A 144179-nucleotide genomic window follows, 5' to 3' on the forward strand; every position below is an offset into this window, starting at 1 on the left:
TAAACCTGCTCTTTATTTTAAGTTAGTCTTCATCTTTCTGGCTAAAATTGTCACTTAGAGAACACAGTCAAGATTATTTGTTTTCAGTGTATGCTAAGCCAACAAGACTAGCATTAATGTTTATTGCTGCTAAAAATAATATCGGTGTGGATTCTCTGACATAAAACCATGTGGCATAATACATTTTTAAGACGTTCACTGAACTGCACTGAGTTAATGTTCCTCTAAAATTGTACATAAATCTATTCTAAAAGGAGAATAAACAGCTTATATTTTAAAAGAAATGGGAGCACTTATGAGACTTCTTTATAGATGACAAATACACAGAGGCCCGACTTCTAGTTAGCCTGGAGCCAAACTACCGCTATTAGTTAGTCTGAAGCTCAACTACTGATATTAGATAGCCTGGAGATAAACTACTACTATTACTTATCCTAGATATAAACTTCTGCTAGTAATTAGCCTGGAGCTAAACTGCTGCTACTAGTTAACCTCTGGTAACAAACGACCGCGCTGTACAACAGCTCTAACATCAGTCTCATCATAGTCTGCTGTGTAGATATGTTTTGACAATAAGTTCTGTATATTCCTCATTTTATATTTATTAGTAACTTATTATAACTTCTATCTGCATATTTCAATGTACATACGTCTTATATATCTGTAATGTTTATAATTGAGTATATTTCCTTCCTATTTTATATACCGTATATCCATTACTCTTTATTCTATTCAATCCCCAATTGAGATTCTTCTTCTTGGTTTTATCCTTCTCATCTTGTTTGTCTGTCTTGAATGTTGCTACAACATGTGAATTTCCCACTTTTGGGATCAATAAAGTCTATATATCAATAAATAAAGGAAGCTTTTCTTACCACAGGTCCTGTGTTGGTCAACATGATGTTTAAGTAACTGCAGTCCACCGACTTTATCCTTCAAACCATAAGAAAAACAATGACAGTAAGTCGGACAATTGCTGTCTCCTTCCTTGGGGCGGAACAAACAGCTGACAGTGATTAGTTATGATTGACAGCTCGGTCCAATAAGAATGGGAAGTATCAGAGCCCCGCCCCTGACCATTGGTTACTCTATACCAGGGGTCAGCAACCTTAAACGTTAAAAGAGCTAAATTGGACCAAAAAAACTAAAATCAATCCTGTCGGGAGCCACAAAAAAATTCTAAGCCTTATATGAAGGCTGTAAGTGTCTATATTAGCTATATTAACCTACTATCAAATTGATTAACTAGGCTACAAATACATAATGAGATTCATGATTAAATGTTCATTTTCCATGCAGCGCATCTTAGAGAGAAGGACACACCACGTGACTACCAAGACTATTAAGTTTAACTTCCATTACCATATTAATGTACAGTATTATGTTTTGTTGCATCTATGAACTCGTTAAATCTGCTCTCAAATGCAGCTCACAGGTTTTTGTCCCATCTGAGAGAAGTTACAGACGCCTCAGTCCTCAAGCGCTACATTGGTGGCAGCGGTGGCGAGCCACTTACAATATTATGAGATGTATTTATGCAAGTTTGACTAATAGAACATCACTGAAGGCCTAGGTGTGAAATGCACGGTCCGCTACTGGTCTGATTTTACAAACTGCCTGGTCAACACATCAGTGCTAAACTGCAGGTTGAGCTCTAAGATCTTTTTTGACCCCGAGGCCCTAGATAAATTACTTATCTACTTCTTCTGAAATTTTCTTTAAGTGCTGTTATACTTTTGACTATCATATTTCTTCTCTAATTTTGTTGAGGAGACTCCAGGCAAACTATTATTTATTCTAACAGGTTCTACTTTTACCTTTTTATTGTATTTTTATTGTTTTGACATGTTAATTTATACTTAATAAGTGCTGTGAGGCACTCTTTGTACTTGTGTTGTGAAGATCACTGTATAAATGATTCTTAATTGTGTAAAGAAAGCTATGAAACCTTTTGCTTCACCTTCAGGGTGGTGATTGGTTGTATTTTGCTTCTGTAAAACTTCCTTGAAATTATGATCTGTGTTCTGTAGAGTGAAGACCATGCTGCAATCCAGGAGGTAATTGAGAACACCACATAATGAAAAATGCCAGTGATGAGGACAAAGACATCCTTGTGGTTCTTTTCAACTTTTTTACACTCATGAACTGGATAAGATAGAAAGACAGGGGAGAAGGCCAGTGTGAGTAAGACCATAGATCAAAGCTAGTGCTTTGATCTACCTATACACTAATTTTGATCTCTGGTCAATGATAGTGCATAACTTGGACCTACCCTGAAAGGTCAAAGCTATGCACTAGTCAGGTATTACTTTCAGGGTACTCTGACCTACCCTTCGTAGGATGTTGCAGTCTGACTGCCTTGGTTCTTGTTGTGCTGTTGTTTCTGCTTTGTTGTGTGTCCCTCAAAATAGCAAGACCATCTTTTAATTTGTTTTGTTTGTTAGAAAACACCTTAAACAAGGCTTCATAGAAAGAACTTTAATACACTCAGAGAGTGTTAGAAAAAGTATTGATAGAAGACACCTTAATGCAGCGTTTCTGGAATAGTGGGTCACATGTGACCCTGAGGAACATGCTTTTTTTGTCATACTAGACTAAAGTTTAATTTCACATCCACTACAATAATTAGCAGTGGTGCTCTTATTGTCAGGTGTGCGCAGGGAGTATTAGCTCGAGGAACTATGAAGAAGCCTGACTACAGTGGGAGACGAGGAGAGGCCGGTGTGTTCACTGTGTCTAAAAAGGCTAGCAGCGGACAGCATGAAGCCGAATACATTAAGGCGGAACTTAAAGACATTACACCCCCATCATGCTGATAAGCCACTGGAGTTTTTTTTTAGCGAAAACGAAATATGCCAAATATTGCCAGGGATCACCCCGCTTTGTGAATGCTACTTCAGTAAACCAGCGAGATCTGTTAGATCATATAAGGTGGTGTACCAAACTGCTCAGAGCAAAAAACCCCAACATAGCAGAGGAGCTGAAACATTGAGCAGGAGCTGAAACCTCGCTTAGAAAAGCTGTGCACTGCCTAAACAAGTTCATTGTAGCCATTAATCCTGACTTCCTCATTTTGATAAAAAAAGAAAGATAAACATCACCACAAATTCTTTTATTCATTTTTGTTTTGTAGATTAAGGTGTTTAATATATTGTGCTCCTCAGTTAATGTTACTGAACTGAATTTGAATTTTTTTTGTTATTTATTGATTTATTTAATTTTATTTTTCAGTTTCAGATGGTGCAATAACTTAGTAGAAAATGTTTACAGTTTAAAAAAAAGTTTTTGAATTAAAGCCAAAATGATGCACTTAAAACTTTCCTGTTATAGACAAAAATAATGTTAATAAAATTATTCTTTGTTATGAATTGAACTATATTTCTTTTTTTCCGTTTTTGTTTTCTTCAATGTTAATAAGGATACAATGTTATGCAGAGGTGTACTTAAAAATTTGATATTATTTATAGATATTGATATTATTTATAGTCACGGCAGAGAGTGGGATGGCGCAAATCTTTTTCTTCTTGCTAAGGGGGGCGCAACAGAAAATAATTGAGAAGCACTGCCTTAATGCAATAAGTTCTGGGGCTGCAACTAATTATATTTACGAAAGATAAATCAGGTGTTTATTTAACGGTGACTAGATTTATCATTTACTCTGTAATGTCAAAAACACAACTCTGTTTTCTACAGCTGACTTTTTTTTTTTTTTTTAAACGGAAAGAACAGTAGGTGGTAAAAATAAATAAATATTTGAAAAAACATTGAAAAGAAAAACTTTTTTAGTAATTTGTGTTGAGTATGACAATTCTTGTCATGCATACTTTGTAGTTCATAATTTTCTATTGCATGCGTTGTATTCATTAATGCACTTCATTTTCTGAGTTCATAAAAAAACTGTATACAGTTTCTTTTTTCCTCCAGAATTAATAAAGTATCTGTCTGTCCGTCCGTCCATCCATCCATCCATCCATCCATCCACCTACCTACCTACCTACATACCTACCTACCTACCTACCTATCTATCTTTACTATTGTGATTAAAAGCTTTGAATTGAGGATGTTCTGTAAATATTCATTCATATATATATATATATATATATGTGTGTGTGTGTGTGTGTGTGTGTGTGTGTGTGTGTGTGTGTGTGTATATGTGTATATACTGTATTATGTAATGTGTAGCTTTTCAGGCTACAAAGAAAAATATCAAAGAGCTAACTGATTAATTGTTAAAGTAAACACACTGCCAAAGAATTAACTAAAAACATGTAAATGAAAAATTAATATGCACAAAAAATACATTAATAATTGTCTGTGATGTGTATGTAACAGGCTCTAAACTGTTTGCAGCCTGTTTTTGACACAATAATTGAGAGTGAATTTGGGGACATTTTCTTGTAACTTGTGCTTTTTGCTTGCAGTTGGTCCATGAGGAGTCGAGCAGTGATTCCTTTGTTTCTAGATTATTAGTCTTTACTGGATCGTTCGCATCTTTCTGTCTTTCCAACCTGAACATCTAGAACAAATCTTTATCATATGACGTAAGATGTTACGGCACACTATAGAGTGGAACCCAATTAGTGACACCAGAGTCCAAAAATCCAAAAAGCTGCGTTTATTCAAACAAAAGCAGGCGGAGGACCACAGCACGTGTGTGGTAAAAGGAGGCAGCAGCAGAGAGACCAGAATCACCAACATCAAAATGGAGCAACAATCTGGCACTGTCTGCGTGGAGAGCTGGGTCTAAGAAGCCGGCTGATTGCAGATGGGATCCAGGTGAAGCTGCTCCCAGGACGACTCCGCCCACACCCCCACACCTGTGAACACAGGACTAGGAGGAGAGGCTGGAGCAGTCACCAACACAGGGCGTGACATAAGATTTCCAAAGGTCCAAAGATCCCAAAGATTTCAAAGGTCCAAAAGTTTCAAAGGTCCAAAGGTTTCACCCAAAGGATTTTTGTCTTGTTTTTTTGCACGAGCAGCCTGTAGCTTCTGCTCTAAGCAACTGTTTTTGTTTTTTTTGTGTTTTTGTGTGTGTTATTTTTACTCGTTTTTCTAAAATGAATTGGCTAGTGTACTCCAGGAAATAGTTAATGTCCATGAGGATCAAAGGAGATTCAGGACCACGCGACCTTGTCCCCGCCGACCTCTGATGGAGATAGTGTACTGTACTGTGGCTGTCGAGCAGGTCGCGTTGAATGGGCTTGTGTAACAGTGTTTTAATAAATTTATATATTTTTTGTGAACTTTATTTTGCATTGTTTTACGTAATGGACCAGAGTTTGTGGTGGATAAACGCTCACTGTCACACTCGCTATGGTTAAATGTTATTTATATATTTATATTAGCATCATAATTTATGTATCAATTGATGGACACTAATTAGTGTTGAATAAGAACTTCTCCTTTTGGCTTTTCCCTTCAGGGGTCGCCACAGTGAATCAGTTGCCTCCATCTAATCTGGTCTTCTGCATCTTCTTCTCTCACACCAACTACCTTAATGTCCTCTTTCACTACATCCATAAACCTCCTCTTTGGTCTTCCTCTAGGCCTCCTGCCTGGCAGTTCAAAACTCAGCGTCCTTCTACTAATATATTCACTATCTCTCCTCTGGACATGTCCAAACCATCTCAGTCTGGCCTCTCTGATTTTATTTCCAAAACCTCTAACACGTGCTGTTGCTCTTATGTACTCATTCCTGATCCTATCCACCCTGGCCACTCCCAAAGAGAACCTCAGCATCTTCATCTCTGCTACCTCCAGCTCTGTCTCCTGTCTTTTCTTCAGTGACACTGTCTCTAGACCAAACAACATCGCTGGTCTCACCACAGTTTTGTACACCTTTCCTTTCATTTTAGCTGAAACTCTTCTATCACACCTGACACTTTCCTTCACCCGTTCCAGCCTGCCTGTAAACGCTTCTTCACCTCTTTTCCAGACTCTCCACTGCTCTGGACTGTTGACCCTAAGTACTTTAAATCCTCCACCTTCTTGATCTCTTCTCCCTGTAACCTCACTCTTCCACTTGGGTCCCTCTCATTCACACACATGTACTCTGTCTTACTGCGGCTAACCTTCATTCCTCTCCTTTCCAGGACAAACCATCACCTCTCTAGCTTCTCCTCCTACTCTTCCCTGATCTCACTGCAGATCACAATGTCATCTGCAAACATCATAGTCCATGGGGATTCCTGTTTAACCTCCTCTGTTCCTCGTGGGACTGCATCAGAGCTGATCCCTGATGCAGTCCCACCTCCACCTTGAACTCCTCTGTCACACCTACAGCACTCCTCACCACTGTCTTACAGTCCTCATACATGCCCTGCACCGCTCTAACATACTTCTCTGCCACTCCAGACTTCTTCATACAATACCAGAGTTCATCTCTGGGCACCCTGTCATAAGCTTTCTCCAGATCTAATACGCTTTCTCCAGAATAATCCACTCAAATATACTTACCAAACCGAAGTTGGATGCATTTGTTCAAGGATGGGTTGCAAAATTAGTGGTCGTGGACCATTTTACAAAAATGGCCCATGCGTATCTCTGTCGCAATCCAATCAGTGAAATAAGTTGTACGTCAGCTGTGGAACAAGTACTTTTGTGTGTATGGGTTCCCTGAAAGAATTCACTCGGACCAGGGGCCAGTGCTCTGGAGGTGAGCTGACAACTACCACTGTCAGCTCACACTCCAGGTGTTTTTGGGCAGGAGCGGGAATTGAACTGCCGATCTTGAATCGTATGACAACCTGCTCTAACGCCCGCTCTACCACTGAGACACTGCCGCCCGTTTTCCAAAATTTTCTCACATTTAACAAACAATACAATTATGTTTTAGCAGCATGATTACTTCATTGAAATATTGATAATTTAAATATATTGAAATTGTAGGGTCTTCATGCTCCTGCTATGGTCTCCCTTGGCAAACAGGTCTTGGGTGACGGGCCAGACTAAGAGCAGTAGCAAAAGCCCTATGATGAGTACAATATCAAGGACCGTGACGTTGCCCGGTATGGTGCAACCGGGGCCCCACCCTGGAGCCAGGCTCAGGGTTCGGGGCTCGTATGTGAGTGCCTGGTGGCCGGGCTTCTGCCCACGGGGCCCTGCCGGGCCCAGCCCGAAAGGACAACGTGGACCCAACCTCCGGTGGACTCACCACTTGCCGAGGAAACCGTAGGGGACAGGTGCAGTGTGGATTGGGTTATAGTCGTCAGCAATAGGGCTTGACGACCCAATCCTCAGACAAAGAGTCTAGCTCTAGGGACATGGAATGTCACCTCACTGGGGGGAAAGGAGCCAGAGCTTGTGAGGGAGGTTGAGAGGTACAGACTAGATATAGTCGGGCTCACCTCCACCCACAGCTTGGGCTATGGAACACAAACCCTTGAGAAGGGCTGGACTTTCCACTTTTCTGGTGTTGCCCAAGATGAGAGGCGGCGGGCAGGTGTGGGCTTGCTTAAAGCCCCACAGCTCAGCCGTCATATGTTGGAGTTCACCCCGGTGAATGAGAGGGTTGCGTCCCTGCGCCTTCAGTTTGGGGAAAGGTGTCTCACTGTTGTTTCAGCCTACAGGCCAAACAGCTGTGCGGAATACCCGGTCTTCTTGGGGTCCCTTGGAGGGGTACTGAACAATGCTCCAACTAAGGACTCAATTGTTCTCCTTGGGGACTTCAACGCTTACGTGGGCAATTACAGTGAAACTTGGAAAGGGGTGATTGGGATGAATGGCCTCCACTATCTAAACACGAGTGGTCTGCTGTTATTGGACTATTGTGCTCATCACAGTTTGTCCATAGCGATGACCTTGTTAAAACACAGGGATGTCCATAACTCCACATGGCACCAGGACACCCTAGGCCGGAGGTGATGATCGACTTTGTTGTATTATCAGACCTCCGACTGCGTGTGTTGGACACTCAGCTGAAGAGAGTGACAGAGCTGTCAACCGATCACCACCTGGTGGTGAGCTGGATCCGCTGGCAGAGCATGGGGCCGGACAGACTTGGCAGGCCCAAACGTGTTTTGAGAGTCTGTCGGGAATGTCTGGCAGAACCCTCTGTCAGTGAGTTCTTCAACTCCCACCTCCGGGAGAGATTCTCTCAGATCCCGCAGGAGGGTGGGGAGATTGAGTCAGAGTGGACCGCGGATTCAGGAGGAACAGTGCAGTTTTAATCCCGGTCGTGTAACAGTGAACCAGCTCTACACTCTCCATTGAGTGTTTGAGGGTTCATGGGAGTTAGCCCAACCAGTCCACATGTGTTTTGTGAATGTGGAGATAGCATTCGACCATGTCCCTCGTGGTATCTTGTGGGGAGTGCTTCAGGAGTAGGAGGTTCGGGGCCCTTTGCTGAGGGCTGTCCGGTCCTTCTATGACCGACGCCGGGGCTTGGTTCGCATTGCCGGCAGTAAGTCAGACCTGTTCCAGGTGCATGTTGAACTTCGGCAGGGCTGCCCTCTATCACCGATTCTGTTCATGGACAGAATCGGTGACAGAATTTCTGGGCGCAGCCACGATTCGGGGGGAGTCCAGTTTGGGGACCAAAGGATTTCATCTCTACTTTTTGTGGACGATGTTGTCCTGTTGGCCTCATTAAACCTTGACCTTCAGCGTGCACTGGGACGGTTTCCAGCTGAGTGTGACGCGACTGAAATGAGGATCAGCACCTCTAAATCCGAGGCCATGGTTCTCGACCATAAAAGGGTGGTGTGCCCTATTCAGGTCGGTGGAGAGTCTTTGCCCCAATTGGAGGAGTTTAAGTATCTTAGGGTCTTGTTCACAAGTGAGGGAAGGATGGAACGTGAGATTGACAGACGGATCGGTGCAGCTTCCACAGTGATGCAGTCGCTGTATAGGTCTGTCGTGAAGAAGGAGCTGAGTCGCAAGATGAAGCTCTAGATTTGCTGGTCAATCTACTTTCCTACTCTCACCTATGGTCAGGAGCTTTGGGTCATTACCGAAAGGACAAGATCCTGGATCCAAGTGGTTGAAATATTTTCCTACATTTAGTGGCTGGGCACCCCCTTAGAGGTAGGATGAGGAGCTCAGTCACCAAGGAAGAACTCGGAGTAGAGCTGTTGCCCCTCCTCCTTGAGTGGAGCCAGGTGAGGTGGCTTGGGCATCTGTTTTGGCTGCCTCCTGGACGCCTCCCTGGGAAGGTTTTCCGGGCATCTCCTACTGAGAGGAGACCTCAGGGAAGACCTAGGACACACGGTAGAGATTATGTCTTTCAGCTGGCCTGGGAATACCTCAGGATCCCCCCGGAGGAGCTGAAGGAGGTATCTGGGGAGAAGGAAGTATGGGCATCCTTCCTGAGACTGTTGCCCCCTCGACCCAGCCCTGGATAACCGGTTGAAAATGAATGGTTGGATGGATGGATGGATGGATGGATGGATGGGTGAAATTTGCATAATAAAAGTGCAATTGAAGACGCTTGTCCAAAAAAGTGTATTCTGCCAATATTTTCTGGAAGAACCACATGCATTTTTTAAGATTCATCAAACAAAGAACACTGAACCAAAATTTAAGGTTCAACCCTTTTATTAATACAACTTGAAAACTATGATTTAACAGTGCAGAATTTGAATCTCTTTAACTTGAACAGTCATTTACAATTACATGAGCAATGATGAAGTTGAGCATTTCTTAACATCTCCATATAACAGACATCTCTTGGTGACGTCGAGAGGTATTAAATCAATCAATGAATCCATGTCTGAACCTCAAAGTGCTTTTTTTGGTGTTGGCGCCGACCATTCCATCCTGCTGTGGTGGGGTCTTGGGTGTCTGTCCAAGTCAGATCCAGGGCACCTCTGTCTTTTCTGGGTGGGTGTAAGGCTAGATGTGTCTCTTCTGCAGGGGTGTTTGATGACTTGTTACATTTTAGGCCTCTGTGCCTCCTTTTGACATTTTTTGTGCTTTGCTTGTGGGTGTTTTTCTACCATGAACATCAGTGTCGTCTGGACAGTCTTCAGACCGGGATGGCGTCGGGAAGGTCTGGAGACAGGCCTTAAAGTTTAGGGGATAGTATGGGTCACCCGTTGAGAAGAGGGATTTCCACAGCTGCTCCTTGTCTTCGCCACCTTCCTCGGATGAAAGGAGGGGGCTGTTTTCCTTCCCCTCGGTGGCATGAAGTGAGACCTTCTGTTTGGAGGGGGTTGTAGTTGATGCACCACTGCGTTGACTCGCAGTGAAGCACATGGGATTGTACGGGTCAGAACTTGTGAACAACTCCAGGAGCCTCTTGTTGTCCTCGTCAATGTCGTCGGCCAATCCATCAGAATCCGACCAGCTGTTCGAACTGCTTTCAGTGTCAGAGTGATTGACCCCAATATTCTGTCCCTTGGGCCCAATTCCCTCACCAACCTTTATTACGCCAATCTTTCTCTCCTCCTCCCTCAACTTCTCATGGTGCAGCGCCTCTTCTCTGACTTGAGCTTGCGCCTGCTCCTGTTTATGCTCCAGGAGTGCCAAATGGGTGTTTTTCTGCAATTGAAATGTAGTTCAACAGCAAGTATTTTGTTCTGTGTGAAACTCAAGATTTTATATTTCAAAACAGTGCTCATACATTCATTATTAGTTGATTTAAGAGCGTTTGAACCATCCTTTAACATGATACCCGAAGTTTATACCAGTCACTGGGGAGGAGGAGAACTATTGCTGTAATCAAAGCTGATGGAGGTTACAAATGACTTGTTGTGGCACAATCTACTCTAACCAAAATGCAGACAAACTGGTTTAATTTCCATACCCTTGAGTGTAAAGCATATTATACAATGTGCATTCATTGATTATAATAATGATGTCATTTAAATGTTGATGGGGGAAGGTCGTGGTAATTATAATTACAATTATCCTTTCACTTGAATACTGTATTAAAGGTCCCATATTATGCTTTTTTTCATTCATGTCATTAAGCTGCAAGATGTTCAGTTACACTGTGTTTGAAATATCTTGCCCCAAACTGATTCGTGGTCCTCAATATTTTTGATTGAATATTGATAAAATCACTTTCACCCCGAAATGCTCCGTGTTAATTCTCTGTGCCTCTATGTTCTCTCTCTATCAAGACCTCCCTCTCCCTTGCCCCCTCACGTTCAGGTGTGTTTTATTTACATGCGTCACGTGAACTGACACGCACTACTGACCAATCGTTCATCATAGTCTGGCACGTTTTTAGCCTTCAGTAACTTCGTTACTATGTATTTCAACCTTATTTTTCTTGTGTTTTTCTCTCTTGTTAATAACTGCATAACCAAATAAGACCACCATTGTGGTTAAGAGATCGCTGGCTAACAACACTGAGGAGCTAATCTAACACAGTCCAATGAAACGTGGGATGTTACCAGAAAGGTAATACGAAATGTGTTGTATTTCTGAAGTAAATTGAACTGTTGGGCGATGTCAGTACTTTATCTCCATCCACTAACTGACGTCACAGTGAGGAGGAGGACGAATGGAAGCTAGGACACTAAAAACTGTATATACCTGTGTGTACATTTCTATTCTCTTTTCTATTATCTATACATTACAATTTTTTAGTTTTTCGTTCTTAAATTCTCCATATTATGTCTGTGTGTGTATGTGTGTGTGTGTGTGTGTGTGTGTGTGTGTGTGTGTGTGTGTGTGTGTGTGTGTGTGTGTGTGTGTGTGTGTGTGTGTGTGTGTGTGTGTGTGTGTGTGTGTGTGTGTCTATCTACAACGGTTGCAAAGATATTTGGCGGACATATGAACGACAAACTGCTGGACAAACTACTGGACCTATTGTAGGTTGGACAAACTGCTGTAGGTTTGTCTACTACTGTAGGTTTGTAGTAGGTTTGTTGACCTACTGTACACCAATGTTAAAGAGGCGTACAGAGTCACCGCCCTGCCTCCACTGGGTAAGTCAGACCAAAACCTGGTTTTGTCCGTGGTGTTGTACCAGTCTTAGAGAGCTGCCGATGGACCAGGGGGTTGTACTGAGTTTGTTAGACAACAAGTCTAACAAACTCCTCCTTCAAGATAACTCCTACTCCATTTCTCTTCCTATCTACACCATGATAGAACAACTTGAATCCTACTCTTAAACTTCTAACCTTACTACCCTTCACCTGGTCTCCTTCCTCCTCTGCATCATGTCAACCAACTCTCTACCTTTTTCTGCCATAGTTCCAAAATTCAGCATCCCTACTCTCAGTCCCATACAGTGGTCCATATTCCACCGGCACCCTGTAGGTGAACAGCACCAATGGCGGTCGTTGTTAATCCCCAGCCTCAACCGATCTGGTATGGAAGTCATAGATTTGAGTTGTATGTTTGATTCGGCAAAAGTTTTATGTTGGATGCCCTTCCTGACACGACCCTCTGTATTTATCCAAGCTTGGGACCGGCACAATAAGACACTGGATTGTAAACTGCAAACAGTTTGCAGCCTGTTTTGACACAATAATTGGTAGTGAATTTGGTGACATTTTCTTGTCACTGTTATGCTTTTTACTTACAGTTCGTCCATAAGGAGTCAAGTAGTGATTCCTTGTACCTAAAGTATTCATCCTTACTGGATCGTTTGCATCTGTCTGTGTTTACAAAGTGAACATTCAGAACAAATCTTTACCATATGAGGTTTCATCCACTGTTGAAGGTTCCAAAGGTCTAAAGATCCAAAGATTTCAAAGGTTTCAAAGATCCAAAGGTTTCAAAGGTCCAACGATTTCAAAGGTTTTTTGTTTTGTTGTTTTTTGTTGTTTTTCACTGTGCATGCAAGAAGTCGGCCATGCCAGAGCTAAATGATTACCGACCAGTTGCCCTCACATCCCATTTGATGAAGGCCCTGCAGAGGCTGGTCTTGGTGCACCCTGGCCTCAGATGAAGGTAGACCCTCTACACTTTGCTTATCAACCTCACTTGGGGTTGATGACGCCGTCATCTACCTGCTGCAGGGTGCCTATATGCATCTAGATGGTGGAGGTAGCACTGTGATTTCTCTAGTGCTTTTAATACCATTCAGCCAAGCCTGCTGGGTGAGAAGCTGCGGGGGATGGTGTCGTCGCCTCCGCAGTCTCCTGGATCAATAACTACCTGACTGACAGGCCAAAGTTTGTCCATCTGTTGGGTGTATAAGTGGGGGGAGAGAAGGGGACTACAGGGCTGTGGTTGATAACTTTGTGGAGAGGGCTGGAGCCTGAGGTTGAATGTTAGCAAGGCCAGAGAGATGGTGATCAATTTTAGGAAGAAGAGGAGCATGTCACAACCACTAAAAAATTTTGGAAGAAGCTGTGGAAGAGGTAGAGGACTTTAAGTACCTGGGCGTGACGATCAACAACATGCTGGCCTGGAAATCCAACACTGATGCTGTCTACAAGAATGGGATGAGTAGACTCTACTTCCTGAGGAAGTTGAAATCCTTCAATATATTCAGTAAGGTGTTGGAGATATTCTCTCAGTCTGTTGTGGCCAGCATTCTCTTCTTTCCCAAGCTCTGCTGGGAAGGAGCAGCATCGGAGCCAGCGACACCAACATACTCAACAAGCTGACGGCTTGTTGAGTATGGACACTGTGGAGGCTGGGCTGGAGAGGATAACTCTGAACCAACAGACTGCTACAGATCCGCTATCAAAGACACAGCGGAGCCACAAGCCATCGCACTGTACAACAGCTCTAACATATCAGACAGAGTCCCACCAGTGTCTGATGTTTAGATATAGCGTAGCATAAAATCCTGTGTATTCCGAATTCCAGATTAATCTATTAATAAATTTATGAATACATTAATAAATTATTAATAACTTCATATTTGTAAAACTAGGGCATTGTTATTATTATTATAATTGTTAATATTATTATTATTATTGTTATAATGTCTAAATTTTTTTTTCAATGTATATTCTCCCTGTTTCTGCTTGTCTGAATGCTGCTGCAACATGTGAATTTCCCAGTTAGGAATCATTAAGGTATATATAATGTAATCTAATATCATTTAAAATGATATTGCCCTCATCAAAGATGCGATGTTTTTTGCCACATCTTCCACCTCAGGATGGTGGAAGATGAGGCAAAAAAGGAACTGACACAGTGTTCTATTTAGCGTGCGTCCACATTTTTTTACAGCGGCGCACGATCATCAGACAACGTGCATCCCTGAGACACAAGCTTTAAATACTTAAAAAAAAATCGATGCTAATTTTTTCCGCGTAATATTGGGAAAAAATGCACCTTTATTCAACAATAATATTCACTATTTTTCCATTTCTCCACTGAAATTTCAAACCCGAAAATTGCCATTACGTTTTGATCTCGCATAAGTTTGTCGTCACAAGACTTACCTGCGTAATTCTGTCACACTTTTTCAGGTCTCTACATATACATAGTGGTCCTCCCTAACCCAACCAACTCCGAGAATCTGAAAAACAAACGCTTCCTGTGTCAATAGATATTTGGAGTTTTAGGAATTCATGGCCCGGAACGAAACAAAACGTTTGGATTTTGCTAGAGTGGTATTTGTGACGTCACAAATTCCCTCTTTAATTGGAGAGAGTGATTGACGACATTGATTGGTTGACATGTCCTAGGGTGTGGCCATCCCTGACGGGGGGGGGGGGTTTATTGTGTTGGGGGTTTTTTTAATCAAAATGAGTAAATCAGGATAAATGGCTACAATGAGCTTGTTTAGGCAGTCAAAGCTGTTCAAAGCGAGGTTTGAAACATGCTGATCTCTCAGCTTCCTGCTCAATGTTATAGGCTCCTCTGCTATGGTGGGGTTTTTTGCATTAAGCAGTTTGGTACACCACCGTATATGATGCTAACAGAGCTAGCTGGTTAGCATTTTCCCCAGGGTACACGCCCCAGTCACCCCCTGGAATCGCACCACACCCCTCTGGGGGGGGGGGGATGCGCCACTAATTAAGCTGCAGTGCTGCATTTGACAAACAATTTTATGATGCAGTTTTCCACAATTTGTTCACATTTAACAAACAATAAAATCATGTTTTAGCAGCACGGTTATTTCATTGAAATACTGATCATTTTAATAGATTGAAATTGCATAATAAGAGTTCGCTTGTCCAAAAAATATTATGCCAATATTTTCTGGAAGAACCACATGCAATTTTTACGATTCATCAAATCTCACCCAACCAGTCACGGTGTATGACTGCTCTCCAGAGTCTGGGTCCTGCCCGGATTTTCTTCCTCAATTAGGGAGTTTTTCCCTGCCACTGTCGCTTATACTTACTCTGGAGGGTTCTGTTGGGTTCTGTTGCCTATTGCGATAGGATAGGATGGCGGCGCGTGCACATGCAGCAGCTCCTCTCTCTCCCGCTAGAGCGGTTCTTTCATATTTTTTACTGCCTGTGGGTCTGAGAGGACTGTAATTTCATCTGTGCTTTATGTCATGCGTAAAGTGCCTTGCGAAAGTATTGGCCCCCGAATAACTTTTTCATATTTTGCCACATTTTAAGGCTTCAAACTTTAAGATAACAAACTGAAAATATTTTTCAAGAATCAACAACATGTGAGACACAATTGTGAAGTGGAACCAAATTTATTCAACATTTAATTTTGTGTTTACAAATAAAAATCTGTAAAAGTAGGACGTGCAAAAAGTATTGGCCCCCTGTTCTCTCAGGTCAGCTAACCGACTCCAGAAGTTCCCTGATGACTTATGAATGATCCAATGTGGACCTAAACGATGAACAATGACAAACAGAGTGCACCTACTGTATTTGTCATTTGGTCTCAGTTTAAATGCACCTGCTCTGTGATGGTCTCAGAGGTCTGTGAAAGGAACGCTGGAGAACAAACATCATTATGAAAACCAAAAAAACACACCATGCAGGTCCAGGACGAAGTTGTGGAAAAGTTCAAAGCAGGAATGGGATACAAGAAGATCTCACAATATATAAAAGTCTCCCAGAGCACTGTGCGAGCAATAATATTAAAATGGAGGGAGCATGAAACCCCTGCAAACCTAACAAGACCTGTCAGTCCCTCTAAACTTTCATCCCAAACAAGGAAGAAACTAAGCAGAGAAGCAACCAAGAGGCCCATGATCACGCTGGATGACCTATAGACATACGCAGCTGAGGTGGGACAATCTGTCCATAAGACAACTATTGGTCATACTCTGCATAAATCTGGTGTTTATGGAAGAGTGGCAAGAAGAAAGCCATTTCTGAAAGAAAACCATGAAAAGGCCCGTTCAGAGTTTGAAAGAAGTCACCTGGGAGACACAGATGACATGTGGAACAAGGTGCTCTGGTCAGATTAGACCAAAATTGAACTTTTTGGGCTGAATGCAAAACGTTACGTTTGCCGTAAGAGTAACACTGCACATCACCCTGAAAACACTATCCCCACTGTCAAACATGGTGGTGGCAGCATCATGCTCTGGGGTTGCTTTTCTTCAGCAGGGACTGGGAAGATTGTTAGGGTTGATGGGAAGATGGATGGAGCCAAATACAGGGTGATTGTGGCAGAAAATCTGTTGGAGTCTGCAAAAGACCTGAGGATGGGGCAGAGGTTCACCTTCCAACTGGACAACGATCCTAAACATAAAGCCAGATCTACAATGGAATGGTTTAAAACTAACCATATACAGGTGTTAGAATGCCCAAACCAAAGTCCAGACCTCAATCCAATAGAACATCTGTGGAAAGATCTGAAAATTGTTGTTGTTACTTGATTGTACATTAGATTTGGCAATAAAAATATAAAGTTAATGTCTTTAATGTGCATGTGTGTGTGTGTGTGTGTGTGTGTGTGTGTGTGTGTGTGTGTGTGTGTGTGTGTGTGTGTGTGTGTGTGTGTGTGTGTGTGTGTGTGTGTGTGTGTGTGTGTGTGTGTGTGTGTGTGTGTGTGCGTGCATGTGTGTATTGGTGGACATGCAGAGAGCAAGGATGTACTTCATGATTTAATAATTTTGTACAAAGGATTCAGCACACACCCATTCATATGACCACCATTACGATGGTGACCCGGCTGACACTGACCAGGATGTTACAACTCTTTATCCTCATCTGTGAAAATGTTAAATAAAACGTTTGTTTCGGAACATACAGTATATCTGTTCAAAACACTGCTTCTTGATAAGAAGTTAGTCTGAAGCATCAACCCAGATACCATAAATCCCAGAACGTTTTTCACACACTTTGAATCCTAAACTCTGCGACTTAAACAACAGTGTGGTTAATCTGTAGACTTTTAGAAGATAAGGGCCTCCAGGGGGCGCTCTAGCAAGAAGCACAATAATGAGACAGACAGGTGGAAGAAATGACAGACAGGTGGTAGGGTTAGGGTTAGGGTTAGGGTTAGGGCGTAATGGTTACGGTTATGGTTAGATGGTTAGGGTTAAGGTTAGGGTTAGGGCTAGAGGTTAGGGTTAGGGTTACGGATTAGGTTAAGGTAGGTTTAGGGTTAGGGATAACGTTAGGGTTAGGGCTAGGGTTAGGGTTAAGGATATGGTTAGGGCTAGGGGTTAGAGTTAGGGTTAGGGGTTAGGGTTATGGGTGTCTTGCTCTGTGTACCTTTTGTCACTTTCATTTGCACCAAAACAGGTGAATGTTATTAACAATGGGCTGATGGTTTTGCCTGACGTTTTACTGTCTCGGTGTAGGGTTAGGGTTAGGGTTAGAGGGTTAGGGTCACGGTTAGTGTTAGAGTTTGGGTAGAGTAAGGGTCACCCTTTTCCCTCCAAGTCACCCTAACTGCACCAATAACTGGGTTGTAAACAATAAGCACATATCCTGTTGCCCTGTACCTCTAGAGAGCTGATTGTGCAGTTCATCAAATATTCCATTTCTTGTTGTAGCTTGTTGGTTCTTACAACAGAAACTTCTGTGATGTATGCTTTCCACAAGGCAGAGAGCTCAATAAAAGACTGAACAATGCTGGGAGTCAAACGTACTTCACCCTCACAGAACACTTCATTTAGAACTTGGTGTTCAATAGATTTGTAACATCAGGAGTCTCGACCTTTTCTCCCTGTCAGCATCTGTTCAGTAATGTCGAATGCTCCTTTGACATTGTAGTTTGAATCCTCTGATGAAGACGAGCGCTGCGGCTGAAAAGCAGCAGCGTAACACAACGCAATGGATAGCTGGCTCGTCACTCCAGACCTCCTCTGTTCATCATGACTGCTTTCATCTGCATGACCGGTTTATATCAGACAGAAGATATTTTTATTGTTCATCTAGAGTTTTGGAATACAAACACTGGGAGATTAACAGCAGAACTTTTCCAGTGAGCCCACATTAAAAATAACGGCACCCTGCTGTGTTTGACCATCGAACCATATGTGACACCACTGGGAGCACTTGTGTTAACCCTCATTTGTATTAAAACAGCTGTCTTGAGATAAAGTCTTATCCATGTGTTTAAAGGCATTTTTTTCCCCACAAAAATAATGGATCATTTCAAGATCTCAAAACATAAGTGAAAATCTAAAAAATACCATCCATACATTTAGAGATTATTAAATGTTTCAGTTCAAGAGTGAAACAATGACAGAAGTTTCTGTGGACATTTTTCCTTCAGAAGTTGAGTGTCTCGTCCCAGGTTGTTTGTAGCTCATCACCACAGGAGCCGGCGAGGGAAGTGGTGCATTAAAAACAGCAGCACACAGCATGTGGCACTTAAAAAAAGATTATTTCTCTACAACTAATGTCACTTCTTGAGCTGCGTGACTTTACTCGCTGTTGGATGTCTCACAGCTAAGCTGAGCTGTTTTGACATACAGTGAAGTGTTTAAAAGTTTTGCATTACTGAGGGGAAAAAAAACAAATACCGCTTCATGATTATACTGCCACTTCACACCTAATTGCATTTCTTTTAACCTTTGTTATTTTGTGCTGGACGTCTCCTCTTTATAGAAGACTTGCATATGAAACATCATCCATTTTCTTGCCAACAAGACGACCCTGAGGCTTTTCTACCTTGCAGGTCATGGGTCAGCTGGAGCCTATCCCAGCTACAGGGGTACATCCCTTACGTGTCACCAGGTCACATATAGACAAAAAAATTACACACACTGCACCACCATGCCCCCTTGCATGTAAAACAGATTTGGAGAGATATATACAAGGCATATAAACTATGAAGACATACAGGTTTGATTCAATTTTTACTCTTGTACGGAATATCCATCAGGTACGTAACACATAAAACTCCTAATCTGTTGGTCACACAAAGCAATTTTTAATCCAGTCTATTCACATCACAACCCAGTGGTAGAAAGATCAATAAAATATATTTATTTAAATAAAATTACAGTCCTCCAGAATATAAAAAGTCAGTTAAGGGTAAGCAACAAAAGTAATGAGTTCTATTCCATGTGAGGGAAATAGTACATTTCAGGTGTATTTTATACGTTGTCTTCAAAGCTTAGTGGAATTTCAGGCCAATTCATCAGTTGCTATGGCAAAAATATCTGTATGTTGGCCTTGATTAGATTCAGTGTTTATCACTATGAATGTATGCAAATTAGTGTGAACGGAGTGAATGCAACAGCAAACTGTTGCATTGTATTTTATATACCGTAATTGTGGCTTTTCTGCGGCGCAAATCGCAGCGTGTTTCTGTTGCTACAGCTTCTTTACTGTAGTTCCTTTTTCCTGGTCTTTATACTTAAATGAATCAGTCTGGTAGTTTGTGAACTCGTGAAAACATTGCTGGGAAACAAAAGGGTCTGACCTGAAACATCTGCTCACCATTAGCTTTCCTCAAACGCAGTAAATATTGCTCATTACTTAAGCTGTTTATCTCATATAGCCCATCCGGTGTACATTTAGCAAGGCATTTATGAAGGATGCCAGTCAGAGGGCAGTGCAGATGATGCAAATACAAGCTTATACACAGTACATATACAATTTATCTATTAAATGTAAAGTGCTAGTCAAAAGGACCATGTTAAATCTTCTCAGTCTAGACTAATTCAGTCTAAGTTACAGGATACAAAATCATTTAAACTCCATGAGAAATACTATCAGGCTATGGGTAATTAGAGCTGACACCAGAAATAAGCAGAAAGTCCCACATCACCCTCATTTATGTCTTTTTTTTTTTTTTTTGGTCTTTTTTTTTTTTCACCGACAAGAATATTTGGCAAATATTTTGGCCCAAAGCACTAATGTCCGTTTCAGAGCGTTGTTATCATCACTGCGTCATACAGCCAGACTGCCTCTGGGACTCAGTTTCAATCCACTTCTTCTCCACTTCCACCTTTAAAAAAAAACCAAAAGGACAAAGAGTTTTACTATTAAACGCAGATGATTTTTTCCCCATCAGTATTACGGTTGGTTTATGCACTGAACACAGCAAACCTCTCACCTGACAGTGATAGCGCGTCCAGCTGGTGATGTGTTTCTGCGGCTGGATGTCCTTGGTCGTGCCCAGTGACTTCACCCTGGTCTGCGACACAACTGCTCCCATAATTTCACATTCCATTGTGACAAAAGGGTACCAGTCACTCGGGATTTCTTGATCAGATCCCAGCTCTAGTTTGCAGGAAAAAGAATGGGGATGATCCACTGCTGCAGAAGAGAGAACACATCGCTTTTAAGTAGACTCCTACTGATCTGAGGGGCAAAAATATATTACACACATATGAAATGAGACTTATTTAGTTGTGATGTTACCCATATTCTTAGCAGGCAGTCTTTCAATCCTCCACACAATGGCTGAATACACATTCTCATACTTGACAGTGCCAATTGTCACCTGCATGACAGGCTGAGAGTCGGCAGCGCTGACGGCCCCCAGGCAGGCGTTCCTGTTCATGCGGGCCTTCAGTGACCTCTGTCGCAGCAGCGCCACCGTCTGCGTCACTTTGACCCAGTCGCCCGGCACGGGAACACGGATCACTACGTTCTCGCACAGCGGGTACGTGTCAGACATGATGGAAAGGAACGTGGGTGACATGTTAAGGAAGGCCTGGAGCTCCACATAGGCGCCTTGAACTGTGACCACGGCTTTGATCGAAAACGGAATTTCCGTGCAACCTAAAGCCGTCGTCTTGTACCGCATCAGCTCCACCCTGCAGGCATCGGGAGGGCAGAACTTGACCAGTCGGGACCTGTGGAACTCGGTCTCATTCACGCACTGATGGAAATACCAGTCAGCGATCTCCATCCAGAGTTCGCTGCCTTCCTTAGACCCATAGCCAGAGTTGTGGCGAAGCAGCCAGAGATCATTAAGAGCGAGAAAACAATCCCCCAGTCCGTTCAGGAATGCCAGACAGTGTATCTGTGTGAAGGCCGTCCGCTCCATGACTCTTCCACACTTATCCAGTTGTACCCAGATGTGATCGGTGATCTGCACTGACAGCTCCTGCTCCTCGTAGTGCCGCCTGAGTTGGTGGGGAACACGAAGTTTGAAGATTTCCTCTTCCATGGAGACCACCAGGTCCTCCATGTCGTCATGCACTGTAGAACCGAACTTGAGCAGCTGCTCTACTTCTGCCTCGTGACTCACCTCCAACTTAGGGTGGTAGCGTTTCTTTTCAGTGTATGAGAAGTGCTCCACCTTGAGTGCGAGCACTTTACGGGGCTCACCGTAGCTTTCCAGTTTAAGCTCTGAAATCCTGCACTGTGGGAGAAGTTGGAATTCCTTGTAAGGCTTCTCTAACCCTTTCTCATAGTACATCTGCAGCACACCTCCTGGCAGCAAGCGGAGATAGATCGGCCCCCACTGTCGAGATGACATGCGATTCTTTTTTTCGGGAATCCTGACCATGACAGACCAGCCGTCTCTCTTCTGACTACGAAACAGACCCCGAGGAACAAACTGAGACGAGCCCTCACTTAAAACCTCATTTTTGCAACTTAGCCGCCTTCCTCTATCATTTTCCGTCTCTGTTTCATGATTAGTATCTGTTTGTAGGTCTTCTAATTTGTGGCAAATGTGGGAGAAAGAGTTCTGGAATTGGTTGCGTGGAGGCTCGCTTCCGTCTTTGGTCCGAATAAAGAAACGTGGGAGGCTATTGTCCGTTTCAGAATCTGAGGAGGAACTGTCCACATCGGCGCTGTATTTAGATCCATCCCAGAAAGGGTTATAGTGTCCTGAGTTCTCCTTGAAAGAAGGGAACGGGCTCGGTCCACCTGAGGTCTGAGCGAGGGCCCCCGGTGCCGGGGAGGGAGCAGAGACGGTAGACGTGCTGAAGTAACTCCTGGAGAAGTTGTTCTTTTCCCAAATGTCTGAGTGAAATGGGGATGAACTGCTGGGAACCCCACTCACAGGAGTGCAAAGGGGTGTGTCACATGGTACACAGGAGCTTTCATTAAGACTCGAGTGGCTTTGAGGGGATTCCAGGGAACTACTGAAGCTCCACGAGGTATCTCTGATGGGAGGAAGCACTAATTTCAGACCGTTTGGACGCGGCACTGATGCTTTTAGAAGCCCTGGTGACTGCTGGGGCTTCTGAGAGGAGGAGAGGGGAGCGCTGTCATCTTCAAATGTGACCCAGTTTGAATAATTTGTGGAGCACATGGTTGAAGAGGATTGATGTACAGTTCAGGAAGTCTTCTTTTGTTATGCTGAGTGTAGCGACTGTAGAAGTCCCTCTGCTCTGCAAGAGACCAAAAACAAAAAGAAATCAGTGAAGGACATAAAGGTAAGAAAAGCAGAGTCAAGATCCTTCCAGACGTACCCACAATGCCCTTCAGCAGAAAGCTTGAACGATCAATTTGTCTTTTCAGTAGAATAAAAAGGTGTGAGCTTTTGGGGACGTAGTTAATACACTAAGTTTAACATTTTGACCGAGGAAACATTTCATGTTTAATCATGTGGTAAAATTAAGTAAGATTAAAATTAAAATTAACTTTATTTTTTTCAACATAAAAACAGATATACTGTCGTTACAGACAGATTTTATTCTCCTGTCAGTAGCTTTAGCTGTAATGTTAAGCGAATAGCATCGTCCCTCAGAGTCGAACACAGCACTAATCAAGATTTTTTTGCAACAAAAACTGCTTTTGATGTTGCAGTTTCATAAAGTGTGACAAACTGATGAAGAGGTTCCAATCATTCGAGCTAAAAATTTCTCAGTAACCACTGAGTGAATCTCTATTAAAGTGCTGCGACATTTGGAAAACCCCTCATACTGAAATTCAAACTCAGAACTGACCAGCGTTAGTCCTGAGGTTATGAAAAACACGGGGAGAAGAAAATGTGGTCGAATTTTGCAAAACTCAAACACTCAAACTGTTAAGATTAAATGTTGCATTTTACTTTGATAGTTTAAATATTCACCGGCAAGCTGTTTTCAAAACCAGAATGAACTCAACTGTAAATAGCCTGTATACTGAAGCAAGGAGCCACAATATCTGTTAAATATACAGGGCACCTCCGGAGGATTAACGTCTGCTCCACCACGTCAGATCTGCAAAACATTATTCAATGTAACCGCTAAATGTTAAAACAGCGTGGGAACATTCACGCATCATCATGCATTTTATTTTCCTGCCAGTCAATCAATCCTTCTTTCTTAATGTGTTGGCGGCTGCATCCAGCTCAGGGGGGCCACAGAGACACCGCCCTTCAAAACGCCAAAGTGTCGTTTCTCCATAAAAATCATGAAAACAATAATTGAAAGCGGAAAGCTTCAATTACAGCCGTCCTCCGCCCTTCAAGATCACAGCCATGAGTTTGGATGAATAGACATCCAGTGGTGAGATCCTGTAGCTATAAATAAATAGAAGGGGTGGTGGTGGTGGTGGTGGTGGGGGGCTCTGATTCAAGGCATTGGAGTGACATCTTCAGTCAAACTCCAGAGAGCATCTTTCTAATGAGACGACGTTTGCAGCGGCACACAGACATCTTCTCAAGTTCATCCTCCTGTCCTTCCACTTCAGCTCATGGAATCCTTCAGCTTCGGTTCAAAGAGACGCTGAGAGGAGGATGAGTTCTCTGCAGGGTTACTGACAGTCTCTCAGACTCATTTCCAGTCCGCTGTCTCTGTGGGCTCCAACAGGCAGCGCAGAAATGAGAACATCTACAGAGGACAAAAGAATACATTCCACGCATTCCTCTGGGACTAGCAGCTTCGCACACAGGAAATAGCAGCCGGCTCAATTTGTGTGAACTGACAACAAATATTATCTTACAGTCATTTTTTATCAAAAATCAAAATGTGTCACATTTACAGTTGTTGTTGTTGTTGTCATTTGTTTCTTTCTCTTTTTTTTTTTATCAGTGTCAACAAAGCTGTGACAAAGACGGTGCCTCGGGGATTCGGATGGACTCATGTCACAAGACGACAATGAGAACTACTTCCTCCTTTTTCAGTCTAACACTTATTGTGAAGGCTCCTCACGAGGGTAAACAACAATAAGTAAATAAATGCAACAACAAGCAGAGTAATTCTCGACAGCAACTCTCCAGCGTCTTTCAGTTCTCCTGCAAGCTTTTAAGGGAAGAGCAGAACTGCAGTGAAGACAGAACCTTAACCCAAAGGAGAATCTCAGGTTTTTTCCCCCAATTAGTAACAAACGAGAATCTTTATTTAAGTGTTTGTTACGATGATAAAAGTCACAAGAAGAGCCTGTCATGTTGTCTTTTTTATTGTGATTACTGGATCGACTGCTGCAAAGATGAGCTCCTTTACCACAAGAAGTCATTTCCAGCAGCAGCCTGACACATGATGACTGAGGGGAAACTGTCCAAGAATAAAACTGCTGAGTTGACACAAGCTTGAACTTTAACTTTATGGACGGGTGCTTCCTGATTAAAAAAAAAACAAGTTCCTGCTGGATTCTCCAAACATTTCCACACACTTATGCTATAGAGGTCACTGTTTTTCCTCAGTGAATATAAATACACAAACTAAACCGCCCCCCCCCTCCGATGTGAAGACAGAGCACTACTGTTGTGACCACACTCCCCCAAATAATCTGGTGCAGAGTTGAAAACGTGACGACTCAATCCCAGCAGCGACAATGTTGGCAAAGTGTTGCTTTTGTCCTGTCACACCTTAAACACACTGAATAAATCAGGGTGGTGTCCCAGGGCCCTTCGTCCACTGAAGCAATGGTTCACATCAGAACAGCATGAGGGGGGGGGGGGGGCAGCAGAATAAAAAAAGGGAAGTTTGGGAACATTCAGAAAACTTTTCCATCTCTGCAGTTTACTCAAGGGACTGGTTTTCACTCAGGCATTTTGAATGAAAACGGATTAACAAAGGAACGCGTCAGATTATAACACTCAATACACACAATAATTTATTATCTGTAGCATGACCCCACAGCTCCACATGTTAACAATAAATCACAATAAATCACAGTTCTGCCTTTTGAAATGTCCAATTTTCTACAAATTGGATTTCCACAGAGAGATGACTGAGGCGGGTCTGAATGCGGTTGCCTTGTTTACACCAAATCCTGCAAAACAAACACTGCCTTCACCAGAGATCTCACACATCAACAGTACAGTTGCCTACGGTCCAGTACAGTCTACATACTTTGAATTACTTAATAGTTTTATATTTTAGACTTTCCATGGAAGTATGTTGTAGGTGAATCTGGAACACGGTCGTACTGTTCAGACCAAACCTGGCAACCCGCGGTTTACCTGTGACCGCACTGGTTGACATTAAATCATTAAATCACTATTTCTGCTGCTTCAACCTGACTTTTACTAATTTTTCCTCTCAATCTGAGCCACATATTCCTCTTTTCCCGGCCGATCTTTGGACTTCATTGCTTGTGCGTGCGTTTTTATGTGTTAGCATTATATGCGACTTTTAATTTATATTATCTAAGATCTGATTTATATCATTTTAAAGAGCACACGACTACAGCTCATCCCTGAACAAATGACCTGTTCTCTCTGGGACTCATCAGTCCTGTTGACGCGCATTCTTAACGCGTGGGGTCGGTAAATGAGATAAAAACACGAGTGAATTTAAGTCTTTTTTGTTTTGTTTTGGGGGTTTTTTTCCTGCTCGTAGTAACTCTTACTTAAGGCGGAAAACACAGCCCCGCTGTCCCCCAGCGGAGCCAGGCCCCTGCCCCGGGCCCGTTCCTGGTCCGGCTCTTTGTTTTGATGCGGGCTGTGGGGGGAAAAAAAGTTGTCTGAGTTGTTTTAGCCGCACTTTCCACTGCACACGTTTCATTCAACGCAACCTGCGCCATTCACGCAGACCCGAGCGGCGGCTGACCACAGACCTGCTGAACCCCGGAGACGAGAAGTTTGGAGCCGCTGCTGACGTGACCCGAACCACCGCCGCCAAACGGAGCAGAAGAACCAGCTACTCACACAATCTGTGGACAAGTCCTCTCGTCCGGGTCATTCCGGGATTGTCGGACCCGTCCGAACCCCTGATGTCGACCGGTTCTCCTCAAAATGGCAGAGAGTAAGTCCTGAGTTTGATCTGCGGTGCTCTTCCCCACCCGGGTTCACAGACTGTCCTCCAGCGGGACGCTGCGGGGACGAGCCCCAGTGCTGCGTTCACGGCCGTAGGAAAACAGGAAGTCGACGTGCACATCCCAGATAGCGGGTGGATGGACGTCAAACATAGGCTTCACCTTCAGGGCAAATGAAGTACTGTACAACCAAGAACGACGACCAAACCGGCAGGTTTGTGCTCATGTGCACATGGTTGTATTTAGTAAAAGAAGTTAAGGATTGATTTATTCAGTTTTGTGCCGAATGCAAGTTTAGTCTAGAGCTGTTGACCAAGAACTAGGCACCATCGTGTACAGGTATTAGGTTTATTGCCGAAGCTTACCATTTATCTGCTTCTATAAATTAGAAAATCAATCAGGAACGATTAAATAGCTCAATGCAAATGATATTACAATGTTTTCACCACTGAAGCTCATCATACCACTGTTGCAGAGTACTGTAGTTGCAGAATGGTTTTACCACAATCTGTACTTAAAAGGGACCCCTCATCTTTTCTGATCTCCTTCAAACAAGATGAACATCCAGACACTGGCTTCTGGTTTTATTCTTGGAGGATCTTGATCCCTCTTGTCTCATGCATAAAGGATTGCAGTTCCACAGTGTTCCTGGAATTTTGTGCTGCAACCGCATTCTTTAAATCCCAGATTTTGTCTGGGACTCAAGTCAGGCGACTCAAGGATGATGCAGAAACTTCTTCTGAAACCAAGCATCGGTGGACCTCTGGGGTTCTGGATCCTTCTTCGAAACGTCCAGTGATACCAAGCTTCAGTTTCCTGTTTTTCTCTAGGATTTTCTGAAATTTTATGGAATCCTTCCTTGTCTGTTGGGGCACAGGGCTTTAACATCTCATTTGTAATGTTTGCTCTCATCAGGGATGTTATCCCAGCAATACTTCTGAGGCTGCTGTCGCATTATAAATTGGAAAATAAATGTTAAAGTCAGTGGTGTGTAAACATTTTTGATTTGAGTTCTGCACACAGCTCTTCAATACAGAAATCCATTTTGCCAATAAACCCAGTGTAAGTGGGAGTTGAATAATTATTTTCTAACTGTGTATGACTCAAGCTCACATGCAGTATCTAATTAAACATTAACGTAATGGCAGTGATTCTATTGTCTGAACTTGAATAAAAATGTGAGCACACACCCCCTAGAAGGGAGGACATACGTTCATAAAGAATAAAACCTTTTAAGTTTGATCTTTTACTGTTCACATTAGATGCAAGAAAATACTTCAAAATTGTGTCCACTCACCAATGCACTTGCAAAAGTTTAAACAAGTCCAGTTGTCATATATCAGAGCTGTTTTTAATAATGGAAAATCTGAAATCCCACTCTCACCCATCACTCTCTGAAATGTCACACAAAAACAGACCAGTCAGATATTTATGACCAGGAGAATCTAAATACACGAAACCTTTGAATGGTACACAGGTGCTTTATTTTGCTTCACATACTGACATGTGCTTTTGAACTAGTTACACTGTGAGAATACAACTATATTCTGTTGAAATCATTTGGGGGGGGGGGGTTGGACTGGTGAGTCTTTTTGGTGAGAGGTTTGCTAATAAACAGTTCTGTCACTTCAAAAATGAAAGGCTAACCTATAACCACTGTTAGGTTTCCAGTTATTTCACTGTAAACTTGAAGTGCACTCTGCCACGACTTGACTCAGGCTGACTCAGCACCATTTACCAGACAGACCAAACCCTGGAACACTTCAATATATAAAAAAAAATGATACAGTACAATTAGACTGATTTAAAATAAGAGTATATTCATATTAACCCTTTTCGTCCATACAAATTACAACATGAATTAAGAGACTGTTCTGGGGCGTCAGGCTTCTGAGTGCACATTCACATTGACTTTGGTGATGATAACGACTATGGTAACTAAACACAGACACATTGACACCATCTTACGAGCTGCAACTTGTCCATCCTGCCCTTTAGTCGAGGTAAACGATCGATCAGTGCTAAAAAGGTAGACATTTTCTTCTTTCTCCCAGTAGAATGAACTTTCCCAAATTGAAAATGAATTCAAGTGTGTGGCTCTCTCTGATTTTGAAGCCCTTTGTTCCAGAGAGGATTGTGGTTCATGCAGGTGTTATAAAGGGTATCTGTGTCAAATGCAGACATACAGGACCCTTGGAGCCACTCGCACAAAAAGTCTCAAACTTTATGAAAAAAAAACCTAAGTGTAAAACAAAACTGACACAATGGAAAGCCTGGTGTCACAATCGCACAATGAGAAGACACTCTGCACACACGAACACACGCACGGCCCCACCAACATTTAGTCTGTTGGTGTGCTTCCACAGGTGAGCATTGCACACATATGTTAAGCAGAAAAAACGACACAATGACGAGCAGGGATTGGTCTTCAAGTCTTCACTTCAGTGAGAATTACCAACTGTTTTTTCCTCTGTCCCTTTTGGGGAAAAGTTTCTCTCCCACCCTCTTTTTGCTCGAGTTCAAGCAGCAGCTTCCAGCACTGTTACAGAAAGCACTTTTAGCAAACGTTATAACTGGTGCCTTGGAAAGCAAAAGATAAAAAAAAAGAAGCTTCTTCAGTCAAATATTTTCAAGCCTCTGTACAGTTCATATCTACTGTCACTGCCCGATAGCAGGAGTCTGAGGCTCCAGTAGGGGACCTGTGGTCTGGTGATAGTGGTGGTGTTGCTACCAGGAGGCTGCTGGGATGCTCCACAGATCAGATCTTCTGTCAAGGTGTCTTTGCCAGTGCCAAATGGAACTAGAGCTTTGAAGGCAGCTCTAACGTCCTTTGTTCTTTTTAGAATTTCCCTAAAGGGAACAGGACATGTGTAAGTTCAGTTCTGCGCTAAAAATTGAAACAAGTCACATCCAGGTTTGGCACATAAAGAAAGGCCCAGTGGAGCGTTTAAGTGCTGTTAATTAAAATAGTTCAGATGACTAGTCCAACATGCTGAGGCTGGTCTCTGGCCTGTGAGAGAAAATCACCGCCTTGAGTTCACAGACATGTTCTGTCCTGCAGCTTCCAAACACGCAGCCGTCTGTGTGTGTACTCGTATGGACATGCTCACTCAAAGCAGACCTCTCCATTTCTGCAGCTTTTAACTTAACGACTTTTTCAGATGGTTCCAGCAGGTGCTTTTCCCATCAGGCTCAGCAGCAACTACAACACCACTTAGGACTTCCTGGTTCACCTCATAACTAAAAGAAACTTTTACGACATCACATTTTGCCGGCAGACCTGAAAAAGATGCCTGACACTCCCTTAAGCCTCTAGATTTTTACCAGTTCTCCACAGCGACGGAGCTTCTGGATTCATTTACGTGGAGACTGACAGATTGTGACAGCTGAAAACAAACTTGAAAGAGAAGCAGAAACTTCAAAAGTAAAACAGGCTATGTAGCATTTTACCTTGCTGCCCAGTTTGAGCGTATCGATTTCCTCTCTTTGCTTACTCAAAGTCTCATTCATACTGCACAGGTGGTCACTCATCATGCTGAGCTGGTCCTCGTAGCTCCTCTTGGTCGTAGTCAGCTCATCCTGTTGAGAGACGCCTCGGTTACACCGTCAGTTCTGGTGGGGGAAGATCTACGCTTAGACCAGAACTCCTTTGGTAATTTACCTGCAAGCGGGTGATGTTCTGATTTGCCAGTTTGACTTCTTCGCTCAGACTCTCCCGTGACTTTTCTGCAATGGCTAATCTCTTGGCCAGAGCGCGACACTAGCAAAAAATACAAAATAACAAATGAAAATAACTGTAGTAACTTGGTGGGTTTAATGCAAGTCTGGCACATCTTACAGATCACTCTGAAAATATGCAATCTAGAGAAAAAAATCTTAAACGACTATCTGAAGGTGAACAGTTTGAAAATACCACAGATGTATACATACTGCAGGAAGCTAACTTGACATTAGAAACATCCCTGTTGCTATGATACAGAACAATGACTGGGAATCCAGTTGATCATAGAGTGAAAGGATGTCACTGATGGAACATCTTGATTCTGTCACTTTTTGTTAACAAAAGGCCACTCTTTGTAATAAGCTTTTATTATTATTATTATTATTTTTATTATTATTATTATCATCATTAAGTATTTCTAAAGTACAAAAAGATAAAAATGAGAGCTAATGTTCAGTTTCTCTCTTCTGTTCTGAATCAAATAAAAAAAAAGAAAACTAGTTGTAAAAAGATTATAGGTCAGAAGACCCGAGAAGTTTATAAAGACGACAAGGCTTATTCGAACAACTCAGAAAAGGTCAGTTCTCTGTTATAATAAGCAGTTAGTGGGATAATCATTCTAGTAAGGACCTCACCTCTGAGTGAAAGTGCACAGCCTTGCTGTCTGAGATCTGGAGCTGGGTGGTGAGCTCCCCAACTCTGGCCATGTAGTGAGTCTTTATTAGCTGCTCCCTTGACTCCTCATCTCCCACCTGCAAACACAAACAACACCCAGCTCGAAAAACACCATGACTTCAAGTACAACTCATTTATTTTATATCTAGAAGCTCTACAGTCAAATGTGTCAATTAGTTGAGTTTAGGAGACTCACATGTTCAACTGTAGGTGTTGTACACAACATGCCAACCTGGAGACAATAAATTACAAAGAAATATTTCAATTAACTTTCAGATGTTATAAAATTGACTTTGAACAAACTAACCATGGAATGAGATAAAAGCTAACACATGAAGCACAGAGACTAGTTGCTCTGGATGTGTGCGCTGCAAACTCTGCACAGACTTTTATAAACAACAGTATTCTTCCATCCTGCCACATCAGCACACTGGGAGTCTGAGGTTCATTAAAAACTTGCTCACTGCAGGAGCTACAAGAAGACAATAACACTTCCTTTGTTGAAGCCATCAGACAACAGGACCAGGGGCAGAAATTTATCCTGCATGCAGAAGCTATCCAGGAACAAATAAAGGAGCCGGTGGAGGTACGGTACCAGACTGGTGCACAGCGTGGCCTCCTTTCCCCCAGCTTTCTGCTCCCTCTCTTCCTCCTCATGGCTCTGAGCGATTGAGCTGGCCGGAGCTGCTTGAGAGTTCGGGCTTCTCCCCAGGACTTCTGCGAGCTGCGCTTCCAGGTCTGTGATGCGCTGGTTCTCCTTTTCCAAACGCACCTTCCCCAGCTGGGCCTCCAAGAGCCAGTGCTCCTTCTCCTGCTCCAGTCGAGCAATCTTCTCCTGGCTCTGCTGCACCTGTAGGAGGCCAACGGGGAGAGGAGAGGAGCAGACAGTGAGCTTTTGGGCAGAAGGCTGAACAAGGGGAAGTGAGAGGGCAGCAGCACAGGGGAAAAACATGGGAAACTGTTAAATAAAATATAGAATAATCAGAAAATGCATTGATTTTTTTTACTATATTTGAAGAAAACACAGTTTACACATAGAATCAAAGCCATTACATTACATCATGACAAAATATGCAAAGGCTGCTCAGCAAAACATTTCACACCCTGTCCCTCAAGAGCGATCGCTAAGATTTCTGAACTTGTTAAATAATTCCTGCAGTTTTGTGGCCAATCTTTTTAGATTGTCTATGGATTTCTTCAGAAAGCAATAAAAAAAAAATCAATGTTTTGTTCTAGAATACAATTTCATCAACCCTGAAAATTTAAACATCCTCTGACAAATTCCTCAACTTGAATAAAGTGATTTGTTAGATTACAAAGAGTACCTAGTGATATAGTCCATGTAGCGTATATTTTGGAATGACTGAAGCTGCTGTGTTGGGTGGAGACTAAAAGGAAGGAGAGTGTTAGTGAAAACAGCTGAGGAGGAGGAAATGAGTGAGGAGCTAGATGTCAGTGTAGAAGTAAATGTACAGGGAACAAAGTTTTTGAGATGTGAGGGCAGCAGTTTCTCAAAACCAAAGTGAAGTGTGTTATTTTCCAACTACTAGGGAGAAGAAAGCTCGCCCTGAAGCAAAACTCAAACACCTCCTCTCCTCTTCTTCCCCCTCCTCACACCTACCCATTAAAACAAGGGCCCCCCCAATCTGTGTGCAGCGCACAGGAGAGCAAATAGCATCGAAACCCGTGAAGCTTTCGAAAGGCTAAATGAAATCAACATGAATTTTCATCCATCCATCCATTTTCTTTACGCCGCTTCATCCGCTGTCGCGGGTCACGGGGAGTTGGGAGTCTATCCCAGCTGGCGTAGGGTGTGGGCGGCACGGTGGCGCAGTGTGTAGCGCTGTCGCCGTACAGCAAGGCGGTCTGCATCCCGCTCTGTTTGGCGTTTGCATGTTCTCCCCGTGTCTGCGTGGGTTCTCTCCGGGTTCTCAGCCCTCCCCCCAGAAATCAGAAAATGCATCCAAAAACATGCATTTCTGGTTAATTGGCCATTCCTAATTGCTCGTAGGGTGTGAGTCTGAGCGTGTGTGGTTGTCTGTCTTTGTGTGGCTCCGCGGTGCACTGGCGTCACGCCCGGAGTTTACCCCTCATCACGCCCTAAGACAGCTGGGATAGGCTCCAGCTCCCCGTGACCCGCTACAGCGGATAAAGCGGTTCAGAAGACGAATGAATGAATGAATGTTTGGATGAAAACGATTCTACTTGGCCCACACTGTTATGTAATTCAGCAAAGAGTAATAATAACCTACAAATAATATTAAGGCGTTTCAACAAAGACAAATATATTTAAATGTTGGCAACTTCTGTTACTTTCATCTCTATGTTATTATACTTCTGTGTTTAGCGTGACAAAAGATGGCTTCCACTCTGACTCACGCACGCAGCATCATTCACAGATCGAGAAAAGCTCTCGCCCCGATACGCGGCCCATTTAGCCAACAGAAACGATAGAATGAACAGTTCCGGACACGACCGTCTCACCTGCTGACTGAGACCCTCTCGGCTCTCCGTGGAGCTGGTGAGAATGCGACGGTTTGACAGGGCTTCTCTGTAGGGAACAGACTGAGGCCTGGGCTGAAACAGTGCAATAGGTACTAGTGAGAACATTTCACAATGACACAGGACATGTTTGCTTCATAAAATGACTTCGACTTGTTACATACAGATGTAGGCTTTGATGTGAGCAGATACTGACCTTGGTGATGGCGTGGATATAGGCAGCAGCTTTCTTTTTGTTGGCCAGCATATTCTCTGCTTGCAAGGGGTTGAGTGTGGCTGTGTTACCTCTTGGACTGTAGCCTGGCGATGTGAAGAAGTCCAAGTTGTTGCTGAAGAAAGTGGCAATCTACGACAAAACATGTGACACCGTGTCTCCTATTAGTCACACAAAGAAAAGACCTCTCGTTGACTGAAGAAACGCCTCCTGTTTCGACGCAAACGCTCGACAGTCAGTGTAAAATCAATGAATTGGTGTTTTGACACTCTTCTGGATAATAGTTTGAGCAACGGAGAATTTACGCCTCTAGAAATTGTCCCACCTGACGTGCAGCTCGCTCACACGTCACTTGCCAGCGTGTTATTCAAGGATGAAACCAAACGGACTGTGCCTCCCATCAATAGACACACATCAGCCAACAGTTTGTTTGACTCACAAAGTAAAATGTTTTATCCCCGACTGGGAGCAGCTGTACAAACGGTGGTCTGGATAGCATCTTTGGACATTTAACTGCAGCCCACCTGAGATCTGCAGTCCTGTGATAGTGCTTTAGTGGAAAATTATCCAATTGCTCCATTTATACTGAAAACTTAGTTAATCGCAATTAAGCTTTATGCATTGGAGGGAACAAATGGCACATTGATGCCTAAATATACAGGAGATGTAACCACGGATGCCGTCTGCCCCCTGGTGGACAGACCTTGCCGGTGCTGATAGTCAGAGAAGCCAGCGATCCCAGCAAGCACTCTGAGGTGGTGCAGAGCTTCTGAGTGATGGTGGGGAGCTCCTGCTCCAAGCTGGCCTTCTGGTTGTAGTGCTTTGACATCTCTAGACAAACAGAGTGGGAACACGTCAGCGAAAGACGCTTGGATGGAATCTGTTATCTGTCCGTCTTCAGCTTCACAGACCATGTTAATCATCTTGTGAGCTCAAAAGACAGCTGTTTGATGACACTCCTGTGCTGACTGTTGTAAATGGAGTGCAGCATGTTTACATAAGAGCAAAAACATAAATTAAGATGGGCATGTAAATGTGACTATTCTCCACCACTGAGCGTTACATCATACTTGCATCTGATGTTACAGTGTGCCTGTTGCCACAATCAACAATCTGAATATTTACTGTTTAAAAAAATGATGCTGGTGTTAGGGTGGGTAATGTCTGGAGGTAATGACTGGCAACAGCAGCGAGGTGGTTGTGCGAGGGAACCACTGTGCTGCATTAAAGGGACTGCGGATGGTTTAGGGCTGCAAGAAAAACGCCGCCCACCTTTAATGGCATCATAAAGGCTGTGTAGGCAGGCTGCCAGCTGGGTGAAGACCGCCGAGATGCTGCTCTGTGGCAGAGCATCCTGACGAACACCTGTGACATATTAGCAACTTTTAAACATGATGTATCATTTCAGAGCAACTTCATATATATATATTCTTTATTTTCAGCCATTGTTAACTCACTGAGTAAGGCCAAAATGTTAATGTAGTTCTGCAGCTTGTCAAACACTGAAGTCACCCTCTTCATGTCTCTCTGCAGCTCCTGGTTTTTGGCAGTAAGGGCAGCTGTACAAAGAGGTGCCTCACACTCCTCTTCCAGACTGAAAGGGGAAGACGAGCTAGTTATCAGTACACCCTGCTTCACTCCATCTCTACATCACACACACACACACACACACACATAAAAAGATCACACCTTTTCAGCTGGTAGGGGAGAAGCTTTTTCAGAAAGAGGGTGTATAAGGAAAAATGCTCAGCAAAGCTCTTCAGCTTCACCACAGTCTCCTTGGATTCAAGAGGAGAAAAACCCAATCAGTGGTTGATTATAAGCAAATTATGAATGAGCTTAAAAAATAAGGAGCACACACCAGCACAGTGACCGTGTCCTCTGTGATGCTTTGGTGAAGCTGCATAAAGCTGTCCTCCAGGGGGCGCACATAGGCCGCATTTTCATGGAGATACTGTGAAAACTGAAAGAACAAATGTTGGCTGACGACAAAACATTTTACATGACAAACCACTGCTCATGTCTTCTCAACATCATGTAATCGTACATGTTGCATATAATATAAGAGAAGTCTGCAGGGATGCTTCACCTTCTGGTTCAGAGGGGAGATAGGCTCGATGGAGGAATCCCGGGGATAGATGTGTACTCTCTGTTCTGTGTATGAATGAAAGTTCAGCAGAGCAACAACAAGGTCCTGAAGAAAGCTCAGGGCCTGTCCCACCACGTCACGCGCTTTGAGCTACAACCACACAACATAACACAAACCACACACATCAGACCAGTATATAAATTTTTTTTTAAAAATTGTCATAGTCTCGTTTTAGCTGCATTAACTTTGACTGATAATAACCGAAGATTTAATTATTGCAAAGCCAAATTAAATAAAATGTACCAAATTCTAACTCCAACATTATGGAGATTTTTTTTTTACTTTCTCAGTCTTAAATGATCATGATGTGAATGCCTTTTTGTTTTAGACTGTTGGTGTGACAAAACAAGGTGACAGAAGGCATCGTTTTAGGATTAAGAAGATAATTACAGGAAGTTCTCACTATTAACTGGAATGTGATCCCTTTGAGATAATAAGTAATGAAATGATGGGTTGTTGCAGTGCTTTCCACCACTTCGGAAGTGTATCCATCTTCAATTTAATTCAATTAATTCATCAGATTATTGAAATACTTTCAATACTTTGGACAAAGTTTTCTATCCATATTTAGAAAAATAGCATTGTATGGATTTTTGTTCAAGGTCCATCAATTCAACATGTGACTGCCACACCGACTACAGACTAAACAGTCTGTCAAAGTCTATTTAACAGTTTGATGTTTGCGTGCAAAAAGAAATTTCTAAACCTGTTGGAAAAATAAAGCACTTATTATTCCACCAATAAACAACAGTAAATGTTCACTTTTCATACAGGAAACACTTGTGCACAATAAACCTGTCGTTTGGGGTTGTTCTCTCACTCACCTGATGCTTTCGGTTGTGAGGGGGCACGTTCAGGCTGTTGTAGTCTCCATATTCTGCAGGGTGGGTGAGGAATGCAGTTAAACAGAGAACACTGTTTGACCTGACAAACAGCTTAAATGCCTCCCATCTCTTTGCGTGTGGAATCTCAGTTCAGTGTAGCGTTACACTATTTACAGTATCAGTGGTGACATCAGTCATCTGCTCGTTCAGATACTCACTGGTGTCATTAAAGGGGACTTTCTCCTGGATAACACTGCTGCTCTGTTTCACCTGTCTGTTCAGCTCCGACTGACACCGTTTCAGCTGCTGCTGACTGCAAGTAGAATAATAATAAATAGTCATTCTGGTAAAACTAAGGTCATTGTGCTCGGCCCAAAATCTGCTAGGGATGTAGGGCCCAATGATGTAATAGCCTTGGATGGCATCACTTTTGAGGCCAAAACCACTGCGAGGAATCTAGGTGTCACTTTTGATCAGGATCTGTCGTTTAATTCACACATAAAACAGAATTTGAGAACGGCCTTTTTCCATCTCCGAAACATTGCTAAAATCAGGCATATTTTACAAAAGAGAAATGCGGAGAAATCCATCTAGAGCATTACGCTCTCAACATACTGGCCTACTGCTGGTTTCTAGAATCTACAGTAGGACAGGGGCTCATTGTGGAACCACCTCCCTACCTCAGTTCAGGAGACAGACACCCTCTGATTATTTAAGACTAGACTTAAAACATTTATTTTTCAAAAATTTTAAAATTAAGGCGGCTTAGACTGCTTAGTTGTTTTTCTTATAGACTTACACTGCTGGAGACTCAACATCAAGACTCACTGAGCTCCTCTGTCTCTCTGGAGGGTTGGGTTTTTCTGTCTGTTAAAGCGCTTTGAAATGTCTGTTGCCATGATTAAGCGTTTTATAGATAAAACTTGATTGATTGATGAAGCTCTAAATCATCACTGGATTGGTAACAAGATGCTTAATATTTCTGCTTTATTACAACCATACCAACATCTATTTTTAAAACACAATGGCTATATATATCTGTTGTGACACTCCTCAAGGAATGAATTATTCTCGAATGTTGTTATCGACGAGGGCATACCACTCTTCTGTTCGCACTCTGCACTCCTTCGCTTCCCTCTCCAGGGTTTGTGTTTTCACCTTCCAAAAACAAAAAACAAATGCATTTTAATTCCTTAAGACATCATGAACGTCACCTTCCTCCTGCTGCGTGCATCCTCACCTCTAAACGAGCTTTGTCGTTCTGCAGCCGCTCGATTGTGTCCGTGTACTTAGCAGTGAGTCCGTCCACAGCAGCCTGGTGCTGCTTGGACTCTTTTTCCAGCTCCTGGAGTCGTGCCTTCAGCTCAGCCTCCTGCCTCCTGTGCTGTTCATCTGCTTCATAGAACTAACGTGTGTACAGCAGAAAACAGAGCCGTCAGGTGAACAGCCTCTCCAGAACATTGAACGTCTCGTACAAAACAATGACAGACGACACTGCAGCTCACTTGGATATGAAGTCTCTCATTTTCTTCTATCTTTTTCTGCAGGTCCTCGTCAAAAACGCTCTTGGTCTCCAGGCCATGCTGTGATGGAGAGTCTCCTTTACTCTAGAGTAGGTCAAGATAAAATACTGGCTGTTAGTCATGATCATCGAGCCCTAGTCTGGCTCTGGTCCATTACAGATGTGAATTTTCAGAACTACAGTAACTAATGTTCCTGATTCATTTCATGAGCGTTACAAAAACAAACCTTCCCCTTTCTCCCCTTGGCTTCGCTAACTGCTAGCTCCTCTTGAAGCAGCTCAACCCTCTTGGCCAGCTGCTGGTTCCTGAAACTGAGACTGTCCATCTCCTGCTCCTGCTTCCTTAGACTTTGGTCCCTCTGCTTCAGCTGCTCCTGATGAAGAGGATGACAAAAACGTGCAAGGCATAACACCACCACATGTGTCTTCATTACAACTGATTAAGCAAATCGCTACCTCTAAATCATGACATTGCTCTAGGCACCATAATAGAATTTATAGTACTTGTTTTGATTAAAAACAGAGACTTCTTGGCAAATATGCCAGATTTGTAATCATTGAACCTCTGCTAACCCAACAGAGGCACTGTAACAAGTACCAGTGACATTAGGTGACCCGCTTGATTTGAGTGGATGCCAAAACACTGATCCACCAGCAGCTCGATGATGCACTAACTGATGAACTGCTTACATTACAATCTGAATTTGAATACAGTAAGTTTGTGTGCTGATTATAATATCAGGAGTAAACTATATATTACAGTTACGTCACAGTTAGAGGTATGATTATTTTTCCTGTTTTATGCGTTACCTTCAGGGAAACAGAGGTGGCCTGTTCGTCGACAACTGCTTTCTTCAGCACCTGGTTCTGCGCACGGAGCTGCAACAATAAAAATGTTCAGGCATCAAAACAAATCAAATACAAAACTAAACATTGACACGGGTCAATACTGCAGTGCTAAATTAAGTGTCATTTGTCTGCAGTATTTTGAGCTAAATTCACAACTGGCTGAATGCAACGTGATCTATTAGAGGCTGGAGGCTGTTTTTTTTTTAATCCTATCCTGTATTATTGGATGTATAACCTTCAAAACATGCTAAACCCAGATTCAAAAAAAAGGTAGACATCAAATACAAAGTCAGTAAATATTAAAAATTACAAATCCGTTTTAACTTTAAAGCAATTGAAGACAATTGCTTTAAATTAAAGTAGAAAGACAAATTCTTTGATAAACCTGGCATACAGGGTTTTTTTTTTATTTTATGCCCATAACAAATTTCAGGACAGCTAGGACAGAGGACATGTTTACCCATGTGTTACATCATGGTTTATTTAAGCAACACTCAATGTTTCACAAGAGAGGTCAGAAATTGTTGAAGTCTTGAAAGAGGCATTCTGTCTCATTTCCTCTTCATTTACACCCGAAGTCATTCACAAGCCAAAGGTTTCAATCCTTCATAATAGACCACATATTTTACATGGAGGGCAGCTCTGGACAGACGGAAGGCCAGTCTAGTGCCAAACACTTGTAGCCCAAAGCCAAATCAGTGAAAGAGATTCAGAATACGACAAAGAAGTTAAAACAGGTTCTCGAGTCCATCCAGAACTATGATTCAAAGAATCGTGTCGGTTTCTAAAGCAGCGCTGCCTGACGGATCAGAGGTCAAGGACATCTGATGCTGGTTATGATCCTTGTTCCTTGTGTGAATATTTAAATGATACTGAGGACCATATATACATTTATTAACATATGCATATACACATATATCAATTCATATAATGAGATGCACATTTGTGTATTCTGTATTGTCTTTTTCTTGCTTTCAATTTAACTGAACGTCAAAATAGAATGAGGGCTATAAAAGTCTGATGACCTTACTGAGCAGCTAGAGGCTTTCACAAGCATATAAAGTGCAAAACTGTGTGTGTGTGTGTGTGTGTGTGTGTGTGTGTGTGTGTGTGTGTGTGTGTGTGTGTGTGTGTGTGTGTGTGTGTGTGTGTGTGTGTGTGTGTGTGTGTGTGTGAGCTGCAGTCAGCACTTCCTCTGTGTTATCAGGTGATCACAGTTGAACAGGAAACCCACTTCTCGTGCTGTCAGCTGACACCGACACAACGGGTGTCCACGTTCCACGAGAAAAAAACACACACCAAAGGTTTTACACTCCATTAATTGACCTAAGATGCTGAAAAAACCTGAGCATAACATGCTTCTGGTTACTTAAAATGTCGTTATTTCTACGTGTAAACACTTTGTATGAAGTAGTCAAATAGTTCCAGCTAGCGATGGAGAGTCAACTGAAGTTACTACTAATGCGTTCCGTCATATCAACACCAAATGTACTTAATAATGGGAAATACATTCTCTTTGTACACTAATATATAATTTAAAAAAACAGACTAAAAAATATTGTTGTTGTTTTTTTACCTTAGAGTACTCCTGTGCCAACTTGCTGTATTTGGACTGCAGGTCCGTAACGTGAGCCATGGTCGCTGCCAACGTGATCCCGTCTGCTTGAAGATAGCCCGGCTAGCAGGTAGCTAGCTGTTAGCTGCTCTCCAAACCAATTGCTTGAATGAGGATTGTTAGATACGTGAGCTACAGCCTGGCTAGCGCAAGCTATCTAGCTCACTCTTCGTACTACTTCCAAACTGACCCCAGCCACATTTTGACAGTGGCAGGGGGGAAATGCCTGACTGTCATCTGATTTAAGCGTATTTCTAAGACCTGATATATACACGATCTGACAGCCACGTTTTTAACTTGACAGTATCGGCGGCATGAAGCTCCTAGCTAGCTACGTAGATAGCTATGTAGCATAACAAATCCCTCCACGGAGTAGAACATGTCCCGTTATGTGAGTAATTCCAGTAAATCTACAGTGTCCGTAAGGATAAGAGTGTACTAACAAAGGCTAGTTGTCATTCGTTCTGTTCAACGGAATTCACTGATTTCCAAAGCACCAAAATCCACCCAAGATCCGACCGGAGGCTGGGTGGCAGAGGTGAGAGGTCAGAGAAGCGCTGCTCGGCGCTGAGCAGGGCGCCATCTAGCGGTGGAAGAGCTCCATCACCATGGAGCTGGAAATAAAGCCAAGGCAACCCTCTGGTATTAATAAATCAATACAACACATTACTCTTTCCTAAATATATCACAAAATACTATTTTCACTTACTGCTACAGTGTCAAATCTATTTAAACTCATGACAGGAGCATCAAGTTCTTTATAGAGAATCTTCAGGAACTGTGACCCACAAGATTCACAGACACCAGCCCGGCATCTGTCAACGTAAGCCTTCATGGAAAAAATATTGGAATTCTTTTCTACTTAAAATCCTTAAAGTTGACACCATATTTTATTTAGCTACGAATCTAAAATGTGCTCTTAAGAGGGATGATATTTTAGGATTTAGGACATTCGTTACAGATAAATTGATATCGATGTAGATGCTGGGATTAAAGTGAATCCAAAATAATTTATACCAATGCACAGCTGATACAATACACAGCTTTCCATATGATAAAATTAATTATACCAGTATCGATTTGGAAGGGCTGATTGTGATATTATTATGACAAAAAAATGCAGATTAGTGCTCTATTTATATAATACCACTTATAATTAAGCAGTTTTATGTTACTGATCAATTATTTAGTGACAATTCCGAGTGTGATGTGGGTTACACTAAAAAAACAAGGTCACAAATCATGAGTGGGTTGTGTAGCACTGCGAAGGGTAGCCACTGTGCTTTCCCTTTAAACCTCACATGACCTCATTTAGACTGGAAGTGAAATGACATGTTGCTAAGGCAGCGATTCTTGCTCAAATCCTACACGATGAATTCAACCAAATCCATAATAATCTCCTCATATTTTCAGTCTTTATTTCAATTTCTTTCTCTTTTTTTCCAATTATCATTGACTTCTTCCTTTGGTCCATAGTCACTAGTATTTGAGTGTTTATTCTATCAGGTGTTAGATGAAGGTGAACATGAACATGAATATTTTTTCAACCAAAGGATGTCCTATGCTGAGGTTTCACGACTCCTCATTTTAAATGCATACAGGCAAAACATAAACTCTCTTAACATACGCAAGCACCACAGCCAGTGGCTCCAGCATTGTCTGGTTGCCAGGCAACTGTCAGCGTGGCGTGGTTGCTAGGGTCATGTGTGTGTGTGTGTGTGTGTATGTACGCGTGTGTGTGTTGGGGGGTGCTCTGATTTCCAGCTGAATTGAGGTAGTCAGTAGGGAGAAGCCCCCTCTCCCAGTCGACACACAAGACTCTATTGAACAATAGAGCTGTGCCAGTGGGCCTGAGGCTAGTCAGACAAGCCCTTGTTCAGGGTCACTCCGTGTTCATCCCACAGTCCTCCATGACTAATTAACTTACAGCAAAGAGTGCCGTTAGGACATCTGATGAGGCATCCATCACTGGCACAGCCCTGGAATTTACATTAACACGAGGTGCATTTCTGGCAGCATGCCATGTTTGTGCATTCAGAAGACATGCAGGAGAAGAATGGAAAATGCGATGGAGCGGCCACACGAAGCACTGAGCACAGCTTGTGCAGTCGAAGCAGCTCTCAACTACTGTTTTACCTCCTGGTAAACAGGAATATTGCTCTTCTGTTAATGCTGTTGCTCAACTCTTACCCTTTCTTAATAGCCATGAAAAACATAATGATGAAAGGACTTCAGTATAAATTCAAGCCTTGGAATAGATGAGGTTTGCTTACTTTACTATCTCTAGGAATAGGATAGGAATAATTTTTTAAGGATCTGATCACCAACAATCAATCATATCAAATATAACTGAGTTCCATAGTAACTAATATGTGGGACATAACTTTTTAAACGGTCTAATAGATAAAGTTAACGACCACCCTCTTGTGAGGCAAACTGTATTTCACGAGTACATGAGTTATGGGTAGCGTATGCCCAGTTAAATATTTAGTTTGCCGCTATTTTTTTCCTCTATGATCACATCTGGACAACGCCTTGTGTTTTATTTCCCTTCATTATCAACAAGTGGCTCCAGATTTCTCCTGTATGGTCTCTCCCGGTATGTTGGATCCTATGTGAAATTAAGCTTCTTATCATTCGTTAATTCAGCACAAAACGTTTCATATTTTCTGCCGGAAGGTGCACATGGTAAATTGGATTATCAGCAGTTGTGAGCTTCTGACTTCTGTGGAGCGTCTGACTCTACATGTTGATGAGGATGTCTGCCTTGTTTTTGAAGTAATTCGGTTGAAGACATGAACGGCCTGCGGTCTTGCATTTGCTGTAAGTTTCCATTGACAGATTCGAGAAGTTTGAAAAGTTTAAGATTCTGCAGAGTTCAGCTTCTTCAATCTTGTTCTGTGAGACTCTGATTAACTGCAGGCATTTCACCAAACATTATCAAGTGTTCTACCCTTCACCTTTTTTTATATATACAAATGAATCTATTACTACAACAGCTCTGCACAACAGTTAATATTTTTAATGTTATTATTATTATTCCCTAAGATCTGTTTGTTTGTTCTGTGTGTCCAAATGCTGCTGCAAAATTTAAATTTCCCAGTTTGGAATAAATAAATTACATCTTAAATTATCTTAGTTGTTCGCTCATCCTCACATTCAGCTATCATTTAACTGGTTAGCCTGTGGCAGATGTTTTAGCACTTCATTTTCATTTAAAAAGTTTGTACTTAGCTTGAAATAAATGCTAGTGTTAGACTACTGCCTCTACTGAATTATTTCTTCTTAACTTGGTCCTGTTTGGTATCATCTAGTCATCTTTTCCTCAGCTATTTAGCAGTTGGTGCCTAAATCTCCACAGACCTCAAAGTAAAGCATGTGCACTAGTGAGACATATTTGTCAGCTATAACACAGTTACGCGAGTACTGAAAAATCAGACACATGGTTAACTACACACCATTACTTATTAGGATTTTGATCATCTGACTTCACAGCAGGTGGAAATGTAGGTCAAGCATCTGTCTGGTGTCAGCTACTACTGAATTTAAAGTGATGACATTCTGCATTGTGGAGGAATTTGGAGAAAGAAATGTCTGTTCGCTTAAAGCTGAGCTGCTAGAATGAGAGGTTGTCCACAGCGGTAACAAGAACAGGGTTTTATTAATATTTTGTAATACCATATATAATGCAATTGCATATCTTTGGCGAAAATAAATCTTATTAACATTTTATCAACAGAGGTTAAGCATACAAAAACCAAAGATGTCTGTCTAATAGACATGGCAAATATGACAAAATGATACTGGATTGGCAACTTTGTCAACTGCAAATAAGTGTTCAACATAACCACAGGACCTACAACATGAATTTGAGGATCTCATGAACCCAATTCAATAAGAGATGTTGAAGGATGAAGCAACCTTTGATACGAGTCAGACCTCGTCCATTTAGGTAGAGCCTCCACAGATCAACTCACTGACTCCGTGCCTCTCTGAGACCAACACAGGATTTCTTTTACAAGTGCTACAGAACAATGAGTGAGTTACTCCCCACCCAGTTTCTCCATAGCTTCTCTACATTTCCCAGAATATTTAAATGTAGGTCTGAAACTACAGAGCAGCAGCCTGGGAGACCGATTTAGTTTTCAGAGACACCTTCTCAGGAACAGTCCCTGGAAGCATGCGTTATGAGTGGCAGCATTTTTATAAAGATTCATAATCAGATCGAGAGCTAATGGTTCAATTTGACTACTAATTTATATAATCTAAACAAAACATGAAACAAGTGTAAAAATTATTCGACAGCACATGGGGAATGTGTCTGTCTTACATTTTATGCCCCGGCAGTACATCTATTTTGGCAACAAAAGGTTTCAGGATCAATATTAATTGTCTCCTTTCCAGTCCAACACAAAGGAAATCATAAAGGAAAAATGGCAGTCATTGTTAATCAAAAAGAAAAAAACAAGATATTGGCAAAACACCTAATCACTTTAACATAGTGAAAGAAAAAAGGTTTATGTATTGCTGCAAAAGAAGAGTTCACAGGTGGTAAGAAATAATGTGCCTAGTCATGTTTCAAATGAAGTATGTTTGATAATATTTAATAATCCCATAAATTAAGTCATAAATAAGATGATCCACGAACAATCATTTGCTCTTTTTTCACAGCAAAATAAGACCAGTGTATGCAAGTATTACTTCTGAGATTTGTAGCTTAATCTGCACAGAACAACTCCAAAACTAAAGTGACCAAAACAAACCAAGAGATTGGTTTAGTTTCAGAGACCTGTCCCTTTTCCTGTTGGGATGATTCAGAGAAGCAGGAAATGTTTTGCTTTAAATCAAAAATACGCCGTGGCAGCAGGGGGAAATAGTGATCATGGCCCTCAGCAGTTTAACATCAGTGGCACAAGAACGCTTTTGGCACTGACAACGCTTGATACTGACAATCTTGTGCGAGCCAGTGAAAAACATTATTTTTTGATTTAGTGCGTCAACCTTATGTGCTTCCATGCTACCTTGTCTTGTACACTGTGAATGTGAAGCCTTTTTAAAAGCTCCAACAACTCTGGCCTTTTACACGAATGACTCTTAGTGAACTGCAGGCAATCAACATAAAATAAACGCTTCTTTCCACAGCGTGAGAGGAGAGTGTGCACTTCCTTATTTTGTTCTGAGAGGAAGAGCAAAGACAAAATACTCACAACCAACCAGAGCTGAGGGAAAATACGAGACCAGCCCAGGTCTTTCCGTATCTCCTGCCAGCGACACAGACCAGTTCTCTCCGGCTGTGTCTGCGTCGTCCAGCTTTCATTTCATTTATCTGAACCAAAACAGACACACTTCCCCTCAAGTTGTGAATGAACAACATGTTCAGCAGGCAGACAATTAACTGTATAGTTTTCCAAACTTTCTAAAGAACACAGTTCAAAAACACAAGGAGAACACATGGAGGTCTAATCAAACTCAAAAGTTGTGGTCATTTACCACCACTCAAGAGGGACCACAGAGAAGCAGAGGATCAACAGCCTTACAACAAAAAGAAGACGTGTCATTACAAAGGTCAAAGGGGCAGAAGGACAACTTTGTCAGGAGGAGAAACGGGTTTGAACCATTTCAAACTCTTTTCTGTCGTGACTGATATCTCAGGCGAAGTCAAAATGTAAATGAGGATAGCCTATGACCACACAGTGAACATCTGGCAGTACAAGTCAGATGTTCAGTTTGCATAGGCTGTCACAGTGTCACCAAATGTGAACATGTGTTCTATGTCTGCACAGTAAATGTCAGAAATGCACTGATGAATGAAAGGTGTCGACAAGGCGAGTGGCAGATTTTAAAAAAATAAAAAGTATGGCATGATCAACTGAAGTAGTACAGCTAACCTTACGACTAAATTTGGCAGTGGCAGAGAAATACTATTTCCACTTGCTGCTAATCCAGGCACAGAGCCAGGGTTCAAGCATAATAAAGTATACCGCATAACAGGATCATAGTACTACTCCATTCATTCTCTTAACTGTAAAGTTTAACCAGCATACTCAGCTCTGACAATTACCACCACAAAATCAAAAAAAAAGAGTTAAGGTTGTGGATCAATTATTGCATCTCTCTTAAGAGGATTTGTGGAGCAAGAAATCCTAAAATAATGGCATTTTTTTTAAATCTTGAGCACAAAAAGGAGAAACTGATAACACCAGGAGGTTAGATTTGTCTGTTACAAACATGCACTCATTCGCTTCATAAATAGATTCACTTGGAAGAGAATACAGGTTTTAGGAAGAAGCATGCAATGCTTTGAGTTATTCAGCTTTCGTCTTTCCCGTTTTTTGTCTTTCAGAGGGAAATTCTTGAATTACAATGTTCTAATCCAACAGAAGCAGGCAGGTCGTTTTTGGATAGGTTTTGTAATGGATCTCCATAGCCCAAACACCCACACCCAGCAGTTACCCCCAAATTTACAAAAGTCTCTATATGGCTTTGTTCTCCCGTGTGAACGATGCTATTGCCATTTGTTTTTTTGTTGTTTTTTTTGTCGGAGAGGAATATTCCCAACAAAAAAGGCTTGAAATGGCCAAAGAACGATCAGGTAAGGAGACGGAGGCACACTGGGACACAAGATCAGGGGTCAGAGGTTTATGGTTCACAGGGTCTGGAGTCTGATATGGAAAAAAAAAAAAAAAAGAAAACTTTATTTCCTGTTAAGTTTTGTACTCTTGACTGTGCGTTTAGAGCCCTCCATGCAGCTGCGTATACCAGCCAGGTGCAACAAGGAGCCGGCGGCTTCCTTCAGCTCTTCGTCCAGCTCTGGCTTGAGCTCACGTCGTGGCCTTTTACTGATGGGCCACTTGATGGCGGGAGAGCGTCGAGACGTCTGGTGGACGCCCCTCTCTTCCCAAAGGTCAGAGTCCTCGTCGCTGTGGAAGCCCTCGCTGCCGGCACGGTGGGACTGTCTGCCGTCGCAGCCTCCTTCATCCAGGGAGGACAGAGATGAGGAGGAGGAAGGGGAAGAGCAGCGCTGCAGGGCTACACTGCTGTAGTTGTGGTCCTGCTTTGGGTCACTGCTCACCAGGACCGCGTCGGGCTGGGACAGATCCAGTGGACTATCGGAATTGCCTGAAGAGATCAGCAGATAGGAAGAGCCATAAGTTTGCATCCAATGCTTGGCTTACAATGTTCCAACAAATGCAAAACATGTTGACTTCATTCAACACAGAAATCCACCATAACCTAGATGACATTATAATAGTGAATGTAGAGAACATCTTATGGAATATTCACCACATAAACCATTGTTTAAGACAGGAACCCACATTGATTTTACGTTAGATCAGTAACCAGAGCCACCACTGGTTGCCCGTCAAAAGTTACCAGCAGCTATTCAGACCATCAGTCCTGATTATCAGTGCTAAATTAGGAATTACAGCTTAACAAGTAATTCATAAACGTTTAACTACTTCTTTAATACATTTTTTTAAATGTCCACACAAAAAAACATAACAGAGAAAAGAACATGAACCTCTTCTTGAGGCAAAACAATGAAAGCATACATTTCCAAGTAAAGCACACAATGACAGAAGATTCAAGACATGACGGGGTGGTATGTCTGGGGTAGGAGGCAAAGAGCTGGAGGAATAGGTGAACGTATGGCTGCTTGTGGATTCTCTTACATGGGTCAACGTGGTGCCCGGGGGCAGAGTTTAAGAGCATCATGGCAGTGGCAGCATCAATGTCAGACTCTGGAAGAGGAGAGAACATGCATGATGGTCAGTCCTAAGGCGTGAAAGTATGGTAGCATGACATCTCTGCTTGGACTGGAAGGCCTGGTTCTCACTATAGCCTTACACTTGGAGACATATTGGCCAATCAGTACTCAGTGAACGGGCTTGAGATGCAGAAAACAACAGACGATAAATTCCATCCACTGGCAATGTGTGTGCATCTGATCTTTCCAAGCTGACAGTGTCTAAAAGCCTCATAGTTCACTTTTAGGGTTCTAAATTATTAATGATTACGGTGAGCGTGAGCGCTTGACACATTGCACCAGCAGAACCTCTGCCTGTCGTCAAGGTTACAAATCCAGGAGGCAGAGTGGGGAGAGAAGATGCTAAGACAATGACTGGGAGCTCTAACACTGTGGTCTACATGAGGCATCAATGACTTGAAAGCAATAAATCAAACCAAGAGAATAAAAGCACAGTGATGCTGAATGTTCTGGGATTGAAATGAAAGACGACATAATCAAAATAAGTGCACAAGCAAACAAACATAAAGCTGGACAGACTGGAGTTTCTGTTACACCCGCAGATTGTGGCTGGGCAGGCAGCTTTATTGTGTTCAACCAAACTGTAAAGTTTGCTCTGGGCTCACCTTTGAATGTGCAGCCTTGTAGTAAGAGGTGGCGTGGGGGTGAGGAGGCACTGCAAACAGTAAACAAAAGACAGGAAGTGTCAGACTGTGAAAGAGACTGAATGAGAAGTTTGGACTACAACAGTTACCTCCGATAAAAGATTAAAAAGAATCAAAAACCTCACTGAGTAATCAAGACGTAATCAAAAACAATAACAAGTAGGCGCTCTTTTTGGTAGATTTTCATTTAGTTTTGACACAACTCATAAATAAAATAAAACCTCATTAGATACACTTCACAGTGTAAACACTGTTAGGTAAACGGACTTTTAACACTCAACTGCAAAAAACGTGGCTTTAAGAGCAGATATGATGTCATGATTCACAGCTTCCTCAGAGCGGCTGATGACGTTTACCTGGGTGGGGAGGCGGGTTGTGTGCAGAAGGCATGTGTGGCAGGGAAGTGCTGCTTCTTAAGGGCTTGGATCAGGTTGGGGCGGTACTCAGGGTCGACACACCACAGAGAACCTTTTCCACTGGCCTGTGGAAAAGAGCAGGAGACAGTCAAACGTCTGCACAGCTACAATAAAACTCCCAGCCAATCAGGTGTCAGAGAACTAACCAAGTTTAACTTCCCTCTAACTGCTCCGTTGAGGAATTAATAACTAAATGCACCTTGTGAATTTTGGTTAACAAATATTGCATTTAACTTCAGCTTTTGTCAGATATTGTCAGGTTTTTCCCGAAGCATCAAACATTTCTTTCATTCCCACATTCACAAAGCAGCCTTTTCTTTTTTACATCATACATTGTTTCCATTCATGTCAGGTGGCTTCATCTTTGTCACTACCTTTGTGAGTTCTCTTATTAACACGTCTACCAATGGCCATAAACACATCGTATTGTGCATCAGAGTTCAATGAGTGTCACTGATTCATTTAATTCATTGCAGTACAACACAAATGATTGCTTTTATCAGGAAAAAGATGAAGTGTAAGCCTTTAAGATATTACTAAAAGCAATTGCTTCTCCAGTGACAATTAGTACCTCCACCATAACAAACTATACCAGTTTTAAAATGATTGGTTCAATAGTTTTTATGTACGTATGAAGTAAGATTATAAAACTATTCATCTGCATCCACTCCCAATATTTAGTTGCCTCCCCCCTGCTAAAATCTCAACATCGACAAACTTTCACAAAAATTAATACGGTGGTTTTTATGCAATCCTGCAAAAAGTGAGACAAATCGATCCTTCCCAATCAACAACTTTCTGTAAAAGCTACTGTAACCCAAACCTGATCTTCAACGCAACACCTAAAAAAGCTGGTTGATGCTTTTTAATTCCTGGAATTTCCTGTAAGCGCCTGTGTTTAAACGGCTCACAATGTGCAAAATCATTTCTCTGACATTCTTTTGCAGGGGACCGTTCTGTATCCTGTTCTCAGCAACACAGACCGCTTTGTTTTAAGAAATACGAATAATCCTGGGTGTTTCTCCAACCGTACTACAATGATAATAGGTGCAGCCATTGTGTACAAAGTAGTCTGTATGTGAGACAATTTCACAACCGAAGTAAAACTCAAAATGGAAATTTGATCAGAAAACACTGGTACAAAAACGGTAAAAACATTGATGCATTAGTTCCTAGATGGAAGACAGAAGTTACATAAACAAGAATTCCTGAACAGGCTGGACAGGAAGAGGAAGTCGCTGCTCCACGGAACTGCGTGAGGAGTATGTTTATCTGTTGTGATAACTGCAGGAGTGTCTTAACTGTCGCTTTATCTAATGGCGGCGTATTGCCGAGTCTGGGCGAAGAATGAGGGAGGGAGAAAGGAGAGAAACCTTGACTCAGATTACCAACTGGCCCTGATGCAGGAAGAAGGAAATGTCTCCATGGCAACGGAAACCACCAGCTAGCGTCATGTGACACTGGTGGCGGTTTCTCAGCAGACGAAGAGCTCACGCTGTGCACCTGCATGCTGAGCAGCCTGCGCCTCATGTTGCTACTTGCTGAGCGCTTCCCACCATCCTCTCCCCGTGGTGGGAAAACACAAGGTCTTAGCCAGACGCAGCCTTGGCACCATGAGCTCCACCAGTCACAAGTCTGAACTCATAGTGGAGCTCAATATGGCTGCCCATCATGTCACTCCTCAGATTGGCATAACAACATAACACAGATACAGGTCTGACTGCAATCCGACAAGCCTTCCTTCCTTCTTTTGATGCTAGAGCAAAAGCATTACCCATACCAATGGAAAGCAAAATAAGGTAATAAAATATCACTAGCGGCACGGTGGCGCAGTGGGTAGCACTGTCGCCGCACAGCAAGGCGGTTCAGGGTTGAGTCCCGCTCTGTTTGCATGTTTTCCCTGTGTCTGTGTGGGTTCCCTCCGGGTTCTCCGGCTTCCTCCCACTTTCAGAAACATGCACTTGAGGTGAATTGACTGGTCCCAAATTGATCATAAGTATGAGGGCATGTGTGCGTGTCTGTTTGTGTATATGTGTGGCTCCGTGGTGCACTGGCGTCGCACCCAGAATGTCCCCTGCCTCGCACCCCGTCGGTCGCGATAGGGTCCAACACCTCACGACCCACAACAGCAGATGAAGCGGATTTAGACGTTGAATAAATGAATGACTGAATGAAAAATATCACTACGGACATGTTTGGCACTTAACTGGCTTTCTATGAGGAGATCAGACACAACCAAAATATTTTTGTTAAATTAAAAAGAAGTTGTTGTTTTTTTGGTTCATGTCCTTGTTTTCTGATGAGAGCTTTGGTGTCGTTTGCTCATTAAGCAGCTGATAATCACATGATCAAAATACAGACAGGGTCGCTTAATGAGTGCTCGACTCCTACTAAAACTATAAAATAGTGACACATGAAATCATGTCTTGAAAGGGTTTTAAGTCTGTTGTGGTTTCAAACCACAACTACCCATCTCATGCTCATTTTTGGAGCTTTTCTGCACTTCACTACGTTGCTCAACGTAAAGTTTGGAAAGATCCATGGAAATTGCAAACATTCAGTATTAAATTTACAATTGCACAACAAATGTTTCACTTTTTTCAAATGTGTTTCACAAGAATGTGGCAGAAACACAGGCCTGTATCTACATTCTGCAAGATATTTTGCACACAAAGGGTCACTTGCTTGTCTAGTTTCTTATTACCGTATTGGCCCGAATATAAGACGACCCTGATTATAAGACGACCCCGTCTTTTTCAAGACTCAAGTTTGAAGAAACACTTTTTGAACACCACTTTTAATTTTTATACAGAAAATAATTACAGTACATCTAAGACAAATGATTATAACAATATATTAAAGAGAAAAAGCAAGTTATTTTGCCTCATTAAAATCGTGCAAAAATCACATCTATCACATCTTAATATCTGAACATTTAGATATGCAAACTAAAAAGTGCAATCACATTTGTAAATGAATGGCTTCTGGTTTTTGAAATGTAAACAAACCAATCTACTGTGATAAAACAAAATTGCAATAACAGCATTAACCAATCAAAGTGAAGTCTAACTGTAACTGTAGTCTTGAAAGAAATCTGAATAAGGAAAAACATTGTTTGCATTAAACTTCTCCTCAGCTGCCGGTTAACCTGGTCGATCTTCGACCCACTTTTCTCCAGATAGTCGCTACGTTTCTCCATTTTCTGTTATTTCTTCTCTTATTTTCTTCTCTTTTCTTTCTTACTGCTATTTTTTATTTTTCCTTCTTCGTGACAGGGGTTCGCTTTGGCCTGGGGACTTAAGTTCAGCATTCGCTTTAAAGATATCTGGCGCCATCTAGCGTTGTGAATGGGTATAATGTCTAGACCCCGAGTATAAGACGACCCCCACTTTTTCAGTCTTATTTCAATGCAAAAAACACCGTCTTAAATTCGGGCCAATACGGTATACGGTCTCTAAAACACAAACCTGCAAAACTAACATGCAACTCAAGCAGAACCAGGTTGGTGATGATGTTTTTTCTCCCTGGATAAAACAGTACAGCTCCTGTCATTATTAGACAATCAATTGTCATGCAAGTATCTGCAATTAACAATTTGTCCTTCATATTCTCGTAAGTAAAATTAATCTTTTCCCTGGGAATTCAGACCATGGTTCACACTCTTGTAGCTTTTTTTTTTTTTTTTTGGAAAGAAGAAAGAAAGAAGAAAGACAGAAAGATGGTTAAACAGTTGCTTTCCTACGTCACATAATGTCCGCAATTCTTATCGCTTTATAACCTGACACAGTCTGTTCACGTGTTGATACATTCCTCTACTGAAAAGTTTCATAATAGCCAACAGCCATACTGGCAAATTTCCCTGTGACAGCAGTGAAGATGAAGTGAAAATTGAAATGAAAATGACATTTCTGTAGTCATATCAAGCACTTGTGACAGGCCTATGCATTACCCAAAAGTGCGCCACCTTCTTATTGTGGTGTGTTGCATTTCCTCTGAAGGTTAAATCAGTGACCTTGACTTGATTCCTTCCTTATCACAGCAGTCAGAGGAGTTACAGCCTCCGGATATTGTCACAATTCACACTTCAGATTCTCACTGTAAACTATTGACCAAACACGCTTTCCCAAACAAATGCAAATTTTGGCATTTGAACATTTTACCAGAGCAATGAAAAACAATGACTATCGAGAAGCATAATTATAAATAACAGTTTTCTTTGTGTAAATATGCGTATGACAACCTACCTTGCCCAAACTCCTTTCGACCTTGCGGAAGCATTTGTTCAGGGACAGGTTGTGACGGACTGAGTTCTTCCAGCCAGTTGGAGCGTTGGAGAAATACGGGAAGTGCTCAAGAATCCAGCCATAGATTTCTTTAACAGGTAAAGACTTGCTGGGAGACTGCTCAATAGCCATGTAGATGAGGAGAGAAAATGAGAAAGGGGGCTTGGACTTCAACGTGTCCCGTTCCCTGCCTCTGCTGTGTGACAAAGATGAGGAGGATGAAGGGCCCTGGTTGGACTTATAGTCTCCCTCTATGTCGAAAAGGGGGCTGCCACTGGGCTGAGCTTCTGGGCCTCCCAGTGTGAAGTTCTGAAGTAGGTTTTCATGTAACCAGTTGAGGTTGGTGAGTTCTTCATCCTCAGTGCCTCCCGTACGATCCACACAGGTCGCCAGTGGACTGGACGCACACTCCGCCTCAGGCAGCGTTCCCACACCACAAACACCTCTGAGTCCTGTCCGCTCCTCTTGCATACCCGGAATTTCCGTTTTCTTATCTGGTGACATCCCAATGATTGGACCCATTAAATCAAAGAGGTCTGGAGAAAGAGGAGAGAAGAGGTTCTTAATGTTAAACAGCATGAAGAAACAGAATTTCTTCATTTCAAAACAGTGCTGGCCATATGAAACATCCAGACTCGACACTGACACAATGTGCCCTTCAAAGCATTGACCTTGTTTCCTTAGGTTTTCCCTGGGGGGTACAGCCCCTGTAACTGTATCTAGCTGCCTCCACCATTCTGCTCGGCCCTCTCACTGCCCATCTCTTCCACTATTAAGACAGAGAGGCTCTCCGCTCCTCCCCCCTTGACTCCAGTCGAGTACCATTGAGGAGGTCCTCAAGATACTGAACCGGCTTAAGGCTCTCTCAACAGCAACCATGTTTTAGACGAGAACCAGCTGATTGTCATTTGCAAATGAGCAAGAAACCATCTAGTGACTACAGGAGGAAGAGGACGGCCTCCATCTTCCAGAGAGGATGACTCTTATATACTGATCTCCATTCAGCCAGGATCAAGGATCAAGTCCTAATTTGTCACACTCCTCTGTAAGTACTGCTAAGAGGCTACAGACCCTGGAGTTGTCAAAGTACAGTTAGTATTATCCTCCAACATTAGCTAATTCCACTCAAGTACTCTCATTAATAAGATATAAAACATTTTTCCAGGGATTCAGAAAAAAATTGTTGCCATGTGTCAATTTGTGTAACAGCAACAATCACCTTTTCTCAGTGATTGTTTCTACAATAATTTAATTACATGAAAATACAAAAGACATAGGAAAGAAATTACAAATAAATCTGATATATATGTAAAAAGAAATATACAAGCTATTGTCTTTATGTGTTGTGGCACTTATTGGCTCAGTTCACAACAGCAAGCTTAACTGTATGTCCTGGGTCACCATGACAACCCTGCTATCCCTTCTATTAAGAGCACAAATCTCACAAACAAGATATACAGATGCAATAAGAAAATAAGTAATCCACACTGCCTATTTCTGCCACAGCAGACCACCGAATAATGGGCCTGTGGCAAAGAAGCTCTCTCCACAGCCTTGTATGGACACCAGATGCCCTGTGATCCAGGGGGGCTGGGATGTTCTGGATCCAGGCTACAATGGGTGTGCAGCTAGGAGTTTAGAGGAAAGGTAAAGGCTGATGGAGAGTACAGGATTGGGATATTTTCCCGTTTCTGTGATAGGATGAGAACTGGGTCAAACGTGAGAGTGTTTGCAAAGTGGGTGAGACAGTAGAAGGAGTGTACACACAAAATCACTTTGTCAAAGCCAGCCAGAGAGGATGGGAGGTGGAAGGGAGAGGCATTAGTGCATTTACAAAATAACCACTCAACTCTCAATGAGGGGATAAGCATACAGCAGTCAGATCCTATTTTGGTTTAGATCGACTTCTAAATCTGTGAGCATGATTTATTCACCCTTTGAAAGGACAGTGTGGACATCTAAATGTCTGCCATTACAGTACACCCTGTCTACTCTATAGGTGGCATCAGCTACCCTTTATCATGCTAGGTCCTCTTCAATATTCTTGTCTGCATTTGTATTTGTCAACATCATTCACATTTTCTTACATCAGATAAGTCTGATTTTGATCACCAAAAACAAGCCAAAAAACATTCCAGGTCAAAGGCAAAGGGAGCCATACATTTAACATATGAAGAGACTCATAATGGGAAATCCATTTTATGGCAAGACAGCAAATAATTGGAGAGAAAAAGCAAAAGAGAGACAAGGAAAGAGGGAGGAAGACAGCGAGCTCTGTGGCAGAGAGGTAGGCTAGTAGCTATGTAAGTCTGAGATGAATCAGACTTACATAGCTACTAGCTCTCAGGAAAGTAGAGCAGTCAGTTATGTCAGGAAGGCAGAGAATCACCAATTTGTATTAAAAGACTTCTCTGCTCGAAACACTCAAACATAGAAAGATATCCTTTGACATGACAGGTTCCTATTCTGAATCAATTTACAAGAACAGCAACAGCACAGCAGACAAGCTTGCACTTTCAGAGAACATCATAATTTGTCCTTCCAAGAATTGCCTCAGAACGCAGCAAATAGTGTAGACCAGTAATAGGTCCATTTTGGAGATCTTTGCAATTCACCCATATATAACTGTTGATGGTAGAGAAAAAGGCAAGGCGTGGGACAATGCCATTCATGGAGACCTACAACTGGCTGTTCCTTGTGAGTTCAGGTCAGATCTAGGTCCAATTCATCGCTGCCCTGTATGTTATATTTAAAATCACTAAGAACAGATTACATAACTCAGGTAGAAAGATTTAAAGTTTCTTCAACAAATTTTTTAAAAAAAATTATACTTTCATTTATTTAAAAAAATCTGTTATTTAATTCTGCAGTTAAAAATACTCACATATTTATATTATTCAGAGATTCTGTTCTACAAAGCAAAAAACAATGAAGAATGAAGCTGGTGCTGGAAAAGAACACCATACAGTGAAATATTGTAGTTTATCAATGATGCTCTGGATGCTCTCAGACACTGGAAAACTGCCGAGTGTAGAGGGCAACACGGATTTCATCAAGTAACAGGAAATCCTTCAAGAAAATGTCTGGCCATCTGGGAGGAGGATGAAGCTTTGATATCATTGGAAATTCCAAACCTCAAGGTCCGTCAGCACTTAATTTCAGAAGAAGTCTTGGATCATTCAAGAGCGGCCATCACAGTCATTATATCTCTGGTGGGATTTGAAGAAAGCAGTTATGGCACATAAACCCTAAAATATTCTAGAACTGAAGGCTTTTACTCAAGAATAATGGGCTAAGATTCCTCAGGAATGCTCCTGTCTGGATATGCGTCATGTTTCCCGGATGTCACTGCAGCTAACTGGTCTCTACAAACTACCAGAGTCATTTGTCTTTAAGATGTTGCATCATGTTGGTGCTGGAATGTTTGTCAGTAAAAGTACAATTTGGTGAAAACATTTGTAATGTCTGTCATACTGATCTATTTGAGCTGTTATTTAATTTGGTCAATCCAAACATCTGATAAAAAAATCTATTTGCAAATAATTCTAATTAAAACAGAGAGCTTAATAATTCAGCTTCCTTCTGGATGTGTGGACAACAAATAGTGAGATTAGTCAACTGCAGGTCACTGGATTTGATTCCTTGGTCAGAACGTGTGGTTTCTAAATCAAGAATAAATAATAAACAGTCTTGATGGCTATACTTCTCCTTCAGCAGATCCTTTCCTTTTTATTAACATTAGTTGGTGGGGAGATGCAAAAAAGTCACTTTATGTGACAAACCACAAATTAACTTTAAAGCACAAGAGAGCTTCACCTCAGCCCTTCATGGATCTGACCTCTCTGCCAGGCGCATGGACACCAAGGACTGATTATCCTCTTTTGAGTCGCTACTCCAGAAGACCATTATTTGAATATCAACAGAGGCAGGGTGGATGGATGGGGTAAGTGGTCATGCATCCATCCAAAGACAGGAAGTGAACGCAGCTGGTCAGTTATCACTGGTGTTGCAATGAACGCAGCTATCATTGCACTTACATAAAAGGCATCAATGAGAGGAGACTAGACATGCAATGAATAATGGGACACGAGGGTTTTGAAAGTAGAGAGTGGAAAGGGAGTTAATAAGCTGCACTGGCCTGTTGACTGCAGCTCATCCTTGAAAACACACCAAAGCTGCAATGGTGGTGACCTGATGGCTCATCTGCAAGTGAAAATAGCCCTGCGCAACACCAGGCTCATCATATTCATGTGCAAACAGGCAGGCACTAACAGCAGGTGCCACAGAACACCCTCCCCAAACTGCTCTTTTATCCTGTTAAGCACTTATCCTATTCAAAAATACACAAAGACATATGGAGATAGCTTTAAGTGTTGTTGATGTGTCAAATATATAAGAGAGGAATGTAGAGGAGATGATGGCAGCAGGTACTGGTTTGGAATGCTTTCTGGGAGTGAATCTCATCATCGGGACTCAGTTGCCACGGCAGCCAATGTTGTAAGGGAAAGCAATTGTGCCTATGTCTGTGCATGAAGAGAGAGCTAATGTGGAGAGATCAATATAGGCGGAAAATGCTGAGGACAGCAGTCTGCTGCTGTTCTCCATAAACCTGTCTGACAAAGAGCAGCGAGAAAGGCCACTGCTGACCTGGATGTCGTGGCACAACTGAGTGTGCACCATTAAGGTAGAGTGTCAATCATTTTGTGGGCCAGAAACCTGTTTTTTTTTAATGTCATAATAGTCAACCTACCATGCTCTAGTAAGTAATAAGATCACTGCTTTTGTTGGCAGGTTTACTTGTTACACCCTCTTAACAAGAACTAACCCAGCTGAGACAAACCAGTCGCACCTCTGTAAAAGATACACAGAGGTGTGTCGCAAAGCCTCACGGCAAGGTTGTTATTTGAAACCCTAACTGATATTTAGGTGAAGACTCAGTCTGACTGAAGCTCTAAAAATGTGAATGAGACAAAGGAATTAGGAGTTAAAATGGGAAATAGAGAGGCTGCTCTAGAGGGAGATCACCAAGTGGAAGTCTTTCTTCAAGCGGCCAGTCAAAATTTGCCATAATAAGGCATCCTTTAATTTTACAGCTAATTTAGATGTTGTAACAGCAGACCTAAAGCATAATTTATCTTGCATAACTTCTCAGTGGATTAAACTGATCTACTCAGCACTCCAAGGAAGCAAATAAAAAATGCTTTCACAAAGCATTACAATTTGACCCACACTTGGAGCATACAAAGGGGCAGTTGTTTTTGCTCTAGTCATTTTTCAGACGTGTTCAGTATTCACCTCACAGTTTCAAACAGAGTAGCAGGAGGGAAGGAAACACCTCCTGCCTGTTGAGGAAGTTAATTTTCAGAAAACAAATGCAGACTTTACCCAGAGACATTTTTGCCTGTTCTACACCAAAACAGTGGACTCAAGCAGCCAGTAGTAGTGTTTACTGAAGCCCCACTATTTAGTTTGTGATCCATAAATTCCACAAGCATGCTGATGAATCATTTAACTGAAACTGATGAATTGACTAATGCAATCACTTAGCAGTGGGAGGAACAAGCAAATGAAACAATGGATAATTATTTGCATTGTTATTTAAAGGTCTAAATTTGACAATAATTTAAACACAGGATTGCACTTTGAGTCTGAACAGAGGCAAGGCCAGTAAAAGTGGCTGCCAGCTCTCATCGTACACTGAAACCTTATCTCTTGGGTCACGCGGCTTTGAGTTCAGTGTACAAACACTCAACGCCAATCAGCACATACACAACAACCTTGCATACTTGTTACGACACCAAAAACAGCAGTCACTGCCACACCATTTTCCATGTACCATATCAGGCAGGTTTAAGTCCGTTTTATAAAGTTTAGAAAAGCAAAATAGAAGATCCTCAAAAATATTCAAGGATTTCTGGGACAGTATGAGACTGAAATGTGACAAAAGCTTTCTTTGCTAATGGGATCCTTCAGTGGGTTTGCATGTCAAATAAAGAGGGAATTAGTCTCTCACGTGGACCCAAATAAAATGTGATAAAAGCTGGAAGTATATTGTTTTCAAAGAATAGAACTCTTTCAGGAAGCTTCTGCTGTGGGTGTGTCATTAAAAGTGCATGCACAGCAAAAAGTGGACATACAGCAAGAGGGAGTCATATGATGATGAGCTCTGATCTCTTCTTATTGCCCTTAAAGGATTGCAGTAGTATATTTTTCTTTCAAATTTAAAGGCACATTTCCAGCAGTTATTTCCTTAGTATGAGGAAGGTTTACAATAGTAGTGATAGTAACCAGTCCTAACTTAAACCCCAGCCAACAGCTACACAGGAGCCACTTCAGGAGGCTGAAATGAATTTATCCTACAGGAATGCATCCCATTATTAGTGCCACACATGTACAACAGCACGGTCACATTTACTACTACAAAGTTAGATCACATTTTTGAAAACTGCAGCAAATATTTTTCCCAGTGAATCACCATGGTGATCTGATGATAATGTAAAAGTATGAAAATAACTCTGACATGCTCTGGTAAACAGAGCTCTATAATTCTTCATGGATTCAGTCGATTCAAGTATAAAGCCTAGGACAAAACATTGTTAAAAAAGTGAACAGCAAAATATTCACTTATAACACAAAGTTTGTTTTCAATGGTGCCTGTTCTTTGCGTTATTTGACAGGATGATGACATAAACAGTGGATTTTGAAGAGACTTCTATGAGAATTTAGCATTAGCAGGAAAGAACCTACCATATTTTGTAGTAGATATATAAATTATATACTGTATCACATATATTTGGTAGAACATTCAGGAACACGTAAATCATGGCTTATTTAACTACAAAGTAATTGATGGCTATTGATGAGGATGTGTAGATTCAGATAAAGGGGCAGATGGATGAATCTTTTTCACTGCTTTTTCAAGTGTTTTATCCATTTTTTAAATTTGCATGTATATTATACTTTATATATCCATACATATATTTATATTGTCAGGTCTTGACTGGGGTGTTCATCTGACTAAGTGCACATTGAATTTCCTTGAACCCTCAGCTAATACTGTTTTCATAATGTTATGATCAGGAATTTGTTCAGAACAATACAATCCCCATTTGTCTGACACATCTGAGAAAAGCCCACTCATCTGCAGATGAGCTGCTCGGGCCACATTATTGTAGTCATACTGCCATCAATTAAATAAACTCAGTTAATTTAGCAAGGGGTGGTGAGACAAAGACCCATTGTGACAGAGGACACAGCCGAGCCTCCCTCTTCCGTCAATGAAGGAAATGGTCACATCAGTGTTGCTCTCAAGGAGGCAGGCCCTAACGGGCAGCGTCTTGAGGCAAGTCCATTAGTAATGAGACAGACACAGGGACAGTCGTGGGATAGACAGGGACAGGGAGGAGGGGGCTGATCGCTATAGTCTGGGCAAATCTACTGTGACCAATCAAGAGATGTAAAACAATAATGAAGCTGACCGAAGGACGCCGTAACAGGAATACACAAATCGTCTATAAGCAACTGTAATCTGTAAATACACAGGTGGGAGAAAACTGTGGTAGAAACTCATAACGTCTAGACTCAATGTATTTGATGACAAACAGAAATCTCAAATGGGTGTCTTTTTGTTGAAGTAATGATGTATCTGAAAACATATCCTAAAACAGCTGGAGTTGAGGGGAGCTTGAAGAATAAAAAATAAATGCCAATTTAGCTGTGTCCCATCTTTTGAGATGTTTGCTGATGTGTAATGACAGAAAAAAGTTCAAATAAAAAATGATTATTTAAATGGGACAGAGATGTGTAAACATACATCTCCAGGTGTTTACATTTACTTTTCAAATTCAGAATTGCCACCTAGGTTTGATTAGCAGATCATCTTCAGCTCCAGTAGACTCTTGGTGAGGATAACCTTCCTCCAAAAACACGCCAGGGTGTGAGCCGTTGATGAAACATGAGCAGCATCAATCAATCAATTCAAGTGCCACAGAACTGCATAAACCAGATAGGTCAACGCCGGCAGACAGAGCTGCAGCTCATTGGTTAGGGGCTGATCTCAATCAGATATGCAACATGTTCTGTTTCACAAGTCAGGAATTCTCGATGAGCAAAAACTAAGATGAATTTCTTTTATCTTAGTAAAATTGATCTACTTGAAAAACACACTTTTACACCAGTGGAAATACAATCAACTTACTTGATTTCCTTTACAATTCATGCTGTGATGCTAAACTCTGAATGTGGGAAAACACCAAACAAAACATATTTGACTGCAAATTTCCTTAGTCCAACAGTCCTTAATCAACAAATTATTCAACCTCCATTAATAGAATGTCTCCCCCAATCAAACTGTTTGAAACAATCTCAGTAATCTCAAACAACATCAAATTATTTGAAATAATTGTAATTGCTTGTTAAAAAAGCTTGAGGTTTTTCTGTTTTAAGATCCAGAAGAAGCAAGAATTAAACTGTGGTAGGCTATCTCAATGGTTTGGTCAAAAGTCAGGGCTTTCATAATAAATTTAAACACCGATACTCATATACTTGCAAAGAACATGGTGCATTTTTAAAGGACTCAACCTTCAGTTTACTCTGGGTCAGAGTACACAGCTCTGTGATAAGGCTGATTACACAGCAATGCCACCATTTTGAAGTAAGGATACTATCACACTAGTTTGGGGTAACAGCTACAGTCAGGTATCGAGTCATTCGTTCACACTAATAACCCAGGATGACATGATGACTGAAAAGGACAACAGAGATCCATTGGACTAAAAGAATTACTTTGTACTGACTTGATATGAATATTGTGATTCAGTATCTCCTTGGTAATGTTGCTTTATAGTTATATACTGTATCCTCTTTGTAACATCACCTTGTTCTGTTGTTACTCCAGTATGTTATAGTTATTTCACAGAGGACACAATTGTGTTTAACAAGTGGCAAACATGAAGTGTGTTATTCTTTAGAGATCTACAGGAACCTGAGTCATATTTTAAATGACAGACTACTAGTTTTGGAGCATTGTCCACTATATGGCTAACGGGTTAATACTCATTTAAAAAGGTTATAAACAGGAACAGAGTATCAAATCTGACAAAACAAGGCCAACATATGCGGACAGAATACCATGTGATTCCCCAATTATTCATCAGGTAGCTGCACATTTCAAGTTCAAGAAATCATTAGTAAAAGTATTTGACTCTCAAGTCTGCCAGTTATATTTCTAAAAATTTAAATCTAGAAGGAGAAGAGACAATTCCATGAAGACTGGAGTCTGCCTCATATTGCACCCACTGTTCACCTCTTTACTGAAAGAGAAAAGAACTTCAAACCACAGAGTAATTTTATTGATGGCAATATCAGGCGTATTTGAGCAAGTCAAAAAGCTTTATGACATTTCACAAATAAAGATAATTCAACTTCACTGACAATACTTTAGATCACTATAGTTATTAAAGCCATTTTACATCAGCAAGAACCACATCACTGGGTTACAACAAGTCTTATTTATAGTAATGAATGTCAGTAAAGTTAGCAGACCCTCATCTATTCTGGGAGCCAAATGCACTTACCCTTCAGAAGCCCTGTACATACAAACATGTACAGAAGTCGATAGGAGCGAGCCGTACAAACAACAGCAAAGACAACAGATGGTTTGACCTACATGATCATGGAGATTCTAGCAGTAACATAATGGCAGACTGTCAACATCTGTTTCTTTTTAGTCTTTTTGTCCCTTAAGCTCCTGTTGTCTTTGTTTTCTATTTATCACTGGGGATTTAACAACTGTCAAGCAAGGAGAAAGGAACGTCAGCCTACATTAATGTCATAACCTCACAAAGGAAATGTTTTCCATCACTTTTTTTTTACATCCTATTTCAAAGAGCACAGGTTTATCCACCGCTGTGTGTCTGCTGGCAGGTGCAGAAACAAGGGCAGAAACGTGAAATGACATTAAGAATTAACGAAGACCCCTTCGCTAACAACATAAAGTACATTTAACTGAATTTAGCAGTCATATAGTCCTGCTGTGGCATTGTTTGTGGAGCACTCTATATCTGGGACAATCTTGTGATAATCCATTATATCGTGTGCTCAGCTAGCCGGGTGTAGCCCCCAGAACTCTCTCTCCGTCGACATTCATCGTGATATTTAAACTATTATTTAAAGTATTTTAAATTGCCTCTGACGACTACTGACGTAATATCGCTGTCTACAACAACCTGAGAAACTACGTGATGAACAAACACCTATATTTATTTATTTATTTTTTTCAAAAAACGAGTCGAAACCAAGTGAAAAAAAAAATATTGAACTGGTTGTAGGAAAATGATCTAGTTAGCTTTGAAGCTAACGGTGGTGATAAGTTAACGTCACAGACTCCAAAGTACACTACGAGCTGCCGCAAGCAGTAACACAACGAGCCATGTAAAGTTACACGTAATGACGTGTACTATTGCACAACACTTCGAAGAACACGGGACTCGTTGAGAAGTTACTCCGGTCAGCTGGTTAAGCTGTTAAGCTTTACTTGAACTGAGTTTATTTGATGTAACGTCGCCAACATTAGCTCCTCCAGCGAGAAAGGAGAAGTAGCGTTGGCTCAGCTCGATGGGTTAGTGAAGGTACGACTAGCGTTAGCATAACATGTTAACTACCTGGAGTATTTCACGCTTCTTCTGCTTCCACATATCAAGCGATACCATTTCGTTTGTGCTACATGTTTTTCTGCCTACTGCTCAACGGTACCGGATAATAGAGGGAAGTGTAAAATGTTAACACTAGCTAGCTGACCACATGCTGTCGCTTGTTCTGCCATGCTGGCTCCTCTAAGCAAAGTCACTTGACCACATTTACTTTTAGCTTGTTCGAAACACAAACCGTATTCAGTCGGACAAGATTTGGTAACAAGTCATTTTTAAAAACAAGATACTCACAATCATACACGGCGTGCCTCGGTGCGATTTCTTTTTAAATACACAGTCTGTGCGCAGTTAATTCAGATGTCTCTTTCGCACAATGTCAGAGATCAGATCAGCAGCTGCTTCCTCCATACACGCAGCGCGCAGCAGCTCACACAGCGCACGCTACCAAACCCATGGCCGTCGTCATGGCAACAGGCCCACTTCAGCCAATCAAAACCCCTCCCCTCCTATCTCCCCTGGCAACTGCCGCAGCGCCGAAGCTCCGCGAGCGCGCACGCCATCCTATTTTGTCTCGTGCAATGTGCTTTCACTGTTAACTCCGACTGCTTGTAAGGAAACACCGAGGCGGGGACATTGTGTTTTTAAACTAATTAATTGACTCAAGAAGTATTCTTGATAAATGAAGAAAAGAAAAAAAAAAACAACAACTAATAAATAAAATGTGTGAGTGGTCTAGCCGGACGGGTCCCGTAGTAAATACTCCCGCGATATTTAGGATACACAAACACCTCGGGGCGGAGAGAAGCATGGAACACCACACCCAACCTTGTGACGATAATGGACTCTCAGTGGGGCCCCTCCTAGAGTAAACGCCGATATAAGGAGCTAACATGACCTGTGTACAGACAGAAGACACAAGCCTGAGCAACGAGATAAAAAATAAGTAAAACAAAAAAGAGAAAGGAGACAGATTTTACTTACTGTTATATGTGTGAAGGACCATATATACTTGTTATTCACATGACTATGGATGATCTCTAACTGCCAAAGGTGCTACTCACTGGCCGACTGACTTCACACCAAACTGTAACTTTCACATAATAGTGATGCTTTGCTCACCACTAGCCACTCTATTCCATAAGCCGACACGAGAAGCTCACTGTGGACCGATCTAAGAGCCACTTTGCTCTTTGCTGTGTATAAAGCTGAATACCCGTCATGCAACATTGCTGTAAATACTTGCGCACTGGTGTTGATTCACACCCTTATTTTTCCCCGTCTTTCAACTGGATAAACAGGCTTTGCTCTGGTGTTGGCCTGACAGTTCTACCTGGCTGATACTCAAGAACGGATTCATGTTGATCTGTAGCAGTGTACTCGTATTTAACATTTAAAAGCAGTAGTATGTGAAGTCATTAATCAGTGTTGGTGAAGCCCTCTGAAAAACACAAGATTCAATAATTAATTTATTCAGGTTTTGAGGCTTCACTCAGGTTGCTGTAGCAAGAATTTATTGTGCAAGGCTTTGCTCACAGCCAGCAATCACCATATCCTCTGCCCCATTTTTCTTTTCAGTGTCAGAGGGTTGATCAAGTTGAAATACTAGCAAATGAGAGATAGCTGAACAAGATGCATTAATCACTGGTAAAGGGTTGATTGAGGATGCTGCCTGCAGTGGTGCTAATCTAATCTGTTAGGTTAAAACAACATGCCCCATTGACCAGCATCAGGGGCATTCATAACTTCACCAGAGCATTTCTGGTCTATATAACATGCCGTCTGCCCAGGATGCTGATGGGAGGGACTTTTGGAATTATGCATTTTGTGACTTGAAAGTAGAACAAACCAAAGTAATTTAAGGTTGACAATGAATTTGTACATTTGTAAAGCAAGAATGTAGTTTGAGGGGTATGCTTTGGATGAAATAACCACCCTTCAATCACCTGAAAGAACATGTTTCCATAGATTTCACATAACAACAAAACTTGTAGACGATTCAGAATCTCAAAAGGTGCAACTGCTTCTTTGGTTCATTTATTTGTAAGGTTTGTTGAAGCTGGTGTGTACAGTTTATGAGATATGCACCATACAAAAAAAAAAAACTCCTACAAGGACAGTCACATACAGATTTGTCCCACTGAAGTCTTGAGGTTTTACTTATGAATCGGTTATGATAGATAGCAAACCGTTAATTTTGTTTCTGAGGACACAAGGAGAGATGAGTACTGGTAGTAGGATTACAGAGTAAGAGAGGAGTTCATGTGAGAGCCAATAAAAGAGGTGCTGATGAACAATGAAGAAGCTTGCCTGTGATGAAGAGTAGTGACCAAGCATGAATGAGGATGTGCTGTGTGTCTCAGTAGCTGGCCTATGGTGGCATAGCTGTCAGGGGGCCTGCTGCTTTAATGGTCCATAAATCTGTGTGGACTGGCTGGTCTGATGCCGCCCCAGTGAGACCCTCTCATGCGGAAAATGAATCAGACCATTTTTACGAAGCGCAAGTGTGGAAGCTCTCACCCTCCCATGCTGCCAGTGAGCCGATAAGAGCTGCTGCACACGCACTACACTCTATTTCAGCAGGTCTGGAGCCCATAAAACTCTCCATTAGTGACAACCCTTGTTTGTATACTGCTCTTCATTCAGTCTGTTCTCTTGCCTCTGCTGTTTTCTCTTTGTTTTCTTTTTCTTATAGCTTTGGTTTCTGGAGTGGGAACACAGATGCTGACACTTTGGTACACAGCCAGTGCAGATATGAAAACTGTCAAATATGAGTCACATTCCAGAAGATAGTCTGATAAAAGACATGTTGAAAATGATTTGAATAATCTTATTATACACCTTCCTGTCTCTTTCCTTCTGTCCTTGCCTTCAGATACACCTGAACAATATGCTGCTCTGGATTTCTACTGTACTTGATGAAATGATCTCCAAAGTATTTCCCAAAATACACTGTTCGGCAGATTATGGATCTCCCTGGTTAGTTCCACTGTATGCATTGTAGACAGGTGAAGACATTGTCGTACAAGTCACTGTCCTGGCTCTTTTGAAGGAATGAGACCAACAGGCGACCGACACGCTGAGCTAAATCTTTTGAAACTCAATTGAAATGTGAAGTGAAGAGTCATCAAGAGAGTTGTGATGTACATTAAAGAGTGCTGACACACTGGCTAACATACACATGTAGAAACACGCAGACAGGTGCACTCCATGCACTGAGTCTATGTAGTTTTGTTTTCCTTGTTAAGTATGGTGAGATTGGTTACAGGTTAAACAGGTTGCATTTGCATTCTTCCTAGGATGATACCACAACATCAACTGTCTGAAGCAGCCAGAGGCCACATGCTGTGTGCTGACATGCACTGGAAGTCCAGCGTGAAGGAAGGAGCAAATCAATGTTGTTTCAGGAGAAAATAAGCACCACAGAAAGATTATTTAATCCTTAAGTTTTCCTTACATAAATGCTTAAAGGTTACGTTTCTCTAGGGGTTGTCAAAAAATGATGTAAATGTTTCAAGAACATGCCCTCTAACTGTCAGCAGGACAACCAGGCGTGGCCAACGTATTTCAAATGCAACACAGTCTTTGTTCCTCATGTTGTTCTCCCCAGAGGTTCTCCCAGCCTTTACCTGCAGTTATTCTCAACTGAAGACTGTGTTTGCAGACAGAAGCCCTTGTTTGACAATCCATTCACCTAACCAGGTCTCATAAATTGTGTCAGCAGTGTGCTGATTGTCTGTTATCTCTCGCCTGATAAGTGCCTCTTTTAATGCACAGGCAATAAAATGCTTGACATGTAGGGCAGCGGATCTTTTCAACAGTCAAACAAATATCCTATCAGTCTGTATTGATTCACACTATTTACCCAGGTTAGGCTGAATAAGAGCTTGTACAAACAGGCCCAAGTGTTAATTTGCTGTAGCTGAGAATTAAAAATTTTGTGATGACATAAGAACGATGATCAAAAGTTTACTGAGGCTTGATTAAAAACAATTACACCATGTAATGAAGCAGTACTGCTTGCAAGCTGCTTAAAAATTTATTGTGCTTGTTTTTCTTCATTTTTTTAGTTAGCAGAGGAGTGAAAAATTATGTGTTTATATCATAAGGAAGCGAAGCAGGGCCCTGGCTACAAAGGTCTGTTCTCTATCAAGACTATCCTAACCCCAGATACACTCATATGTGCATAATTAGTTCACAGCCATCTCTAATGATATGAGAGGGTCACTCAATGCATCCACCATGCGCTCAAAGCCTGATAGCAATAATTGTAAATTGGGAAAGGAAGTAATAAATTGCATATATTGGAGCTGCAGTAGTCTGCCTATGTAATTATGTTCTATAAATGTCCCACCAACAGACAGACAAAGCCAAAAAGAATATGTGTGGTTTAATGTATAACCCCATTTGGCTTTGATGATTTTATTTTGAGATTCTGCAAAAAAAAATACAAGATGTTAATGTAGGTAAAGAGCGCACATGATGTTCTAGAAGGCTCAACTTGAGGTTAGTTCAGAGTGTGATCCCAGTTAGCAGCCGTCTGAGATCCGAAAGGTCTCACAAAGTCGGCCTATTACATTCACAACTGCTTTGAATTATTCTAAAACAAATAACACGTTAGATGACATCATCAGTTTGTTCAGATATTTCTGTCTAAAATAAAATGACTGATTGACATAGTAACTTCATTTGCAGTTCATCACATTGACTACAATGACAACACTTCCCTCGATGTGTCTGTAACATGTAAAAAGAAGACAGCTTTTCAGAAGATTCTTCTTACCTGACTCACTAAACAACTGCCCTGAACTTTGTTCTTTTTTCTATTTCATTCCCTGAAGTGCTGTTCTCCTCTCTCTTTATGGGCCAACATCTATGGTATCTTTTTGTACCTTTAAGTACACAAACACTGCATATATACTGCATATAAAGGCCTTCAAATTGCTCTGCTATACTGCATTGTACACCACTTACAGCGCTAATTGAGTTAACCCATTGCGCTCTCGCTGTTCTATTGCCAGGCTAAGTTTTGTTATTCATCCCTAATGACTGCTCCTTGCAGGCAAATGAACACTGGTTGTAAAGAAGGAGGATAAAGGAAGTCCAACCTTCTTTGATATGTAAACAGAGTTTTAAAAAAAAAAAAACATGGCACAGAGTGAAGTTGTGAAGTCTGCAGAAACATTTTAAGGAAGACTTTGCTGTAAACAAGACAACAACACTAAACGCCTTGTTCTTGGACACTACCTTATCTTTTCACAGCATCTGGCCATCCCCGCCTTGCCCTGGTCACAAGTGCACTTTATATTATGGGACAATAGTGGTCTTGTGCCTAGCAGTGTTGTGTGGCACTACCAGTTCCATAGTGGGTTATGACACTTGAGTGATTGCTAATGTCCTTCCAGCAGTGTGAGCTCTGTCTCCTCCTGTATATACAAAACATTCATCTGCCAGCAGCTTGGTAATTTTAATTATACGCAAATAAAAAATAAATGAAGTTTCTCACATGTGGTTTGACATATATATCACATATAAATTCACAATCTCACAGTTCTGCAGAATCACATCATAATGCAATTTCCTCCGGGATTAATAAAGTATCTATCTATCTATCTATCTAATACATTGATCTGCGAGTAGCTCGATAATATTAATTATACGCAGATAAAGAAATAAATAAGATCTTCACTTGTGGTTTGACTTATCACATATAAATTCAAAAATTTCACAGTTCTGCAGCATCATATACTACATCAGTAGTATATGTACCCAGGGGAGCCTGGAAGGATTGTGTGATTAAATAACAATTTTAATGTGATTTTTACATATATTCAAATAATATTTGAATTGTGAAGTTGAAAAAGCTAACACTGTCAATAAAGGACCAAAATAAATAATGCTTAGACTTTCCACTTTCTAAATTTAATGATGAAGCAGTTGTTAAATGAATGTGATGGACAATTATGAAAACTGCTGAAATTACATTAAATAATGTGGAACTTCCAAACCAAAAGTAGGTTAAATGATTAACTGCTGAAATGTAGCATACTGCCATACTTGGTAGCATCACCATTGTGAAGGCAACTAAACTGACCTACATGTTGACACTTCACTTGTTTAAAAAAAACCATTTGGAATGTGAAAGTGACTTCACCTCGTCTATAGGCGACAAGAAAGGACCACAAATGTTCTAGTATGATGCCAGTGCAGACTTCCAGTGTTTTCACTGCACTAAGCATATAAAAGGAGTGTGACCCAGTGCCGGAGGCTGATGAATACCTAGCCGGGGTCTGAGGAAGCCTGGCTGTGAGTGGGCACATGGCTTTAGTGTGGAGAAAGTGGTGCAGTGCCTCTCTGTGCCTGGCTGAGCACTGGGTAATGAAGCGTGGCGGAGGAGAGAGGAGAGCGTGTCTGCAGGCTGGGCAAGGCCCTTGTGTTCCTATGCAACCAGGGCGGATGGCGAGGTGATGCGGACCGCCTCTCTTCTGCTTACTTGTCATGCTGCTGCCACGCTTACTTTCCCTCACTCTGATTAATTGTTCTTTCCCCATTCTTCTGATGCTGTCAGACGCTCAGAGGACAATCCACAAAACGTCCTAAAACTAATAAAACAACATTACGATGAAGAATTATAGGAAACCAAGCATATGTTGGTCTGTTACGTAAATTAAGTATATCATTTATGTTTACCATTTGAGGCTATTTATATAAAATAACAATCTTTTTTTTTAATAAGATTCCTCCTTCCTCTCTGAGACCGTTGACTGCTCACCCTTCAAGTCGGGATTTGTGACAGCAGATGTGCTTTTGTTTCAGAGGTGATGTGTTGACTGATGTGCTTACCTCAGCCTACTCACAGCTGTTTTGGCAGTGCACTTTTAATTTTCCTGTGTGGCTGAGCAAGGGCTCAAATGTTTTATGATCAGATTAGGAAAAAGCAGACAGATTAAAAATAACCGAAATGTGGCAAAAAAAAAAAAAAAATCACCATACTGTTTATGTCACAGCCATGCTGGAATTGTGCTTGTGTGTGGGTTGGTTTATCATTTTAGATTTTCCCTTTACAGCAGCCAACCAAAACATGGCCATTAATTGTTTTACACTCAGTAGCAGATATAACATGAAGAGGTAATCTTTGATTATTCAGAGTGGATGGTTTTCATGTGACAGAGGGCATTGCTATACTACAATGACAGAGCAATACTAGTTGTTTTTTGTCGCTACACATTTCCTGCGGGCAACAAGTGTGGTTCTATTCTTAGCTGGTGGCCTGGGCCTCAGATATTTTGCTCTTGTTCCTTTCAGATTGGATGGGAGGAGGCAGGAATCAGTCCCACCAGGTCTGTCTGTGGCAGTGTAGCCTGTGTCCAGCTGTAGAGACGATGGGGCCCATCCACCATCTGCCCATGACCAGCAGATTCGAGGTTCGGTCCCCAGAGTAGGGAATGGGGTGGGGGGGGGTGGGGGGGGTTGGATGGGGAAATCAGCTTTGTGTTGCTATAAAGCTGTCTCTCCTCTCTCCTAGCAACAGCCTACCATTTCCTTGGTTTTGGGCAGCATGTTCCTGTTGGTTGGTGTGCATGGCCCCCTCACTCACTCTCTCTGTCCTATTTATGGTAATGAGCCATCTGCCCTCTCTGAAACAGCCGCCCAAATAGAGGAGAAGCTAGTGGGGGTGGGAGTGGGGGGGGGTTGCCTCTGATAGACAGGAGCCAGAGACAAAGGCGCTTATCCTGTTGTGTCTGTCTCAGTAGATGCCTTCATATATGGATAGAGCTCTGAGAGAAACGAGAGTGGAGGCAAATGTGAAGCCTGTTCAAGGCTTTCATGAGCGAACATAGAGGGAGATCACTTCATTTAAGGACTTAAACAGTGTGTGTGTTTGTGTGTGTATGTGTGTGTGTGTGTGTGTGTGTGTGTGTGTGTGTGTGTGTGTGTGTGTGTGTGTGTGTGTGTGTGTGTGTGTGTGTGTGTGTGTGTGTGTGTGTAGAGAAAGTGACATAGAGAGTGCTACCTCCTGCAGATTAGTAAATTAAGACGTTCAAACCAAAAAGCATTTGTAATATCAGTTTAAAATGACCCCACCATCATCACTGACACACGATTTTGACTAAACGTTACCTAACACTAACGTTATAATAGAGTTGCTGCTTTATGGATGTGGCTCTGTGACTTGGTGACACAGGAGACTGGTGGGCACACCAGTATATACAGAGCTACCCAGCATTCAATAGACCTCTGTTGCCACTGGATACTAGATTGGTTACCTAGCCAACACATTTGCCTCACTGTCATATCTACAACAGATTAGTGTCGAAAACAACAGATACTTGACGGTTAAGCTCTTTGTGTTGCAGGCTTAGGTAAAGCGTTATCTTTTTCTCAGAGGACTGGTGATTCATGATGGAAAAATGGAGGCGCCTCAATCAAAATTTTGTGAGAAATATGGTGCTTCTGGCCCCAGTGATGCTCATTCAACAGCTAGTGCATTATGAACACACACCTGCAACATAGCAATTCCATTCAAAAATAGACAACCGTTGAACTGAAGACAAAACTAGACAGCAGGCACAGAAAACAATCCTTTGTCAACGAAACTCAGTTTCTCTGTTTTGTCACTGCACATAAAAGCAACGGGGACATGACGATGATGATGATGATGATGATGATGATGATGATGATGATGATGATGATGATGATGATGATGATGGTGATGATGGTTTCAAAGTCATAGTCATAAGTCACTGACCATATAAAACTACCTCTAGTATTTGGAATCATATTGTCATTATCAGTTTGACTCTTCCTTTATCCAGATCCACTCTATTCACTCTATACTTTGATGATTTCTGTCACATTCCTCATTGTTCCACCCAGTTTTGTGGGTGGCAGGGTGTTCAGAAAAATCCTCAATCTGACAAATTTTTCTTTCTTTAAATGTGTTCAATTCTTTTATCAATTTTTCTTCTAATTTACCTGGAAGTTTATGCATAGTAGACAGAAATGGAGAAAAAAAAAGATTTATGCAAATGAAAGGGAAAATAATTCAGACTCTGACCTTTGAGTTAACGATTGGGTCCTCCTAATATTTAACCATGTATCATAAAAATAAAAATGTTTTAAAAATCTGTGATACTTTCTCTTTCTGACAGATGAACTGAAAACATTCCCTCTGTGGAGAGATATCAGGAAAAGTCATCAGACAAAAACTCAATGATGTTGATGAAGTTTTTTTTAGATAGCAAAGTTTGACCCAGGACATTCAGTGTCAGTCAATCATCATTAGTTATAACTTGAAACACAGGGTCAAACTCTAGTTCTAAACTCTTAAAAGATGGAAAAATTCGAGAAAACAACAGTGTTGACATAAAGCATGTCTTCTTTTGTCGTCACTGAAGTTAGCGTGCTAACCAGCTAAGCCAGGCCTAACCATTGAGGAGGCAGTGCCAGGAAAGTTTCATTATTAAGCCTTGTTAGTAAAGAAGTATACATGCAGAACGTCAAAGGGAAAAAAAGTAAACATTATTTTTACCTTTTTTCCTTACTGTTTTGGATCTATGTCTAAATTCGAATGATAATTTAAACCTGCCCCTTTAATCTTATCAGACAGACAAGCCAAATCACCGACGGTCCTGCTGACTGTCATGGAGCTGATCACAACAATGAAACAAAAAATTATGGAAGTAAACTGATGCATAAAAAGAAAAAAATCTATACTGCAAAGTTATTTGATCACAATATGGAGCAGCATGAACAACATATGTTGCAATTTGACTCTAAATCAGAAAATGTCTTTCATAACAGCATCCCGAGGCAAGGGACCTTAAAAGATATTTCTTTGAAATGACTACCAGGAGTGACTGCGTGGGATGTGAAAAGAGTAATAATGCTTTGGCACCAGTCAGAAGAAAACTTAGTATGTAAAGCATAATTTTTAGAGAACAGTGACTGAACACAGGCCACCGAGGTGAGGCATCACGCAGAGGTGAGGTGCCATCTAGCGGACAAATGCAATACTGCAGTTTTTTACAATTAACTCAAGTTGATCTACAAAAATCACAAGATTACTAGATAATCATTCATTCATTCATTTATTCATTCACTCATTCACTCACTCACTCGCTCACTCACTCATTCATCTTCAACCTTGCTTCTTCCGCCACAGCGGGTCGTGGGGTGCTGGAGTCTATCCCAGTCGTGAGGCAGGGTACACTCCGGGTGCGATGCCAGTGCACCACAAAGCCACATGGAGACACAGACAAACACACACGCACACACTTACACCTACAGACAATTTGGACAGCAAAATCCACCTGAATTGCATGTTTTTGGAAGTGGGAGGAAGCTGAAGAACCCGGAGAGAACCCACGCAGACATGGGGAGAACGTGCAATTTTCTACTAAATTTGGTGTGAGATTTTATTTGAAAAATAAATGTAAGAGCCTCTTCAGTGCTGTCACTTGATCTTAATGAAAGGCACTACAACAAAGCAGATTTTTACTCATTCATTCATCTTTCGAAGACAATCCTGATCATTTTGTTTTCAGTTGCTTATCTGAATCTGGGTCACAGGTTTCCACTGGAGCCAATCCCAGCTGACTTTTAGTGAGAGGCAGGGTACACCCCGGAAAAGTAGCCAGTTCATTTAAGGGCCACACTGAAAGACAAACACCTGCTCACGGACAGTTTGATGTGACCTGTTTTCCTAAATTGCATGCTTTTGATGGTGGGAGCAAGCCAAAGAACCCAGAAAGAACCCACGCAAACACATGGAGAACATGCAAACTTCACACAGGAAGGCCCCAGGTGGTTCTGAACCAAACTGCTGCCTGAGTAGATTGTATAATCCCATATTGACCAAAAAATCTAAACATCTAATGGATTGTTCATTGAACCATACCAGTCCTCTTTAAAACATTTAATAAAAATCTGCTCAGGATTTTTTTAGTAACCTTTCTAAGAGACAAACAAACAAACAAACAAACAAACAAACCAAATGTCAAACCATAAGCATAGTACAATTTCCTTGTCGCAGTGTATTTTTTCAAACAGTTTTTTTACAGGGCACATTGTCTGATGTCTGTACATATCTGCTGAACACATCAAAGCCCAGTCTTTTAATTGCTGGTTGAGCAGAATTAGATCAGCCACTTTCTACTTTTATTAGCTTGTCCAGAACAGAATGATAGTCATAAAATGGCAAGTAGAGCTAAGGGGATGTTAGACTAGTCTCAACAAAAAGCTCTAGAAGCCACCTTAAATATAAGAAGAGGTTCAATGTTAAGATGTCCTCGGAACTCAGACTTGAGTTTTATTTTTGTCCTTTATACATAGTCTTATTTGCTGCATCACTAGAATATTGAAAGCCTTAAAAGCTTTGCTTTGTAATTTAGCTGTCTCTTAATAACTTCATGCAAAGCCCAGATAATAATAAAAACTGTCTCATGAGGAAAAAAACATTTTTTTTCTCCCTGCTTCATAGAATTTGGGGAATTTTCCACCAATCAAAGCAAAATATGCTGCAGCCAGACTCCGTTACTACCTGTCTTAAGTAAATGTAAGTAAATGGATGAACAATAACTTCTAACAGTTAACTGAAGACATAATTGTGGAGAATAATAATAATAATCCGTTCTTTTAATTGAATTGACTATATCTGAGGTAAACCACATTAAAAACAGCTGATATCTTATTCAAAGATCGAAAAATGGACAAAAAGATCTCTACAGGTTGTCCAGACAGAGGGATCAAGATGGGAAAGATGTGCAGCAGGTCAGGATGATAGAGGATAGAGATGGAGCGAAGGTAGTTTCTCCCTTGACAATCATATCAGTGATTATCAAGGGTGAAGCTAGAATGGCACTAAAGAGGATGAAGAATGAAGCTGTATGGATGACATTCCTTTGGAAGTATGGAAGCATCTGAGAGGAGGCTGTGGAGTTTTTGACCAGGTTGTTCACCAGAATTCTAATGCCTGAGAAAAAGCCAGAGGAATGGAGGAAGAGTGTGCTTGTGTCCATAGAACAAGGGTGAAGAGTTGTGGGAATTATAGAGATAAAATTGATGAGTCACAAAATGAAGTTGTGGGAATGGGTAGCAGAAGCTAGACTCAGGAATGTAATGTAATGTAATGTAAATGTAATATAATGTATATTTACATAAATGGAGTAAACAATCCAATAGTATTAGGAGTATTTTATTATTCGCAGCAATCATAGTTGTAGTAGTAGTAGGCAGTAGTAGCAGTATGATCAACCATCAAAGACAGCCAGGGATGAAATAACCTGTCCTCTCTGATACATTCTGAGTTATAATTAACTTTAGATCGTGCTGCACAAATTTTAAATCAAACTTGAAATCAGATTCCTGACTAACCTTTGTTCACAAATGTTTAGAACCAGAAAGACTCTTTTCCTGGTTTTATTTGTGATGTAACAGAATGAGCAAATATGCTTTTGTTGTTGTTATCTAATTTCACCTGGCAGTGATAACAATAACAATAATAAGAAATTCAGATGATGAGAAATGTCCAAAATATTTAAACCTGTAGGAACTCATTTCTTCCCCGCCAGGAAGACGCCACCATGCGAACGGAGGAGCCGCTGTCATAGCAGAGCAGCCCGCCGGGAGCCGGGAGGGCGACGTGACAGCTGGAGGTCCTCCCATGTGATGTGAGTGAGATCCGACGGACTGAGCCCGCCTGGTATGGCTCCTCCTGCTTCGGTAGAACGGGGCAAGACGTAACACCAGTGGGTAACACTGAGCGATACGTTTTTCCAAGAGCAACGGCTAAAGATGGCAGCTCGTACAATGCTGAAGAAAAAGACATAGATGGTGTGCTTCGAGTCGCCTCTTCTGCTGTGAAGGCTTCGACATTTTCCCAAGATTAACAACACCCCAAATGAACTCCGTCAGAGCAAGTAACGTTAGCAGAAGACCGAGGCGAGTCTCGAGGCCGCGCCCGTTGCAGCCGGAGGGGAACCACCAAGAAAGAGGTAGCGTTAGCTCTGCTAGCGTTAGCACTTCTGCTTGACTTGTCAAATAGATGGATTAGCGGTGGTTTAGCCCAGAAAAGAATATCATATGGCGGACTAATGCACTGCTTGTGTGCATGTCCAGTCCAATTATTGGTGCATGTTATTTGTGATAAAACGGTTCAGATCTACAAGCGGTAGGAACGGTTGCGTTGGAATCAGGAAACACCGAGGCTTTTGTGTGAGTAGCTAGCTTTCAGGCCGCGCTTTGTTTTGCTTGATTTTTGTCCCGTCTCGGCGCGTCTAATACTTGTCTGACCTCAAATTACTGCGGAATTCTGTGTTCTTATGTAGGTTCGTGTTGCACAATTAATGAAAATGACAAGTGACAGTTTTCTGGATTATCCATAGGTGACAATCGCAGGTAGCGCTACACAATGTGGTTTTGCCAGTTGTCAGAGCATTCTGTCTGAACCTAGCTTGTGCTAGCTATTATTATTAGCATGTTTGGGTGTTTATTTGCGTCCAAGCGTTTAAAAAACGTCTTAATTGTCGTAAAAACCTTAAATTGGCACTACGTTTCAGTGATGTTGTACCGTCACTGTTAGTTTTTCTCATTATTAATCGGTTTTTTTTGCGCTGTTGCCAGAAAACACGTATGTTGTTAATGAACACTGATTGCAATTGTTGAAGATAAACATTAGCCTTGTGTGCTCTTTAATCACACTCGGTTAAGTGGAATCCAGTGCAGAGACTCGGTGTTTGGCTATTTAATTGAGTATTCATTCACTGCATGTTGTGATGTTGGATTTAACTACATCAGCCATAGTGGATGAACTCATTTCAATCACAAACGTGATTGTTAACATTGATAGCCATAGAATTGTCATGATTATGTTGACAGAACGATTTCATGGGGAATGGACTCACATGCTCATCTGGACGACTTGTTGGTTTTACTGAATATTTCAACCTGTCTGAAGTAATTTTTGCGTTCATGGCCTGTCATGTACATATTTTTCTTTGTCAACAGCATTGATGTGTTACAACATTAATCGTACATTCTTTTAAATGGTGACATGGCTGTTAAAAGTGTAAAACAGTGTTTACACATTATATGTATATATGTATAGTCATGATGTGATATTCAGATACCCTTACTACAATTTCTTTATAGCTAAAAAGAAAGATAAGTCATTTTTTACAGTTTACAAATATGGGGAATCAATGAAAACTGGCACAGAAAGTATCAACGATTTGTTGTGGTTTGTGTATTGGAATCTAGGGAGCATTATCCTTACATATTATAGAAAAGGAGGAAGTATGAGTGGGATATCTTGTCATGCATTATGGTCTTTCAAATATGTTTCTGGGCATATCAGGTAATGCACAAACCAGATTTGCCATGTGACATGTGTGTTTTCAGCAATTGTCTCAGGTAATCTGTCAAGACAATGTCTTCCTGTTCTTTGACAATCGTATGTAAAATATTCATTTGCTGTCTCTCAGCTAAATATCTGAATTTTCCTTCTGTTGCATATCACTGTTTTTGGAAAGGTTTATATAATAGCAATTCAAGAAATAAATATTTTTCTCTTGCACTATTTCCAGATGAGGACGTTCCTGCAGATATGGTCGCAGAAGAATCTGGTCCAGGAGCTCAGAATAGTCCCTACCAACTTAGAAGAAAGTCTCTACCCAAGAGAACAGTGTGTCCGACAAAGACAAACATGGAGGTACAGTCGCAGCAAACCTCTGAGCATCTGGTGATGTAACTAAATAATTAAAATTAATAGTTGATATTTAACTTTTTCATTTACAGGGTGCTTCCACTTCAACCACAGAAAATTGTGGACACCGACCAAAGCGCCTCAGAGTGTCAGGAAAATTTCAGGATTTACCAGGTAATACCAGGCTTCTAATTTATTCTGAAATCAGGTTGCATTGCTAACATAGCTAGAGTCGTCATAGATCAAGTCTCAAACATGCACACATGACAGGATTTGAAAAGGATCAAATTAAAGATTCTCATACGCAAGGCAACTATGAACGCCCCTTTTCCAAGTGTTCTAGAAGCAGCCGTGTGATATAAAAACACAGTTGAAGAAGATGGTGTAGTGATCAACCTACTTGGCAGTTAGCACACTAAGTGTATGAAAAAGTTGGTGTAGTTAGGAAACATGAAAAATTAAGAACCAGGTGTAAATGACGAAATGGTTTGGAAGGCATGGGCAACATGGACTGTCTATCCTCCACCTGGAACGGGAGTACAGTAACTGAATTTAATATGGATTACTAGTAGTATGCTAGTTAACAATAAAATGAAAGGCTCACGTATGGAATATGTACAACAACCACTACCTTTCTTTGGAAATGGAAGTAACCAAGTTTATATTTATACTCACAATAAAATATATATTTTTGGTGGACTCATCATTACCCATTTAATCTGTACTCACCCTTGTGATGGGGTAGATATCGCTCAGGGTTGACTTGATGAAGTAGTCAATCAGCTGTTAGTTGGTTGGCAGTTCAAACCAGCCTTCGTGCAATCTACATGTGAAGCATCCTTTAGCAAGATACTGAACTCCAGTTTGTTCCTTGAGCTCTTGTAAAGGCTGTCCATAGCTCCTTAGGGATGGGCCAGGTTCAGATTTTCCTCATTGGAACACTGTAGTATAGATTATCTTAATTTAGATTTCTATTTTGCATAATGGAACATTCTGGAATGGTAATCTTAGAAAAATCAATGAGTAACAGTACCTGCCTCTTGTCAACAGTTTAATTTGGGGGGTGGGTGTCATCAAATAGTGCTGAGTGATGATCTGATAACATTTAGTTTGAGATTCCCATCTCTAATATTAATATGTACTGTATACATATGGTTAACCAAATTACTTAATAATGCAGCATTTTGTGAAATTAACTGTTGCAATTTGTGAAAATGCTGAAGTAGTGTAATTTGGCTTTTTGTTTTGTAAATTAGGGTTAAATTGTGTCTGCAGGTCAAGCAATAAATGACTACATGTTGTGTTTTGATCTTAAAGTCACACCAGTGTAGACGTCCATCCAGTCTACACATCTTGCAAAGAAGTACTATGAAATCCATAGTTTACTCGTAAAAGAGAATACTGCTTTGCTGTTAACAATGTGTACCATCATATAATGCAGTATTATTAGCTGACTGTCTCAACCTGAACTCTAGAAGGACGTGAGAGCAGAAGACTGTTCCTTTGCTAGCACTTATGTTGCCATGATATACAAGCAATGCTCAAACAGTAGAAACAAATCCTACATTGTGATTAAACTTAACAGTGCAAGAATACAATGACAGAGCAATTCAGATTGTATTATAGTTGAAATATTTAAAAAGAGCTCTTAGGATTTCTGCAAAAATGTAGGGTTGTTGCTGCTCAGCTCCACTGAAAACCAGAATCAAATCTAATCCCACGATCTCTTCCCAGCAGCTCCAGCAGAGCAGTATTTGCAGGAGAAGCTTCCAGACGAGGTGGTGCTAAAGATCTTCTCATACCTCTTGGAGCAGGACTTGTGTCGTGCAGCCTGTGTGTGCAAGCGCTTCAGTGAGCTGGCCAATGACCCCATCCTCTGGTAAGAAGTGTTTGTGTTTGGAACCCTACCTTCAGCTTCACAGCAACTGGATCTTTTTTCTTTTGCCTTTTATATATTTTTATCAGTACTCTGTGTAGAGATACTGAAAGATCCATAGCTATTCAAATCATATTGATTACTGTAATGATGCCTTTTAATTTGCTTCTGATCTACATTGTTTTCATAGCTCTGGTTTCCCAGAGCTGTCTGTTATGCGAAATATCATAATACAAATAGTGCTTTATCTCCAAGCGTTGAATTTTCAAATATCAATATTGGTGGAACAGATTCAGATTTTACTACAGTAAGCAGAATAACCGCAAGATAGTATCAGTTGCTTGTAACATGGATATAGACAACTAGAGGACAAGCTAACAACATTATGGACAGATAAATGAAAAATGTTTAAACTGGTTGCTGTCTCAACCATGGTGCAAATTCATTTGAGTTTAGCATCACAAACTCTGAGAGCTTATGTATTGTAGATTTAAGCTCAGGCAGGAAACAAGGTTCGTTTTAATCACTTTTGTTTTTTCATATTTCAGGAAGAGGTTGTATATGGAGGTTTTTGAATACACAAGGCCCATGATGCACCCAGAGGCTGGGAAATTCTACCAGATAAACCCCGAAGAGTATGAGCAACCAAACCCATGGAAGGAAAGTTTTCAGCAGCTGGTACGGAATTGCTTTTTGCTTTACTTACAGATTCCTTTGTTTCCATATTTTCTGTTACAGATTCAAGATTATTTTGGCTTTTATGGTTTCACATTGATTTAACATTTTCCAAAAAAAACAAAACAAATTTTTTCCCAAAACATTCACACCGTGTTTTTTAAATTGACAAGTGAATTTGTAGTATGTGAGGTGGTAACATTAAGTACTTCTATATAAACGCATTGCTGATGCATTATTTATCCAGTAATAAAATGTGGTGTTGAGGAGATGTGCGTCAGAGTCTCTGCCTTTTTTTTGGTCTTTATATCAATATTTTATTACAGAAGGTTACTTCAGTACAACGTTAAAATCTTCTGTATGCAGACAGCTAATGTCATGTGAAAGGGTAACGTGACAAGCTGGCCGTAATAGTGATGTTCATTATGCAGGACTTAAGAGAAATATGATAAAATTATATACATCTGTGCTATATTGAATTCTTAAGAAATGTTTTCTATGACCCCTCCCATTTCTGTCTTTGTTGTTTTTCCATTTGTTGGAAATTGTGTCTTAAGTGTGAGAATAAATGTTCCTGTATTTTTTTTAACAGTACAAAGGAGCACATGTAAAGCCAGGCTTTGCAGAACACTTCTACAGTAATCCTGCCAGATACAAAGGGAGAGATAACATGTTTGTAAGTGAACTTTTTCCGGTATTAATCCCCCCCCCCCCGCCAGTCTTTAATACTCCAGTCATGCATTGACTTTCAATGTTTTCTTCAGTATTATGACACCATTGAGGATGCCCTTGGAGGAGGACAGGAGCCTCACTTTGACGGCCTGATATTTGTGCATTCTGGTATTTACACAGATGAGTGGATTTACATTGAGTCGCCTATCACGATGATTGGAGCTGGTATGTGTGTCTGTAGTCATGGGAACAGATTCCTGACGTATTTGTTGTGTTGTTGCTAATTTTGTGTATTTGATTATTCTGTAGCTCCTGGAAAAGTTTCAGAGAAAGTTATCATTGAGAATACCAGGGACTCCACGTTTGTGTTCATGGAGGGCTCGGAAGATGCTTATGTCGGATACATGACCATTCGGGTGAGATGACTTTTTTTTTTCTGTGGGTTTATATAAGTCACATGCATAACGTATCCTTTTTTTTTTTTTTTTTTTCATATGACCTAAATGTATTTGTCTCTCTTGCAGTTCAATCCAGATGATAAATCTGCCCAGCACCACAACGCTCACCACTGCTTGGAGATTACAGTCAACTGCAGTCCCATCATTGACCACTGCATCATACGCAGCACGTGTACCGGTAACTACAGCATTTCTACTCTTCTGTGGTGGTTCCCATCTTTTGATGGTATCAAAAGTAGGGCTACATAATATACTGTTAACATGGTTAACATGACTGTGTACATATGAAATAGTGACTGCATCATTATATGTCACATAAGTCAAGGAACTATGCTGCTTGCTATAAAGCGAAAAAGTTTTTTGTTATTTAAAATATTACATCATATATACTCTGTAGAAAATTCCTGTATTGTTTCACATTTTCACATATTGTTTCACATTTTAGTATACATCTATCACACCTTTAATACATCTATCACATCTCATGTGGAAGGTGCTTCTTGATAAAAGCACCTTGAAAATATTTCCACATCAATCAGGAGTTGGAATTAATCAAATAGAAAAGAGGGAAAAGAGTAATGTGGTTAAAAGGCTGGGAATCACCTTTATTTTAATTTCACACACAGAATTCTTGTCTTAATACGTTTGGTCTGAATTAAGGGTTATTAGTGTTGTTGTATGTTACGAAATTGCGGTTCTAATAACTATCTCACCTGATCATTTCAGTGGGATCGGCTGTTTGTGTCAGCGGTCAGGGCGCTTGTCCCACAATCAAGCACTGCAACATTAGTGACTGTGAAAATGTTGGTCTTTACATCACTGATCATGCACAGGTACTTGTCATTGTTAGCCTCGCTTCTGCTGCTGCCTGGACAAATCTTTTTTGAATGTTGAAAGCTCCACATTTCTTCAATGCTGTTTTTTTTTTTCTCAGGGAATATATGAAGACAATGAGATCTCAAACAATGCTCTGGCTGGGATCTGGGTGAAAAACCACGGAAACCCAATCATCAGACGTAATCACATCCATCATGGCAGAGATGTAGGCGTTTTTACATTTGACCATGGCATGGTAAGCAAAAGCCTCCTGCTAAAAACTGTTTACAGAAAGTAGGAGTCATTTTTGTTAAAGTGTTGGTAGAGAGAGAATGCAGCTGGGTTATTGCATTGTGAAAAGTTTTGCTTCTCTTTCGTATTTGTGTGTTGTGCACAAGGTTCTTATTCATTCTTAGTTGCTTGTCATGGACTGTAGTGCACTTGTGTGGGATTTGAAGAATGTAACTTTTGCTCTGTCTGTTCCCAGGGTTACTTTGAGAGCTGTAATATCCATAGGAACCGTATAGCTGGCTTTGAGGTGAAGGCGTACGCTAATCCAACTGTGGTTCGTTGTGAGATCCATCATGGTCAAACGGGTGGCATCTACGTGCACGAAAAGGGCCGTGGCCAGTTCATTGAAAACAAGATCTATGCAAACAACTTTGCTGGGGTGTGGATCACTTCCAACAGTGACCCTACAATAAGGTCAGTGTGCCTGCTTTGTTGAGGGTCAAATACTGAATTTATATGTTGCGTTCAATTTCTTAATTTGGACAGTTATCCATGCAACATTCTAGAAGGTTTATATAGAACAACAATAAATGGATTTTTTTTTATTGCAAAACACAGGGGCAACGCCATTTTCAATGGTAACCAAGGAGGCGTTTATATTTTTGGTGATGGCCGAGGCCTCATTGAAGGAAACGACATCTACGGTAACGCCCTGGCAGGAATTCAGATCAGGACAAACAGCTGTCCTATCGTCAGGCACAACAAGATCCACGATGGCCAGCATGGTGGCATTTATGTGGTAAATATTTTCAACAAAAGGACAGTAAAAATCATGACGCTACACTAGTGTTTATATTTTTACAACCGTCGTCCATTGTCATGTTTTATCTCAATCAACTTTAAATACCGTTGCCAAAGATATATCATTGACATAGTTGTTTTTTTTTGTTTTTTTACACACAGCATGAAAAAGGACAAGGCGTCATCGAGGAGAATGAGGTGTACAGTAACACGCTGGCAGGAGTGTGGGTGACGACAGGCAGTACGCCAGTCCTGAGGAGGAACAGGATACACAGCGGGAAGCAGGTCAGGTTCATGGGCTGGTTACAAACGTCCTGATGGGAAAAAAAATCTGCAGTTGATGCTGTTGTATTACTTTCAGACTGACTTCATGTCTCCAAAAACATTCACTGTCCTTTAAACAGGTTGGGGTTTACTTCTATGACAATGGCCACGGTGTGTTAGAAGACAACGATATCTACAATCATATGTACTCCGGAGTTCAAATTAGGTTTGTTAACATAAGATAAATATCAGAAATAAAGTCAGACTTGATTCAATGCTTATATATTTAGGTTTGTGAGGCAGGAAGCCTACTCTTGTCTTTGTTTTTTGACAGGACTGGCAGCAATCCTAAAATTAGGCGGAACAAGATCTGGGGAGGCCAGAATGGAGGCATTTTGGTTTACAACTCAGGTGAGTGGCAGAGGAATCTGTTTTATTCTGTTCTTTTCCTCGCTGTCCCTGAGAGTGGTCATCACACAGATAGACTGACCAGCTTGGAAGTATATCTCTTCTGCTGCTTTTATGAAAAAAATTGAATTTGTTTTTCAGGCTTAGGTTTCATCGAGGACAATGAAATCTTTGACAATGCTATGGCAGGAGTGTGGATCAAGACAGACAGCAACCCCACTCTGCGGAGAAATAAAATCCACGATGGCAGAGATGGTGGCATCTGTATATTTAATGGAGGAAGAGGTAAATAATTATTTCAAATCCAACATTGTTGCTTGAAATTTTCTTTTTCATCTTTGTTTGGACGTTGCAGTTTATTTGTGTTACTACCACTAATGGAGGGCTGGCAGTTGGTCAATCTGTAGAAAAGTGACAGGGCCACCAAAATGCAAGGAACTTTTTGGAGTTCAGCTAGCTTGAAATATTGCTTCTAATGTGTGTAAAAGCAGGCTAAAAGGTTCCACGGCCCTTAGAAAACAATTCCATTTGTGTGCTTTGTGCATCTAAATCTTTCATACACTTCAATTATCATGCGTTTCTACATAACCTTTGGGATTGACTGTTTTCTGTCTTCAGGTTTGTTAGAGGAAAATGACATCTTCCGAAATGCCCAGGCCGGAGTCCTCATCAGCACCAACAGCCATCCAGTTCTACGGAAAAACAGGATATTTGACGGTTTTGCTGCAGGTGAGTCACACCTGCTCTTAGCCTGTAATCCTGTGTTTAAGCATCGTTATGAGTAAATCCGTATAGGTCTGAACAAAAAACATATAAACATGTCTTTCTCATGGGAAGCAGGAACTATTTCACATGATCCTCTTTTTCACAACAGGTATTGAAATTACCAATCATGCGACGGCAACTCTAGAGGGCAATCAGATCTTTAATAATCGCTTTGGTGGATTGTTTCTTGCATCTGGGGTCAATGTCACAATGAAAGGTGCTCACCTGTCCACAAAGACCTCAACACATTGACAAACCCTTTACTGCTGGGTTAATTTGTTTCTTGAAACTAACCAGTTTTTGTCATCTGTCCTCCAGATAATAAAATTGTGAACAATCAAGATGCCATTGAGAAGGCTGTTAGCAGAGGTCAGTGCCTGTACAAGATTTCAAGTTACACCAGCTACCCAATGCACGATTTTTACAGGTAACTTCTGTTTGTACTCACATTAATGGTGACTGCAGAACCCTGGCCTCTTGGCTTGTTGAAGATGGTAACAAGGTTTGGTTTCTTACAGGTGTCACACCTGCAATACAACAGACCGCAATGCCATCTGTGTGAACTGCATCAAGAAGTGTCACCAAGGACACGATGTGGAGTTCATCAGGCATGATAGGTGAGTAATGACCTGCCTCACTCAACTAATTTATGAAGGATGGGGCAGGAACGCAGATCTTTGGATGAAGACATTATTGTGATTCCTTCCTTCTGTCTCCATGAAGTTTCAAATTTTTCTTTTCTTCCTTCACCCTAGATTCTTCTGTGACTGTGGTGCTGGGACGCTGTCGAACCCTTGCACGTTAGCCGGAGAGCCGACTCACGACACAGACACACTATATGACTCAGCTCCTCCTATAGAGTCCAATACGCTGCAGCACAACTGAGCTCCAGCATGAATGGACATAGACACTTAAAAGTTGTGCAGCGGTGGAGGAAATGCAGATTCACTTTGACAGAACATATACAGTGATTTTAAAAATAGAGTTGAGCAAAAATATACTAAAATGAGACTTTAATAGAAGAAAAAAAGTCTGACTATGGATGCCTCGCTTTTCCTTGTCTTCAGTCAGAGGAGCAGCTGACTCAGGGTTTGTGGGTGTGTTGGTTTGGTCAAGACAATGAAACTGACTGTTGGACAAAGCCTCTGAGGCTTGTTCTTTTAAGATCAAGATGCTGCAATCATGCAGAACAATTGTGGATAAATGCTCAGTCCGAAGAGGCAAGATTTTTTTCATTGGAGGCAAAGGCCCCAAATTCATCAATGCTTCCATCACTGGGCAACCGGCGTGCTCATAGGATACGTACGGGACCTAGCACTTCAGCTTTTTTTTTTTTTTTGCTCCAGGGAACTGTTGAGATTTGATTTTATTGCTTTGTGTAGTTTTGTATTTTCATGCAGAAATCTTACTGTACTTGAATGTTTTTATTTTATTAAATGTGTTACATTTTTTGGTTATTATAGACTAGAATTGCTGTAATTGTACATGTCGCAGTTTATTACTTCTTTCTGTGAAAGAGATCAGAGAAGAGAGGAAAACACTAAACATTTTCTCCAGCAATGTTGACTCATTTACATTTGCAATACAGAAAAATTGATGCTCCATTGTGCTTTCACAAGATTTGCACAGCTTTTAGAAATGGTGTCCAAGAGGAAGTTGAACCGTTGTGATATTGTTTTATATAATCTATGCATATTTTTTGTAGCCCTGTCACAAACCAATTCAAGAAGTAAAAGATGTAAGGCAAAAAAAAAAAAAAAGCTTTTATATTCAAGTTCATGTGTATGACATGTTTTAATATGCTAATTGAGTCTAATGTTTACCAAACATGTTACTGTTTGGATTATGTTCAGTCATAAATGACCCCAACATGAATGGTTGTGCTTCTTGGCCACACTTATGCCAGTGACTTTCAGTCAAGTTTGTTAATCTAGAATAGTTGCCCTGGAGCAGAATTAATGTGCTGTCTTGCTCTCAAGTGGGCACAAATTATGTCTGCTAGACTGTTAATAGTTATTTCCACTTGAATTAAATCCAAGAATAAAATTGACATATCTTGTGAAAGCACAACTATCTTGTTGTCCCTCTTTGCCAATGTTGCTGGAGAATAAAGCTTTTACTCTACTCAAGCTGAGACAAGTATCTGTACACAGCACTATATGGTTTCACCCTCCCCATTCATATGTACTGGTGATTGTGGGTTCTCATACAGACTGAAATGTATGCATGTATCATAACATCTAGACTTAATATATTGTGAAGTATTCAATAACCGTTATGTAGGCTCTAGCGTGAATTAAAAGGGTTTAATTTCCTAGATGAAACATTGTCATTTTTAAAAAATAAACTTTATTAACTCATTACAGTAGTGTTTTTTTTAAGTTCTGGAAACAAGAACACAGCACTGAAAAACTACAACTTATTGAGCATCTCGACAAGGGGAATGAAGTGTGTTTTGTCCAGTGCAGCATCTTCAGCAAACGAGCAGAGCTTCCTGCAAGAGAAGAGAGGGTAAAGATCAGAACATCTGGCAGGCATAAATACCAACTCAAATCCTTTGAATGTCAGAGTTGTGGCACGAGATATCAGGATATGTTAACGCCAATATTACAACATACTTGAAAAGTCTGCGATTGACAGTGCTCTTCTCAAACTCTCTGGCCTTCCTGTGGCCTGTTTGGATGACCTCTTCTGGCAAGCAGGCGAGTCGAGCAGCGTTGAAGCCGTAACTTTTCGGACAAGCACCAGTGATGAACTTGTAAAGGAATGTGATGGTCTCTTGGCTTGGGTCCTCGCATTCATTCTCCACCATACAAGCCTGAAAGGGACACAACAGGGACGTCACTTAACACAGTACCTGGACTCCACACATCATGATGTCATGATGCCAAATGCTTTTGTTACCTAGCATAACTACCGATGTTAGCAAAAACCTGACCAACATGGTGAAATGGACAAGATTCAGTCATTGACTCCCTGCCGCTCAATTTATGATGCACCCTGCTCCTTGCTGTTGATTGCAGTATTTAGCATGTTCTGCATTGCAGTGCTTACCATGTGGCCCAACCGCACAGCATGGTTATTGGCATAGTCCTCCACCAGCGAGTGATAGTGTGTAGAGAAGAGCGTGCGACAGCAAATCTTTTCAGCAAGCTCCTTCACAACAGCACTGGCAATAGCTGTTCCATCATATGTGGCTGTGCCCCTTCCTGCAAGCAGTACACAGCTGCATATTTACACTCCACAAACAACTAAACATCTGCTGTGGCAGTGCTCTTTGCTGTTCTGTTCCAGAAAACCGACCTAATTCATCCAGGAGCACGAGGGAGTGTTTAGTAGCATGGTGCAGGATGCTGGCAGTCTCACTCAACTCCACGAAGAAGGTACTCTCCCCTAGAGGTGATACATCATCACACAGTTAAGCCAATTTAGTGGAAGCTTAAGACGTTGGAGCCCAAATGATGTTGGAGCTTTTGATGTTACCAGCCATAATACGATCCGAGGCTCCTAGTCGAGTGAAGACCCTGTCAACTGGTGTGAAACGTAGACTCTCTGCAGGGACATAGCAACCCAGCTGGGCCAGGATGATGACAAGTCCACACTGAAAGAAAACAGAATTTTTCTCCTATTAGACTTCACATTGATCACCGCTTCATCATTAAAATGTGTGTTAAAATGTAGTTTAACACAAATGGAGAAAACGATTGCATCTTTGTTGGACCAGTACACCACACATGTATAAATCGCCCACCTGTCTCATGAGAGTTGACTTCCCCCCCATGTTTGGTCCTGTGACCAGGACACACAAGGCATCACTTTTTCCCACGTTGTCTTCGCTACTGCCCGGGCAGCCGATGTAGATGTCATTAGGGATGAAGTCGTCACCAAAAAAGGTTTTCGTGACACAAGGGTGGCGGGACCCAGTGAGGTCAATGAAAGACTTTATCCGGTCATCACCCTCGGGGAGCACCACCTCTGGCCTGGTCATTGGTCCATCTCCGCCCTGACTGTAGCGCGACAAAGCCAGCAGCACATCTAAAAATAAAGTGAAAACTCGTAAGAAGGAAAAAGAAAACAAAACTAGAGAGGAATCAAGCTCTGAATCAATCAGCCTTTTAAAAATGATAATTCGCTACCGGCTTTCTTTGTGTATTATGTGATGAATATGCAGCTCAGCTCTACTAAACTAAACAAATAAACTGAGGGATGACCCAGTGATAGGGAAACACATTATAAACACATTTTCGTACTGCACTGGAGATCTGTCTGACATGGTACAAGCCCTCCCTCTGTCATTTGCAAACAGCAGTGCACAATTTCCACAAGTTTGAAAAACAAACCAACTACTGTTAATTTAGCCCAGTTTTAAATAGAATAGTAACTCAGCGACTGATTTTTAACAAGTGCTCAAACTGATGCCTCATCTACAGCGTAATACATAGACTCTGTAGGAAATGCATTTGGAGCAAAACAGATGCTTTTGGTGAAACTATGCTCTACTACTAATTACTAAAAAATGTAAAAAGGTAGGAAGCAACACTTTTTCCTGATGAAAGAAGAGAGTCTACTCTCTTGTTTTGGCATTTACATAATAATGAAACATAATATTCTGTGGGTCTTAAAAGATCGATCTAAAACTAATGGCAATGTGGAGATATCTGCCCTGAAAACAACTGTTTGCCAATGAGTTAAGAATCAAGTGTATAATTACCCAACACTGCCATGCACTCCACACCCGTCTTCCAGTCTCTGTAGTTCTTATCAAAGTTGTAGAAGAGCCTCCTCATGCAGTCTTTTAGAGCAGCGTCTCTCTTCTCCTCAAACCCTTGCAGCTCTGAAAACAGCCGTTCGCTCTCCTTCGTCACGTAACGCTTAAAGCCTTTCTTTGTGGACTTCACTTCGTACTCCTCAGGAATATTCCTCTCCGAGACACTGTCAGGAACCTCCATCTGGAAACGGTTTCGCCCTGTTCCCCAGTAGGACATGCTTTTACAGCCAAGTCTTTTCTTCTGTCTGTCTAGGTAATCGTTCAGCTCTCGTTCGCAAGTCTTGATGCCAGTCAAAGCTTGGTCGTACTCAGGATCAAAGCCAGTTTTAGGAGTGATGACACCAGTGGTACGGGCTTTCTGGTGGTCGAAGGCTGTATCCCAGCGAGTCAGTTCTGCAGAGAGGTTGGGAAAGAGACCGTCTTTTTCACCCTTTATATTGATGACTTGAAGGAGCAATGATGATTGGAATTCACTGGAAACTGGAGAGAGGACTGAAATGATCTCCTGCATGATTTTGAAACCTTCCAGTGCTGAAAGGAAATCTGCTATCTTGCGTTTGCTGTAGGTGACCTCTTCATAGAGAACTGCTCTGCTGTCGGGGTGATCCTGGCCCTTTAGTGGAGTGCCAATACTATGGATCTTGCTCAAAAGACGCTCCAAATCTGGTAGCTTCTTCAGCAGATCTGAAACTTCAGTTGCTTGGGCCTGAGCTCCCATTAGGTCTTCTACTGCATCCAGACGGTCCTTGATGGATGTGGGGTTGCAAAGAGGAGCACAGAGCCATTGCTTCATCAGCCTCTTTCCAAATGGGGTAGAGCAGGTGTCCAAGCGCTCGAGCAGCGTCCCCTCTGTTCCTCCTGACCCACTCTGCAAGATTTCCAAGTTTGCAAGAGTTACGCCATCGAGGACCATCCGCTGACGAGTCTGGGCAAAGAAACTGGTGGGTCCAGTAGCTTTCTCCATCTCAACGTCAACTGGGATATATTCTTCAAAGTTAGCCATAGATAGCAGTTCTTGGTCTACCAGACATTTCTTTAAGTAGAAAATGCATCCACCCAGTGCTGACAGCGCCAGCTCATAGCCTTCCTTAGGAGTGAGGCACAAGGAATCACTCTCAGAAGTCATCTTTTTAAGGAGAGCTGGAAGAAAATCGCTCCCTGTCCCCTGATTTTTGCCAGAAGACTCTGTAAAGTAATTTTCTTCTGACAGGGTTTTCAGAGTCTTTTGGGCATCCCAGAATTGGGTGCCAGCGCCAAGTCCTTCCTGTAGAGCAGAGGACAGGGAAGCCCTGAGTATTTTGCGTGTTTCAATAGATGGGTTCCCCTTTTCAAAAAGCACTTCAGCAGGTGAAAAGTGTGCTATCAACGTGCGCAGACGTGAGCAGTGACGATCATCTGGGAACTGACCTACATGGAAATAACCCACGGAGGTATCCACAAAACAGACTCCATAAGTGCGGCAGCGACCAGAACTTTCCTCCTCAGCCTTTTCCTTTACACTCAGCAGGAACTTGCTCTGACTCTCGGAGGGAGCCCCATCCAGCACGCTGTAGGTTTGCGTGCCGCGTGTGATAATCCTGCACACCTCTCTTTTCACCACACGGTCATATTTTGTGGGCTTCGCCATAGTCTTACAACGTGCTTCCATCATGTCCGGGGTCTCTGTCTGCTCCACTCGCGCCACCTTGTAGCCTTTCTGAACCAGACCATCTGAAAAACGGCCAAAGCCAATCTCCGGAAAGCCTGAATGCGCCCAGGTCCCCTTCATAAATGTTAATCCAAGCTCGTTGACTCCGATCACAGCGTCCATGTGGTAGAGCTCATAAAACTTTCCCACCTTGTAGAAAATTACCGTATCAAACATCTTCGATTTGAGCTGCCACCACCGACGCATACCAGGAGTAGTCCTGTTAAGAAAGTCTTCTGGCACATACAAGGTGGAGGAATCATACTCATCCTCCGTTTGACGCTTCCTCCTGCTGTCTTTCCTCCTGCCATCCTGTAACCATTCCAGTTTTTCATGGTCCCAGATTGTGGCGCCTCCACCTGTGCCTGAGTTGTTTTCCTGACTCTCAAAACTGTCAGGAGCTGAGAAGGCCGACAAACGAGACTTAGTGTCGGCTGAAACAGCTGCTGGAGCTCCCCTCTGTGCAGTGGACGGGGTGGTGGGTATCTTGGCTTTTTCAGAAGTAGACTTCTCAGCAGGTCTTTTGCGCTTTATGGGCTTAACAGGGCTCTCTGGTTCGGACTCTTGAACGCTCTCTTCACTGCTCACTGTCCCTTCTTCCTCCTCATCCTCACTGCTGGATGCAGCTTGTTCTGGTTTGAATTCTTCGTCCGATCCATCGCTGTCTGAAGCTACAATTATGCGACGACGTTTGGCCTTACTTCCCATTTCTTTTGACACACGAGTTGAACGTCGTTTGACCCTGGGCGACTTCAGTTTCTCTTTTTTCTGTTCATCATCTTCATCACCACTTATCTCTTCATCACTCACTGTTGATTGGTCAAACTGGAGAAAAAATACACAGATCAATACATTAAAAATCTTATATTACTGATCTGATCACACATAATACATAAGTTCTTGATTAAGAAGCAAACACACAATTATAAAATTCAGATTTTTTCCCCCATATTTGTTAATGTAATAGTCAAATCAGACAGTCACCTCCATTTCTTCCTCCTCATCTTCCTCATCAGAGGGATCTGTGCACAGAGGCATCTTCAATCTCTTCTCATGGCTATCAAACATAACCTTATCAGCAAGCTGCATCGCACGACGAATTACAGGTTTGCCACTGAAGAATACCCCCCCTGTTGCAGTGTCACTGGTGTCAGAGCCTGAAAAACAGAACAGAAAAACGCTAAATAAAACGCTACACATTCTGTCACATCCCAGAACATACTACAGCAACAGCTATAAGACCATCATCGTCAACAGTCACCAACCTTGGTACTCTCGGATATATTTGGTGCTGACCCAGCCTCTGGTAGGTGGCTCATCAAAGAAATGAACATGTATGCGCTGATCCCTCCCTTTGCCCCTCATCTGTTGCCTACTCAGGGGGTGGGGCACCACCATACACGGCCACCAGGGGTGTCCCTCCAACTTTGCCCACACCAGAGCACCAGCTTCGAAAGGGCATGTGGAGCTGCTGAAGTAGAGAAACATAGAATGAGACCAATAGAAGTCTCACTTCTACTGGTGGCATGTCTTCATCCTCAAATTAGGATTTCATGAAGCTGATACACCGCTGAAACTCAAAGACAGTGTTTCTCAAACAGAAATGAATGTGAGCCTTGACTGTCTTAATCCTATGGTCACGTGGTGTAGAGATCGGTAATGAGCACCACGTGACCTGTACTCAACGCCACATTGTAAATAATGAATAGTGTTTTTCTTTTACATTTAATCCATAATTAATTGAACTGACATAGTTAAACTAAGGTCGTTGGCACCTTGTCTGCGGGAATAATAACCCCCATTAACACTACAGTATGAAAACGATGGACATTAATCAGTTTATTTCTATCTTTTAGAGCTTTGCTGACCATCCGCAAAAGTATTTCAGAAATAGCGAAACACTTAAGGTACTTCCACGCCGCCCCCACCATCAGGCCCACTCACCTTTGCTTTGCAGACGGGGTTTTGGGGCTAAATAGTTTGTCGAATCCCCCTTTCGCTGGTTTGGAGTTGTTCTTCTGCTTCGCTTTGCTTGGCTGTTTTTCCGGTGTGTGCTGTGCTTGTTCCTTCGGAGAGGAGTTCGACTTCTTGACGGAGGAAGGCAGGTCTGCCTCGGCCGGAGAGCTGCTCGGCTTCGGCTTGGCGACCAGCGGTGGAGACTTGGTGAAAAAACTGAAAAGAGAGCTTTGCTTCGCCATGTGCGCGACTTTAAACGTAGTTAGTTTCAGCGGTAGAATGCTAGGCTTCTTAGCTCCCTGCGGCTAACCGTCGCGGCTCAAGCGCCTAGAGTTCGCGGGAAACGAAGTTGTTCCGGTGTTGTGGGCGGGGACACCACTCTCCTCCAGTGACGGGCGAATACACTGCAACACGGAAGTCACGTGGTATCCTCTACACCCGCCAAGGCAACAAGACCCCCGTCGCTGTGTCAATGCAAATACAGTAATGTATGTGATATACAGTGTAAACATTGGACTTACAAAGATAATATGTCAAGCACTTATTAGACTTATTATTAGACATATCTACGTTATGAGCTCGTTTGTGCCAAGTTGAATGTAACTGTTTATGATTTTATCAAATCAATACCCTTTGTGTGTATAGAAGTATGGTCTTTTATAACAATATCAATGCAAAGTCAATTCCATTCTCAGGTTTTTGAGAATGGAAAAAAACAATTACTAAACCAAACTTGACTAATCCCATAATCATAAAGCCTGTGATCATGAATTATACCAATAAAGCTGAGAATTATTATTTATTTATTTTTAATTCCATGTAAATATACCTTAAAAGAAAGAAATATATCGCACTGTTGTTTTCAGCCACGTATCCAGATCTGGGCCCTGGGGCAGCAGGTATCAGCAGGGAAACCCAGACACTCTTCTACCAAGCCACTTTCACTAACTCCGACGAGGAGATCCCAAGGAGCTCCTGGGCCAGCCAAGTCCTGGGCCTGCCTCTCCAGCAAGTCCTGAGTCTGCCTCTGAGTCTCCTACCAAATGACCTGCCTCAAACACCACCATAGGAAGGCGTCCAGGGGGCATCCTGACCAGATGCCTGAACCACAAGAAATGTATCCTTCCTGAGAATTCTGAAGATTAATCTCTGATCTGGATCACATTTGATTTTTACTGATGATAAGGTAAAAAGCAGAACATTAATTTCTTTATAGTAAATGTAGTAATGCCTTTTGGGAAGACTTATTTTTATGGTTGGTTTCTGAATTTGATTTTGTCATTGTATGATTTTTGATTTGTTCATGAAAATGGAACTAATTAATCAGAATCATTACATCATTAGTAGAAAATTATTAGCAAAATATTATTAGTTATCTGTACTTCTGTTCTTACTTGTTGATGTTATCGTCTTCTAGTCTAGGTAAGAAGTGATCTATTCTTGAACCATTTATGCAAATAATAAACAACTACAAAAGTTTTGAGTAAAGAATCCAACACGCATTAATGTCAGGAGAGAAAATGCTGAAAAATGAACTTTGACGCAGACAAACACTAAAATACATTGTTATTTCATATACATATAGAAAATAGCTTATTGAAGTAGTCAACAAATACAAACAGCATTTCGCATGACCACATTTTGTGACCGTACAACTTAATCACATTGTACTACAACAAACTAACTGTTTTTAAGTAAGATCTTAAAATGTTTTATGTTCATACTTTAAATGTCTAAGCACAAGGGATGGATCAAAGTAATGATTCAAGAAAAGGGTATCGGTATCTTCTTTGTGTGTGCAGATTAGTCATACAGGCTGTATAATTTGTACTTGTCAGACACCACCAGCAGAGTGCAGTGGTATACTGGCAGCTTAATGAGCAAGCCTCTGAATCTGAATCCTCTCCTTTCAGCTTTAATGTGGCAGTAAACAATTAGAACATCACTCAGTTTAGCATTTAAAATAAAATTGATTCACCTGCTTCACTACTAGTTTATTATTAACAATTTCTAATCTGACGAGATCATAAATGTTGATTTTGTTGCCTGTTTGTTTAACCTGTCTTGATCAATAGGAACAAAGGGAGTACAGTATACAAACATTACATGAATCAACAGTGCATATGCTGGCCTCCTTTCAGCTGCTGAAATATTACCGTCTACCTGTTAATGTTTCTCCCAATTTTAATCACAAGAACTCAAATGCCTCACCACATAAATTTATGTTGCTATTAAAGTGTAGTTCATAAAAAAAGCACTTTAAACATGAGGGAAAGGTGATCTTAGTTATTCAAAACAAACAAATGTTTAAAACATCCAAATATCCGCCCACATAACTTTTTGCATATGGTGTGTGGGTGATGGAAGACAACAGTATGAAACCTCGCACCGTGTCCTGGCTGTAAATCAACTAGACTAAACTCTCACACAAGTGACAGCCTGCCTATCTATCTGCCTATTTGTCTGTCTGTCTGTCTGTCTGTCTGTCTGTCTGTCTGTCTGTCTGTCTGTCTGTCTGTCTGCCTGTCTGTCTGTCTGTCTGTCTGTCTGTCTGTCTGTCTGTCTGTCTGTCTGTCTGCCTGTCTGTCTGTCTGTCTGTCTGCCTGTCTGTCTGTTTCTGTCCTTGGAGAGGACAGAAACAATGTTTTTGGAGCAGAAACAGAATATGTTTTTTTATTATTGTTTCATCAGTGTATCTTCTGGAACCAAGAATTGGCCCTTTCATGATTGTCACACTAATATATTATCATGAAACTCAAAATGTAATATTTGGTAACAATAAGCATAAGTTAAGTGAACACAAAATGCAATTTTCAAACAATAGCACATTTTGTAAGGGAAAAAAGCCAGCAAATCTAACTGACCCTATGTGAGAAATGAATTGTCACTGTTAAATCATTAATTACAGTTACTGTGTGTGGATTTATGGATGGATGGATGGATGGATGGATGGTTAGTTGGATGGATGAATGGATGGATGGATAGATGACCACATTGCTTGGAAAGTTGACTTGACTTTCACTGGCCTCACCTGGTTTCCTGGACCTGGACGGCTTACCACAACTGATGAGAATTCTGCTTTCTACCAGAAAATAAAGAGGAAGAATGTCCGGCTATAAGTTTATGACCTCAGTCTCAAGTGTTGGGTTATGATACAGGACAATTATCCAAAACTCACCAGCAACCCTATCTCCAAATGGCTCACAAGAAAAATAAAGTAAACGTTTTGGAATGACCTACTCGAAATCTGGATTTAAATTAGAGTCGCTGTGGAATGACCTTAAAGAGGCAGTTCCTTCCTCAAAACTCTTCAATGTGACTGATTTTCGAAAATACTGCTGAGACCTGGGCAACATTCCTGCATATTTATGCGAAGTACTCATTACCAGATATGTCTGAGTAGGTTCTCAGTCACCCAGGTTGAGGTAACTCAAAAAGGGTCAAAAAGTCAATGTGACTTGTTCAGGGTTTGTTGAAGATGTTTCACCTCTCATTAATGGGCTTCTTTATTTCATAAGTTGAACTGTTTTATAATTTCATTGACGTAAAACCATGGAATTATTATGGAATTAAATTTAAAGAATCTCTTTTATATAATACAGTACTGAAAATAAGAAAATAAAAACTGAAGGGAAATGCAATGACAATAAAAAACAACAACACGAAGGCCAAACCCAAGACTGACTAATTAAATCCTCCAGTTACCTTCATCTTCGCCTCTTTGTCTTTGGTGCTGTGTTTTTATTTTCTCGTTTTACGTCAGTCCTCTCTCCTGTAGAGTCCAAAGCGTGGTGGTTTGCCCAGTCGGTACACTAATAAAGCTGTTGCAACAGATAAGAGCAGGCAGGGTTGATGTAGCAAGCTTGTGTTGTCAATGTTAAACGGTGTTTTATAATGTCGAGCATTCCCTCACCACTCGCCCTTTTTAGCACAAAATACTGAGAGCAGTGTGGCTCCGAGCCAGACAGCAATACACACTAGACTGTGTGAGACTCATGAAGAATTTATATTCTGAGCACAGAAACCCTCTTAAACTACTTCTTCAGTTGGAGACATTTTCACACGCATTTGTTTGTTCGAGCTCCGTCAAATGATTCATGACATGAAGGGAACAAGAAGACATTGTAAAATTTTGCATCTTGCTTTTCCTTCAGCAATGTAGACAACACCAGTTTAAAAGCTGCTCAAAAAAGTGTGTGTAAAAATACATAATAGCATCTCATCTGCCTGAATGATAAAAAGTGGCTGTGAAATGAAATATCTTTCTATTCCATCTCCACGAGAAGCTGTAAATTAAAAGTCACGATGGATTTTTCAAATAGACATTGAAACTGACACAGTGAAGCAGATAAGATGCAGAGCATTTGCTCAAAAACGAGTTAGATGAAATATACCGAGCTTACAGATCACTTTTTATTTTCCTTAATAACAATTTTGAAAATAGTAAAGTCTTTTACTGCTGGACTAATAGGAAAAGCTTGAAGAAGCTTCACTTCTGATCCAAGAGGCTTCTTCATTTACTTGCGTTTCACCTATGGGCTGTGGGCCCAACTGAGGGAGGTATATGTTCTATTGTTCTGACAGTCAAACCAATTTAACTGAGTTTTATCGGCTATCATTATGACTTAATGACTTGATGACTTTCACTAGGTTAAATATTTAAACTCCCCACCAGCCACTAAGAACTGAAGAAGCCCCTTGAATGAGAGGTGAAATGTTTTCAAGCTTTTCATACAAGTCCTGATGACTTTACTGAATACAGAGATCTAGCATGACTTAGAAAACTTTAAATCTTTATATACATAATTTGTATCTCACACTGTAATCACTAAAAAAAACACACGTATGGAGATGCTGTATGTGAGTCTCATATTTGGTCAAGAAAATCTTCAGAATCATCTTTTATAAAATCAAGCAAACAAAAAAAGCCCCTTGTAATAATAGGTCTACATGTATATCACCCAGCTGCTCGGTGGAGGAGCGTGTAGCGGTGGGAGAGGTCGGGTACGGCAGTATAAAATCAGCGCAGCAGTGATATTACTAGATAGCCTTGAGAAGGTGAACCAGGTGGTTCAGAACACCTTTACCCCTGTCCTCACGCTGGCTAACCCAGCAAAAAGGTAATCATCTCCGATGACCTACAGAGACAAGATCAGATAGTTGTGAGAAAGCCTCTCGCTGGTCTTCGAAGTGGATAACTTAGATTACACAGTCCACGTTAACACAGAGTGCATGAGGTGCTTCAGGTTCAGGAAGGAAGGACATGTCATCTGCTCCTGTCCAGTGCAAGAGATGAGGCTGGGGCTTTACACTGTATGAGCTCCATGTGTGTCAGTCAGGGTGGCTGTCTACTATATAAGTATTACTTCATGATTTTGTACTAATTAGTTCTGTGTTAACTGAGGCACTTCGAGGTTTGAAGAGAGACCGGTTAGGTTTAACTTCCTGTTTGATACACCAGGCATAGGGGTGTATTTATCCTTGCTTTGAGGAATTTAGATGGGAGCTTGGAGTTCTACCATCCCTTTACTAGGTTGTTATCTTAATTAACTACCAGCTCAATTTGAGTAGTCATTTTTGTTCTGTTTATTAGTGCCCATAGTCCCTGTTTCTTTGTTTTTTCTTATCTCTTTTTGTGTTGTCTGTCAGTAAATCAGTTGTGTGTTGATAAATAACTTTATCAACAACATCTCTTTTCAAGTTCATTCCTATTTCTACCATGAGCTAAAGATCATAACACATGCTCTCCATGGAAAGACTTGACAGATTTTATTTTTATGCTTTAAAATTACTTGTATTGCTTTTTGGAATGGTTTTATAAAAATAAAACAACAAAAAAAAAGTGGTGGGGTATAAGAAAGATCACAAATCTGTGCCCACCATACAATCACCTCTTCTCTGGCGGTCAGATCTATCAGGGATCTGGAGAGGCATGTGGCAGAACTGCAAACGCAGAGTCCACAGGAGAAAGAGGACACATTACAGCCCTCAAGGACAAGAAGTGTGCTTTAGCTGAGCTGTTGGGTGTGTCTGCTAGTGGCACTATGGTAAGCAGTGGGTTCAGTAATATCACTCTGATGGATGTTCCTTTGCACTTTTTCTTTGGGCTGGAGAGGAAAAACGGGAAGAGGAAGTTGATCCGTTGTATGTGATCATGAATAATATGTTGCTGCAGGACAATGCAGAATCTGTAGATACTGTACACAGCAGGTATTTACAAAGAACTGTTACACTGAGAAACCTGAAATGTTGGTGTCATTTCTCTCCGGTATACCAAGGGTGTCAGCAGGAGAAAAAAGGAAGCTATATGCTGACATTACCCTGCAGGAACTGCTGAGGCCCCGCACGGGATAAAACCTGGTAAGTCTCCTGGCCTGGATGGCCTACCCATCCAATTCTATTAAGAAGTTTTGGTATTGATTGTTAAGGACCAGCTCACTGTGCTCAGGGAAAACCTGACAGGACATCGGCTGCCCCTGAGCTGGAGGAGGGCAGTTTTCATGCACCTGCCAAAAAAAACAAGAGACAGGACATCAGGAACTGATGGCTGGTGTCCCTCCTCTGCACAGACTACAAGGTCCTCTTCAAGGTCATGGACAGGAGTTTCAGTTTCAGTTCAAACGTAATTTCCAGGATTCAAACCCTGTTTGGAAATATTAACAGTGTCTTAAAGGTTAACGGTGGCTGAAGTAATCCCTTTCCAGTTTAGAGGGGTGTGAGGCTGGGCTGTCCCATTTGAAGTATTCCCATCCGTCTGGCCTGGAGTCTTTTTTTAAAAACAGCTGGTTTTCTTGTTCCCAGTTGTATTTACGGTCTTACGATGTCTGCTTATACTGATGACATTGTTGTTGCTTCTCAAAAACAGAATGATGTGGAAATTTAGAAAAAAAGAAGCAACACAAGACAGTGGAGAAGAACAGGGACATTGTTTTAGAAAAAGTCAAAACGAGGCTGAAAAACTGGAGTTGGATTTCCTCAAAACTGTCTTTAAAGGCTGTATTTCAATCATCAATAAGTGGGTGGCGCCAATGCTGTGGTATCAGCTATATTGCATAGATCCCCCCCCCCCAACATTGCTGTCTAAAATGCAGGCAGTGATGTCGGCCCTTTTTTTGGGACTGCCGTCACTGGATCCCTCAGTGTACTTTTCTTGCCCAAAAAGAAAGGAGGGCAAAGACTCATAAATCTGGCCAGCAGGGGAGCTGGTTTCTGGCTACAGTTTATCCAGCGGTTCCTGACTGGCTCCAAAGACCTGGTGTAGAGGCCTATGACGCAATAATCCTCAGTCCAATTAATAACAATCCTGTCTCATTGCTGGGACCTGGGACTTGACCATGTGTTGTTTTTAATAGACCCGAGGATCAAAATACTGAGAGCTCCCATGTTTTTAGTGTTTTTAAATCCTTTTTACTGAAGAAAAGATCGCAGAATTTGAAGTCACCTTATATGATTTTACAGTTGTAAAAGAACTGAAAAAATACTTTTTTAATGTGAACATCTGTGGAGTCTAAATTCATGACAGCAAAAATCTCCACACTTGGGCATGTGGATCATCTCTGGATAATGCTGCTTCTCTGACCTCCGCTGTGGGCGTGTCCTCTGCTGTGGGCGTGACCTCTGCCATGGGCGTGTCCTCTGCCATGCATGTGATCTCTGCTGTGGGCGTGATCTCTGCTGCGTGGGGCTTATAAGCTCTTTGGTGCTGAGACACTGGAAGAACTGGCTCACCTCTAAGCAACAGTCTCTGATGAACTCTTATGGTACAAGTCTTCTAAATCCAAAAGAATCTGATCTCTTCTCTGTAAAGAGTTTGTCTCCTTGCTTTAATGACTCTGTATCAGACCCAATCAGCCATTCAATCCGTGATGTTAACAATAAAAACATGTACCAACTGATGGTAAAAACTTTAAACAAAGACAAACTTAGAGATCAGGCTGACACCTCATGGAGGATTCACCTTGGTCTGACATCAGGTGTGAACCCTTCATGAGTCTTTCTACAAGCCACCGTTAACTAAAAAGGTTGCAGTGGAGGGTGTAAATGGTGCTCTGGCAGTCAGAACTTTTATTTCCATTATCAACCCCAATGTTTTGGAAAACTGTCTGTTCTGTTCTTGGAGAGAAACTGTATTTCACTGTTTTCTGGACTATCAGAGGCTCAAAAATCGTTTCCTTTTTAAAAAAAAAAAAAGAGAATATCTCTCTTATTTTGTCACATTTTTAACAAACAAGCCTACATATTTGGTTTTAAACACAGGAAAGAAATAGTATCAGACCTTCAACTTCCTTCTGCGTCAGACAAAAATGACAATCTACCTGATCAGGAAATATAGAAGGTCAAAGACTCAGCAGACTGTAACGTAGATTTCACTTTGAAAAGAATTACAATTAAGTTCAGTCATTACAGAGAAATTAATGATGTAGAAACCCTCAAGATTTTGTTTTGTGTGAATAAGTTGATAAATTAATTTTTCATATACAGTATATACTGTATATACATATATATAGTATATACAAACTACTATATACATATATCTATATATGATTTATATATATACACAGTATATATACACAGTATATATATATATATATATATATATATATATATATATATATATATATATATATATATATATAGAGAGAGAGAGAGAGAGAGAGAGAGAGAGAGAGAGAGAGAGAGTGAGAGAGAGAGAGAGAGAGAGAGAGAGAGAGAGAGAGAGAGAGAGAGAGAGAGAGAGAGAGAGAGAGAGAGAGAGAGAGTAGTTTGTGGGCATCAGGGCAGTAGACAGCGGACCCTCATCCTCTCCAGCTTCCAACCAGCCACATATTATTGTGAATGGTTTAGTCTCATTGAGGAGACTGCCAGTTTATTTTGTATACTTTTCTCCTGTGTAATTTATTTAGGAAGGTTAGATCCTGTCATTTGTTTTTCGGTTAGGTTAAGTATTATTCCTCTGCAGATAGGATTGTTTTGTTTGTTGTTTTGGCATTGGTCCAGCCTGAAGCAAGCTCAGCATATTTTTTGATATTTAGTTATTGTCAATAAAACTTCAATAAGTGGGTCAAAAGCAGGGTGACTGACAACAGAGGTGGATGTGACACAGGAGAGCGAGGCAAGCCAAATCGGACCTTTGGGCGGAAAGTTATTTCTAAAACAAACACAGACGGGACTATCAACAAAAACGCAGTGAGTCTGCGCTGTAGACGCCTCCGTCAGTCTGCCTCAGGGCAGCTGTGGCTACACACGTAGCTTACCATCACCAAGTATGAATGAGGAGTGATTGAATAATGGATCTGATATAAAGCATGTTTGAGTGTCCAGAAAAGCGCTATATACATCTATTCCATTATTATTATTATTATTATTATTATTATTATTATTATTATTTGTACCTTTAGTAAAAGAGAATTTTCATATCAGCGCAGCAGCTCCAGCCTAAATGCAAAACATGTCAATATATATATACTGTATATATATATATATATATATACACTGTATATATATACTGTATATATATATACACTGTATATATATACTATATATATATACTATATATATATATATATATATATATATATATATATATATATATATATATATATATATATATATATAAAATCAATTATTCACCCACACACACAAACACAGTTGGCCTGTGTGTGTGTGTGTGTGTGTGTGTGTGTGTGTGTGTGTGTGTGTGTGTGTGTGTGTGTGTGTGTGTGTGTGTGTGTGTGTGTGTGTGTGTCTGTGTGTGTCTGTGTGTGTGTGTGTGTGTTTGAGTGTGTATTCCTCTGTATCCCCTCCTGGAGCAGTGCAGTTCGAGAGAAAAAAGTGGGACTCCTCTTAGCATAATGAGCAGTGCACATCAAGCTCATGTAGCTAGTACAGTACTTCAGGGACTGTGGCGAGAGAGAGACAACATGAAATCACAGCTCAGCCCTTCCTCTCTTCCTTCCCTCCTTCCTGTCATCTTCTTTTCCCCTACTTTGCTGTTTCACAGGATGACCGGTTCTTTTTCTTCTTCCTCATACTTATCAATGGCACAAGAGAGATTTTATGATCACAGAGTTACATTTTTACTTTTATTTCACAGAGGCCAATTAAAGGTCCTAATCAAAATGACGAATGCCTCCCGCCAGTTCTCCCGCTCACAGCCATCAGTTCAGTGATTTAGCCATCCCCCCACAGCTCTATTATGTGACTGAACCTTACTGAAGTACCATAAATGTGTAAGGTTCAGGCTCCTATTAATTCAGCTCCCTCTCGGGTGGGGAGTGGGTGTTGGTAGTGGGGTGGGGTGTAGTTGCTGATAGGGAAGTGTTAGTGCAGTCAGCAGATTTAACCCTGAATGCAGAGCTGCACTATCTGTTTCTCCACACTGATGGACGAGGGGAGAACGGTTGGACGAAAATAGGAATACAAGAAAGAAGCGAGACAGAGAAAGATACAGAAATGTGCAATTTATTGACCTCCATGTGGTGCGTTACGGACAGTGGTGTCTAAACTCAGATTTATTTAGAAGTAGAGTCTTTGCAAACAAAGTTATTTAAGGTGCTTTCACAAAGAAGCACAAAAAAACTGTCAGAGATCGTGAGGAAATTCTTAGTGTTATCTAGTTTCCCATCATCTCTACTGTTTCTGCTCTCCGTGAGATGATAAAGCTGTGAAGGCTCCACACTGATTTGCAATTCAACTGCAAATTAAGCACCCCCATATTTAAAATCTACTGGTTTTTCTTGCTTGTTCGTTTTACTCCACTGACAGAAATGCATTTTATAAGTTTATTCCTCAGCAGTTTAAAATAACTCCCACGGTACAAAAAAAAAAGAGACTTAGGGTATTGCTATTTTTTGTTATTTCTCTTACAGCCTCTTGTATCTGTGGTTTGGAATTGTGCATTTTCTTCAATTTAACTTCTTGTGTCCTTATAAAATTACAATATTAAAGTTTTTTACAGTGAGTCATTGCTAATAAGGAATACATAAGGAATATTTTGAGCTATATTTCACTGGTTGAGTATGTCAAATTTATATTGACCTACTGGTGGAAATAGAATGAATGAAAAGTAAAACTTGTAATTAAAGTTTCACTGGTGTTTGATTACCTGAAAATAAAAACTTTGCTTACATCAGAATTAGCCTTCACACCTGCAGATTGTGCCGATCTGCTTCGAGTGCAGTAGCCTGTAAGGGACAAACTTACCACTGACTCAAATGAGGTTGGTTTGTTTTTAGCTTTCTTTTCTCTGTAAGTTCTCACTATGACTGACATAGGGTGAGGTGAGGGCTATTCAGTTGGTGACCATCCAGAAACCACACGTTTGATATTGACAATTTAAATGAGTCCAACATTTTGTCTTTTAACTCAATTTTGGTCTCCCTAGCCCTAAACCTAACCATGGAAAGACAAATGAGGGATGCCAGTAGCTCAGTCCACGGCGTCTTAGCTTGGGGAACCGGAGCTTGTGTGTGTGTGTGTGTGTGTGTGCGTGCGTGCGTGCGTGCGTGTGTGTGTGCGTGTGTGATATATGAGAGTGGAAAAAATAATTTCCCTACGGGGATCAATGTGGTATAAGATGGATTGCATACATGCATTGCATGTTGAAAGCAATCTGTCAAAATGATGTAAAACAAGAAAAAAAAACAACCTAAATGTAAATCCCTTCATTATCTGTGTGTTAATATGCTATCAGGGTTCTGGCACACATGAGATATTGGTTTAGCTTACAGATCAAAGTCAGTGTTACCTGTGAAGAAAGCTGAATGTCGGATTATTCAGGGGCTTTTGGTATAACACTACAGTCAATCTCAAACAGTCAAATGTCCTTCCTCTAGCATTGTAATTTAATCTGCATCTGACAATCATCACTCATTGAATGTCTTTTCAGTTTTCCAAAGGTAACCTGGACACCAGGATGACACTTGTTGGCTAAAATCACAGTGGCAAAAAGGAGGGCGATTTTCTGCAGACTTATTTTTTCCTTCCAAAGATAATAAAAACCTATTTGACGTTTGCTCAAGATCTCCACTCCATCAGCGCCACAGAGCTGCTCGTAGTCTGAAGTGTTTCGTCTTGCCTCTTCCGGTTCTTGATTAATATTCATCTAACTTCATCAGCTGTGAACTGTTTGGTTTATTCCACTTAAGCTGGCTGACGTGGAGGAATTTCTGCAATAGTAAACACTGCTGCTTCTAATCTGAGGACGAGATCGTATTAAACTTCATTTGCCAAACTAGTGAGTGTCCCTTATCTATTAACTCCTCTCTCCCCTCACATGGAAACTGAAAGAGCAGATGTTATTGGGTAATTGCCTCATAACTCAGCCTGCTCAGTCTCTCCACATGTAAATGTGTTTTCAGTGACTTTTGATTTTCACTTTCTCTCTTCTTTGATTCTAATATTCTCGAGTCCTGCAGAATTTTCCAAAAGATATCCAACAGAATTGTATGATCTGAATAGAACGGTGCAGTGAAGCTCACAGGAGGCTGCAGAGTTCAAAGTGGTTCTTAAGGCGACTAACATTTCCTCGGGCTAAGACAAGAATATAGAGAATTGAAAGCCTATAAGGTTACTCAAGTCAATGAAACCAATTAACTCTGTTATTAAAGTTGGTATTTAAATGTATAAATTCAATTAGATTGACAGTTTAGAGTCACAGGTTAAAGCTATGTTCCCATAATTTTTTTTATGCGTCCTTCATTTATCCTTCCTTTAATTCAGTGTACAGATAATCTATCATTACACCACTTAACAGTTTCCACATCTTTTTCGACATCCAGAGTTAACTTTTTTCCAGATCATGTAAAATAGCCTCATTTCAATCTAACTTTTCCCTTCTTACGCCCTGAAACCAGACACGACTTCAGAAAAAGATTTTTCTGAACACCAACCAAAACGGAAAGCCTTGAAAGATCAAGCTGTTGATTTTGTGCCTTGATTCTTTTTAAAGGACAAGGCTGGCAGTGATGTTATTCTGAACAAATCAAATCAAAAGTCCAAAGCCAATGACATGAAAGATTTTTATTTTTTATTTTGCTGATATTGTACATATATCCAGTTCTCTACAATGGAGGAGAAATTATGCCATTTGCTAATACCAGGATAAGATGATCTAGCCCCTTGTCTCATAATCCGAGGTAAATAACATTCAGAAGCCCTTGCACAAAATAAACTAGCAGACAAGCTGGCTCACTTGCTAACAAACTACCGGTCAATAGTCAAGCAAGAAACCAAGTGGCCCACCCAACAGTAGTATGCAGCATGTCACAGGGGCACCTTCAAGTGGGCACCTTCTTTTGTTGATGTTTCGTTAAATTAGGTCCACAACACCTCAGGACGGCTTTCTTAATTTCCCTTCGGGGATCAAACCAGTATATAAAATTAAATAAAAACAAAAACAAAAAACAGTGACGCCCAGTTTCCTGGAATCACCCTTTCCACATTTTCTCCACATTAAAATGTTTTAGTGCTTCAAATTAATCAACCTAGGCATGGTCCACCAAGTTTATGTGCCAAACCATGAGCCTAATAGCTAATCGCAGAACATTACACTATTGTATGAATGATTCTATCCGCGTCTACCCATCAGCCCCTTTTTTTATTTCCGGATGTTGTTGTTGATGTTGTAAATGTGATGAAGGAGTGAAGTCTATTATATTAACATGTCTGAAAAAATTAAACCAAATGAATAAAAATGAATTTTCCTTGTTGATGTGGGATTAACCATGATCTAACATCCACAAGACAAACACTGTTTCCTTAAGTAGCAGTCCCCCAGGTAACATTCGGAGATAAGACAGTGATTTAGAGGTAACAGAGTAACACTTGATCAGATGGAGGAGGTAGAGTTAAGGGAGCAGCGCCTGTTCAGGCTGGGCACTTCTCCCCTGTATATAGCTTTGAGAATATCATCCACCCAAAAGGAAAGGCAGGATTGAGAGTAAAATCAATCCCATTCTTCATCGCCTTGGACAGTGCCATGATAATTCAGAGTCATGATCAAGGCCAAAAAGTCCAGTGTTCATAAACCTCTGTCACATAAAAGATGAGTGAGTCAGGCGTCGACAACCTCAAACAACCTCCACCTTTGCACTCTCTGCTGCGAGGGGAGGAAGACGGAGGATGGAGGCTTAACAAGCAGGACACATTTTTTTTCCTTTAAAAAACAACAACTGGATGACAGCCCCTGGGAATTATGTACTGTACTGTGCAAATAAAAAACACATTAACATGACTCACTGGTGTCATGTTTGAACAAAAAAGAGCTCTTATATTCAAAGAGGATGAGCTTCACAGATAATACTTCCAGGATTAATGAAAATCTTTTTTAGGCATTCCAAGGGTGACAGTAAGAAAAGTATACCACCAGATTAACACTTGTAATTAGAAAAACTACAATGTGCGAGAAGTTAAAGCATAAGTTTAATATTTACATGAGTGTGAGATGGCTCTAAGCCTACTTCATCTGTTAAAAGTCAAATACCAAAGTTCCCATTATGACAATTTCTTGTCATAGATGGGAAATCAAAAGTGTCACAAAGTGACTGAACAAATCAGTGTCCCCAAGTGACATAAATCAATGTATAAAACCACCAAATTTTAAATACTGCTTTTCCAAAGACCTTACAGCCATTTGAACTGAGTTAAATGCCTTGTCTTCCATGACTGATCGGACTGTATATTTCATTTGACGAGTGTTTCAGAACAGATAACTCTCACTGGCTTGACAACCAAATCACTTGTGACATCTTAAAATGAAAATGTCTGGTATATTCCTGAGTATCTAAGCAGTGAAGTCCAGTTCTGAACATCACGCAGACGCTGTAAACACAAACAACTAATAGAAATACATTCTTTTGTCTGTAGCATAATGTAAGTGTCTTCATTTGCTGTTTGCTTGCACTCTAATCTGATATCTCAGATTAGAGTGCGAGCAAATAGGGGAGGAGGGGGTGGAGAGAGAACAGTTCTTGACAAATGGCAGGAAATCACATTTCTCTGCCGCAGTGAAGGAATTGAGGCACGTGTCTCTGAGTCCAGCTGAGTCCCAGAGGAAAGTCATCAGCCCGCTGCTGGGGGTTTAGCTGCACTTCCATCTCTCTATAGGATAATCAGACTACCAGTGTGACACAGAGGTGCGCTCCTATTGTAGCAAAGGAAAAATATGGATATTATCCACCCCAAAACTTACTAAATCTGGCAAACCTTTAGTATGTCAAGGCTGTTTTACTGTAAAAGTGGAATTCTAGTGGCAAGCAGTTGTTGCAGGTTTGAAAACATGCAGATATTCCAACAAGGCAAAAGCTCTGGTGAACAACAGTGAGTCAGTATAAGGAGAGAGACAACTGCAGTCATTCTATAGCAGATGCTAATTCCTCTAACAACAACATCAGGATGTTTAACATCTCATTAAAGACAGGAAAGCCAGCAGAACAGAAATGTTTTCAGCACAGATTTTGTGGCGCATTTCCTGTAAACATATTTCTTAACTTCTGTGCGTCGAGATAATGCATGCTGTTCTGTCAGCATAATTTCCCAGGGATCAAGCTCATTTCAGTGAGGAATGCAATTAAGTCCTTCTTTATGAGTGAAATCCCGACAGACCCAGTACTGGATGATGTTTCAGTGTCCTTCTGACACATTTTGTGTGTTTTGGTGGAATTGTGTTTAAAAGAAATATGTGGATAGGTGAAGATAATTGATGACTGTCGTCACCGTGAAACCAACTGAAACTATTTTCTGTCTCCCTGCTCAGAAATATGATGCTGAGAGGCAGCAGGCCTATAAAAATACCCGCTGACATTTACTGTAATAATAAGCTAAATTTTTTCTGTCAGCAGCGTTTGGAGTTGCATCATTTTTTTTGCATCATAGCTCAAATATGTCTACAGATTCTTTTTCTTACTATTTCTTGTACATTGAATCACATAATGTACGAAGGGCTTATAAAGTCTATCGAATCTATTCAGTTATTGTTAGCTAATAATTCATGCAGATCATGTAAGTTAAAAGTTAATAATTGCTTGGTTTTGAAAAAAAAATATTATGTACTATGTAGTAATTGAACATTTTTAGAACAGAGCTTCATTTTTTTTGTTTTTTTGATAACTTTCTATAATCTCCTCTAGTTGATTGCAAACCTCACTGTGACAAAACAGTTTCCGACTTAAGTTTTTGTTCCAGTTACACCATATTGGAGAAATAATAGAGTTAAGTTCAAGTACCATGTTAACTGACATATTTCTTTCAGCTATATAGATGATACATCTCTGAAGGCCAAAGAAATGTACCAAATAAATGATGCTTTTTTAAAGAAATAGCCACTATAATCCAACTAATCCCACATGAGTGCTCCTTTATTGGACTAACTCACTTCTATTTAAAAAAAAGCCAAATGAAAGCTATTTCCTAGGCAGCATGACAGTAACATTGCTAAGGTGGTGCATACACACCATTCCATAATTGTGCACTAGTAAATGTATTATGTAGCGGAACAAGCACAGCCTGTGCCCTGCTCAACCATTAATGATCCAGACTCAGGATCAAGTCCTGCAGCACATCCTCATAAAGACCTTTGGTAGCCATAATTGAATTGAATTGAGGCAGGAGTTGGTGTTACAGTGCTGATATGACACCATCGTGGGACCTGGGTGAGCTGGTGCAAAGCTTTCTTATGAGTGGATACTGGAGCTTCAGCTCTCACTGGTGCTGTAGTGTCTTCTAGAGCTGCCGTGGAAAAACTACGAGTTCTTCAGTGCATCTCTAACTGATGAGTTAGATCTCAAATCATTCAGAGTGGATATGTTGTTCAGTCATTGAACTGAATGTTTTATCAACAATAACCTGAATTTTGTCTGACACCATGAAGAAATCCTACAACTGGCTGCTTTCCTCACCTCGTCCAGCAGCGGCATCACAACAAGTAGGACAGCAGTCCACAAGGAGGAGGAGGGTCACTGCTGTTCATGTTGTATCCTTGTATTGTGTCACCTGAGAAAACTTGGTTTGGTTATGTGTTTGGGTTTTAAATGAAGATAACAATTTAAAGATAATGAGGAACAAAAATATGGGGTTATCTTTTCATTCCAAAACTAACATTGCAAGCACATTCTCAGACAAGCACAGTGAGCTTTGTTTTTGTTTCCCTTAAATTTGCAATTCTTTATATCAGAATGACAAGAATATCAAAAAAGGCCCAGTAAATATGTTTAATGGAATTCCTTGTTTTATTGGTTTTACTTTTAATTACATAAATATAAAAGTACAATCATTGGTATAAATGTGCAACTTGCAAACAGAATCAATTTGCATACATAAATTGGATGTAACACCACGATGCAAGCATTATGACACACACATCAAGATGTGGAATTATGCTGATGGCAATAGAGTCAAAGGTCAACATAACTGTGGATCACAGACGCCACAAGTACCTTTTAGATTATGGATGTAATGGCGGTTTGTCGATCGAAATCATCAATCTTCATTGAGTAGAAAAACGGGAACCCATGTTGCCTGGATTTGGAAATGAAGCTCCAGATTGAACCATCAATGCGACTCTTGCTAAGCAGCCAAGCAGAACAGCAATTCATCATTCTTTTACTGAGCCACTCGACTGTTTGTCTACCCGCTGGCTAAACCATTTCCAGCGTGTTCGGGACAAATTAACCTAAACACATTTTGGTCTTAAGAGTGATTTCCAGTCTCTTAATACAGAGGCCATGCTCTCTTCTTTAGAGGGAATTGTTATGTTAATGACTCCTTCTCTGATCACAAAGAACTTGGTGAATGCTTTCCTGAATAAATGATCATCCCTTCAATCTCAAAACTAACATCTCCAGTTCTTTATTTGTTTCAAATGAAAGGTTTTATTATGGGACTCATAATAGCTACGGGGCATGTTGGATTAATGGTGCTATTGTTGAATACAGAGCAGATTTTGCGGTGTGGAATAATCATTAATGGTATTCAACTCTTCTGCAACTCATTCAGGACTGTGATCCCAGTCGGTTATGCTCATGGTCATTGAGTACTAATATGGGCTTGAATTATCTGCATGATCTCATTTCATAGAAGAACATGATTGAAATTAATAACACCCAAAAGAAGCATCAGATATATCACATTTAAGAGTCATTTCTGATAACAAAGACAAACACACAATAAATCCTAAGATCACCTGTCTCCTCTTACAGGAGACACAAAGGACAGTAGGGGTGTCGAAACCATTGCAATCAATGGAGATAAATTTTGCAAAATGCAAAAGGATTGTTTAATACAGCACACAAGTTCTACTTAGTATAATCTTTTCAATAAGGAACCATTTGTAATATGCAAGGACTAAAGTAAGGCAATTGATTTCAAGCCACGCATGCATTGTATGTGAGCAAACATTACTCTAAAGACTAACTTCACTGTCTTAAAAGCTCGGTGTATTTCAGGCTTACAGAAAATACATTTTAATTATATTATATAAAATAAAATACCTTCTGGTGCGCTTAATATTCCGGGAAGCATTTTATCCCGGATTTCTAATTTTCAGACCTTGACACTCTGATTTGGACACACAAATGCAAACACACATGCTACTTAGAAGTAAGATTTAGAATACGAAGCAGCAAACTGGATCCCAACAGCTTCACAGGGTTTTAAAAACCAGTAAGCAGTCATTTGCTAAGGCATGCCCATAGTCCCACACAACTGTCCTACGTCTGCAATTTAACCGATAACAATGTGACAACAGATGAATTCCCCTGACTCCGAAAGCATCATAGCGCTAGCCTAAAAAAAGCAAATATAACAGGAATAAATTGACCTCTGACATAACTGCAGATGTTTTTATTCTCTTGCTCAGAGTAAGACAATAAAATTGAAACCATGTCAGTATTTGTAGGTGAACATGAAGCTTTAGCTACATTTATCCTGTCGCAAAAGCTGTTTCGCTTCTCGTGCCATTGAACACAACTTGTGAACTCAAGGTTGAACTATCAAACATTATATATTCAATGTATGTGGAGAATACTGCAGCTATAGGCAGAAGTTATCGAAGAAAATGAGAGACAGTCCTCACATACGAAGTATAATAAAATAAAATAAACTGATGTTACTGTTAACTGAAAAATGATTTTTTAGCTAGCAGTGCAAAGGTGTTTCAGAAATTTACCCTAGTGTTCATTTACATTTCATTCTCATGAACAATGTGATGCTACCTGATTTGACGGGAAACACAGTTGAGAAGCTGGAAGCAGCAGCAAGGTTAGCATCAGTTAAAGTCTAGAAAGAGTGGAATACACTGGGCCTGCATGAAAAGTATTTTAATTCATAGAACATTTTTTATGGGGTACTGTTCTTACTAGAATGGCTCCAGTTGACAAAGTGTTGTCAAACACTTTTCAATAAAGATAATGCGTTAGAATACGCATCAGTGATACACGCTGGGGTACAGTTCATGTCTCCTAATGGTGCATTCACTCCAAAGAGGAATTTTTATGTTGTAGTTTATATTTACTGTATATGTAAGATGATTCTCACAAGTTGAATTATAGTAAAAGCAAAAGCTTATCAGCATGAGATTCTTCACATTTTTCATGCTGATACTGATGCAGAGATGGAGAATGAAGTTAAATATACGTATTTGAATATGGAAACAGAGCTGTTTGACACAGCTTGGTAAATCAAAAAATATTTTCTACATCCAGCTAAAACATCAGGCACTCTCTTGGCAGCTTGTGCCCAGGAAATGGCCTCTGGAGATGATTTCTCATGAGAAAAGGCCTTAACAGGAATGAAAACGTGCGGTGGGTCAGCAGGAAGACAGAGGGTGTCATCTCACACTGCTTGGTCAAAAGATGTTTGGCAAAATCCCACCATCGCTGTATCACTCTGATAAATGTTGCAAGGAAACATATGTCAGAGTAAATCCAGGGGAATTCACACCATTATTAGCAATGTTGCCTTCCCTGCCTCAGTTTATGAGAGCTTGTTACTGAGGGTTAAGTCTTGAAGTTTTTAGAATTTGATTTGAAAAATGTCATTTTAGCATCAGAATTTTTATAAGGTATTTGACCCAAATTTACCTCGGTGACATCCGTCATTAGAATTAACTTATTCAGTACATGGCACACAGACACAGGAAATGACTGTCCAGTGAACGATATCGACTTTGCAAAGCTTGGTTTTGCTCATAGTAACGGTACAGAGGGAAACAGCTCATGTGTGTTATCTAACTGTAAATACATCCAACAAAAGTTTTTACGCTAAACTAAGCTAACCAGCTCCAGCTACATATTTACCTTACAGAAATAACAATGGTATCAGTTGTCTCATCCATCTTTGCAAGAGAGTACATTTACAAATACGTCGTTCCATTCTTTGACCTCTAGTTATTGTGTCCTCTTTGTGATCCTGTTTTTGGACGGAAGTCTGGATGCTGCATCACACCAATGCTGCCTGACTGCGTGAGAGACGTGTGACAGTAAGACTACTTCAGTCATTCACATGTAGATATTTGAAATATTCATGTAGAAAAATAGACTTGAAAAAGTCATCTGTTTTATATACAGTCATCTTGTATGGCTTTACCATAATGTCATGCAGGAAAAACTAAGATAAGCCTGAAAATGTATCTACCTGAGTCATTTTTTCTTTTCCTCTCGGTGACATTGGGGAGTAAAGAAAACTGATGTGATTTATGCACACGTTGATGAAAAGTTGATGAAAAGCAGCTACAGACAGATCTAGATTGAATTCACATCTTATTGTGGGAGAGCCTTTTAAGACATTCCAATGTTGTATATATACATATACATAGGTATATGCATACACATACAGTATATGGCAAGTCCTATCATGTTCACAGTGTAAGGGTGTTGAGGATGAGGAGAGAGCTAATTACTGCGTGAAAAAGAAGTCGGAGGTTGAGGTGCAACATGTGTAAAGTGAGTGCAGAGATGACAGACAAGAAGAATTGATGAAGGTGACATTAAACCAGGAAATATTAAGCCCTTGTCTGAAAGAAACCCTTGACTTTGACTGGGTGTGAATTTAGAACAGCTGACTGACGCCGCCTCCTCCACCTCTGCCGGTGTCAGCAGCCCCTCTCTATAGTTGTCTTGTTGTTTGTTATCAATCTCGGGTTTACCGAAAGTCACCTCCTCTGTCTTGTTTGTGACAGCATAAAACACAGACACTGAGCTTTAAGTCATCAATGCCTTGAAAGAGAGAGTTGGCAGCTACTAGGGCATCGATCGCACAGCCTGACAGGGTAGCACCATTTCCCCTGCAACTATCCTCCATCCATTGATACGTGGCTGCACATTTACACTGAAATCATGACTAATGTCAGCCTCTGCAGATGTTTGGGTCATGCTTTGGGTCTCACAGAGAGCTACGTATCAGAAAAGTAGTGGAAATTCCTACATAAGATAAATCAATGCAAGTGAGAGATTCCCTCAGGGCATTGTTTTCCATTACATCTAAGACTGACCAGGCTTTGAACCCATACTGTACTCTCTTTTATTTAACTCAGCCAGACTTAAACTTGCTTCTCATTCATACTTTTTTTAAACAAATAAGTAAGCCTGCATTATGAATTAAAAGAAAAATTAAATATGACGCAGGCATTTATCATTTGTTTTCTTTCCAGACAGCTGTAAGCTTAAAAACAAGCCTTCCTTTACTCTTCAAGTCCAAGTCTTTGGACGACTAGGCATTTTCTGAGCTGATAAGAGGGCCAGCTCTTCTACAAAAACTGGATTTCCATGCTTCAAAGCTGCAAATTTCTTCATCTTGAGCTATAGAAATGTGCTACTTGTTTCCCATTGGTGTGACACACTGCAAAAAATTTCCATCATAACAGCCATGTTGAAATCAGCTCCATCCTTAGCTAAACTCTACTTACTAAACTTGCTTCTGCAAATGAAATGAATCACCTCAAAGTAAAATGGATGAGAGGAAACAAGGGGTGATACACAATCAATAGAAGGTTGTATGGTGCAAAAAATGCATGGAAAGTATAATGCATAGATCAGTATGTGCTATATTATTTAGTGGTTACACTTGTCTTGTTTGGATCAGCAGTCAGTATATACATTCAAACAAACCGGCTGCACGCTCTCGCAGGCACCATTACAGCATTTTAATAGTGTTATCTGATATATTGAGAATGAATAACAGTTCCATTCAGAATAACACTGATATCTTAGAGACTTTCAGTAATTTGTTCTTGACTGAAATTAATGAAATGGGTGACTGGTGGTCCCTACGCGTCCTGATCAACTTACTGCTATTCATGTTCCCTTGTCAGCCTGTCAGCATCAAAACCACCATTACCTGTATTGTAACCGCAGGCTTGTAATGCCTACCAAAAGCATTCAATAGATCCTGTGTGTCATGCATAACAAGTTGAATTTGTAATTCATGTCAAAAGCCTTGCATTTTTTCCTATGGCAATCAACCTCAGAGTTTGTTGACAGTATAGGAGTCAGGACCTCCCACATATCCCGTCTACCCACGTCTACCTTGAGTTACTCGTCTCTGCCAACCTGTTGTTCATGATACCGAGAGCTCCCACCCCTCCTGAGAAACCGTTGTGGCGTGAGCTGCCACAAACTGTCCTGGGATACCCATTGGCCGACTCGGACAGCTGCTTTTGCATGATTGCCAGCGACACCTTGTTAGAGGCTGCCAAGTCTTTCATAGATATCATCTCCCCTGACAGTCTACGTCCCTCAGTGTCACTATCACAAGGGGCATCTGAGTCACGTGACTTGCCGAAGCGACTCTTGCGACACTTAGAGCCTGGGCGGATGGCGTTGCGTCTGCCTAGGAAAATGCTGGCTTTATTGCAGCGCTGGCAAAACAAGCAGCTCATTTTCTCCAGCATCCAGTTGAGCACCTGCTTTATGACAATAGAGATGACATTAAAGAGGGAGTAGATACAACACACACCCATCAGCATGAGGAAGAAGTTGGCCACCCTGTAGAGGCTTTGGTATTTGTAAGAGGAGCTCTGACTGCTGACAAAATCCCCAAAGCCGATGGTGCTGAAAGTGACAAAGCAGAAGTAGAGAGAGTCTAAGTAAGCCCAACCCTCCACAGGGGAGTACATGGCTGATGCACAGCAGGAGATAGTAATGGCTGACAGGCCGAGGATCAGCATCACATGGTACACTGATGGCTTCCAGCCTGGGAGAGAGTAGGCTGAGAAATCATGGCGGATGCCTGGTGGGAGTAGACCACTGTTCCTGATCCGCCGCTCTCTCACAGCCTTCATCACCACAGCCAGCAGTGTGATGATGCGCTCCAGGAAAAGGTTAAAGAAGAGGATGGTGGCAGCACAGCCCAGAAGCCCATAAAAAATCAGGAAAACCTTGCCTGCAACTGTCACCGGTGTTGTCATTCCAAAACCTGCAGAGACACAAGAAAGTTCTCAGACACATAGAACCCTCACTGAGCCCCAATAAGGAATTTGTTGCAAGATCTATTGTGTTTGGAAATTATGGTTGAAAGAATGGAATACAGCACAGAAAAACGATAGTGTAAAGGTTGTAAAATGAGACATGAAATCGTATTTCAAAATACGATTTCTTTGGACAAAAAAATATGTAAAGAAGGGGATTTAATGGTGTACAGTGTATGGAGAATACTGAAAAAAATTAGGGGAAGCTGACATAGGCTGTAAGGCCTAATAGCAGAAAAAATTTATGTAAAATTGTAGTTATGGAGAACAAGATAAAAAGTCAGGGACCAGATAATTAAAGAGAGAATGGAGAGGAATAAAACAGTCAGGAATGGAAACAGAATAAAAATTATCAACAGTAAAGCTGAATGAAAGTAATATTGACATCCTGGATGGACTTCAAAAACACACCATTAATTAGTTAATACATATATTTTATGTTGGAGGAGAGGAGAGGAGAGGAGAGGAGAGGAGAGGAGAGGAGAGGAGAGGAGAGGAGAGGAGAGGAGAAATGTCATAGCTTTGATTTTGGGTTTTTGAGCAGGTATTATTTTCTCCATGTGATCAAAGAGTTTTATAAATTATACCTCACAACGGACCAACCACCATGTTCACTGATCACATTTAGCTCAACAAAAAAATTAATATATTCTGTAGCAGTGTTTTTGCCTTCCGAAGGTTTCAAATGAAGGAGCACTTCAACCCTCATTACAGGTCATGGTGAAAATGTTTTTGCTGGGAGCAGTTAACCAGAGACAAACGTTTCCTTCTAGAAATGATTTTTAAATGATTTTTTTTCTTGCCTGGCTGGAGAATTACTTCATTGGACACCGAGGGGTAATTCAATATATGAAATTATCCAGTATTCACAGAAGGCAAACCCCATGCTGCATTCACATAGATTCAGTCAGAGTGAAGACCATTTTAGTGCAACAGACAATTTGTCTTTGGTAGCCAAATATAAATTATGACATGTGTTTACATGAAACATGGTTGATCTGGATGACAACAGTTTTTTGTTTTGTAATTGTTGCTGATTAGCTCCAAGGAGACAGCACAGCTGAGTCTAGTGGGAATGTCATTCTTTCTGTAAGTGTCTGGCTGTAAACCTCAGGATCATGATGCCGTTAAATGAAAACTTTGGATCACTTGAGTTTTTCCCGTCATCCTGACATATATGAGACATGTATTAGCCATGAATGAGACATGTATGAGACACGGATGAGACATATATGAGACATGTATTAGCCATGAATGAGACATGTATGAGACACGGATGAGACATATATGAGACATGTATGAGACATGTATTAGCCATGAATGAGACATGTATAATACTTTAATGAGATATGTATGAGACATGTATGAGACCTGGATGAGTAATGTATGAGACATGGATGAGACACGTACAAGAACGAGACATGTATGAAACATGAATGAGACATATATGAAACATGTATGAGACATGTATGACACATGTATGAGACCTGGATGAGACATGGATGAGAAATATATGAGACATGTATTAGCCATGAATGAGACATGTGTAAGACTTTTATGAGATATGTATGAGACATGTATGAGACATGTATTAGACATGTAACAATAATAATAATAGACCTTTATTGTCCCACAGTGGGGAAATTTGTGAATGTATGAGACCTGGATGAGTAATGTATGAGACATGGATGAGACACATACAAGAACGAGACATGGATGAAACTTGGATGAGACATGTATGAGACATGTATGAGACATGAATGAGATGAGACATGTATGAGATGAGACATGTATGAGACATCATCTCATACATGTCTCATCTCATTCATGTCTCATCCGTGTATGAGATAAGACATTTATGGCACAATAATGAGACATGTATTAGACATGTATGGGACATGTATGAGACATGGATGAGACCTTGATGAGATGTATGAGACATGGATGAGACATATATGAGATGTGGTTGTCTTCACACAACTTCATAATACATGTTCACAGATTCTTTCTCTGGGTACCAATAATGATAATTAATACATGGATTTCAATATTGCCGTGAATGTAGAAAATAGAAATAAGCATAATTTTTAAAAATTCTTTGGTTACATTCACAATTCAGCAACCCTTTAAATTTGTTCCTGAACCCATTTGGGCAGGATGAATTCATCTTTACAAAGCATCAATTAGTCGTAATATGAAACATCTAACACGCAGAAAGCGTTGCTGTGGAGCATCAATTCGACACAAATTCATCTACAGGAGACACACAAACGTACGGCTTGACTTCTTTACCTGCACATTTTCTCTTCTTACATGTTCATCTTTTATGGTTACTTGAATGCAAACATGAAAGCTCCCAAAGAACCAATGACACCACAAGCACATGCACAAGCACACACACACACACACACACACACACACACACACACACACACACACACACACACACACACACACACACACACACACACACACACACACACACACACACACACACACACACACACACACAATATCACATCACCTTTCCACAGAATAGCAGATGGTCTATTTGTCAACAAATAAAATCGTGCAGAAAGATCAACCAGTTCACTTGCGGGCCAAGGTTAATAGATTTTTCCATCATGCCTATCCTACATTTCTGTGTCCTCGGAGCACGAGGGCGCCTCTTTTCGCCCCTTTTCAACTCATCTATGTCCTTGTCAGAAAATAAATGACATCAATATTTCGACAATATATCCTTGATGATACCCAAAATGGCTTTTTTGACCTTATCTCTTGCACTTGAAACCACTCTCCTGTGGGTTTGCTGTTGACAAGACGGTCATTTAGATTAACACTGATTGTTACAGATTGTTTTATAGACACAACAGTGATACAACTCCCACATGTCCACATATGTATGCACAACTGGCCTTGCACACACACACACACACACACACACATATATCATCACGTGTCAGCTGTAAACATTAAGTCAGACATTAAGTAATCTGGTTTGTTCAAAGATCGTGACAAAGTGCAGTAAAAGACGATGTAACATCACCGGGTGACAGGATGGTGAGGGACAGTGATTTCCCCAAGTTAAGCCCTTCAGTGAAATCCTATGTCAGGGTTTCAGAGTTAATTAATTAGTAGCCAAAGTCCTTTTAACCCAACTTGATAATAAGGGAAACAGATTGCCTCTCCTCTGTGTGCAGAGACAGTATTCTGCACCATCTCTCATCACGGAGTAAATTACCTAAGAGAGAAAATGCACCAGGCATCGATTCAGTGTAGAATTTCAGAGTCATTATTCTAGACTACTTCGTCAAGATCCTTTTGGAAAAACATAATTATTATAATAGAAAGTAAAAGCCAGACCAGCTGAAATCAAACAGGCATACATTGTGTAACTGCATACTAGAAATTATTGTGATAATAAAATCAGTCCAGACTGAAAATCCTGCGACCGACCTTCACTGCAAACCTTCAGATCTCTCTGCTCTGTCTGAGACAAGATGAGCGATTTAATTCAGCAGAACTTGATAAAGCAGCAAATCTTGTGTGTAATAACCCAATTAAATCACAGCCCTGGGAGAATATTTATTCATCAGCAATAAATAAAGTATGCTAAACTCGACATGTTACACTCTAATGCCTAATGATGATTGCAGACACAATGCCACACTGGGGATTCAACCAGAGAGAAAATAATGCAAATTATGCCATTACTTACCATTCTACAATTTCAAGAGAGGAAGAATAGGATGCATTAATGCTAATCAGAGTGTGGACGGTCATTTCATGTTTGGGTCAGTTTTTGTCATCATGCGAGTTGACACTCAACCTCTCATTGTGGTTATTGTGGTCTATTTTTTACTGTGTGTGGAAATGCAGGATCCAAACTAATATCAGCTATGACTGAGAGTTTGCTAATGGAGATATCGATGAACTTCTTTAGTGTCCTGCATTTAATTTGCTTCACTTAGGAGACCAATCACTACTAGACAGCATAATCACTCATAAAATTTTACACCAGAACCACTCTGACTGAAGGGGAACTAGATAGAAGCTGCAGCACTCAACAGCGTCATCATTATATGAAGACTGGAGCACAAAGGACCAAACAGCAGCGATTGCATTCAATCCATATAGACCTCTATGCAAATGTTCCTGAGGTGAAGGAACCGTTAAATGAGTATTCTCTGTGCAGGTCCTCAGTCATCAGGTCGGGGCGCATCAGAAAAGCAAAAAAGAATCCACTGGACTTGCTCTAAGTTGGTTGAAGACGTTTCACCTCTGACCCTAGAGGCTTCTTCAGTTCTGACCGAGAGTCCAGATATTTCTACTCCTGTTGGAACAGAAAACAAATGTTTGAAACTCAACCGGCATTAAGTCTAAATCCTCCTCCTCTGTTCAGACATATTAGACAAAAATTGCTTATTTAACTTTAACAATGCTCCTATGAATGGTAATGGCTCCTAGTGAGACCCATTGTCTCTGTAGTTTTGGTCATTTGTTGTTTTCTGCTCGGACAAGAGTAGAAGTATCTGGACTCCAGGGGTCAGTCAGAACTGAAGAAACCTCTTGGATTAGCGATGAAACGTCTTCACCCAACCTAAAATAAGTCCGGTTTATTCTTGTTTGCTCTTCTTGATTTCCCTGAGTAAGTTATATTGAATTGTGCAGTCCCTCTGTACAGTACAAAGCGTGTGGAAACAACGGGGCAGTGGAACAGATTTACCAAAAGGCACAAGATCACAACACGGCCAATGTATTGGGATATGAGCCATCGGCAGCAATGAAAACTGCTTATGGCTGGCATTATGTGTTTCTGCCAACAAATCCCATAAACTCAAGTGTCAGTATTTCCAGCTTTCCCATCCTGTTTGTGTTCATAAGCCCCAATCCCATAAGTACTCACTGAAGACGTTTTCAAATTGATCAAATGACTACAGAGAATTATCACTTAATGCAATACTTACTCTCAGCTGTGCCAAGCATATAACCATTTTTCAGGTGCTCAGCAGGCAGAAAATTATTTAGCAAAACAGCTCAGAAATCCTGCAATTGGCTCCTCCAATGGTGGCCACGCTAAAATGACTGACACGCAGAGCAGAGAAGCTACACATGTACTCCTCAGGTGTTGGTGGTGACAATAAACAGCTAAAAAGAGACTGAATATTGAACTGATGTGGACAAATATAAAAATAATCCTTTCTTTCTGCTGCCAACTCAAAAAAAATTATCTTGCAGGTTAAACAATCAAATTGAAATATTGTTGAGTTCAAGTCTGAGGAGCTGACTTGGAGCACCAGTATGTTGTAGATGAGGATCATGTATGTGGGATTAACTCAAACTAAGAGGTTCATCTTAATAATTCATCTTTGTAAGTTTCCCAGTTTGAGATCATTAAAGTATATTTATCTGTCTGTCTGTCTTAATTAAGGAATATGTCAGTATGTGAACGGTGTGGTTCAGTTTTTGCCCAACACAGTGAAAAAGCACAGAGGAAGAAGTTACATCATACAAAATTAGGATTTGTTTGGTGAGTAAAAATACAGACCGTCACCCAATTTATCCCCTTAAAAGCAGGTTCTACACATCATTAAGCGAAACAAACAGAAGAATGTGACTAGCTAAGAGTTCTTTGCTGTGCGGAGGCTTCTCTCAGTGACGGCACATTTGTTATTCTAAAACTGCCAGAATGATATAGCGCCAATTTAAAAGAAAATAAAGACTGAATTGCCTATTTACTTGACATACATATCACAATTACTGCAGTATTCAGAGTCAACATTGGAATACTGGAATATTTGGTTTGACTTCTACAAAATTGCTTCTTGAAAAAAGTGTTAACAGCTCAGAAAACAATTCAACAGATCTATCTGGATCCAACAATTTAGATCTGATGATCCAGATAAAAATGCAATGAAAAGAAAAAATACGACAGCTCTCAGATCAAACTGCGGTGGAAACTGATTCTGTTTCCTGAAGGAAACCATCATTCTGGAAGTACTGTTTTACATGCATAACTACCAACTTCCACGGGCATGTTTTCTATTTTGAAGGTCAAACATAATGGGTAAAATAAGGTGCCCTGGTGAAAGCTTGAGTTGTCTGTTCACTGTCTAGTGTTTGGTCAATTTAGTCAACGTTGTCTTCACTCTGAAACCTTTTATACCTTTTTCAGTAACCTTGCTAACAGACAGACCAACACATGTGAATATAGCTCACGTCAGAGAAACATGGTTCTAGTGTGGGTACGTTCAGCTGACAGAAGCCGGTCAGGCCTAATTGACATATAGACTAGAAGAACAACCTTCACAAGCAGGAAACAGCACCTAATGGAGTCCACAGGAGAAGAAAGAGTGGCTAAAAGCAAAAAGAGATTAAATGAAGTACTTGTCTATTAATATGTGTTTCCAGGTAGTGTTGAACCTGAAGGTCACATCTAGGTCAGCCTGCCCACATAACTCCCAGAATGCACCCAACGATTCACTGCATGTTGGTTTTACAAACCAGCGATTTGACATGTCTTTCCTATTACCTTCCCAAGTCCCCAATTTAAATCTGAAAAACAAGCTCCCAGTCAATCCAACTGTGTTCTATTAATGGGAATAGTGCTAAATTGGTCTGATATAAACCACAGCAGAAAACGCCACTTCAATCCTGATGACTGTGTTTTTTTTTGTGAAAGACAGGAAATTATTAGTCACGGGGTGGCGTGGCAGGCGTCTGCAGAGAGAACCGAGGTCTTAGGAGGCAGCAACATGGCCAGGCCTTAGACATCATCACCCCACCATCTGCTGAGGAGCTGCCAGGGTTACTGGCAGATAATAATAGGAACATTCCCACTTCGCTGCCAGTTTGGAATAGGTCACATACAGTACATGACAAATTCTGTTTGAGCCATGGTTATGTTCCTACATCTGTGTGCTGTTTGCACAAATTAGACAAAGGACACAATTATTAATGAACATGACACACCAGTACACATGACTGTGCAGTCGAAATAATGGACTGAGGTGATTATAATTAAAGTAGGTATGCTTGTATAAAGAAAGGAAGTGATGCTGACAGAGCAGGGCAAAGCTGTTCAATAAAACACAACCTATAATACCTTTTTTTCCCTGAACTGTTCCTCTGTAACTGAATTGAGCCTAGAGTTTAAAATGATATCGCAATACTTAATTCACTGGCAAAGAGAGGAGGATGATTGATGACTGCACTGCTATCTGTATTGATTTATTGTCAAAAAATATGCTGCATTGTCTTTGGACCCGCGCCAACATTTATTGTCTTTTTTCCCCTCCATCTGTTGTTTTTTTTTTTTTTTTTTGTCTTCAAAGCATTTTAAGAGAACTGCAAAGAATCCAACATGTGTGGAGTCATACATTATACAGTTTTAGGCAAAATGAGAAAAATTAAGATTCATGTGTCCTCATCTGCAAACAGGAATACAGATTTTGTCCTTTCGTGACAACAAGAAGTCGTTATCTCATCAGATTAATAGTGTCTCCCAGAATGAGTTGAAGGCTGCAGTGCGGCCTTATGTGTCTTACTATCTTCTGTGTGCACAGGCAATATTTGAATTAAGGCTTAGCTACATAAGGCTCTCTTGTATTGGTCTCCCAAGTAAACACTCCTGCTCAGGTGGAGCTTTAGAAACACTATCATCCTCAGATCAATGACATAAGCCTCAAAGTTCAGCATAATTGATAATACAGAGTCCATATAGTATCAGGACAAGGTTGAATTATATGACTTTGATAGATGCTTCAGATTTTCTTTGCATCTCCTGAGCACACCTAAAAGCAGGAAACAAATTTTTCCTATTCAGCAGACACATGATTTGATTTTTTTTCCTTTCCTTCTGATGTAAAAGCACAAATCCCAGAAATCTAAGACTGTGCAAAACCTTGATTTCTGTCAGGGACTGTAAAGTTTCCAAGGACTGCAATAATGATTTCAGATCAACGTGGATCAAACTGCCTCTGAGAAATGAAGATGTGATGCTCTGTTGCTCATAATTCAATGATATTTTACTTCCTATTAACTGGATGTGCCCATCATGTGTGTGAGACTCTGGCTGTCAGAAGCTGCCATCCTGGAGGAGCTCTGCAATTTGCAACCGTCTGTGAAATATATGCATTTCAGTACATACAGCTATGTGTAGTCTCAGTGTTGTCCATCATTATCAGCCTTTCTTGAGAAGACAAACACATGCCAAATGAGTGCGAGAGATGTGTGATTCATGGTTCTTCTTCTGACCTCTGAGAAAGGAAAAATAATTATTTTCCAGGCAGTTCAGCGTGGATTGGAGGAGATTTTTTTTACTGAAATGAAGCAAATTATTCTGCGCTTTTTCTGATTATTTTGATGAACCTCGGCTGCAAGTGACCGTTGAGTGGCTGTGCCTCCCGTCCGGTTTTCAACTTGTTCCTGTGCATTTTAACTCACCTTCAACACAAATAAACATGTAGTTGTCTTGACTCCTCCAAATATATGGCATTATATTGGCATTAACTCTCTCCTCTTGTAGCGTCATGTCAGTCATAGTAGTCGTAACGAACAACCATCTTGCTGATGTAAGCTCACACACAAAAGTCATTATTGTGAAGTTTTTCATCAGTTGCACAGTAATTGTGCTTACTTGAGAAAGTTCTGTGGGCTCCAGACTGTTGGACTGAGGATGCTGATTCATCTCAAGTCTGAAGTTGGCAAGAAACTCTCTTTCAGCACATTGTTGAATTCACGCAGTCTGTGTGACACAACGCTGCAGCACGACCCTCGTGTCTCTCTGCTCAACCCCTCCCTTTCAGACTGACAACTGCTGTTACCCCATTAACTCTGACAACTATTTATATAGATGGCCCCATGAGGCACATAATGGTTTGCTGGTGCAGGAGTGGAAACGCGTTGCAGGTTTTTGGGGGTTTTTTTTGCAGCATGGTGACACTTTGCCTTCGTGTGATTTTATTGCATTTAAGGTTTTAAGAATCTCAAATTCCGTGGAGAGACTTTTCTGCTTACAGGAAAAGTTTTGACTCTGAGAGTCATTTAAGACTCCAGCACTGGTGCAAATTGGTTTTGTCAGACAAAGTGATAATAAGAAATATGAGATGAGAACAAACTTTAAGGTGGCTATAGAAATTCATCCTGGTAGGAAGAAGGTCAGTGGACTGTAGCTTACAAAGAGCATGCTGAGTTCATCCTCTTTTCGAGTAGCTGGTTCAAAGAGCAGAATAAGTGAAATGCTAATCAGTTTGAGGAAGAGGATGCCCAGAAAATCTGCTGTGTCCTCCAAAATGATCCTGGTATCACATGAGCGATTGTACGTAGGCAAAGGCTGTCCTTAGCGAGGCAGCGTGGATTTATGACCCACTGTGACAGAGTGCAGAGGTGTGTGCAGCCATCCTGCACGGCAACAGTTAACCGAAATGAGGATTTATTAAAGCCTGTGATTCTCAGCAGGTTTGCCCTGTGCTCAAACACACACTCAGAAACGTTCACAAATGGCATCCCTTCAAGCATTTGACCGAAAGCTTTCCTGCTGTGACTTGAAAAAAAAAAAAAAAGTGAGCGCAAACTAAAGTAGTTAAAAGTGCATCATGGGACATGCAGATGAACATCTGTTGCCAACTGAGTACACACAAGACCAAATAAGGCTCCCACCATCTGGTAAATTGTTCTATATTTCCCATTGAGGGGTTTTTAAATGGGGTTTGTGGCAACTTTGCCATGCTGGTGCACTGGTAGTGATGCATTTTGTCAACTAGAGATTCGGTTTTAGAGCTTAGGAAAGGAATTTGTGTAAGTACTCCTGAGGGGGAGAGAAGGGAGTCACGCAGAATCGTGAAGCATAACCAAGGAGCCTAGAGCTGAACGACTTCTTTCATATTAGCAGGGGACATTCTGCAAAATGTCAATAAAAACAGAAATGTGTGAGAGTGAAAACTTCAACTTAAATTTTTCAGCATTTATTGATGTTGTTGATACAAGTCTTGACATTCAGGGGAGAGATTTTGTGACTTCCTTTTGTAGATGTGATGAACTGTGTTCACTGATGGTTTTCTGAAGAGTTTTTGAGTGAAACACTTTTGGTTCCCGTGTCATAAAATGCTTCATAGAGTGATGTTGATTCAAAATAAACGGTGAGGAGTCAAAGGTCACAAACATTCAATCTTTGTTTTTGTTCTTGCCTTAAACGTTCAGATTTCTCCAGATTCTTTGAAAACTAAATGCTTTTGCTGTCATATAGACAATATCTCACTCAAACTTGGCTTGTGGAAGACTGAGCCTTTCCATGATGCCTCTTCCGACCTCTTTACCCATGGAATGATCCAGTCAGGCATTATTAAGCATCTCACTGCCTCCCCAGACATTTGTTTCCCTTGTCCAGACTATTTTTCCGCTGATGTCAAATTCAGAAAAAGCAAGTGTTGACAAAATGATTGACATTGATGTTTTCATCTGAGGTGAATGTAAAACATGATTAGGAGATTATCACACTGTGATGAAATATTTTCCAACCAGCATCTTTATAACAAGGGGTTATAATTTAGACACAATCTCAGGGACTTTCTATGAACCAGCGGTGCAACTTTGCGTTTCCTGAAATGGGGGCACAATTTTTGTGCTGAGTGTCTGAACCGTACAAATTCTAAAGAGACCCCCAGTGACTCTTTTGTAACTGATGACCCTCTGTAATTTCACAGAGCACCTCAGGACTTCTCAAAGCATAGCACGCAAAGTAAATATTAAAGAGTCACGCAGCTTGGCTCCAAATTGTTATCTAAAATGAACTTTAAAGTGGTTTTTCTCTAATCAGTTAATGAACTGCTGGTACAATATGAGCACACACTAACTTTGAATCAGAAAATTATCCCATAGAAAATCAAGGTAAAATGTGTTCAACAGATCAGAATGACTGAATCCAAATTAGCGGGTGTGTCCTGGTCGCTATGGAGCAAGGTCACTGAGCTAGTTTGACTGAAGGCAAGAACATGGTCTGAATATGCTTTCACAGGTTTCATCCTTAGCCGCCCACCTCCTGACAGCAGATTTATCACGTTCTCCTACAGAAACATCCACACACACAATTTGTGAACTATGTAAGAGCATTAAAATACAATTTAGACTCTATTTAGGAATCCATATTGTCTTTTTAACCCAGACACACAATTAGAAGGCGCAGTGCAGAGAACAAAACACGAGTCCTGGTCAGACAAGCGTGTAATAGCACTAACCCCACATGTGGGCTGCAGACAGACTGCCGAATCAGTACTTTTTTTTTTGGCTCAAGAAGATGAGAAAGATGACACCCCGTAAACCATTAGGCCTAATCATTTAATAACGCTGCACTGCACGAAACCAGGCAGAGAACATGACTTTTTATAAATCCTTCTTCATGATCACAACTTAACAAGCTTGTTTTCTTGAGTTTAATAAAATTGAATCTTTTTGAATCTTTGAATCACAGAACTGAATGTGGTCTCGTAGTGTGTTTGTGTGATCCTTAATAATTCCGATTTGATCACAGCAAAACAATTACTTTTACTTTGAATAAGATAATTAACTTGCATGAGACTATAAAACGTGATAAATAATTCTGTGCATGTATGACCTCAGGATTTAGGGATTCTTTAATGAACATGGAGCATTTCGATTTTTCAGAATTGATTTTCAGACAATACATCATGTCTATGGACAAAATTTGCTTTACCACATGTTCCATGACAGCAGCAAACCTTGCCGGCTGTTTGGTTCAGAGGAGTTCATGTACTGTTTTTTAAGCATGTGCTGAAAAGACGTACCTGCTGCACAAACAAGTGTGGTGACAGTCAGCCAAACTCCTTAACACCCAAAAACAAGCTGAGAAGAGCTGCAGAGTCGATTCAATTTTGATAATTGTGTGTGATTTTATTGCTATGACTGATTCCTTTCGTATATTTCAATTCATCTGTTGTTTAAAAAAATAGCGTTAAGCCCAAATATTTAGCTTAGCCTTTTAAGATGCTTCAAACTGCAAACTAATGCCTCTTTAATGAAACATTCAAACTGCCAGACTTAATACACAATTCAGACTTTCTTTCAGAACACAATATACTGTGTACTTGTAAAATGTGTCTTACATCAAACTCCAATATGAAGGCTTTACTGCCCTGCAGTGACTCACACGTGTTAAAGGACAGAAGCAAAGGAGACACAAGCAGCACTGTACTCAGCGGTCGATCTCCATCCTCTCCCAGGAGGCACTTGGGTTATATTGGGTGACAACAGGTTGTGTTACACATTGGCTTGTTCGGTACGCAAAGTCCTTTTGCCTGATTGAGAATTTTATAAATCCATGCACCATGTCATTGTGCTGGTATGCATTAGATTGGCCAAAGGAAATTAACTTCAGGAGGTCATGCATGACTTCTAAATGAAGTGAGTCTTCCTCCAGCCCACCGCTGCAGTCAGCGGGAGTCATATTCATGTCATTGTCCATAAACAGTATCTCACAAATTGGTTCAGTCACGTTCGGTTCTTCTGCAGGAACTGGTCAATCATGAAATAATCTATTTATACATTTTCATTTGTCAAGTGGAGGTAGCCATTGGCTTAACGTTATGCTGCAATTTTTGCAGGTCCCACTCGCAGCACTGGAAACACTGCAAGAACGATGAATTATAATTGCAGTTGTTTAGTAGGAGATGATGTCAAAGTCACATGAATTCCAACCTGACAGTTCAGAATGCTGTTGCAGTTTGTCATGTTATACTGTAATGTACAGTATACACTGCAGGAACTATTGACCTAGTGATGCCTCTTTGATTGAAGCATCACATTTGAAATAGTATGAAGTCACTGGTGTGAGAGTAAAGCAAGACTTTTTCTGTACTGGTGTATCCTGAGGGAAGACACTCTGTCATCCTGCTGCACAGCTGTGTGCAGCCAGGGTGTGGAGGGCGTCACCTTTTCTTCTAACACTCCCCAAGTCTGACATTTCTCCTCATTTTGAAGCTGTGAAAAGCTCGGTCATAAAATCAGGCATCACTTAAAGGGCAAACTACACGAGGTGTTGGGGTTTTTTTTTTTGGGGGGGGGGGTTCTAAACAGTCCTATTTGATTTGTGTGTATTTGCACACGGATATGAGTGGGCTGGAGAAAGAAGCTGCAGTGGATGCCAGGGGCAAGAAGAGGCAGGACAGCGTCTGTCCCCAGAAATAATGAACCCACAAACCAATCTGAAAGAGCAGCTGAATATCACAGGGAAACGTGCCAAATGTCACTCATCTCAGCAAGAACAAGGCCTCAAATCAGGCGGCCTCATTAATTACCTTTGATTCTCAAACAAGCAAACCCCCCCCAACACCACACACACACACACACACACACACACACACACACACACACACACACACACACACACACACACACACACACACACACACACACACACACACACACACACACACACAGACGCACACACTCCTACCAATGGAACACTTAACACCTGACAAAGTCTTTCTCCTAAAAGCCATTAGAGTAACTTGCAGCAACAGAGAGCTGTCCTACTTGACAATTGTCAGAAACCCATCAGCTTTGATGGTTATAAATATCTTTAGTGTAGTTTACTGTTTACCGAGCAGACTCTGGTGCCCTCTTTAATGAGGCTGCACACAGTAAAACTGACTGAAAATGTAGGGCAGGACAACACAACCGAGAGTTTAGGCCGACAAAAACAAACTCTTAACCCCATTAGATTAATAGACAAGAAAAACAAGACAGAGGTTGGGCACAACTTTTGCAAGTTCACAAACAACAATGTCCCAATGGCAAAAGATTTGCTTTTATATGCTGGTGAGTCGTCAGGGATGATAAAGAAACCTGCTGTAGAGCGATTCTGTGGCCACTGCTGTCAACAAAGAAACCTTAAGCACACAGGGAAGAAGAAAGAAATGGACAAGGAGAGAAAAGGCGTGATGTAAATGCAGTTGGACACGTTTGGCCATAACTGTTTAGCTGCGGGTTTTTTCACTGGAGTTAACCTGAACAGAAAGGGTCAGCTTTCTCTTGGTTTTTCTTGCTGTATCGCTGCAGGCTGCAACACTCCGGCTGCAGCTTGCCCCGGCATTACATTTTCACATGACAAAGCCCCAGTGCACGACATGGGAAATCGATCTTACGTAGCTTGAAGCCTCTGCATTGCGTTTGTGTTTGCACACTTCAGTTGACCATATTGCTGTCGCAACACACACCGGTTATTGTGATATCATGCGCTCAGGTGTATGTATATTGTTTTTAAAGCATAAAAGCTCAAACAAGTATTATTATTATTATTATTATTATTATTATTATTATTATTATTATTATTATTATTATTATTATTATTATTATTATTATTATTATTATTATTATTATTAATAGGTTGGATTTATCTTGTACTCTTTCCACGAGACTTCACTGAATCTGTTATTCATTCACACTGTGTTCACTCTGGTGGTAAACAACATCTGTAGCCACACAGCTGCTATGGTCTCCCCAACCACCACCAAACACTCACATTCATACACCACTGAGAGTGACACTGGAGGTGAGGTGTGTGACGTGTCCACGACTGCGATGGATTTGAACTGCTGACCATCGGTTATCGATCCATTTGCTCTGATGACTTTCTTAAAGTCCAAAATTACAGAACATTTAAATCATTTCATCTCAATCCGTGTAATCGAACTGAGCTCCTGGGGCTCAGTGGTAGAGCAGGTCATCCAATGTTCCAAGATCGGCAGTTCGATTCCCGCTCTCACCATAAAAAAAAAAAAAAACCCGGAGTGTGAGCTGACAGTGGGAGGTGTCAGCTCATCTCCAAAGCACTGCCGAGGAGCCCTTGAGCAAGGCGCTGTCCCCCTCATAAGCTGCTCATTTGGGCGCTTCACAAAGGGGCTGCCCACCACTTTACCTCCCATTGCATGCTTACAGACTCTCTTGTGTGTGGTTGTGTGCATTACAGGGGCATGTACACACTAATATGCATGATTGCAATTGACTAACATACCAGAGTTTGGATTCTTAATTTCCCTTTGGGGATTATAACAGCATAAAAAAATGTATAAAAAAAAAAATTAAAGGACTCTACAGGGTTAGAAAAATAAAAATGATCGGTATTATTGAATTTTACATGCACCATGCTTAGAAACAGCTGCAAATTTCATTTTGTGCTTCCTGAATCTGGAAAAGAGCACAGAAGGTGCCGTCTGACCTCTAGATCTGCCAAAGCCCTGGGTAAAAAGGGCGGCATGGCTTCACTTTCATTTTTCAAAGTGATATTTTGAGCACACATCAATGGGAGCAAAGTGTCACCGTTGATTTGATGCAGAAAGGCTTTGGGAGGAGTGCCTAGAAAGCACATGGGAATGCCAGTCTCATAAAGGGTTGTGTGAGGAAGCCCCCAAATCCCTTTTTATATCACTGCCTCACACGCATACAGAAAAAGTAGCGCACAAGACGGGAGTTTGGATGGGTGGAGGAGCGATCAAAGCGAGATGGAAATCTAAACGGAGATCCAAAGTGAGCACGAGAAAAAGATAAATACCGCAGACAGGCATACACTTTTTTCTCCTTTCTTTCTCCAAGCAGCAGACAGTTTATATGATACGCTTGTTGGGGAAGATGCGTGACAACTGGAGAACAAAGGATTTCAACCTGCCGCTGACTCGTAAAACTCCTGTTGTTCCTGTGATGTTAATGTTTGAGCTGAGAGAGCGCGGCCTATCAGAGGAGGCTGAAGTCTACAGTAAATAACCTGGTGATAGGTTTACTGCATGTTGATTCAGTTCTCCCCGTTCAGTTTGCCCTGCCACTCCCCTCACCGCAGGTTTCTATTAATGAGAGGTGTCAGGTATCAATGTGGGCATTTGTGTCTGGAGGCCAAGGCCAGATAGACAGAAGCTGTCAGTCCAGCTGATTACCTCACACACACACACACACACACACACACACACACACACACACACACACACACACACACACACACACACACACACACACACACACACACACACACACACACACACTCACTGACTTCATGCTGTGGCTTCTCTCGGTATCAGTAAATTGCAAAATAACAAATCTTAATAGAATTCACTTCAAATCACTCCAACAAAATTGTAGTCGCTCATTTCCACGAATTTAGTCCACTCACAAACGACTTGCTGACGCTATAACTCAGTTGTTTAGAGTGCATCTCAATTTCATGAATATCTACGGGATCCAAATTGTTCCATTGACTCATTTTCTTATCAAAAATGGGAACCTTGATTGGCCGTCAACGCAATTTTTTCACTTTAAATTTAGTTTGTAATATCATTTTTAAAATCATAATTGTCATATTATAGAGTAGGCAGGAGGCCGAGAGGAAGACCAAAGAGGAGGTTTATGGATGTAGTGAAAGAGGACATGAAGGTAGTTGGTGTGAGAGAAGAGGATGCAGAAGACAGGGTTAGATGGAGGAAACTGATTCGCTGTGGCGACCCCTGAAGGGAAAGGCCAAAAGGAGAAGAAGAAGAAGGGTGACATAATTACTTTGGTTAGTGTTATTTAAAGTAAACGATCTATATACAGTGTATACAGTGTACAGTATACAGTGTTGAAGCCATTTAATGACAGAAATCACAGATTATTATTATAAGTGTCCAAAATACTATCAAAGGAAGGTGTTGAGAAGAGGGGTGTGTTCTTTATAGATCTGTGTGGGCTCCTGGTGGACGGATCCACATTGATTCTCAGATCATAGAATAAAGTGGAGGTCATGTCTTCTGGTAGTAGCCTGTCCTCGATGGCTCCTCCCCCCTGCTCCTCCCTCCCCTCCCTTGTCTCAGCTTGTGTGTGACTTCCTCTCTCCCTGTGGGTCCTGGGGCGTGGCTGACACACACACACACACACACACACACACACACACACACACACACACACACACACACACACACACACACACACACACACACACACACACATGATTCTCATCTACTATCAAGCCTCTGCAGTATTAATCCAGGTCTCATCCTCCAGGTTATTCCTCCAGCCACAGTGGAACAGTGCTCCAATAAACTGTCTAAACCATCTCCTGTATCCGAGTTTCACTTTTGGATCAGGTTATTGGTGCCACATCCTCACACTATGATTTTTACCCCCTCTGAAAACTAAGAGCTCAGAATTCAGCTAAATGAATGGTTCTGTCAGATCTGTTTAAATTGATTTGATTGAACTAAAATGATGTAAATTAATCAGCTTCCTGAGATAATCCAATTGGCCACAACAGAGTTGGAAGTTACCAAGAGTACAAGGTAGTGATTTATTCCAATGGAAAAAAAAAAAAATTGAGTAAATTCATCTCAAACGTTAACACTGAATAAGGAAACTAAATTTGTGTGACTAGATCTGCCTGCACGGTATAAATGGTGATTATTTGTAAATGTTAATGAACTTGGTGCTATTAACTTAATTCAACAAATTTACATAACAAGAAACGTTTGAGGTACTCTTCTTAAAAAAAGAATTTTTAATGGGAAAATTAGAGAAATTAGATAGATTGGACTTAATTAACATAACTGTTGGAAGGCGGCCTGTTTTCTCAGTCTGTGTTTTGCTCTTCAGGTTTTCCAGTGCGGTTACTGGAGACATTGGGCATGCAGTCCAACACATCATGGGCCCCGAGGGTGTCCTGCGAGGGCCTCTTGCTCTTTTCTGACCTATCGCGCAAGCAAATACTCATATTGGATGGAGCAGACAGCTTCTCATTGACATTCATGTGGAATGGAAATTTTTGAAAAATGAGGTCTGCACCCATGGGTGCTGTCCTACAGCCAGAAATGATTGTTCTGTTCCTACCAGCCATGTTAGATGTCAGCTGTGGCCGCCGAAGTCCCTCATAGCTAAAATGTGACTGGAAAAAACTAAATGGTCAGGCATTGTAACGGTGAACCGCAGGGACAGTGGTGTTGACACCCAGCAGTGACAATAGAACACACACACTCATGGTATTGTGAAACATCCCCTCCTTAATTGTGTAGATGTGGTTCCAGGTCCCAAAAAGATCTCATTCCCACTAAAGTCCTCATTGTCTTAAAGTTCTGAGGCGATCATCAGCAATTTTTCTGGATTATATTCTATTTATAAGGCTTTGCGCCGGCTATGTTTTCTTTTGATGGAAGAGAAGGCCTGTTTGTGTACAAGACAAATCAGTGATTGCTGCATAGATCACCCACCTATAGTCGACACCACAGTTCCAACGAAATAAAAAGCCCCTGTGAAATCCCATCGTGGCCTCAGAGCATCAGCCCGGATCCCGGCGGCGATGGCAGCCTCGTAGTCCCGCAGGAAGGAGTTGAGATCCTGCAGGCTGATGTTGAAGGTCTCACTAAAGTTGAGGAGCGTCCCGTTCCAGCGGCCGTGCGCCCGCAGCTCCGAGGGTCTCTCTATGGCCGAGAAGACCGCAGCGCCGCACAACAAGTACACTATGATGAGGATGGCGAGCAGGACGAAGCGGCCGTTGTCCTCGTTGAGGTGCAGGGAGCGGCAGCCTTGCAGTCGATGGACTGGCATCATCCAAATTTCAGCACCAAGCGCACGTCGGACAGCGACAAGCTCCACATCGGAGGCGGCATTCACCGGTCTGCGGGCGTCCTGGGGAAGTCACTGTCCTGCTCTCTTGGTGCGCTTTCGAACACATCTCCTCTAGTTTGCCCGCCACCTTGTCCCATAGTTTTTGTCAAGTGATATTATTTTGGCTGAGAGGGAAAACAAAGAAACAAAAAAAAACACAAAACCCCCCCCCAGGATGCAAGTCTGTAGATCCACTCAGGAGTTCATGAGAGAGGCTGCACAGTTTCCCACATTTTCTCTCAGAGTTGTGGCAATGCAGTTGGTGTGGAGCGGACTGCGGCTTCAATCCAACCGGGCTCGTAGAACGCGTCCTTGTGCCAATGTAAGCGATGAAAAAAATAAAGTAAAATCCCCTTGTTCCCCTGCGCCAAAGGTGACGCTCCAAATTCTGTCAATTAGAAACGTATTTGTCGCAGGAAAGCCCTCGCACCCGTTCTCACATGAAGTCCTCCATCCCCGGGCTGGAGACCTGCGCAGAGCCGCTGGAGGACGCTACGGTGGAACACACTGCGCACACTTCCTGTGCGTATCAGTCCTCGCTATAAGAGAGAGAGAGAATCACACTGTAGTTTCTGTCAGACGGGAAGGTTGTGCAGCTGGAGCGCAGGAGCATCCCCTCAGAGGAGCTCCATGTTTCCACCTGAACCATGCGCACTGCGAGCACTCTAGTCTACACACTAGTCACTGAAACACAGGAGACGCACCCCGCAGTGTGACTGTTTCAAAAAGTTTGTCAGAGCTTAACCCCGAACAAAACACAAACATTTATTTGATTGTCAAGTGGAAGAAGAACTCGTTACGGATCCAACTTTGAGAAAACATTACCAGCAAATTATGATTGAAATAATGAGAGGAAAAGGAAGTTGAGACAGAAACTGAAACGGACATTTATTAACCTTAAATTATGATTATGATTAATGATTGGTTGGTTGGTTGGTTTTGTTGATTGATTAAGAATAAGACAATAAGATAAACCTTTTTTGTCCCATAAATGTACAAGATTGATTGATTGATTGATTGATTGATTGATTGATTGATTGATTGATTTTTTCAGTTAACAATTAACAGGGTAGACTATGAAATAACATAAAGTTGCAAAGGGATTTTTATGAAAACTCAGGTTTAAATGTTATTTCCTTTTCAGTGAACAACAGGTCCAAATTTTACATTAAAAAAAAAGATAAATTAAGGAATTTTTGTTTATTATTAAAGTTTTCTTAATGTTCTATTTACTCACATGATTAATAAATGTAACATGTTGTGCGTCATTTGCAAATCATTCATTTGCTGCTAAATAAATATACAAAAAGAACTTATATTTCTCTGCATGGGACATAAAGATGAAGCATCAGGTATTCAAAAAAAGGAAAACCCTAATAATACTCAAGTACAGTGAGTCTGCATTTTGTTAATTGCCAACACATGAAATGTGATTGTATTACTCAATTTAACCTACTGACCTACTCTGAGATGCGATTTCTGTTGCTGTCACTGTCAGAATCAGTGAAATGATCAGTGACCCAACCTGCATGTGTCTAGATGGAAGCGATGCTTATTGCTGAAGTAGATCTGTTGTACACCTGAGCCAAAACCCGAGATAAAAATAACCAAAGCCACAAGAGACCCGGGTTTAAAGTAGGTGAAGACTCCTGACAGGTTTCAAAAAACCGGTCATGCCTGGATGAATTCTTAAAGGGCACACAAGGCACAAATTGCCCTTCAGAAACAGCGATATCATTTTGTGTTGTTGGTCAAACAGTAGAGATTTTTTACAAAATCAATGCTAACCTGGAGCTGATCAATGAAATCCTGTGAAAACCACAAGGCATAAAAGAATGAGCAATTCAACTGAAATGAATTCAGTCGATCTCAAACAAACTGATTGTAGTATGTACAAATGATGCCTAGCTTATATGAAATAAATAAAAAACAAAAGTTCTTGAGACACTGAATCACAAATATGTGAACAATCATGGCTTTAAAAGGGGAAAATAACCTCTGAAAGCACATATTTGCTCTTTCAATCCACATGTTGGAAACACCCATGGGTCATTTTCCCAGTGGGAAACAGGCATTGCATCAGGTGGCCTCACGGACGATGAATTCTAATTTAGCTAATTGGTTGACACATATCCAGGCAGAATGTAGAACAAGGCTACGCCCGGCAAATCACCTCAGCTCCACACAGCTTGTCATTATCAGTTCTAATAATTACTACAAAACACATAAATCAGGGGACAAACAAATAATTGAACAATGGAAGACCTATCCATTTACATACATATTTACTTTGTGGTGCGCTAAGTTGCTTTGTCTGACAGCACAATGCTCAAAAAAGAACAACCAGCTCACCGGCTGGTGGAAGTTTGTGTGTTCTCTTTTTTTCTCCTGCTTTTTATTCTCCAACCACTAATTTTTTCACAGGGTCAGGAGAGCCGCAGACTATCCCAGCATGCACTGGGTGGTAAGCAGGGAAGTCATTACAGGCTTTCAGACATACAGTAATATATTCAGCACTATACAGCTTATACCTTCAGGCAATTTAGTGTCTCCAGTCCACCTGACTGTAGGATTCAAGCAGTAATCCTCATTCTATTTGATCAAGACAAAGATAAAATTAACCACTCACACATTTTTATATCACTATACAATATTGGTATTTGTTGGTACTTCTTCACTACATGCACCTAATAGCAAAAAATGCTGCAATGAAATAAATATAGCTTCCAGCTGTTTTAAACCATACTATGATACTCGCATTACTCATTTGTAACTTTCATCTGTAATTAATTGCAGGCAGCAGAAAATATACTGATGCCTCGCTAAGCCTGTAATCATATGATGTTCATCACTTACGCTTGTCATGTTGTCCAGCATTTGTCAATTGTTATGCAGGTTTATATGAAGCAGTTTCTTGCTGATGAATCAAAACAGCCTGAAATAGATGTCAAGTTCTGAAATTAATGTTCAGTTTCCCCGTTATTTATTATTTATTATTTTCTTTTTTTATTTAATATTTAATATCTTTTTAAATTATTCTTAGCTAGGTGCCATAATTTTTCTCTGCTGTGTACCTGTGTGGTTGATCATCTGGAATGACAATACAATTGATGCTGAATTTGAAAGTCAACACACAGCTTCAATGTGGTGATTTAAAATGTGCAATAACCTGTTTACTAAGAGTTTACATACTGCAAACAAATAATAAATGATGGGTTTAATTTTTGTAGAGTTATTTATCAGTTTACAATTAAAAGTAATGTCAAAAATGGTTTGACTCATTTAGTACAATTTCACGCTATTGATTTTATATAAACAGTTTCCCCATGTCTCAGTTTCCAAATAAGAAATTATTTCATCCAATCTCAGTAATTACAGGATAATTAGAGTAACACTAACATAGCAGGAAAAGAAGAACAATCGTGTGATCAATAAAATCTTCTCTTTCTTTTAAACGATTACTTTTTACGCAATTTAATGTATAACATTACGGAAACTGTTCTTTCAATTAGTATTATCATTTATGTGTAAATCTCCTTGTCTTTGGTTTAATTGTTGAATAATAACTAAGTTAAAAAAAATATTACACATTGTCTTCTATTAAATATATCTAATAACTATGTATAGTATTCTTACTTACAGGTGGCTTGAGAAGAAGTTAAACATAGTCATAAAAAGAAGCACTGGTGTGTTTACCAGATTACAAATCCAACTTTTTATCACTGAGATTCTGTGGAAGTTGAGTTTTCATTGATTTGTTGTAAAAAGGCAAGTTATTTCATGTCCAAGTGGTAAACCTTCATGTTTCTTACAAATATTTTATGAAGATATGGCCATTCTGAATTTGAGCCTTATGACGAGAACAGAACAGTTGGTGCAGATTCATGTGTACATCTGTTTCACATCACTTTTTATGAGAATTGAACTTGAAATCATTCCTGCTTGCTGTTGTTTGACTTGAGGTTGTCAGTGCATAATGTCCCACACATAATGTGCCACAAATCATCATTGAGGGACCAGTCTGGAATTCAAAAGGGGCAGACTAGTCTGTCTGGATGAAAGCATGTGTTGTCCCTAAACCTGTAAGTACCTGTTGGTATATGTGCAACTTTCAGAAAGTGTGCAGGTTAGCCATTTACACTTTGTGTCAGTCCATATTAGATGAACTCAGAGTCAGGACCATGAAAGTCAGTGGTGTTTCTTGATGTTGTTGATTTGTGCTTCAACCTGTGGTTGCAGATGCAGTGATGTACTGTGTTTACTGATAACAGTTTTCCAAAGTGTTCCTGAGTCCATGGAGTGCTTCATAGAATCATGTCAATATTTATTGCAGTGGTCTTACAGGTCGAAGGTCATGGGCATTCAATTGCTTGCTGTCATCCTTATACGTTACAGAGATGGCTGAGATTGTATCCATTCAATCTTTTGATCATATTATAGACATATTATGGGGAAATCATGAAATTTTAAAGAATCACTCATTGAGAAATGTTGTTAAATTATTGTAGGAAGCCACCATTCATTCTTAATCACAATATTATTGCCTGTTACTGTGAGATCTTTTTATCTGTAAAACAATCCAGTCAGGTGTGTGAGCATCCCTCCTCTCTCCTAGACATTTGTTGCCCCTGTCCCAATGTTTCTGAGATGAGTTGCTGTAAATCAAATTCAGAATAAGCAAATATTTCCATAAATCTGTGAACCTGATGAAATACAAATATAGATTGATCCTCTTTGTGCTGCTTTCTGTTGAACTGAATGTCAAAAACAACTTCAAATAAACACTTTCTATTTCATGGATGTTTTGCAGCACCAGTGGTTTGAGTTATCTGGAAAACAACTTAGATCCCACATTGTTCTTTAAATGCTTATACAGGAACCATGGTGCAACACTACCAGCTCTGTGATAAATGATAAATGCGCTGTAGCCGTATCTTGGCACCTACCTTCACTGGCCCATTACAGGAGATACAGAGGGCATGGGGAGAAGACAGCGCAGAGACAATCCTTCAGAGTGCAACAACCAGAGTTCCTGTGTTGAATAAAGATGAGCTGACAGGGGAGGATACACATCCACTTGCTGTGAGAAATGAAACGGAGAAGGAAGGGAACAAGGGATTTCCTCTCCTCCTACTGAGCAGGAGCTGCTTTCTATGATTGAGAACATAGTTTGAAATCAATCATTTTGTCATTTTCATAAACACAAGGCACTGTAGTGGGTATATTTGTGTGGATGGATTTCACAAGTTCTACCACAAATGGCTGATGTTGGCGGAAAGCACGTGGGAATGTGTTTAAACGGGTGACAGCATATTGATTTAGATCGTACTTGACAAGGTCAATTTGCTCAGTAAAGTCCTCTGAGATTTGAAAGAACCTAATTAGTAGTGGGCTTAGGAGCAACCTGCACACAGGGTCAAAGGTCAGCACAGGTAAATCTGGGAGTAAAATGTTTTACATTGTAGTTGTGATTTGAAGGAGAGAAGAATCAAAATAACTAAATGATTAATTATTAAATGAAATGTCAGCATTGTGTCAGCACACAATTGCTCCGAAAGAAAACCATATCCACACTCGACAACCAAGAGTCAATTTTATCATTTTATAGCTAACATAATCACTGTATTATATCCTGAGGTATGAAATGTATTGTAGTGCATTTATAGTGCATTGTGGTATCTATATTTCATTTTGTTGTAGAAAAATATAACCGCTCGGTCACTCTGTCACTCAAAAGGAGATGGAGGTGAACCCTGACCAACAAAACACGATTTTCCACTCCACAGGATTTTCGCCCACATCCCTTTTGAACGTGTCAAGCTGTTTGGGTTGCGATATCTGACTGTAAGGTGCATTCAAGCTTTATAATCTAGGGAGGAATTAATCCAACATAAAAATACAACAAAAACATATTTTTTTCCTGTAATCTATTTTCACAGTCGCACCTGTTCCTACGAACTGTCTCCATCCATTTTCTGATTCTTCTATTCGATATTTGAGAAAGGAACCTTCGCTGTCTCCTTTCATTTGAAACCTTTTTAGAGGACCCAGTCATGAAGAGCTTTATTTATTTATTTATTTATTTTTTGCTGAGACACAACAGTCCAGACAATCCGGAATGGATTGACATGATTGTTGTTTGCTACAGTTCTCTTTCATAATTATAAGATTCAAAAACACTTACCTTTTCAACGGCTTGCAGCTCCCAAGGACAGCCAGGGAAATAAATTCCAAACAAACATATAATAAATTTTCGACAAGCTAAATGGCAAAAGAAGGAGAGAAGCGAACCTTGAAGTGACTTTGTCTATTCAATATCACAATGTTTAATGTTGCTAAAAATATATTGCAAGTTGATTAACCTAAGTTAGTCACCATAACAGAGCACCATGAGAATCTGTTTCATTCCTTAGAGCAGAAACAGTGTTGGTGCTTACACTGCCTTCATCTGAATAGCTTTTGTTCTTGTTTTGGAAGCAAGTGAAAGAAAGACACAAAGTATTTTAAATTATATTTTAATTCTTTGGAACAAAGGATGCCGTTTTTTTCAATACATGTTTAAGCTTAAAAAAGATTTGTTTATTCAGTTTTAGCACTAAAATTAAATAATTCCACATAACAATGGTTTGTTCACACCAAATGTGGAACAAAGGTGTCATGCTTTGCAGTCACACACAATCCAAATCTGTGGATGTTCACAAACATGCCGTGCTGTTATAGTGAGATTTTCCTGACGGCACTTTGGCGTTTTTATTTTCTAACATATTGGTGACTTCCACAACAAAAACAGGCAACAAATTGTGTTTTTACTTTGTTATGTGGTTTATAATAGAATGAACCAGTGGGAAGAAATTGTGGCCGTTTGGTTAGACCTCAGTAACCAGAGAGAGTCAATTACTCCAGGTGTTTGTTTGAACAGATTGGCTCCCTGGATCTGGAGGTGAATGTCTTGACGGACACACAATGTTCTGTGTGTCTGGAGATGAGAGGCGGGCAGAAAAAAAAGAAAAAAGAGAGAGCGAGCTAATTCCTCTAGAAATGTTGTTCTTCTTTTTTCTTTGTTTTTTTTTATTGTTATTTGTGTTTCCCGAAGAGAAAAGTGAATTTTAAATTCAAATGATCCCATGATGATATTTGCAAATGCAAAATGAGGTGAGAAGGTTACTGTGCATTTGGTGTGAATGTAATATAAGGTTTACTCTTATTTTTAACTGCACTTTCTCACTGCTGCTTTTAAAGCTTTTTATTCCTCATTGGTGATTCTGCCCTGGTATTATACACGACAACAGAATATTGGTGGCTGTGGCTTAGTGACAGAGCAGTTGTCTACTTATCGCAAGGATGGTGGTTTGATCCTCAGACTCTGTCGTCTGTATGTCAAACTGTCCTTGGGTAAGATACTGAACCCAGATTTGCTCCATCGGTGTGGCTGATTGCAGAAGTGGTTATTGATCCTGATGAGCGAGTGATGTGTTACGTGTAAGCCTCTGGCATCACTGAATGAACGGATGAATGTTGGCTTGTGTTCTAAAGTAATTTGAGTGGTCAGTCAGCCCAGAGAGGGCATTATAAGGACAGTCCGTTTACCGCTATTATATGAAAGGTAAAATGTCCAAAATAAAGTTCTTCTAACAACTTTTTATTTGGAAACTGCTTACTGAGAAGATTCACTTGGGAAAATGTGAAGCCTTCTTCTGAACTTGTGCTGGTAGTCTGGCTGCATTTGATTTGATTTCATGGGGAATTGAACATGGTTGCAGGCATGAAGAATAAATTAATATAGAATTAAATCTTAATTAAGTCATACAGAGACATGGGCTTTAAGCCAAGGCCTCTGCATATCAGTTTATCC

The 144179-nt window shown here is 40.9% G+C and overlaps 7 protein-coding genes and 1 long non-coding RNA gene across 16 annotated transcripts in view; 2 read left to right on the top strand and 6 right to left on the bottom strand.

Annotated features, from left to right (window-relative positions):
* Positions 1 to 899, bottom strand: part of gtf2a1l (general transcription factor IIA, 1-like) — a 6523-nt gene extending 5624 nt beyond the window's left edge. Inside the window, exon 1 of the mRNA XM_068328059.1 lies at positions 876 to 899. Within this exon, the coding sequence (XP_068184160.1) occupies positions 876 to 899 (24 nt within the window). The remainder of the gene's footprint in view (positions 1 to 875) is intronic.
* An 18181-nt stretch (positions 900 to 19080) lies between these two features.
* ston1 (stonin 1) lies at positions 19081 to 26408 on the bottom strand. Of its 2 annotated transcripts, XM_068328057.1 has the most exons (5): positions 26130 to 26408; positions 25923 to 26014; positions 20607 to 22534; positions 20299 to 20501; positions 19081 to 20190 (listed from the first exon to the last, which is right to left on the bottom strand). In XM_068328057.1, exons 3-5 carry the CDS (start codon positions 22453 to 22455, stop codon positions 20125 to 20127), a joined length of 2118 nt encoding a protein of 705 aa, XP_068184158.1. In that variant the 5' UTR covers positions 22456 to 22534; positions 25923 to 26014; positions 26130 to 26408; the 3' UTR covers positions 19081 to 20124. The 2 variants fall into 2 exon arrangements, with proteins under 2 accessions (XP_068184158.1, XP_068184159.1); XM_068328058.1 differs by lacking the exon at positions 19081 to 20190 and having other exon boundaries at positions 20325 to 20501; positions 20689 to 22534.
* A 1275-nt stretch (positions 26409 to 27683) lies between these two features.
* Positions 27684 to 40922, bottom strand: ppp1r21 (protein phosphatase 1, regulatory subunit 21). 3 transcript variants are annotated; one of them, XM_068327973.1, is made up of 22 exons: positions 40360 to 40922; positions 38745 to 38813; positions 38162 to 38308; positions 37918 to 38019; positions 37653 to 37817; positions 37512 to 37570; positions 36631 to 36725; positions 36413 to 36465; positions 35529 to 35678; positions 35301 to 35402; positions 35129 to 35217; positions 34897 to 35033; positions 34712 to 34804; positions 34143 to 34270; positions 33422 to 33571; positions 33208 to 33300; positions 31319 to 31630; positions 30920 to 30955; positions 30684 to 30800; positions 29989 to 30087; positions 29778 to 29906; positions 27684 to 29177 (listed from the first exon to the last, which is right to left on the bottom strand). In XM_068327973.1, exons 1-22 carry the CDS (start codon positions 40417 to 40419, stop codon positions 29148 to 29150), a joined length of 2415 nt encoding a protein of 804 aa, XP_068184074.1. In that variant the 5' UTR covers positions 40420 to 40922; the 3' UTR covers positions 27684 to 29147. The 3 variants fall into 3 exon arrangements, with proteins under 3 accessions (XP_068184074.1, XP_068184075.1, XP_068184076.1); XM_068327974.1 differs by having other exon boundaries at positions 27685 to 29177; positions 31319 to 31573; XM_068327975.1 differs by lacking the exons at positions 27684 to 29177; positions 29989 to 30087 and having other exon boundaries at positions 29803 to 29939.
* A 3118-nt stretch (positions 40923 to 44040) lies between these two features.
* foxn2a (forkhead box N2a) lies at positions 44041 to 65238 on the bottom strand. Of its 3 annotated transcripts, none has more exons than XM_068327787.1 (6): positions 65140 to 65238; positions 53471 to 54045; positions 49167 to 49291; positions 48772 to 48821; positions 48072 to 48140; positions 44041 to 47517 (listed from the first exon to the last, which is right to left on the bottom strand). In XM_068327787.1, exons 1-6 carry the CDS (start codon positions 65159 to 65161, stop codon positions 47093 to 47095), a joined length of 1266 nt encoding a protein of 421 aa, XP_068183888.1. In that variant the 5' UTR covers positions 65162 to 65238; the 3' UTR covers positions 44041 to 47092. The 3 variants fall into 3 exon arrangements, with proteins under 3 accessions (XP_068183888.1, XP_068183889.1, XP_068183890.1); XM_068327788.1 differs by lacking the exon at positions 65140 to 65238 and adding an exon at positions 64450 to 64589; XM_068327789.1 differs by lacking the exon at positions 48072 to 48140.
* On the top strand, positions 63995 to 69192 carry LOC137603922 (uncharacterized). The gene is made up of 3 exons (XR_011037350.1): positions 63995 to 64137; positions 67031 to 67134; positions 67455 to 69192. It is a non-coding gene; the product is annotated as an uncharacterized lncRNA (long non-coding RNA).
* Positions 69193 to 76767: 7575 nt separating this feature from the next.
* On the top strand, positions 76768 to 88186 carry fbxo11a (F-box protein 11a). 3 transcript variants are annotated; one of them, XR_011037283.1, is made up of 22 exons: positions 76768 to 77150; positions 78741 to 78865; positions 78952 to 79033; positions 80594 to 80738; positions 81284 to 81413; positions 82003 to 82086; positions 82175 to 82307; positions 82392 to 82498; positions 82607 to 82718; positions 83267 to 83373; positions 83475 to 83612; positions 83844 to 84061; positions 84206 to 84386; positions 84551 to 84673; positions 84793 to 84878; positions 84987 to 85063; positions 85202 to 85345; positions 85679 to 85789; positions 85935 to 86042; positions 86144 to 86194; positions 86344 to 86442; positions 86581 to 86718. XR_011037283.1 is itself a non-coding variant. In XM_068326885.1 (22 exons), the coding sequence occupies exons 1-22, from the start codon at positions 77057 to 77059 to the stop codon at positions 86708 to 86710; spliced, it is 2643 nt and encodes an 880-aa protein (XP_068182986.1). In that variant the 5' UTR covers positions 76770 to 77056; the 3' UTR covers positions 86711 to 88186. The 3 variants fall into 3 exon arrangements, 2 of the variants coding, with proteins under 2 accessions (XP_068182986.1, XP_068182987.1); XM_068326885.1 differs by having other exon boundaries at positions 76770 to 77150; positions 86144 to 86252; positions 86581 to 88186; XM_068326886.1 differs by having other exon boundaries at positions 76770 to 77150; positions 80597 to 80738; positions 86144 to 86252; positions 86581 to 88186.
* On the bottom strand, positions 88182 to 94639 carry msh6 (mutS homolog 6 (E. coli)). Of its 2 annotated transcripts, none has more exons than XM_068326884.1 (10): positions 94225 to 94639; positions 93546 to 93748; positions 93265 to 93437; positions 90537 to 93105; positions 89577 to 89860; positions 89309 to 89426; positions 89129 to 89218; positions 88880 to 89034; positions 88444 to 88643; positions 88182 to 88319 (listed from the first exon to the last, which is right to left on the bottom strand). In XM_068326884.1, exons 1-10 carry the CDS (start codon positions 94476 to 94478, stop codon positions 88238 to 88240), a joined length of 4128 nt encoding a protein of 1375 aa, XP_068182985.1. In that variant the 5' UTR covers positions 94479 to 94639; the 3' UTR covers positions 88182 to 88237. The 2 variants fall into 2 exon arrangements, with proteins under 2 accessions (XP_068182985.1, XP_068182984.1); XM_068326883.1 differs by having other exon boundaries at positions 93546 to 93751.
* Positions 94640 to 116749: 22110 nt separating this feature from the next.
* On the bottom strand, positions 116750 to 136270 carry kcnk12 (potassium channel, subfamily K, member 12). The gene is made up of 2 exons (XM_068328062.1): positions 135931 to 136270; positions 116750 to 117642 (listed from the first exon to the last, which is right to left on the bottom strand). The coding sequence occupies exons 1-2, from the start codon at positions 136268 to 136270 to the stop codon at positions 116750 to 116752; spliced, it is 1233 nt and encodes a 410-aa protein (XP_068184163.1).
* Between the last annotated feature and the right edge of the window lie 7909 nt (positions 136271 to 144179).

This window comes from Antennarius striatus, chromosome 11 (genome assembly GCF_040054535.1).
Source record: "Antennarius striatus isolate MH-2024 chromosome 11, ASM4005453v1, whole genome shotgun sequence".
Taxonomy (NCBI): Eukaryota; Metazoa; Chordata; class Actinopteri; order Lophiiformes; family Antennariidae; genus Antennarius; species Antennarius striatus.

Excerpts from the sequence above, each read along its gene's own strand:
- foxn2a (XM_068327787.1), bottom strand. The coding sequence starts at position 65,161 with ATGGTCCTTCACACATATAACA. Across the intron at positions 48,141-48,771 it reads ACAAGGCTGCACATTCAAAG|AGTCTGACATTGATGCTGCC; the intron begins GTGAGCCCAGAG and ends CTCCTCTTCCAG. Across the intron at positions 47,518-48,071 it reads CGGGCACCACGTTGACCCAT|GCAATTCCGATAGTCCACTG; the intron begins GTAAGAGAATCC and ends TGATCTCTTCAG.
- kcnk12 (XM_068328062.1), bottom strand. The coding sequence starts at position 136,270 with ATGATGCCAGTCCATCGACTGCAAGGCTGCCGCTCCCTGCACCTCAAC. Across the intron at positions 117,643-135,930 it reads AACTGTGGTGTCGACTATAG|GTTTTGGAATGACAACACCG; the intron begins GTGGGTGATCTA and ends GTGTCTCTGCAG.
- fbxo11a (XM_068326885.1), top strand. The coding sequence starts at position 77,057 with ATGAACTCCGTCAGAGCAAGTAACGTTAGCAGAAGACCGAGGCGAGTC. Across the intron at positions 77,151-78,740 it reads GGGGAACCACCAAGAAAGAG|ATGAGGACGTTCCTGCAGAT; the intron begins GTAGCGTTAGCT and ends CACTATTTCCAG. Across the intron at positions 84,387-84,550 it reads AGCATGGTGGCATTTATGTG|CATGAAAAAGGACAAGGCGT; the intron begins GTAAATATTTTC and ends TTTTACACACAG.
- ston1 (XM_068328057.1), bottom strand. The coding sequence starts at position 22,455 with ATGTGCTCCACAAATTATTCAAACTGGGTCACATTTGAAGATGACAGC. Across the intron at positions 20,502-20,606 it reads ACTGCCTGCTAAGAATATGG|CAGTGGATCATCCCCATTCT; the intron begins GTAACATCACAA and ends TCTCTTCTGCAG. Across the intron at positions 20,191-20,298 it reads GGACGCGCTATCACTGTCAG|GTGGAAGTGGAGAAGAAGTG; the intron begins GTGAGAGGTTTG and ends TTTTTTTTAAAG.
- ppp1r21 (XM_068327973.1), bottom strand. The coding sequence starts at position 40,419 with ATGGCTCACGTTACGGACCTGCAGTCCAAATACAGCAAGTTGGCACAG. Across the intron at positions 38,814-40,359 it reads TGGCACAGGAGTACTCTAAG|CTCCGTGCGCAGAACCAGGT; the intron begins GTAAAAAAACAA and ends TTATTGTTGCAG. Across the intron at positions 30,956-31,318 it reads CCACGCTGTGCACCAGTCTG|GTTGGCATGTTGTGTACAAC; the intron begins GTACCGTACCTC and ends TATTGTCTCCAG.
- msh6 (XM_068326883.1), bottom strand. The coding sequence starts at position 94,478 with ATGGCGAAGCAAAGCTCTCTTTTCAGTTTTTTCACCAAGTCTCCACCG. Across the intron at positions 93,438-93,545 it reads ATATATCCGAGAGTACCAAG|GCTCTGACACCAGTGACACT; the intron begins GTTGGTGACTGT and ends TCTGTTTTTCAG. Across the intron at positions 88,644-88,879 it reads CTGTGCGGTTGGGCCACATG|GCTTGTATGGTGGAGAATGA; the intron begins GTAAGCACTGCA and ends TGTCCCTTTCAG.